Genomic DNA, 127,576 nt, shown 5'->3' on the forward strand with positions numbered 1-127,576 from the left:
TGCAGGAGGGACTGGTGCACCTCACAAAATAGATGGCTTCATGAGGTGGGGAAATTATGTGGATATATTGAAGCAACATTTTAAGACATCAGTCAGGAAGTTAAAGCTTGGTCGCAAATGGGTCTTCCAAATGGACAATGACCCCAAGCAACCTTCCAAAGTTGTGGCAAAATGGCTAAAGGACAACAAAGTCAAGGTATTGGAGTGGCCATCACAAAGCCCTGACTTAAATCCTATAGAAAAGTTGTGGGCAGAAGTGAAAAAGTGTGTGTGAGCAAGGAGTCCTACAAACCTGACTCAGTTACACCAGCTCTGTCAGGAGGAATGGGCCAAAATTCACCCAACTTATTATGGGAAGCTTGTGGAAGGCTACCCGAAACATTTGACCCAAGTTAAACCATTTGAAGGCAATGCTACCAAATACCAATTGAGTGTATGTAAACTTCTGTCCCACTGGGAATGTGGGAAGAAATAAAAGCTGAAATAAATCATTCTCTCTACTATTATTCTGACATTTCACATTCTTAAAATAAAGTGGTGATCCTAACTGACCTAAGACAGAGAATTTTTACTTGGATTAAATGTCAGGACTTGTGAAAAACTGAGTTTAAATGTATTTGGAATGAGGTGTATCTAAACTTCTGACTTCAACTGTATCTTTGAGTCATATTTAGTAACGTTTTGAATGCATCGGCTGAAATTCTTGAATTAAGGGAATATATACAACGCTGTTAAGGCCAGTGAATCATTCTTCAGAATCTGCAGTGGCTGGTTTTTCACACTACCTTGCTCTCAGCTGCACACACTGTGGAGGCCTCTCTTGCAAATGGCTTCCTAACCTCTCTCAGGTTATTTTTAACACTTTTCCTTTCCAACTCCCAGTCCCTCCCCAATCCTGTTCCTCTCCTCCCACCCCTCTCCATCTTCTCCTCCTTGTCCATTTCCCTATGTGTTAAGGGTGGCATAATGGGGCCTTCATGGAGGGACGGAATTCCACATTCTTTTTAAACTCTCATGCCTCAAATGTTTGATTACTCTAAATTAATATTATTGCTGAGTTTTGAGAACTAAGCAATTTGTTTGAAGTCATATGCCAGCATTTTGGTGGGCAATGTGTGGTTAAGGAACTCCCACACCTAGCTGCATGCAGTCAAAACTTTATTGAACCTGTGTACTGATCACTTAGACTCAGCAAATATTCACATATGGAAAGGCTTGAGGTTTCTGTACTATTTGAATGCTTTAATCACAGTGCAATTTAAGAAACACTATACTCACGTTTAAGATATTGAAGCATGTATTTGCATGTTATACACACTATCACTGAAGAACTTGGTTCGAAGGTCATGCTCTAATATCTGTTTTAATCAGCGTGGCTGTGTCTCTTAAATCTCATTTCTTTCTGTTAACCAACCGTGTTCCTTCCTGTCTAAATCATCTGATTTAGGACACTGGCTTCGTTCCTCTCTCAGTATTAACCCTGCCTTCATTCTATCCCGTTATCGCTCGCAAAGCCTACGTGTTTTTTCTTCTTTCGCTCCCATCCTGTTTCTTTCTATGACGATAAGGTCGAAAGTGAAAGATGCAGGTAGACTTGGGGAAGGTACAGTGCCTTCAGAAAGTATTCATACCCCTTGACCTATTCCACATTTTGTTGTTACAGCCTGAATTCAAAATGGATTCATAAAAAAAGTTTCACCCATCAACACACAATACTGCATACTGACAAAGTAAAAACAGGTTTTTAGACATTTTTGCAAATGTATTGAAAATGAAATACAAAAATATCAAATTTACATAAGTATTCACACCCCTGAGTCAATACATGTTAGAATTGCCTTTGGGAGCATTAACAGCTTTGAGTCTTTCTGGGTAAGTCTCTAAGAGCTTTGCACAACTGGATTGTACAACCTCCGTCAAATTGGTTGTTGATCATTGCTAGACAGCCATTTTCAAGTGTCGCCATAGATTTTCAAGTCGATTTAAGTCAAAACTGTAACTAGCCACTCAGCGACATTCAATGTTGTCTTGGTAAGCAACTACACTGCAGATTTGGCCTTGTTTTAAGTTAAGGTCCTGCTGAAAAGTGAACTAGTCTCCCAGTGTCTGTTGGAAAGCAGACAACCAGGTTTTGCTATAGGATTTTGCTTGTGCTTATAGCTAGCTGTATTCCATTATTTTTATCCCCAAAAAATCCCTAGTCCTTGGCGATGCCATCATACCCATAACATGATGCAGCCACCACCATGCTTTAAAATATGAAGAGTGATGTGTTGTTGGATTTGCCCCAAACATAACGCTCTCTATTCAGGACAAATAGTTCATTTCTTTGGCACATTTTTTATGCCTTGTTGCAAACAGGATCCATGTTTTGGAATATTTTTATTCTGTACAGGCTTCCTTCTTTTCATGCTGTGTCATGTATACTCCCTGTCCAGCCTTTAGGTCATCAGGCTGCTGATTATCCCGCACACCTGTCACCATCGTCTTGCGCACCGGCGCCTCATGACACTCACCTGGACTCCATCACCTCCTTGATTATCTTTCCTACATCTGTCACTCCCCTTGGTTCTTTCCTCAGGTGTTATTGACTCTGTTTTCATGTCAGTGCATTGTTTGTGGCTCGTGTTCATTGTTTCTTTTGTTTATTAAAACACTCACTCCCTGAGCTTGCTTCCCGACTCTCAGCGCACCCATTACATGCTGTCATTTAGGTTAGTATTGTGGAGTAACTACAATGTTGTTGATCCGTCCTCAGTTTTATAATATTACAACCATGAATCTCAGTAACTGTTGTAAAATCACTATTGGCCTCATGGTGAAATCCGTGAGCAGTTTCCTTCCTCTTCGGCAACTGAGTTAGGAAGGACGCCTGTATCTTTGTAGTGACTGGGTGTATTGATAAGCCATCCAAAGTGTAATGAATAACTTCACCATGCTCAAAGGGATATTCAGTGTCTGCTTTTGTTAATTTTTACACATCTACCAATTGGTGCCCTTCTTTGAGAGGCACTGAAAAACCTCCCTGGTCTTTGTGGTGGAATATGTGCTTGAAATTCAGATAATTGTATGTGTGGGGTACAAAGATGGGGTCGTTTTTCTAATCATGTAAACCACCATTATTGAACACGAAATGAGTCCATGCAACTTATTATAATTTTTGCTCAACATATTTTTACTGCTAAACTTATTTAGGCTTGCCATAACAAAAGGGTTGCATACTAATTGACTCAAGACATTTCAGCGTTGGATTTTTTTAATTTATTTTTTTAAATTCTACAAACTATTCCACTTTGACATTATTTTGTTTTGTCTGTAGATCAGTGGCACAACATCTTCATTTAATAAATTAATAAATTCAGGCTGTAACACAACAAAATGTGAAAAAAGTAAGGGCATGTGAAGGCCCTGTGGGCCAAATCTACTCAGATGTACATTTAGTGGACATCGAGGGCCTCTAAGAATAGCTTAAAGAGGGCAATAAGTGGAATGGACACAGCCCATACGGTATAATTCTAGATCTGAGTGAATACCGTTCTGCTCCAAAAAGAAAAGTACACACATCACAAAGCCAGCAGTATTTAGAGGCCCAATGTGATGAAGTTGCATAAAGGAGCAGAACAGAAATCTACAACCAGAAAACAACAGAGACCCACATATATTTTGTCCCATTGTGCAAAATAACAATGACATTCTAGTGTAGACTAAAATGTAGATAAAACATTTACCGGAAAAAAGCATTGATTTGGTATGTATGCCAATCATTCATTGCAAAGAAAACGAGAGTATTGGTAGTGGGGTCCTTGCCAGGAGTGAACGTGAGAAGGGTGAAATGGGTAAAGGAAGGGAAGAGTACAGACAGGAAGGAAGAAAGGGAGGGATTATTATTCTGTATCATCATAGTTATTTATTCTTCTAACTGGCTCTCTGTGTGTTAGCATAGGCCGGATGTGACCAATCAAAAATCAGAGATCAAGCAAGCAACCGCTTTGATGACTTTCCAAATGCAGACATTTCTGACCTCAAACATTCCTTTCATTTTGGGATTGTTTTTATTGTGCTCTCTGCCCTGATTAACTTTTTAAAATTATTATTTAACCTTTATTTAACTAGGCAAGTCAGTTAAGAACAAATTCTTATTCACAATGACGGCCTACCGGGGAACAGTGGTTTAACTGCCTTGTTCAGCTCAGGGATTCGATCCAGCAACCTTTCGGTTACTGGCCCAACGCTCTAACCACTAGGCTACCTGCCGCCCCAAACTATACCCAATCTCTATTTCTTGTTATTGTTGGTTTCACCACTGTGGATCACTGAGGAGATATTTTATAGGCCAATCATTTGCCTGCTATTTGGTAACTTTAATGAATAAGCACTCATAAGATACGTATAGTGTACATACTATTAGTAAATGAGTGATTATGAATGTCTATATTTTTTTATACTCTTTCCAGGTTGTAAGATCGGATCACTGTGTACAGGACTACAGACAGCTTTACTTTGATGCAAACTGCAACCGGGAGTCAGGACTTGTCAGGACCAGACGGTCAGCAGCTGGATTAGCGCCAAAAGTAAGATAGGTTTTGTTAGTTATCCAATCATAAGGAGCTGAGGTTCGCGCCCAGGTTGGGTCAGGGATGGGGCCTAATCTGTTACTGTGGTGCCGTGACTAAAATCACATAGTCGGGCTCTGCCTGGTTGCTGAGGTTGAACACGTGCTTATCATTGGTGATTCTTTTGTTCGCTATATTGATGAGGTGATCATAGGAATCCGAACAAAGAACAGCGAGGAACCGAGCACTGAGCCCTGGAGGACTCCAATCGTCAAAATGCATTGATTGTGAGGAAAAATTCCTGCCCTTGGCCACCTATTAGGAGGTAGATAAGACCCGGTCCAAAAACAACCCATAGCCTCAAGGCACTTCATGTAGATAGAAATAATTGTATAGGTAAGCTATGAGAAATATGGTCGTTGCTCCACCTTGCCCTCTCAATATTGCTTACACCTAACCAATTCTAACCAAGGACTGGGGGTTGTTTCTAGAGCATGATCACTGGGCCTGTCTCTGCTGCTTCTTATTATAATGAATTAATGAATTATATCATCAGATGATGGTTTAATTTGTCCAGTTCTGCCAAAGGGCTTTGCAGGATCAAAACTGACTGGGGAGGTGGAATCTCATGTATATTGGAATGGAGTGTTGAAACCAATGGACTCTGGCTGCTTGTGGTGCTGAGTACATTTGCTTTTTTCTGTGGGAATTGCACACGGTCTCCTCATGAAAATATGTTTATTTTGTCTGGGTTTTATTTACTATTTCAGCCGTTGCTCACAGTGGCTTATTTGTCATTGTTTTGCCAATGTTTAGAATCCTGGTTTGCCTGTATAGCCTCAAATCATGTGTGATGGGGGAATTGAAGACTATTTCACAGTTGTGACGCTTTTTCCCAACCCCCTCCTGCAGTTTGGGAAACTATGAAGTGGTAGACTTTTGGTACAATGGCCCTTAAAGTTAATTTACCAGGCTGTTTAATATGTGGCATATTGTGCCTACAGTATATGTTGTTTGCCTGAGTTATCATTATTAACACGTCCACTGTACAGCTGGTCTTGGATACGGCTGTGTGGGATGAAGCCTCCACAGTTTTCGTCTCTCTCCTCCTCCTCTATGATCACCCTCCTCCGAAGCTCTGCTGTACCTCTGGGCCCGTCTATGCTGCGTCCTGTCTCACAAAAGGCCCTTCTGTTTCCCCTGCGTTTCCCCTGCCACCCCACCCCCTCCCTCAACACCCCAGTGGTACATTCCCTCTCCTTCCCCTATTGCATTCCATATTGACCAGTCCCATTGTGGAGTACCTCATTCACCTCAGTGAGAACAGAACCATAGAGGTCCACTGTTGAGCATAGTGGACATTTAGAGTGCCTCAGGTAGACTGAACACAGGCCTAGTACCTGTTCCTGTAAACTGTGGCCCTCAGTTGTTTCCTTGATTATTGTCCCGACATACTCGCATCAAATCAAAATGTATTCGTCACGTGCTTTGTAAACAACAGGTGTGGACTAACGGTGAAATGTTTACTTACGGGTCCTTCCCAACAATGTAGAGAGAAAGAAAATAGAGAAATAATAGAAAAGTAAAACACGTAATGAAAGTAATAATAGATACACAATGAGTAATGATAACTTGGCTATAGACCAGGTGTACCAGTACCAAGTTGATATGCAGGGGTACAAGGTAATTGAGGTAGATACAGTGGGGAGAACAACTATTTGATACACTGCCGATTTTGCAGGTTTTCCTACTTACAAAGCATGTAGAGGTTTTTCATTTTATTGCATGACATAAGTATTTGATCACCTACCAACCAGTAAGAATTCCGGCTCTCACAGACCTGTTAGTTTTTCTTTAAGAAGCCCTCCTGTTCTCCACTCATTACCTGTATTAACTGCACCTGTTTGAACTTGTTACCTGTATAAAAGACACCTGTCCACACACTCAATCAAACAGACTCCAACCTCTCCACAATGGCCAAGACCAGAGAGCTGTGTAAGGACATCAGGGATACAATTGTAGACCTGCACAAGGCTGGGATGGGCTACAGGACAATAGGCAAGCAGCTTGGTGAGAAGGCAACAACTGTTGGCACAATTATTAGAAAATGAAAGAAGTTCAAGATGACGGTCAATCACCCTCGGTCTAGGGCTCCATGCAAGATCTCACCTCGTGGGGCATCAATGATCATGAGGAAGGTGAGGGATCAGCCCAGAACTACACGGCAGGACCTGGTCAATGACCTGAAGAAAGCTGGGACCACAGTCTCAAAGAAAACCATTAGTAACACACTACGCCGTCATGGATTAAAATCTTGCAGCGCACGCATGGCACGAATCCCGCCGAAGATGGTGCCTCTTCCCGTTCGGGCGGCGCTCGGCGGTCGTCGCCTCCGGCCTACTAGCTGCCACCGATCCCCTTTTCTGTTTCATTTAGTTTTGTCTGATTTGTTGCACCTGTTTTGTGTTTAGGTTTATTGTGGGCTATTTAAACCCAGTTGACCCGCCGACTTTTGTGCGGGCTTGTTTTTCTGTTGGTGGTGTTTGTTCATTCCTGTGGTGTCTGTTCCATTTCGGATTAGTCCTGTTTGTTTTGTACTGGGACTTTACGCGCCCTTGTTTTGTGTGGCATGACTGTCTCTCTGAGATTTTTGGAATATTAAATCCACGTCTTTTCTGACTACCCTGCTCTCTGCGCCTGACTCCTTCACTCACCACGTTTGGAACTGTGACAACGCAAGGTCCCCCTGCTCAAGCCAGCGCATGTCCAGGCCCGTCTGAAGTTTGCCAATGACCATCTGGATGATCCAGAGGAGGAATGGGAGAAGGTCATGTGGTCTGATGAGACAAAAATAGAGCTTTTTGGTCTAAACTCCACTCGCCGTGTTTGGAGGAAGAAGAAGGATGAGTACAACCCCAAGAACACCATCCCAACCGTGAAGCATGGAGGTGGAAACATCATTCTTTGGGGATGCTTTTCTGCAAATGGGAAAAGCACCGTATTGAGGGGAGGATGGATGGGGCCATGTATCGCAAGATCTTGGCCAACAACCTCCTTCCCTCAGTAAGAGCATTGAAGATGGGTCGTGGCTGGGTCTTCCAGCATGACAACGACCTGAAACACAGCCAGGGCAACTAAGGAGTGGCTCCGTAAGAAGCATCTCAAGGTCCTGGAGTGGCCTAGCCAGTCTCCAGACCTGAACCCAATAGAAAATCTTTGGAGAGAGCTGAAAGTCCGTATTGCCCAGCTACAACCCCGAAACCTGAAGGATCTGGAGAAGGTCTGTATGGAGGAGTGGGCCAAAATCCCTGCTGCAGTGTGTGCAAACCTGGTCAAGAACTACAGGAAACGTATGATCTCTGTAATTGCAAACAAAGGTTTCTGTACCAAATATTAAGTTCTGCTTTTCTGATTTATCAAATACGTATGTCATGCAATAAAATGCTAATTAATTACTTAAAAATCATACAATGTGATTTTCTGGATTTTTGTTTTAGATTCCGTCTCTCACAGTTGACGTGTACCTATGATAAAAATTACAGAAATCTACATGCTTTGTAAGTAGGAAAACCTGCAAAATCGGCAGTGTATCAAATACTTGTTCTCCCCACTGTATGTACTAGGCAATGGATAGATAATAAACAGTAACAGCAGCGTATGTGATGAGTCAAAAAAGTTAGTGCAAAAAGGGTAAATGCAGATGGTCCGGGTAGCTATTTGGTTACTGGAGTTAGGGCCTAATTCTGAGTCATTTATGTTTATGCCTGGGTGTAGCGTTTCATAGCTATGTTGTTACGTTGCTTTTGTCATTTGTGTTATCATTGGGGTAGACTTTTTGTAGCACAGGAGACTCTTTTATGTTTACGACTTTAATTGAGCATTTTAGAATGAAATGATGCCATACTGAAAAACAATCCTGTCGTGGGGGTTTCCATTGTGAAGGTTGACAGATGACATGCAGCAAGTATGGGAGGCATGAAAGCAATGCCATTTGTTGCTGGTTGTGAGGGTATGAAACAGCAGCCAGACCGGAACTTCAGCTAGCCTCTGTGGATAGAGGGAAAGTCATGGGGGTCATTTTGACTTTCGCATGACACTGTGCTCTACCTGCCCCTGCTGACCATGAGAATGTGGAGCAGGGGTCACCGACAGAGTTCCTTCAGGGACAAGTGAATTACTCAATGTCTGCATTATTATTTGTATATTGTATGACAATAGATACGTTTTATTTGGCCGTTGTTAACATTAGATAAATGGCTGAGCACATTCATACTTATGCTATGACTAAAACAAACAATTATTTGTTGCTTATGTAGCTATCTTACCAGCCCAGTAAAGCCCTAATGAAATCAGTTGCCTAAATAATGTGACAGGTTGACCTTAATTAGTGAGGGAAGAGCCCTTTTCAAGCTTTGATAAATCAAATGTACCATCACATGACTAAGAGGCAACCTTCACTTCTATGGCGAGACAAACAATTTGGATATATAGCTTTAGTGCTGGTTGGTTGCAGTCTTGTGATGGAAACTTCCAAAGAAAAAGACAAATCTGGTCATTAATTTAATAAACCAAGTTATGCAACACCCAATGCCCCTGTGTGAAAAAGTAATTGCCCCCTTACACTCAATAACTGGTTGTGCCACTTTTACAGTAGCTTCAACGGCAGCCAATCATTTTCTGAAGTTGTTGATCAGTCTTTGACATGGATGTGGAGGTCATTTAGGCCCACTCTTCCATGCAGAACTGCTTTAACTCAGCCACATTTGTGGGTTTTCAAGCATTCATTTCTAGTTTTTGGTCCTGCCCTATCTCAATCAGGTTTAGGTCTGGACTTTGACTAGGCCATTTCAAAACTTTTCAGCCATTCTGATGTAAACTTGATTGTGTGTTTTTTAGCTCATGGACAGATGGCCTGACATTCTCCTGTAGAATTCTCTGGTTTCTTCAATGATGGCAAGTCGTCCTGGTCCTGAGGTAGTAGTGCTGTGTGATTAGTGCTGTTTGTGGTCTGCTCGGTTTCGGTTCGATTATTTAAAAAAATATCACGGTTTTCCATTTCGGTTTCGATTTATTTTTTATATATATTTTTTACATTAAATGCACTATGCATTATGTGGGTTGAAGGCTATATTACATCACATAATATAACAATTAATAAAAGTCTGTAGCGACTGTGTCACGACTTCCGCCGAAGTTGGTCCCTCTCCTTGTTCGGGCGGCGGTTGACGTCACCGACCTTCTAGCCATCGCCGATCCATTTTTCATTTTCCATTGTTTTTTTCTTGTCTTCCATCACACCTGGTTCCAATTCCATCAATTACATGTTGTGTATTTAACCCTCTGTTTCCCCCCTATGTCCTTGTCCGTAATTGTTTGGTGTAGTGCGTGTGCACGGTATGCTGGTATTACCGGGTTTTGTTTGACCCATTTATTGTATTGTTCTGTTGACGGTGCTTTATGGTTATTCAACACAACCATTGTTAATCAGTTTCCGCTCTCCTGCGCCTGACTTCTCTGCCGCCAGGAGCATCGCATTACAGACTGCCTATTACTGCTTATCACTTATTAACCATTTATTTGCATTACTTTAATAAAATATTTAAATTGTTGTGTATATTACAATTGTTTTATTTGATGACTTTATGATTTCATTCCAAGTCACCATCTCATCACTAGAGCTGCTGCTCATTTTGGTTAATCGCTCAGCACTATGAGGCAGCAAAGCATCCCCAAAGCATCACACTACCACCACCATGCTTGACCGTTGGTATCAGGTTCTTACTGTGGACTGCAGTGTTTGGTTTTCAACAGACATAACGGGACCCATGTCTTCCAAAAAGTTATAGCTACCAGTCAATAGCTACCAGTATATAGCTCTTCATCAGAGAGACTGTAGAGTCAACCACACGTTGACTGTAAGGCTGGTTTCATCTGTCCATAGAACATTCTTCCAGGAATTTTGACGACCATCCAGGTCATTCAAGGTGCTTTTTGGCAAACTTGAGTCAACTTTTTGGATGATATGGGTCCCATTATGTATGGCGAAAACCAAACACTGCATTCCATGTCTTTACCAAACACTGCATTCCATGTCTTTACCAAACACTGCATTCCATGTCTTTACCAAACACTGCATTCCATGTCTTTACCAAACACTGCATTCCATGTCTTTACCAAACACTGCATTCCATGTCTTTACCAAACACTGCATTCCATGTCTTTACCAAACACTGCATTCCATGTCTTTACCAAACACTGCATTCCATTTCTTTACCAAACACTGCATTCCATGTCTTTACCAAACACTGCATTCCATGTCTTTACCAAACACTGCATTCCATGTCTTTACCAAACACTGCATTCCAAGTCTTTCTGAAACAGTGTCACTACCGCAACAAAATACAATTTTGTGTTGGTATTGACTTTTTTGGGTATGACAATTTAGACTTATTTTTCACTTTTACCAATCACTGTTGCTAATATAAGGATATTATGGACTTGATCATGTGCTCATCTGAGTGTATGTCTATTGTATGTCTACTTTGCTCTCACAAGGTCGGCTCAGCGGGACTGGAAATATTGGCTGAACGCCCAGGCTCTGTGGTTGCCAGGTGTTCTCCTCCTCTGCTGCCAGTTTCTGGGAGCAAACGCTTTGCTGAGAAAGGATGCACTTGGCTATCTTTGTGTAACCCGTAGTGATAGTATTTGCTGAGGGGGAAATACCTCGTCAGAGCTTCTGACTAACCTACACAAGAAGTGCTGTTTGTCTGTAATCGTGAATAAAAATAAATAAATTTAAGCTTGCCTTTGGGGTCCTTGGTGGTAATTTCCACGACAAAGCTATAATCCTTTCTGTATCTAATGACAGACAGCAACAAGACACAATTCCTTTTGTTTCTATTGATGGCTGCTTTAATGTCTGTTGATCAATGATCAGAAGTTTAACACTTCACTGTCTGTCTCCGCCTTGTGTGTTTTGTTGTTGTTTTGTTTTCGACTCCACCAATCAAAGCCAGTTTTACCATCAGTTCTGAGTGGGTCATTCGGCGTTCGCCGCCAGGCCCCTAAATTTGAAATGAAGTGCAAACTCCGCCCAACCAGGCGAACTAGGTGGCACCGGATTGCAAAACTCTTGCACCGATATTATCAAGAAATACTGCACGATAGACCAATCACGGTAAAGCCATAATGGAGGAGGATGCTACCTAATTACCTCATTCTTCCTCATTTCGTGAGGGTGTGGTTTATGGTATATTTCATCTGGAACCTTTTACTGCTTGTGTTTCGGGTCTGGACAAAAAAAGTAAAATGTCCCTTTAACAGTGAGGTGACTGAAGGAATTCATTGTAATCATTATTCCAACATGAAACCATTGTAGGTTTACTGATTCAGAAATATACTGTTTAGTCATGTTGTTTAGTCATTCTCTCTCTTACACACACTCACTCTCCACCTGTCTACCTTAATCCACCTCTCTCTCTCTCCCCCCCAACTCTCTCTACCTCTCTCTACCAGCTTCCCCAAAGTTCCACCCTATTCCCTAGTCAGTAGGTCAGTTGAAGTGAACCCCCCCAGTTGCCTGCCCCTCCCCTCCCCGCCTCAATTTTTTTCTGGAATCTCCCTGTGTAAATACCGTTTGATCCTTCTCTCTCTCGCTTCGTCAATGGCCCTCATTCATTCCCCCTCTCCGTCTGCATGCCTCTGTACCCCCTTCCCTCCTTCACTATTCATTCCTATGATTTTTCATGCCTGTACCTTTCCATGGCTCCCCCCCCCCCTTTAATTTGCCTCATATCGCTTACCTCCATCTTTTGCCTCTCTATACATTTAGATGGATGCTGATGTGGGTCTTCTACTAAAGCAATATACATATTTTTTTTAAATAGGGGTTTTGTTGATGCGAAACCCATTGAAGGTGTTATAAACACATATAATCCAGTATATTGGTAGGCTCCATATCATAATGAGTTCATGTAGTTGGCCCAATTTGCCACTCTTTCTATGTTACATCAGTGGCTCTGTGAGTATTGCTAATGGCCAAATGATCTTTAATAGTGATTGTGCTAAATGATCCGAATCAGTGTTTAACTTGCTAAATTTATCACTGGGGATTGGGGAACATGCTGCTCCTACACACACGCACCCACAAATGTTAAGGCCTGGAGTATTTCAATATACATATAACCATTTATAAAGACATGCCTATAGAGGCAATCACACTCAGTAAAAAAATATATGTTTTTTTTGTCACAGACACCATACACAGACACCATACACAGACACCATACACAGACATCATACACAGACACCATACACAGCCATCATACACAGACATCATACGCAGACATCATACACAGACATCATACACAGATATCATACACAGACATCATACAGACACCATACACAGACATCATACACAGACATCATACACAGACATCATACATCATACTCTCTACCCCCCCCTCTCTCTCTCTCTACCCCTCTTGCTCTCTCTCTACCCCTCTCTCTCTCTCTCTCTCTCTCTCTCTACCTGTCTCGCTCTCTTTCTCTCTCTCTCTCTCTCTCTCTCTCTCTCTCTCTCTCTCTCTCTCTCTCTCTCTCTCTCTCTCTCTCTCTCTCCCCCTCTCTCTCTCTCTCTCTCTCACTCCTCTCTCTCACTCTCTCTCTCTCTCACTCCTCTCTCTCTATCTCTCTACCCCCCCCCTCTCTCTCTCTACCCCTCTTGCTCTCTCTCTCTCTACCCCCCCTCTCTCTCTACCCCTCTTGCTCTCTCTCTACCCCTCTCTCTCTCTACCACTCTTGCTCTCTTTCTCTCTCTCTCTCTCTCTCTCTCTCTCTCTCTCTCTCTCTCTCTCTCTCTCTCTCTCTCTCTCTCTCTCTCTCCCTCTCTCTCTCTCTCTCTCTCTCTCTCTCTCCCTCTCTCTCTCCTTCTCTGAATGCCTACTTCTAGGCATGTGGTTAGTTGGGTGTGTTCACGGTCATCAGTGACCCATTCTATCGTTCAATTCCTTCTTTACCTGCATCACCTCTATCAGTGTGCCCAGGCCATGCATGTGTCAAACACACATACACTCCATGCTAACGTCCTACATTTACCCTCGCCCCCCCGATCTATTTCTGTGTCATGTGGCGAGTAGGGTGTGTGTGCTCGGTTTGCAGCCCTGCCCAGTAAAATACAGACTTTTCAAGGAAGTCAGCAATAGAATATGGTCGCTTTATTGTAATTACAAGGTTCCAGTTTTGGAAATAGCCAGGCTACCCACAAGCACTTGCTGTGTCTGTCTCTACGGCACTCATTGCTTTTTTTTTGCACCCCCCTCAACTCCCCTGGCCAGCTCTCGTTTGGTTTATTATTATTTGGCACACAAACTCAGAATCACATTGGTAGATAAAGCACAGCCTTTGACATCATCATAGTCAATCAAATGTAATTAGTTTTCATTAGCTGAGTGTTAAATCTGGCACGTGGGACGTCAACCCTGGCCACGATGAACCACAGAGCCTTGCGGTCTTTGTCCTAACCCTAAAATTACTGCAGACAAATTAGTAGGCTTTATTAATTTAGAGAGGCTGACATTCAAGGTAAATTCAGTAATTGGTGGTTCAGACTGAACCCTAAAACCTGCTGCCCAGATTTAGTCTAGTCCGATTGTGCTTATGACTACTGTTGCTATGGGTGTTTGAATGCCCAGTGTATTCTCTCCAATGTTAGGCAACTTCTTTTTGTTGTTCATAATTAAAGATATTCTAAGATATTCTTCTTTAGCCGACCACACAACACATAATTCCCCCTTCACTCTTTCATCCAATTCTTATTCTTATCTGTCCTTTTCTGCCCACCCCTCTCCTTTCCCTGCCACTGTGTATTTGGGAACCACAGGTTCAACAAAAGCTGTGATTATAGCAATTTTAAAGGCCCAATGCAGCCATTTTTGTATCAATATCAAATAATTTCTGGGTAACAATTAAGTACCTTACTGTAATAGATTTCCATTCAAATGGGCAAAAAAAGCTTTTTAGCAACAAAACAAATTCTCAAGCAAGAATTTTGCTAGGATTTTTTCTGGGAGTAGTCTGAGTGGGCAGGAGAAATGGAAAACTAGCTGTTATTGGCAAAGAAGTTTGGAACTCTCTTTGTTATTGGTCTAGTAACCAATTTAATGCATGGTGATGTCACCATGGAAAGCCGAAACTCCCGCCCATACAAACCTGCTGATTAGAAGGTCTTGTGTACATTGTATTTTCACCTATCCGGAAATAACACTGATCAAATTATTTCACACTTTTACAGTCTTAGTTTCATCAGCTATTGTGCAATGTGGTACAAAACACAGGAAAATCTGAATGTTGGGCCTTTAATATGGAAACAACCTATGGCTACAGTGCACCAGCAGAGCATGGCACAAACACATACCAAGGCTTTCTCTTGGGTGTCTCTTTTAACAGCCTGTGGCATCCACACTCCGACTTTAGGGGGCAAAAACACTTGGACCACAGAGCGTCCAATGTGCTCTACAGTCCAAAACAGTCTAAAACCATAAAATTGTCATGGAGAGATTTTTGATTGTGTTTACCCCATTGCATGAGGAATTGTGTTCCGTTCAGTTGTCCAAGAACAGAGATGCTCGAGGCTTTTTTTCAATCCACATATGAGTTCTGGTTGTCCCTTTTTTAGGTTTTCCAATAGTAGTCTTGCTGGTAGCTATGAATATTGTCTGAGTGCTGTTGCCATATAATCCCTGATTCATAATTGGTGGATGCAATAGTTGATGGTTGGTGACTCTTGAGCAGTGTATTAACATTGGCTGATGAATTATTCGTTTCCATTGTATTTTTTTAATACTTATCCCTATAGTTTCTTATAAAGGGGAGCAGGATTTTCATAAGAGGCCTTTCATGCAAAAGCCTGAACAGTGCCAGTGTGCAGAACCCTAAAAAAAAACCTTAGTCCTTTCTACTTCTAAATGATCCCTTACATAGTCCTCGGAATTGCAGACTAGCATCCAGTCGAGACACGAGTGATTGGGACTGAGAGGTGGGATGGTCAAAATACCACAAAATATAAACGTTTTTTTGCCTTCAAGCGACTCAAAGTAAAAAATAGGGGATAAATGAGAGGGAGGGAGTGAGAAAGAGGCAAAGAACATCAAAGGATGATTATATTTCATTATTGCCTTCTGGCTCTGCGTTCAAAGATATGTCCTAAACACAGGTTTTGCCGTACAGCAATTTACAAAGCATAGAGCCAGACCGGTACATCTGTTCTTATGATAACTTTGAAATAGAGAATAATATGGACATTTAAGTTTACGATAGACAGGGAGAACTATTAGCAGCCCTTTGAAACAACCTTGTATGAAAGGTTTATCCTCATTCAAAGAAAACTATTAGAGGCAACGCAATTAACTGAACATCTTATGAGAGAAACGTATTATGACAGTATATTTGATTGGCTTTTTCTTTACTGTTGGGCTGTAGACTTCGCCAGTTTTGATAAACTACGTTTGTTAAAGACGTGCAGATGTGACACTTTTGGGGGAAAAAGAATACCTCTTCAGCAATACTGTTTTTCTTGTTGTCAGATTGAAATCAAATATAAAACATCTCAATACACTTTACTGTAAAAATTACAATAAAAACAACAACATAAGAAACGAGAAATATACATTAGTACAAAATAAAGTATGCAAAACTGGAAATAATACACCTCAATCCAGGACCCCAGTCTATGAATAACTGTCTTCAGGTCACAGGGGAGGTGATTGAGGCAGCCAGTGATCTCTAACTCTGCTACACTATACATATACAAAAGTATGTGGACACCCCCTGTAACACTCACTACCGAGTTCCTATAGTATACCTGTAGTTCCAAACTGCCTCTGGAAGCAAAATCACCACAATAACTGTTCGTCGGGAGCTTCATGAAATGGGTTTCCATGGCCGAGCAGCTGCACACAAGCCTAAGTTCACCATGGGCAATGCTAAGCGTTGACTGGAGTGGTGTTAAGCTCGCCGCCATTGGACTCTGGAGCAGTGGAAACATGTTCTCTGGAGTGATGAATCACGCTTCACCATCTGGCAGTCTGACGGACAAATCTGGGTTCGGCGGATGCCAGGAGAACGCTACCTGCCCCAATGCATAGTGCCAACTGTAAAGTTTGGTGGAGGAGGAATAATGGTCTGGTGCTGTTTTTTATTGTTCGGGCTAGGCCCCTTAGTTCCAGTGAAGGGAAATCTTGACGCTACAGCATACAATGACATTCTAGACGATTCTGTGCTTAAAACTTTCTGACAACAGTTTGGGGAAGGCCCTTTCCTGTTTCAGCATGACAATACCCATGTGCACAAAGCGAGGTCCATATAGAAAATGTTTGTCGAGATTGGTGTGGAAGAACTTGACTGGCCTGCACAGAGCCCTGACCTCAACCCCATCGAACACATTTGGAATGAATTGGGACGCCGACTGCGAGCCAGGCCTAATTTCCCAACATCAGTGCCCGACCTCACTAATGCTCCTGTGGCTGAATGGAAGCAAGTCCCCGCAGCAATGTTCCAACAACTAGTGGAAAGCCTTCCCAGAAGAGTGGAGGGTGTTATAGCAGCAAAGGTGGGACCAACTCCATGTAAATGCCATGATTTTGGAATGAGATGTTCGACAAGAAGGTGTCCACATACTTTTGGGCATGTGTCTATATCATCAGATCTAGACAATGTAGATTTGCAGCTCTAACCATTTGTAATGGACTTACGATGGAATACTTGACCATTTCCATCAATGATTAGCACAAAATACTTCCCATTGTAGCCGTCAATCCATCTGACGATCAACTCTGAAAATGACTATGGATATTGATAGAAAATATTGTTGTTGGCAGCCCCTATATTGTGATTGTCTTCGGGGCCCACTGCCCTGCCTAAGAAAAAATATGGGAACACTAACATCAGTGGCAATCAGAAAATGACATTAAAAGGTATATAATAATAATATTGGTTAAACTTTACTTAAAGCATCCAGCTAGCTTTATAACTTGTTATAATCATGTATAAGCATTTATAATGTCTTATAGCAAGTCTTTTAATGTTTTGTGTATTTCTATGCATATCATTTTCAACTGTCTCAAACGTCTGTTATTTAGTCCAGATCATTATGAGATTATTATCAGACATTATAAAGGTGCCATACATGCATCATGACATTATACCTGTAGGCTTCAAGTGGTCAATTCAGAGGATGGATTGATATTCAATGTATGTTTTTCATAAAAAGGAACTGACCCCAACTCTAAACCCAAACCATGTTATATCTAGCATACTCATGTAAACCCCCAGTGTCATAAAACAGCTGTGGGAATGAAAATGGACAAGTTCAAGTTATGATCATGAGAAATGTGCCTGCTTTGCAATAAACGTTCTCACTGTCGCACCTGGTTAGCCGCTGACGCCACGTTGGACTGACCAATCAGACTTTACAGGAGCACGGGAAGCTCTAAGGCATCTTAATATGGGTGTGGATTAGATGCGTGTGCGAGTTCGGACAGCGAAATGATTGGCTGCGGCAATTCCTACACAGTTTTTGCGGACCCATCCGGCCTACAAGGTCCGGCTGTCTTATCGGGATATACCGGGACTGAAAAAAATCTGTTTGCGCGACCGACAGACAGACAGACGGACGCTCGTAATTTAAAAAATCGAGAATATGCCTGGAAAGAGAATAGAAAATAGAAGGCGCACGACAGCAATTTGTCCCTAATAAGAAGGCCCTGGTTTACATTCAGGATTGTGCGTGCATCCCTTGTGCAATAATATTACTCCACATGCATTATAAACTTTCCATTTATCGCATGCTCTATTCCTCTAGCCATCTCTCATTTTTTCTCACTTGCACACGTAACCCACACGTAACCTACGTGTGCCGCGCGCGCGCAATTACGCACAATCTCTCCCTCCCTCCTTCCCCACTGCCACTCAGTCATTCTCTCTCTCCGCACGCACACACACGCTCCCTCACTTTTCGTGGGAGAAAGTAGGAAGGGGGAGAAAGAAAGAGAAAGGAGAGAGAGTGATTTCAGGTCTCTCTGCTCTCTCCGTGGTGGGTACTCATATCCACTCCGCTGACTCAATGGAGCTTTAGCACTAGGGATATAAAATCAATATTTATTGCCCGTACCCCTTTTACTATTTAAAATTTGTACATAGCATAGGTAGATATAGGTCACTTATTAAAGAAGCGTTAAGGAGAGGTAAAATACGTCTCCAGAGGCGAACCTTTTTCTTCATTTTTTGCCTCACAGAAGGTCCAGTCGAAACTCTCTTCGACTGACTTTCTGTGAGAGAGGATATCTAATTTGAACATATCCTACCTTATAGTCCAGCGTCAAACAACTAAAAAACTATGGATATTCGAGATTGCCCCTTTCGGAAGAAGCGGAGACCATGGCCCTTGGACTTTTCCTCTTTTGCCTTGGTAACCCTGGTGCTCGCGCTGTGCCAACTACCAGTGGCTCGGGCAGGTAAGATGGCTTTTATTTTTTAGCGTTCCAGTAAGACTTTGTAGCTAAATATTTGTCTGAAATGCCATGCATATTGTACCAAATCTCAGAATTGTCAAGCACTGACTGTCTGTACCGTGCTATTTGCGTTCTAAAAGTGATGCTATTTGGCATGATTTCCAACGATTGTAGCCTAGGTTTACAGGTGACCTGTGGTAGTTTAGCCACCGCTAGCCTACATTACCCCAAAACAGTACATTCTGAACAGGGTTTATAACTCATTTAATGTTCTTCTCAAACAATATTTTGAGGCTTTTTTCTTTGTCTTCTTCCTCAATTGGCGGTAGTGAAACGCGCTGCGCTGACAGGTGTCAGTCAGTGCGCTATTGCAGTTAGTCCAACGGCTCAACCATTTCGGATATTTAGACGCTTTTTGTAGTTGTTGTGAATGTAATGTTTTATTCTAGATTTGACAATAGCTTTAAACGAAAAAGTTTTTTAAGGAGGAATTAAGTTAGGTTTTGTGAAAGTTTTTGACAACCTCGTGCGCCATTGCGCATGGATGAGCTTGTCATTCCAGACGGGACCATAGGATAGGACGGTTCGTTCAGCAGCCGACATTATACTGAGATAGGCTACTTTGGAGTTCACGTGTGATTTATCGTTCTCTTCACTACTGGATGTAGGTATGTGCGTATGTGGATATACAGTGGCAACGTCAAAGTAATGACTGTGGACATTATATGATGACTTGATTAGATATGTATCAGTTCACCCCGCCCCTCCCCATCACCATCGCCTCTCATCACCCTATTGTTGTGTGAGGATGGGTTTGCATTGTAATGGTTGTATGTATGCACTGTGACAATGGAAGGATTTTTTTTGTGTTCCATCCTGTCTTTAGGCCTGCCTGTGATAGCCCATCACTTACGTCGTTTAACATTGGTCACCTCTATTGTTTTTTCTCGGTTTCTAAAATGAGTTACCGTTGTTTTTATTAAGTTACTGTATCATGATTGAATCATATTATTGATTTATATGATCCTTTTGAACAATAAGCAGTTTAAAGCGAACAACAGCTTATGCTTAACAATACCCTAATTGACAATAGCTGATCAATACTTTTAATTAGGTCTACTTAATAATTAGGCTTTTATAATCAGTTATCGTTATGATTATAATACTTGTAATTGTACATGGATAACTATTTATTTTACGATTCAAACAGCGTCAATGTTTTTTGAAGAATTTGGTGTCAAAGAATGTCTTCAAGGCAGGACGGTAATTCCGTGATTGACCACTACATTATAACATGCGCATTTGGGTCTTTCCGTCCTGTTTAACACAGAGGTACCATTCATTCCCACAATTCTACTAGTCGTGCTCTTAGTAAAATGTTACTTGTGTAGAATTTAACTTTGATCAATTATTTATTTATTCAGTTGGACATGGGTAACTAATAACAATCTTGGACAATTGGAATAGGCCTACAATTGAACCATTAAAGGTGACACCTTATTATGCTAATATAATAGGCACTCGTATAATTATATTATAGCATAACAATAATATCCTACAGTTTTATATAGCAATTGCATATGAATGAGGCCCACGTAAGAAGAGCACTGCTTGTGGTGCCTGCATGGGAAACCTCTTGCAAGATATTGGCAATGTAATATAGCCAACATTTTCAAAATACATAGCTGTTCTCTTCAGGTGCGACATTGGATGAATGCGACTTTATTCTTCAGTTTTGGTTAATTACGCTTGAATGCCCTCGGCGTTTTAAGTGGGAATAGATGCTGGTGTGTACGGATGGGGGTTTGTAACATAATGTGCGCGCTCTTCTGTTTTCCTTGGCTCGAGTTCCAATTTCAGATTGCCGAGCCGATTGAATTTTTCCGTCGTCCGACTGCTGTGTGTATTTTGGAGGAGGAAGTCTGAACATTTTTGCTTTTTATGAATAGGTTATTATACGTGAGTGTGCGCTTTTGCGAGAACGAGTCGGAGAGAGAGAGGTACGGAGACTGAAAGCGTGTGTGTTTCCAAGTGTATGTTCGCTTTGTACAGTTGTGTTTTTTTTATGCGTCTGTGAACCCTATGTTTTTTTTTTCAATTTCGGGTGATGAAGTGCCCCTTTCAAACGAATGTGCGCCGCTGTGTCTCTGACACCTTGGACTATTTTTCTCACGTTATGAACTATATGGAAATGTGCTTGCAAAAACGCATGAGATAATTTACAAGTTCAGAAGTGCTTTCTCTTTATTATAATGACTCAACGAACAGAATATTCGATGGATTCGTATAATCTTCTTTCCATAGTTAGGCACACCTGTGCGGGAAATGTCCTTGCGCACGTTTGTAAGACAAGGCAATATCTAAACATTCATTCAAACTCCTGCTACTACCCATGCTACTGCGTGATAGCTTCTTGGTTTGTGCTGTTCACAAATGGCATGTGGATATAGGCTAAGCACTAAACATGTCCCCACCCAGGCAATGAAAGCCCGAATTAGAGATTGTCTGTGCTGTGGCTCCCTCAGAAGGTCTGCCCCTACTGTTTATTCTCATCCCTCTGGGGTAAAAAGTGCGCATATATAGCATGACAGACACTGAGGGTACAAGGAATGAAAGCAGGGTTTTGTAAATGAACAAAATATGTGGGCAATATTTTCTTAACATGGATGTTCCTTAACCTAATTTCAAAGCAATCATTCTCAAAGAACGGTCTGTCTCACATATTCTAACCAAAACACCGTCCCTTACTTACACCCTCTTCCCCCTGCCCTCTCTCACTCTTTCTCCCCCTAGCAGTCACAGAGGTAGTGAATAGAGCCACTGTGTGGCGGACTAGTAGGGCCCTGGCTATTTGTCCTCAGCCTATGCCACAGGCATGCTTGTGGGTGTACATACGTCTGAGTATTTATCTATGTGTACTCTGCAACTGGATGCCTGTCTCCTTTAATGTCCTTTGTCTTGTCTTTTTCCCCCACGTGGGACATATTATTCACATATTTCTTGTTTTTTCTCTCTCTCTCTCTCTCTCTCTCTCTTTCTCTCTCTCTCTCTCTCTCGCTCTCTCTCTCCCTTCCCCTCTCCCTCTTTCTCTCCTTGCCTTGGCATGCTTGTTCCTTTTGTCCAGTTGCATGTTGTCCCTGAAGTTGAGCAGTACCGTAGCCGCTTTAGCTGCCTCCAACAGGAAGCAGCGGTGGTGGAGATCTTGTCAGACCACCACACTACCTGTTCAGTCACAAGGGCCGAGTGTTAGTGTACCATGAGAGGTGTCCGTCTCCTCCATTCACTTATGGGAGTTGATGAGGGGTTCAGGGTTGGTCAAGAGCCCACAAAGAAAAACCAAAGGGGCATCAAGGCATCCATGATGTGTCATGAACCCACACCCCCCAGTTGCCCACATCCCACTCTGCACACCCAGACATAGACTTAGGGCTTGGCCCAGACTGCAGCCATACTGTAGATGTGAAACGTGCACAACCGAAGGCCCTAACTGCGTATCAAGCTGTAAATCCGAAATCTTGCAGTGTCAAAAAGGTCCTACCCAGTTCACGTCGCCGCCCACCATAAATGTCATAGTCACGTTTCAGACTAACCACAGTAGCCCATCAGACTAGACCCCATCAGACTAGACCCCGTCAGATAAGACCTCGTCAGATTAGACCTCGTCAGACTAGACCCCATCAGACTAGACCCCGTCAGACTAGACCCCGTCAGACTGGACCCCGTCAGACTAGACGTCAGACTAGACACCGTCAGACTAGACCCCAGACTGTATCCCATCAGACTCGACCCCGTCAGACTAGACCCCGTCAGACTAGACCCCATCAGACTAGACCCCATCAGACTAGACCCCGTCAGATAAGACCTCGTCAGACTAGACCCCGTCAGATTAGACCTCGTCAGACTAGACCCCATCAGACTAGACCCCGTCAGACTAGACCCCGTCAGACTGGACCCCGTCAGACTAGACGTCAGACTAGACACCGTCAGACTAGACCCCAGACTAGATCCCATCAGACTCGACCCCGTCAGACTAGACCCCGTCAGACTAGACCCCGTCAGACTAGACACCGTCAGACTAGACCCTATCAGACTAGACCCCGTCAGACTAGACCCCATTAGACTAGACCCCATTAGACTAGACACCGTCAGACTAGACCCCATCAGACTAGACCCCATCAGACTAGACCCCATTAGACTAGACACCGTCAGACTAGAGGCACTTTCAGCACTCTGCTTTTGAGGAGATGGTTTGGGTTTTGCGAGAGAGATAGTTAGACATCTTTCCTTCAAGGGTTTTCTGAAAATTTACTTGCCAAAGTGTGCCAAAGCGTAATCATACACTGTCAGTCTAGACCTACTGTTCCTGGTAGACTAATCACTGTCATTTTCCTGGTTGTAGGAAGTGTGTTGGAGTGTCCAGGAACTCAGATGGGTACTTTTGCATGTAGATTTGTATCAATTATTTCAGACTGGCAATATTTTATATACGTTTGAAGGCCTCAGCTGTCCATTAGTGGACATGCATGAGATGTAAGAATAGAAATGACAGATAATGCATTCTGCTATTGTACAGTCTAATCCGGGACTGAAGTTAGAATTTATGGACCTAGTTATCTAGAATTCTCTTGCTATTTTAGTGTCGTTTTTGATCACGATAAGTGTTTTAGAGACCTATGATTTGCACAATGTATGGTTGCTTTTGTGGACAATTCACGGGAATCCAGACAGTTTCTGTGTTTAAATGGCTGCTTGTCTATACCACGGTCTATACCACCACTGACCCCCTTCATATAACATAGTGGGCCATTTAGAGATGAAAAATCATAGCCTGCCATCGTCTCCCACCTCACATGGTGTTCGAATTCGAGACAATGTTCACCGATAAAGATTGCAAAATGTGTTGGTGATTTTCAGAAGGGATTTTCCCAATTCGGATGGGCTGTTTCCAAGGGTCTCCATAAACGATGAGGATACCTTATTGTTCTGTAATCTGCATAGTTCCACAGCACTATTTAACAAGGCTGACTTTATCACCATTTCTAGTCTCAGTGGTAAATGGGGTTTAAGCTCTTTGGTATACTTTGCTAAAGTCTGGTTTGAATTCACTGTTTTCTATTTTTTTTTAAATCAAGAGAGTTGCACACTCTGTGTATAAACTCTCAGTAATTTATTGGGTAAAACACTGTTTACCAGTCAGACTCATGGTTATGGCAGCTATGTAACATTACAAAGTGACAACAGTTTATGTTGTATATCTATAAAAGGCGTTGAATTTGGACTTACCTGTCCAACAGAGTTGTGGAGCTCCTGGTTAGGATGTGGGACTAGTTAAGCCAGGTGTTTAACATGGAAAGGCACTAACTTGTTACTCCCTGAGTTGGGATTCTTGCTTGTGCTTCTGTTGGATTCTAGGCCTAACTGCCAAGAAGACATGTGCAGTATCTTAGCCTTCCAACTTTGCTGCAGTTCTTTATTTGGCCGTGGCTGTCTGGGCTTGTATGTTTTAGTAGGCCACCAAGGCCTATCATATTGTGGTCCAGGTATCCTCCCTTAGGGCTAATCCTATCCTAGGCCCAACTGAGTCACTGGCTGAACTGAACCACATTCGTCACAGTCCACGTTGGCACTCTGCGGTAGACCTGCCGGTCTTGGACAGGCCTAGTTTTTGTAGCATAGGGCAATGGCTAGGTTTAAATCTTCCTAGCCTGGTTAAACCAGTAAAACATTAGTGAACGTACCACTCAGTCTGTTTTCACCAGGCTATAGCTAATCCACCTCCTCACTAGCTTTATATTAAACAGAACGAGCTGTGATTCACCACTGTCCACCATGCTGTCCTGCTTGTCTTATCCTACCGTTCACCCAGAGTTGCTTGAGGGTACGATCCCTTACGTAGAAGAATGAGGGCTTTCCTATGTTATGTTTTATAGCGTTGACTTGTGATCTTGTTTATAGCACCTATTGTGATCTTCTACTCGACTGAATGTTTTTTCCAGAGGCTGCAGGCCTCAGACAAAATAAAGTGCAACCGTTACTAGTTTACTCCTAAGCTGTAGTCAGGGGCGACAACAGATTGTCTGATAATGTGATCTCCTGTCTAGTAATGTCTCTGTCGAATGAAACGTGTTTGGAGATACCCATGACCATATTAGGACCAGACATGGAGGTGTGTTAGCTAGGCTGTTTGAAACGTTGATCATACCCAACACATGACAGACGACAAGTGGTTTCTTTAGTTGTATGATATGGCTAAGTTTCATCAGTGGTTTTGTGGAATGGTTTGATGGTTAGAAGTCGTTAGAAGTTTCTCAACTTGAGGTTGAGTTCGTCAATCTTCAGTAGTCTCTTACACTTTAACCCCAGGCAACTCTTCCAAACATTTTACCTCACTTTGAAATCTCTACCGCAGTGACAAGCTGTGCGGTCTTTCATATTAAATCGTAATTGTATATAAATATATGTCTATCATATGTCTCAATAACTCCTTTTTATAGTGCGGGTGGTTATAATGGATTTTCTGTCTGTGTACATGGATGATTATAAATACATTATAACTATAGAGAATGATACAAATTATAGGCCTAACCTCCAGTCTGAGCTGAACACACATGCCTAACTGTTGCGGTTGGCTGGAGAGAACGATAGAGTGAGAGTTCAAAGAGAGGAAATCGAGGACAAACTTGGATTTGGTCTAGGTCCTTTTTCGAAGGCAAGAATCATCTTCCATGTCATCTATGTTTGAATTCTTTTCGCTTCCTATTTTCGTCTCCTTCTCATTCCGTCCTGTCCGCAACTCTTTTCTGTTGTCTCTCTCTTTGTTTTTCTCACTCTCTCTCTCTCTAACAATGTCCGTTTGGTGTGGCAGTAAAGGTCAGAGGTCAAGGTGTCAGGTTGTGGGTCTGTCTGGTATTTGGCGCCGTACGAGGAGGCCCCAGAAGAAAGAGTGAAAGGAGCGGGGGTGGAGGCGGGAAACAAGAGGTTACCCGTTTCTTTGCTTTTCACCCCCAATATATTGTTTGTATTTTAACATTAATTATACCTTTGGAAAGAATTGAGGGCGAAGAACGCTCCTCAGTCCTGGTTCTCACCCTCCTTGTTTAACGTTGGACAGTGTTACAAAAGTCTAGAGGGTCATCTGGAGTGTGACTGATCTGGTCTGCAGTGGTTTCAAAGGGCTCTATTTAGCGTGGGTGTGTCATGTCACCTAGTCTCCTTCAACAGTGTCTGTTCACAGTCTCTGTGTTTGGACAGTCTGTGTTTGGGTCAGTTAACAGTTTTATGGTCAAAAATGTATTGGCTTGGATGTATGGACTCATTGTTTAAACTGTGATCAATTATGAACACGGTTGAATGGTTTTATTGGTGTGTGTGTGTTTGTGTGTGGGGTTTGTGCCTTTGTGTGTGTGCTGTACAGTGTGCATTCTGTCACAAATACAATGAAACAGTAGGCTATACCCATCAGTGTTTTATGCCATCATATCAAGGCATAGATTGCTTTTCACCCCCAATATATTGTTTGTATTTTAACGTTAATTATACCTTTGGAAATAATTGAGGGTGAAATAAGACATGCAACTGCAGACACAAATGTAATGAATAGAGCTAACAGTCCTTATTCTACCTGACAGACAATCACGTCTGCTCTACACAGTACTTTTCTATCTGAGCGTTCTGTCACATTTTACCCTCCTTTCTGACAGCTGTCAGGAGAGTTCTGTTTCTGACCTAGCCCCATCTAGTGGTCAATTAAGTTAATTACATTAATAAAGCAGCCGTCCCGCTCCTGTTTCAAATCAATCAAATCAAATCATATTTCTTTACCTGCACTTCATTACGTTGCACGACATTTTCCAATTGTCTTACATTTAGAATAGTTTTGATTGGGCTTAGTGCTATATGTGAACAATTTTTCTTCATAATTAGGCCTGCATATAAAAGACACCATGAACAATTTCTAACATCCTGGTTTATAATTGATGGAGCATTCTACTTACTGTACATGTATGTAGGCTATTTCCATGAAAGAAAATTGATAGGCTAGTTCAATGACTGTGTGATTGGGTAATGTGATTCCATAATCACTGTAGCTCACTATCCGGTGTATGTGACAATAACACATCGCTTTTTGTTTTACTATGTTGCTGTGAATAAAGCAACGTGAAGGACAATAGAATGATTCTCATTTACAGCACAGGGTGTTAACTCCCTTGACACACCCGGTACTCCCATTTAATGACGCTGTGTACAGGGTGGTCTCTACTCTGTGACCATACGTGAGTGGTTAAAGGGGAGGGCGAGAGAAGAAAGAAAGCAGGCAAAGTGAAGGCGGGGGCTTGCCTGCGTGCCTGCCTTGTCTAACCCCGTCTGGCTCCATATTTTCCGCTCCTTGTCCCGCGTTTATGTTTTTTGGGGGGTTGTGTATTTCTGACGTTATATTTTGGTTCGTTCTCCTCTCCCAAGGCCTACTGACAGGAAGGGCCCATTGAGCAGAGCATCGGTGAGCGGGCCGAGACAGAGGTGCTCATTGTGCGCGTGATCCTGCGTTGGAGTCTGACCCAGGCCGTGCTGTCCGCGGTTTCTCTCCTCCCACCCCTCTCGTCCCCTTTCGCTCTCGTCCCCTTTCGCTCTCGTCCCTCTCTCACTGTCGCTCTCATCCTCTCTCTTTCTCATTCACTCTCTCCCTCTTTCTACCCCCTTCTCTCCCCCCCCCCCCCTTCCCTCGTCTCGTTCTCCCAGTTCCTGTTTCGGAGAGTTAATGGGGCATTACAATATCACTCTCCCACTCTCTCTGTCTGTAGAGAATTCCCCCTCAGCAACACCGTTGATCCTTCCTCTTCCCTCTCTCTCAGTTAGTGTGCTGCTAATAGACTGTGGTCCCGATTCTCTGAGTCAATATTAACGCACCATTTGAGAGTTCACCATAAATATGGTCATCTGAGGCCTTCAACCATGTTGCTAGCAGGGTGTCACCTAAACACAATTAGCCTGGATTGGATCATTGTGATGAAAATGATATAATATCATATGGTCCAGTTCATTGGTGTTGAGACTCCAATACAGAGTACAGGCTGGTTTATGGGAATAATAGTATTCTATCGTTACATATGAATGTGCTTTGGTTGGGGGCATTTTTCAATGATCAAAAGATACATTCCTATTCCAGGCTAGGATTGCTTTTCTCTTTCATTTCAAAGTGCTGTTTGTTAAAGTGGCTGGAAATGGCTATAGTAAATGTGGCTTACTGTTTTGTTTTTAAATGTAATGGCAACATTAAAGATCTGTGGTAATTCAGTCATTCCAATACTTCCTGCCTGTAAAATGCTTGACTGGCATCATAAGGATATTAGGACGAGTGTCACTGCAGGGTGCGCTATAAATGAAACTTTGCCGCCCACTAACAGTATAGAAAAATGTACCTAGCGTCTCGAACACAGACAGGGCAGCCAAGACCAACTCTGACTGCAATAATACAACCTTGAGAAAAGCCTGAAACACTGAAACATAGTGAAGAAAGATGGGAGTACCTAACTTGTTCAGGCTGTACACACTGCTCTCTTGTTGGAGTGTCTAGGAACTTAGTCACATTCCTGAACCAACCAAGGTCCCCATTCCGGCTAAATTGGTAACTGGGTGGAGTCAAAACGATTTATCCTGCTAGGTAATAGAGCATGTTGGAAGTAATAAGTGCTTTGTTGAGTCCATGAAATCAAGCATGCCTTCTTGCATCGCATGAAGTTGTTGGACTTATCTCAGAATCTCTGTTTCCTCGTTTGATTGAATAAGGCTGTAGCATTCCACATCTTATCCAACCAAGTCTTACTTGGGCAGAATAGACAGGTTCAACGTGGCACATTGAGTGAGGGCCAGTTTCCCAGATTAAGCCTAGTCTTAGCTAAAGAGCACGCTAAATGGAGAATCTCTATTGAAAGTGCTTAATGTCGTGTAGGCTTAATGTAGACCTGGGAAACTGGCCCTGATGAGCCAGCCCATTGGTTTAGGCCTGGGAAACTGGCCCTGAGGAGCCAGCCCATTGGTTTAGGCCTGGGAAACTGGCCCTGAGGAGCCAGCCCATTGGTTTAGGCCTGGGAAACTGGCCCTGAGGAGCCAGCCCATTGGTTTAGGCCTGGGAAACTGGCCCTGATGAGCCAGCCCATTGGTTTAGGCCTGGGAAACTGGCCCTGAGGAGCCAGCCCATTGGTTTAGGCCTGGGAAACTGGCCCTGAGGAGTCAGTCCATTGGTTTAGGCCTGGGAAACTGGCCCTGAGGAGTCAGCCCATTGGTTCAGCCAAACAAAGTATGGGTGACAGACAGTCATACCTGGTATGGAGGCAGGATGTGAGATTGGCGGTGATGTCTGCGGTCGGTTTATACTGTTTGCACAGACTCTATGACTCTTCTATGACTCAGCACTATCACATTTATGGTGCTTGTTATATTTGCTTGACAGACACTGGTTGAATAGAGGAGCCTGTTCCTCAGGTTAGATAGATGGTGGACTAGACTTGGGGACCTTCTATAGCCGTAAAAACTTTTGGCATGTATTTTTCTTACAGAAATAATTATGTCTATGATACTTTGACCTCTGGATGAGTGTAGGTGTAGGATATAGGCCTAATATTGAATCTACAAATCTAACTGGAATGGTTGTTGTCTGTGGTGGGTCTCAGACGACGACCTATAAAGAAACATATTGTTTCAATGTTAAAGCTATATCATGATAGAGTCCATTCATGAAGATGTAACAAAGGATTTATTTTTTATTTTTTTTATTTCACCTTTATTTAACCAGGTAGGCTAGTTGAGAACAAGTTCTCATTTGCAACTGCGACCTGGCCAAGATAAAGCATAGCAGTGTGAACAGACAACAACACAGAGTTACACATGGAGTAAACAATAAACAAGTCAATAACATGGTAGAAAAAAGAGAATCTATATACAATGTGTGCAAAAGGCATGAGGTAGGCAATAAATCGAATAATTACAATTTAGCAGATTAACACTGGAGTGATAAATCATCAGATGATCATGTGCAAGAAGAGATACTAGTGTGCAAAAGAGCAGAAAAGTAAATAAATAAAAGCAGTATGGGGGTGAGGTAGGTAAATTGGGTGGGTAGTTTACACGACCATAACTCCATGGAGTTTTGTCTATTAACCCCCCCCCTCTCTCTCTCTCTCTCTCTCTCTCTCTCTGTCTGTCTGTCTGTCTGTCTGTCTGTCTGTCTGTCTGTCTGTCTGTCTGTCTCTCTCTCTCTCTCTCTCTCTCTCTCTCTCTGTCTGTCTGTCTGTCTGTCTGTCTGTCTGTCTGTCTGTCTGTCTGTCTGTCTGTCTCTCTCTCTCTCTCTCTCTCTCTCTCTCTCTCTCTCTCTCTCTCTCTCTGTCTGTCTGTCTGTCTGTCTGTCTGTCTGTCTGTCTGTCTGTCTGTCTGTCTGTCTGTCTGTCTCTCTCTCTCTCTCTCTCTCTCTCTCTCTCTCTCTCTCTCTCTGTCTCTCTCTCTCTCTCTGTCTCTCTCTCTGTCTCTCTCTGTCTCTCTCTCTCCGTCTCTCCTCAGATCCAGTGGATGTGTTGCGGATGCTGCAGCTGCCCTCTCTCCCCGAAGGGGTGCGGAAGGTTCCAGGCTTCTGCACCTCCCGCCGTGCCGGCTCCGCTGACCATGCCTACCGTATCACCAAGAAGGCCCAGATCTCTGCCCCCACCAGTCAACTCTTCTCAGGTACAGTACCTCAATATCCATGTCTAACTAGGGTCCTGTTTGTTAGGCACCAAACGGAAGAAAACGGATTCAAACATGGACTTTCCTAATAAGAAACGTTCATTTTTGTTTTCCGTTGCAAAGCGCTTTAAAATGTCTTCCGTTGGGTGCCTAATGAACACGACCCAGGCCTCAACTGGACTGAAGCCTCAACATACCTCATCTCTCAGGTTGACTTGGAAAGACGTGGTCGACATTACCTGTAAATGGGATGGATTGCTGAAATAATGGACACAGACTGGGGCATACAATTTATGCCACGTGCATTCTGTGAATTTATTTTTGTAATGTGTCATGATTGCTATTTTTGTCTGTTTTAGTGGGTCTTATCATTGTTGTTTGGTTTTAAGGTTTATTTTCATCCTACAATTACCATAAGGAGGTTAGTTGGGCCATAACTTTGCAGCTTTAGTGCTAGATTGCTTTTGCGTTAGGCATATCATTATTTCGTGCAAGAGCATGTGAAATGTAAATGCCTTTGGAAGAGCCTAAACAAATGAAGGGCCAACTAACTATCGTCTGAGACCCTGAAGCGCGCGAGGATTGTAAGTAGCACTTATGTGGTTGAAAGATATCCTGAAAAGTCAGAAGCTCATTTTCTTAGTCTGGGTTTTCGATTTTTCGACACCCACCTCTTATGTCTGTTCACACTTCAATCCTTCAAACCCTCACCTTTAAGATCCAATAAAATGTGCAGCTGTCTACACTTAGACACCCCTAACTCTAATTTGTCATCAGTCGTCTACCCTGCTCCTGTGTCTAATATCCTTCTTCTCTCAATGTCTCCCCTCTTCCTTCTTCCACCCATGCCTCCCTCTCTCCCCTCTTCTTTCTTTCCTCCATGCCTCTTTCTCCTCTTTTCCTCCCTCCCCCCCTTCAGGTCGTTTCCCAGAGAACTTCTCCATCATGGCTCTGGTCAAGGCCCATGCGGGCCTCCAGGCCTTCCTGTTGTCCATCTACAGTGAGCAGGGTGTCCAGCAGCTGGGTGTGGAGCTGGGACGCTCCCCCGTCTTCCTGTACGAGGACCAGACCGGCAAGCCCGCCCCCGAGGACTACCCCCTCTTCAGCGGCGTCAACCTGGCCGACGGCAAGTCAGTAACAACGCGACCCGCGGCTCTGTGTGTGTGTGTGTGTGTGTGTGTGTGTGTGTGTGTGTGTGTGTGTGTGTGTGTGTGTGTGTGTGTGTGTGTGTGTGTGTGTGTCAGTATTTGCATGTGTACTGGGTTTGTTTGATGGACTACAGTTTTCAGTGTTTGCATGCATTCTTGTTTTAGTTTTATGCAACTGCATTACATCATATGAATATCTTCTTGATTAGTCAGATTTTGCAGGGTTGTTATGAGATTTGACACATTTTGCCTCAGTGTCCCATAACAGTGGTTTTTAAACCTCTCCTCTAGAATCTCGAGACGTTTCACAATTTTGTTGTAGCCCTGAACTAAGTCACCGATTCAACTTATCAAGGGCTCGATAATTAGTTGACAAGTTGAATCTGGTGTGCTAACGCTGGAATAGTTAAAATACATGGAACGGCTGGGGGTCCCATAAGTTTTTCACACACACACACACACACACACACACACACACACACACACACACACACACACACACACACACACACACACACACACACACACACACACACACACGCACACACACACACACAACTTACACTGTATACATTGGGGTTTCCTTTAATTAAGCAACCCCCTCCAGCACATTACACAGTTGTGCTTTACCTCCTCCCTGCCTGTAGGTGGCACCGCATCGCTATCTCCGTGTCGAAGAAGAACGTCACCCTGCTCCTGGACTGTAAGAAGCGCATGACCAGGGCCCTGCCCCGCAGCAACAGCCCCGTGGTGGATACCAAGGGCATCACCGTGTTCGGAGCACGCTTGCTGGACGATGAGGTCTTCCAGGTCAGAGGTCACACAGTTAGTTACTAGTGCCATAGAGATATGAATGACACTAGTGCCATAGAGACATACATGACACTAGTACCATAGAAATATAAATGACACTAGTGCCATAGAGATATACATTACACTAGAACCATAGAGATATACATGACACTAGTACCATAGAGATATACATTACACTAGAACCATAGAGATATACATTACACTAGTGCCATATAGATATACATTACACTAGTGCCATAGAGATATGAATGACAGTAGTGCCATAGAGATATACATGACACTAGAACCATAGAGACATACATGACACTAGAGCCATAGAGATATACATACACTAGTGCCATAAAGATATACATGACACTAGAACCATAGACACATACATGACACTAGAACCATAGAGATATACCTGTCCAAGTATTATTAGGCTGCTATATTTTCTCGTCTCCTCTCCTTCCTGAACATTGATAGGTAGAAAGACTGAAAATGGGGCTAACTTCTTTCTTTGACCTATCAAGTTTTTACAGGTTTGTGGTCTGAAAGGAAAAGGGGCCAGGAATGTGGAGGCTCCTGGGACCCAGTTACCATTACTGTCTGTTGTAATGGCAGCACTTTCATTAAGATCTGCTTCAGGAAATAGGCTACCATGTCCCAAGCTGAACCACTCACAATGACTGTAATGTTCTTCATTAACCTTCATGTTCTTCTTCTTCTTGTTTGTCCAGCAAAAACCCGATCAACCCTTCTCCCTTCAAAGGCAGCGGGTCTGCTTTCAGCTCAGGAACTGATTCAAATGATATTACTTCTCATTTCAATGAGGCTTTCTGTTGGTCTTCTATTTCCCACAGGGCGATATCCAACAGCTGCTGATCGCATCCAACCCTCAGGCTGCTTATGACTTCTGTGAACACTACAGCCCCGACTGTGACTCCCCCTTACCCAAGACCCAGTCCCAGGACCCCAACACATACGTGAGTAACACAGCACCACATACACTGGACAGTAACCTGGAAGTGAATTAGGATTCACCAATGCGCCACCACAAGTCACAACAGTTTTCTATAGTACGTTTACCACTTGGAGCTCACGTCACTAGAGTCTCTCTATGCAGTCCAGCTACTTCAAACATCAGGACCACAGCATAAAACAACTCAGGACCACACAACACAGTGCAACACAACACAGGATAGCATAGTGCAGTACAATACTGCTATCCTAAGCCCCAATATACACTGATCTGAAGGGATGTCCACACAAACCCCTCTGCTTACTGAAGGCAGTGAGGTCTCATCGTTCCCAGCCATCTACAGCTCCAGGAAGTCATCAAAGTGCTGCTCTGTCCTCTCGCATAATGAGTTTGTACCTATCCACTTTCCCCCTCACCTACGTGTGTTCTGAGGGAATTCAATAACAGCAGGGCCCTTTCTTTACCACCACAAACAATACACAATAGGAACAATGCCGTAGTACTTCAGTAATACAGGCAAACTGATGAGAAACTGATCAGAAGTCAATTCATGTAATTTAGTTTTTAATTTGTTTGGGTTTGTTGAAATCCTGATGCAAGACTTATTTCAATATAGACACACAAGCATTGAATCACAGTTGATATGCACTCAACTTGAATAAAAGGCTGTTTTAGAACAAAATGGAAGACAGAAAGGTCGGGGAAAGAGGATGATACAAGTAGTCTGCTTCTCTACATTTCATTTCATGACTATAAGGAGAAGTATTGCGTTGGATGCACCGATCACAGAAAACACGTATTAGAGATGCTGCTGAAATGAGTGCTGTGGAATGAATATAAATCGTTGTGGTTTTATTCACTGCTTTTGTTTTCTCATTCATCAAGATCCTCCGTGTGTCTCCATTAATAGCTCCCCAGACATTAATCAACACATGGAGTCCTAATGAATCGGAAAACATTGCTTTTCTTTTCCAATGCACTCATCCCCACCATATTTCCCCCTTCACTTCTCCTTTCATGCCTCCCTTTCCACCCCCTCTGCCTTTCTCTGCCTTTGAAACTTCGCCCCTCCTGTCCTTCATTCCACTGCCTCCATTCCTCTGCCTGTACGACCCTCTTGCCCAAACCCCCATCTCGCTCAGTACTTTGATGAGGAGCAAGATGACCATGAGTACCTCTATTATTATGGGGAAACAACAAACCCCTTCCCCTCTCCTCTGTCCACCTCACCTCCCCCCGACCAAGGGGCCCCATTCAACAGGTAAAAAGGGAGCAAGAGAATCAAAATAGAGGGAGAGAAGGGAGAGAGAGAGGCACAGGGAAAGAGGTATGAAGGTAAATAAGGTTCAGGCTCAGTACATGAAAAAAGAATGACATCATTTTTTTTTTACATCATTTTTTCTTACTGTAAGACATCCCTTTTGTAAGTTACATTTGTATGTTACATTTTTTTCAATATCATATTAAAAAAGTTTAGGTCGCCATGCCTCTCTCCCTGTCAATCTGTTTCTCCATACTCTCCTCTGTAATACTACCCTTGACATTGACCACTCATCCTCTGACATCACCTCTTTACACCTCACCTATCACATTGTATTAACATTGTGTTATTAATGTTGTATAAATGTCATTTACATGTTGTCATTGTCGTATATATGAGTATGTGTAGGTATGTTTACAATGTGGGGGCACTGGGGCACTAGGTACAGCACACACACCTCTCTCCCTTATTCTCTGGCCACACTGCCCCTCTCTCCCTTATTCTCTGGCCACACTGCCCCTCTCTCCCTTATCACTGTCCCACTGCCCCTCTCTCCCTTATTTTCTGGCCACACTGCCCCTCTCTCCCTTATTCTCTGGCCACACTGCTCCTCTCTCCCTTATTCTCTGTCCCACTGCCCCTCTCTCCCTTATTCTCTGTCCACACTGCCCCTCTCTCCCTTATTCTCTGTCCCACTGCCCTTCTCTCCCTTATTCTCTGTCCCACTACCCCTCTCTCCCTTATTCTCTGTCCACACTGCCCCTCTCTTCCTTATTCTCTGGCCACACTGCCCCTCTCTCCCTTATTCTCTGGCCACACTGCCCCTCTCTCCCTTATTCTCTGTCCCACTGCCCTTCTCTCCCTTATTCTCTGGCCACACTGCCCCTCTCTCCCTTATTCTCTGGCCACACTGCCCCTCTCTCCCTTATTCTCTGGCCACACTGCCCCTCTCTCCCTTATTCCCTGGCCACACTGCCCCTCTCTCCCTTATTCTCTGGCCACACTGGGCCGGACCAACTGTCAAGAGAAGGAAGGAAAATGAAAGAATACAAAACAATGGACATGATATATTTTGCTATCATTTTTTGCAATTGCTCAAATGATTATTACCCTCAACTTGGAAATAACAACCTAATGCAGTACATGTTTTGTATGAAAGTACGCATTAAAGGTAGACTCATGCGTCATATCACTGGGTCTGAGTCTCAGTTTGAGTCTCAGTTATGACAAAACAATGGAGCATTTGTATAAAATGACTAGCTGAGGATGATGAAGGATTATTCAACTCAGACAGCAGTGGGTAAGAAAGGGCTGTCATGTATCAGATGTGTCTGTATTAACATAATTTGCATGTCTGATTCATTATGGGATTAACCACTGCATTTCTGCTTTTCATATGTGTAAATGTTACTGCATGCTTTCACATATTTGACCATGTAATCGGTCTACTTGTCTTTTGGTCAATATAAGGTATCAATGTGTCTGTCCCCCTGTACATCCATGGTTATGCATTTCCCCTGGATCTGGCATAATTAGGCCCCTGTCTGCCCATTTGTCTGTCAATCTCTCTGTGCCTCAGTTTAACTGTCTGTCTAAATACCTGTGTTTTTCAATGTCCCTTTTCTGTTGTCTATATCTCATTATGTGTAATATACATGTTTCCCATAGCATGTCCAATGAGCTATTCTCTACATATATGCACACACACTGTACATATTTTTGTATTTGCCTGAATTTGAATATAACGGTTCCCATCTGTGTATTTTCTTCACTAGTTAAAATATCAGATCACGCACCAGTAAAACAAACTTTTGTACGCCTGACACCCAATGCTGCTGCTTGTCTGTGGCTATGAGCTCACAGCTCTCTCGCAGTTGGACGGCTCAGTGCATCAGAGGCTACAGCTTTACCTGACCGTTACATCCCCAGTGCCTCCGCAAGCCACAGGCTCCATTTGTCATTAGCACAGAGATGCTGCTTTTTTAATATGGAGAATGGCATTACTGGAGAGATCAGCATCCATTGCACTGTACGAGCTGAGTATTAGGCTACACATTGTATTACATTGACTTCCAAAATATAATTCTACACTGAATTCTGTTGTAATTTAAGTCTTGTCATTGGCACATAGCACCATTCCTACCTTGCTCCGATTAGTCAAGGTTTCAATTGGCTTTAAAATGCTCAGTTCCCGTCTTTCCTGTGCTACATTGAAACAACTTTTCTTTATAGGAACTGTAAAGCACCTTTGCCCACTTTAGGCTGTATCCAGTAATGCCAGAACAGTCTCAGTAAATCACCCAAGCCTAAGCCATCTTTAAATCACTGTCTCAAAACATCCACCTTTGTCTTTCTCTCTCCATCTATCCATCCCTTGTGCTTTCATCCCTTCCCACCCCCCAATGTATCTCTCTACCTCTCCTCTCTCTCAACACCCACCCACCCTCACAAACTACAACACAACACAACCAACACGCATGCACAACAGAAGGGTGCCAAGGGCAATGCTGACAAACGCAAACCTGTGGTAGTTAAGACAGACAAACCTATAGTCGTGAAGGCAGACAAACCTATAGTTGTGAAGGCAGACAAACCTATAGTCGTGAAGGCGGCCAAACCTATAGTCGTTAAGGCGGCCAAACCTATCGTCGTTAAGTTAGAAAAACCTGTAGTCGTTAAGGCGGACAAACCTATAGTCGTTAAGGCTCCCAAACCTGTAGTAGTTAAGTCGGCAAAACCTGCCTCATCCAAACCTGCGAAAGCAGAGCATGCCAAAATTGAGGCCACAGCCAAACCAGCTAAACCTGCTGCCACCAAGCCCACCAAAGCCAAGCTTTACCCGGCGAAACCAGCCAAAGCCAAACCTACTGCAATTGAAGTTCTCCTGAACAAGATCAAACCCACTACAGTCACACCAGTGGCCAAGTCCACACCTGCTGCGAAAAAGGCAGAAAAAAAAGTAAATGGCAAACCTATAGTTGAGAAGAAAGTAAATGGTGAGGCCAAAATCAATGGCAATGCCAAACCTATAGTTGGGAAGAAAGTAAATGGTAATTCCAAGGTCAATGGCAAACCTGTAGTTGAGAAGAAAGTAAATGGTGAGGCCAAAGTTAATGGCAATGGTAAATCCGCTGAGGATAAGAAAGTGAGTGGTAATGGCAAAAGCGGCAGTGACAAAAAAGCTAATGGCAATACAGAAGCAGCAAAACCTGAAACCACTAAAGCCCAGACCAAAAAAGAAGTCGCTGAAGTTAAAGTAGAAAAAACTGTGGTCAGCAAAGTGAAACCAGCAAAAGCAGAAACCAAAGTAGTGGTAGCAAAAACCGAAGTCAAAGTTAAAGTAGTAAAAACCGAGGTCACAAAGGTTAAGGAAGCGAAAACCGAGATCACTAAAGTCAAACCAAGAGAGTCAGTTGTCATCAAAGTTCCTCCCTTCCTCAAACCTGCACCGAAGAAAGAGCTGCCAAGCCCACAACCTGCTTCCCCTAAGCCAGAGAGAACCAAGGTGGTGCTTGATGTAAATAACGTCAAATCGATGACCCAAAAAATGCCTCCCTTCGGCAAGACTGCATACAGTGGCACCGTCGTCCCTGTGCCGGAAAAACCAAAGAAGAAAACGGGCAACGGTTATCAACAGGTACAAACAAAGAGCCCATGGTGGCAGTCCAGAGCTGTATCTTCCACCTATCCCTTCTGGGAACCAGGTCGTTCTCCATCCAGATTTTACTGCAAATGTCTGTTCAACAAGCAGGCTTGTAGTTCTGCTTTAAGTGGAGGATAGTTTTAGTGCCTCGTTTTAGGCGTAAGAGTTTATTCTTTTTTAGGCACACTTTTCAAATGAATTTGGTCTGCAGAGAAGATAAACAATTCTTATACAACGATACGTACTTTCACTATGGGTATGTTACGTACATAGATTACAGTAATACTAAAAAGCTGTGAGTCTTATTTGTTTCATATTCATATCTATCTATATAAAAAGTAACTGTTTTATAATTGTCTAAATTATACATGCAATTTACAAATCTTGGATTTAACATCTATAAAGCTAAAACTGCACAGTCAAACGTTATTGATGAATTTGCATTCACTGTGACTGCAATGCCTGTTCGACTGAACCACTAACAGCTATAGAATTGAGTGTAAAAACCTAGCTAGGTGGTGGACTACCTGGTCCTCAGAAAGGAAGTTGGCTCATACCAACCTGGACCCTCTCCTCCGTTTATATATCATATGATCAATATGATGGTGAGAACCTATATGATATAGCGGTGTAACAGACTGTCATATTGAAGCATGGCTATCTGTACAGTCTCCTCTCCGTTTCCTTACAAACTCCCCTTCAAAGCTCCTGAAACTCAGAACCTGTTCTCAGCATTCACACAAGGCCTGTTGTGTCTTTTTCATCATTCAATTATAATGAGTGGTGCGCTAGTGAAGTGATTGACCTGTGTGCATGCGTTTCTTACACAGAAAAAAGGAGACATAAACCATATGTACCCACACAATCTGTAGACAATACATTACAACTTTTCCCATTTCTCTCTCTTCTCTCCAACGTGGGTTCTCTCGACGACGTGTCCCTGTCTTGATCATATTTGGATGACATATGAAGGAAGCAGTCTCACAGAAGCTAAGCACGCTAAACATGCTTAGGTATCAGTTCAACTCCACTCAGTGCACATCGTAGACCTCTGGCTCAATTACTATTAACATGCAAGTCGAATTGAGATAGGCGAGTATGTCAATGTAATGAAGCTCTCAGATGGTAAACATTTTTATGTCAAAGCCATATGTATTACAGTTATCAGATAAGTGTGTACTGATTTGAAAAACGAGTAAGTATTTAGTTAGGGTGAATATCTCTGCTCTGAGGTTATTTGGAACTAGTTGAACTTGTTCTGTGAGGCTGCTTTTTGTGGTTGAAGCTTTTTCCCATGTCTCTGGTTAAAGTCTTTCCCACTTCATAGAGGAGACCAAGCAAAATATGCATCCACTATTAATAACAGTGATAATCCATCTCACCAGGAGAGGTCAAGTTGAGGCCTTCTCCAACCTTCTCCAACCCTCTTCAGCAGAAGAGCAGACTTGACCTAATGAACCTATCGTGGCTTTGTGGCTCTTTTTTTTTTACAGACAACGTTTTTCAGGAATTCAACAAATACATTTTAGCATGGACAGTTCCTAAATCTTGCGGATGGCAACATTTCTAGTCATCAAGATTTTTTGAACTGCTAAAATGTATTTCTAGCTCAAAGTGACATTTCTAAACTTTGAAAACATGTTTTGCCAGAGAGCTCTTTGGCAAAACTATTTAATGTTTGCCCTTTTTACCTGACAAACATCCCCTGTAATGTGTCTCATCTTTTCTTTAAACACATCAGTCATAATACTGACCATCTTAAAACTAACCACCCTTTCTCATTCAAACCCGCCTACCTCCACTCTGGTCCCCCCCCCCCCCCCCACCTCTTTTTGACCTGACCAATCAGGATGTAGAAACTGCAAATTCTGAGGCTGGCCACACCCCTACAGAGACGGATTATTATTACGAGGAGGCAGTCCTACAGCCAGAGAGTGAGGTGATTGGACAAGAAGGGACCACTGGCCAGGTAAACCGCACATAGCAAAACAGTGGGAGAAGACGCCGTCGATATCACACTAGTTCAAAAGACTCCCCGGCTAAAGTCAATACAACATGAATTATTAGATACTATTATATACTTCCTAGTAGTCTCTATGTGGAGGTGAGCCCAGCCATCCTGTAGTACAACAAAGTAGTCTAACAGGTTGTCACGCACCATAACACTCCAACCCATTTTGTTGCCATCAGAGCCATGAGACATGCCACACTTTTTCAAAGAGGAATGCACCACATTCATTTTGGCGTATCAAACATTTTCGTGTGGCTCTCGTTTTCCCTAACCCAAGATCATTTTTTTGTTCTCATATCAAAGTTCTATTTGATAACACATTTAGTCTTGAAATAAGAACAACAATCTTGAGAAAATGGGAGTCGCGTAAGAATGTTCGATACACACAGCGGAGGAATGGATGTCATTGCATTCTTGTTTGACATTTTGTTGAGAGAATTATAGTGGCTATCCTCAGCCCTATCAGCCAGAATGTGACTCTTTCCTCACAGTTCTGTTGTATGTGTTCTCTTTATTTTACATGAATCGTTTTTTTAATTGTTATCTTCAACGAAGAAATGGTAAATCATTGGAAAAATGTTTCTGAGATTTGTTTTCTATTGAGAAACAAATCAGTTCCTTTATTTCAATAGCCAGCATTCTGTTCAGTCATTTGTATCTATGTAATCATTGTTGGACCTGTTACATAATGTTTTACATAACCAGCAGTGGTAAGTTGAATAGGGAAAAGTAACATAGTAATAGCTTTGCATAATAGCAGCTGCTTTTGTTTTCACAAAGTGGGGGGGCTTCACCTCATTCTTGTGTGTGTGTCAGTGAGTCTTGTACACTAAAATATTATACTGTATGGCATGTTAGTATATTGCTAGCCCACAATTATTCTACTTCCTTTTCAGTTAACTCAATCATTAGACACAAACACACAAGCTGGTGATAAACCCTAGAAGCTTTGGTGGAAACAGGTCATTATTATAAGCTTAAGAATAAACACAATTATGCCTACATTTGTAAGAGATGATGGCTTCAAAGACCAGAAGGCCCTTCATGAAAATTGTGGAGATATTAATGGAGCATGAATGACCCTTAAGCTTTCCATGCTTTGGTGAGGAAATTACCGGAAGAACTGGCTGTTCCTTTGATGTCCACCAGGTGTCACTATGCTCTATGTCCCTCTGTCAGTGTCTGTGTTTTGTAAAAGGTAAGACTTACCACACTCTCTGCCGTCTCCTTTTCTCCCGGTATCTCTCTACTTCTTCACCTATCATTTACTGTCACTTTACTTTTCGTCAATGTCTTGGATTTCTTTTCTATGAGCTTTTTCTTCTTCCTGTCTTCCTCTCCCTTCTCTCTTTCTCTATCTCTCTCTTTGCTCTTTTTCTCTCTGTTGGCACCTCCATTCCGTCATCGCTCTGCCCCAGGTGGAGGAGACATTGGTGGCAGAGGAGGTAGATTTGGCCAAGGCAGGTGGTGAGGTCGAGGCCTTCACTGAGGAGTATGTGACTGGAGACCTGGGCATGAAGGAATACGACTATTCCTACAAGGACTACAACGAGCCTCTGCCCGAAGGAGAGACTGACAGCTACATGGGCCCCGCCCTGTCCGCTGTGACAGACGAGGGAGGCGTAAGTCACTGCGCTTCCACCAAATCTTTCTTTCAATCCTAGCAGGAGCTGAAATAGGATTTGTGTATACTGGGTGTATACTCGAGTTAGTATGCATACACAAAGAGGTACTAAAGGCGCAGCAAATAATCTGGCTCGGATCTCATTTGTTTTTAATGCCTGTCTTTGTGTATGTCTCCATTTGGACTCGCTATTAAGCTAGAGGTTTTAGGTCGCCCCGAGGGAAGGATGCCCTGAAGACTTTTTAGTGAGGAGAGTTGATAAAAGTTGGCACCCAACGAGGGTCTGGACTTATTTACATTATTTGTTTATACACTTAGACACTGTGGTCTCTTTAGAGTACTCTTAAGATTACAGTACTTTGGACATAAAACAGGTGAACTTTATTGCTTCTACGACCTTGTAAATAGCAATATTTTTGGCGACCATTTTATGATTCAAACCCACTCTGCTCATTTGCCTTTGGGTAGTAAAGACCACAGTATTTACAGTATTCTGTCTGTACTGAATGTATCTCTCATTAATACTATGTTGTGTATGTGGTATTATCAACCCAGCACACATCATTTGCAGGTATGTTTTCTGTAACTTGACTAGGATCCATTGATTTGTCCAGTTTGATAAGGAGCTACAAGATGTCCTATGAAACGATGCCATTGAGAAATGGTTAACCTCTAAAATAGTTCCCTTGCTTTTACAAACAAACGCTACAACACCTCATTTCTCCAAGGCCGTGCCATAGAACAATTTTGAGCTCCCTTTGGGTGACGTGGGAATCAACTCTTATTCATGTATTTGCTTTTATGACTATTTCCTACCTCTATGATTATTTCTACCTCACTCTGTTGGCTACACGCCATGTCGACAGGTTTGACAAAAGCTCTTGGTTGAGTGTGTGTCGGGTCTGTAAGCATATGCATTGACTGTGCTGTATTGTGGGTTACATGTGTGTTTTCCTCAGGCCTCAGTGAGTGCCGTAAAAGGAGAGAAGGGAGAGCCTGCTGTCCTTGAGCCTGTGAGTTACCATTTATGTTGTCGTTTAGTTGTTATATCTACTCCTGTGCACTGTGACCTCCTCATCTACAGGGGGCACCACAACATTCAGTAGTTAACGTAGGTTTCACAAGAAACAGTTTAGCTGTCCCGGACACCGAGTTACCACAAGACCAGAGGATTCCCCGAATTTCCTGTGGATGGAATTGATATGGAAATAAGTAGCAACGTCTTATGTTGAAATACTGCCATCTATCTCTCAGTCGTCCATGTTTTACATTCTTCACAGGGTATGTTGATTGAGGGACCTCCAGGACCAGAGGGACCGGCAGTAAGTGCATTTCATCCACCTCTTTCTACTGAAATGTGTCTCATAGAATAGAATACCTTTATTTACTGTACTTATCCCGAACTTTTCTTCTTGTCCCTTAGGGTCTCCCCGGACCTAATGGCCCATCTGGCCCTCCTGGCTCTGTTGGTGATCCTGGCGAGAGGGTGAGTTTTTATATAACCTTTATTTAACTAGGCAAGTCAGTTAAGAACAAATTCTTATTTACAATGACGGCCTACACCGGCCAAACCCGGACGACGATGGGCCAATTGTGCGCCGCCCTATGGGACTCCGAATCACGGTATTCTATTGTGATACAGCCTGGATTCGAACCCTGAAATGCAGTGCCTTAGACCGCTGCTCCACTCGGGAGTCATACTTTACCCACTATCTACTGTATATCTGTGTTTCTGATCAAGTTAAACTTTATGTATTGTCTGTCTATGGTTGATGTAGTTGTCTTGTTGTGGTGGCTGACTGTGCTGGTATCTCCTCCTGTAGGGAATCGCTGGAAAGTCTGGTATCCCTGGTGCCGATGGCGTCCCTGGCCCCCCCGGAACGTCTGTCATGCTGCCCGTGAGTGAACGACTGATGCCCGTCTGACAATCATCCCTACGACCCTCTTACGTTCTCTACACTTTAGTTTTTTGACCCTGTTACATTCTTTCTTTCCCCTTTCGTTTCCATACCTTTTCTCTCTCTGTTTTCTTTGAACAGTCTTGATCGTTGCCCTGTTCTCCATGAGTTTGTTTCTTTCTCCGACTCAGACTCCAGGACTGAGTCGGAGAAATGCCGTAATTGGGAATAATTGTATTTTTCTCTCTCGGTAGTTCCGTTTTGGAAGCAGTGGAGGAGACAAGGGTCCCATGGTCTCACAACAGGAAGCCCAGGCTCAGGCCATTCTGTCTCAGGCCAGGGTGAGGGAGGAGAGTTCAACACTGTCCGTCACACTGGTTTATCACACAGCTTTAGCACGCACCACAAAAACATCCCGAATGATTTAACGAACACAACATAAGACAACATGCAGGTTGAATGCAATCTCTTTCGGTCAGTGTTCTTAAGCGCAGTTCTCATGTGTTCAAAATGGTCTGAGTAATGGCTAAGGGCTGACGTGGCCTCTTGTTGTTTCTCCTTCCTCTTAGCTGGCTCTCAAGGGACCACCTGGACCGATGGGCTACACTGGACGCACAGGACCTCTGGTGTGTACTGTCACTTTTCCTCCGTCACATTTCCTCCATTCACAGTCTGACGATGTATCATAAGAATATTGACCGTGTGTAGATGGTCCCCAGATCATCACGGGGATAAAGTAAACAGAGTGACTGGGCTATTTGATTGACGTCAGTGTGTTCCTCTGCAATAATGATTGTTTCTGTTCTATGTCAGGGTACCCCTGGAAGTTCTGGTCTGAAGGGTGAGAGTGGGGATCCTGGACCTCAGGTAAAGAGATATTCATCCCAGAACCACGTCTGTGGACCTTTTCCCCCTATATATGACTCAGACCACAGATTGGCTTTATACATGTTCCCTTACACCACTGTAGTGCTGGTCAGTTGCAAAGAGACAGTTGTTTTCCCTCAACTGTAATGTAGTAGTAGAGACTATTTCTCTTTATGTGTTTATTATTGATACTCAATTCAGACAGGCATTCATCACAGACATCTATTCTTTTTTTTCAGGGCCCCAGAGGACCACAGGGTTTGAGCGGCCCTCTCGGCAAATCAGGAAGAAGAGTAAGTGAGCGCAATCTGATCTCCATTACTGTATTTATGAATCCGCCCAAAATGGCACACTATTCCCTGTAGGCCCGTGTCAAAAGTAGTGCACTAAATAGGGAATAAGGTGCCATTTCGGACGCGCACTGCCCACATTCCAGTGTTGATACTAGCATGCTAGTTGTATGCATGCCCAATACATTGCTTCACACTAAATGGTATGCTATGTCTACAGCCATGCAGATTAGAATAAACACGAATGCTGTGACAATAGATGTGATTGTGGGGTTTCCTCTATGTCCCCTCAGGGTCGTGCTGGAGCTGATGGCGCCAGAGGCATGCCAGGAGAGGGCGGGCCTAAGGTAAGCTCTCAGCTGCTTGTTTTGTTGTAAACGTCATCTGTTCTTCCCGATTCTGTTCTATGACCTCTGAAACGGTCTGTATGGTCTAGACTTTGCATGCGTTTTGCTTTTGAATCGTTGTTCAGGTCACATGAATCATTTTCCATTCTCAGTGCGGATTTCATTTGATGCTCTGACTTACTGCTGCATCTTGAACATGCCGCGGTCCTGTGTTGTCGATTGATTAATCCAGCAACTGCACACATTCTTTTCGTTTTCTCCACCCCCTGACGCGACGTGTCTGTCTCTCGCAGGGTGACCGTGGTTTCGACGGCCTGCCTGGATTGCCCGGAGACAAAGGACACAGGGTGAGTTCAAGGTCGAAGGTCAACCCAGCACACCACCGTAGACACATAGTAGAGGCATCGTCAAAGAGAGTTTGAGTATTATATTACATGAAATCACGTTGCAGCAAGGGACCGGGAAAACCAAGCCACTCCATCTGGAACTATTGTGACTGAACATGACTCGTGGTTATTACCCAGGAAGGAAGACTCTGTCCTATCGACGGAAACAGAGGAAAACAGAGTGGAATCGAAGTGTGGTATGCTGTCGTTTTAATTGTTCTTCCTCCCTCTCTATTCCACCATTTTAGGGTGATACTGGAGGATTGGGACCCCTAGGAGGTCCTGGAGAGGACGGAGAGAGGGTAAGTAGTTTGGCAAAACATCAGACATTGACCTATCAGTCCCATGTCTCCATAGAGATCTATACAACTATGAGTCTATCAGCCAGAACTACAGTAGAGTGGTCACTAAACCTAGAACCACTCACACTGCATTTACATTTCTTACCGTAGTGTTTTAACGTGACCCCATTGATCCCTCAAACTCCTTCCTCCTTTCTCACATCCTGTCTCTATCATTCACCTTTGTCTGTCTGTGTGTGTTGTTTCCAGGGAGACGATGGAGACATCGGACCCAGAGGACTTCCAGGTGAACCCGTGAGTGTATTTCTGACGCTACTGTTGACATCGGTTCCTCCTTACTACCATCACCGTTCACATTTTTGGGATAATAGTGTGTGTATTATGTTGTTTATAGCGACTACCTGTTTGAGCTTGCTTGTTATTGACCAGTTCCTGGCTTTTTCTCTCTGTGTTCGTTTGTTGTTTCGCTCTTGTTTTTAGGGACCTCGTGGTTTGCTCGGGCCTAAAGGTCCGAACGGAATCCCCGGCCCTCCTGTAAGTACACACATTAGTGCACCACACTGGAATGTCAGTTTTACTCAAAATATACTTGGCTGTGAAGCTACACTGCAAAAAGTGAAATATAAGCCAGCCTAAATATCTTATATTGAGGGATAATTAACTTAAAATGTGTGTTTTTTTCCTTGCTTTTTTGTACCAAGCTAAATTATCTAACGTCATTGGCAGATAATTTCACTTATTTTAACCTAAAAAGGCTTAATGCAAGTCATTTATCTTATTTCAAGATAGTTTACCTTAATCGTCATATTAGGATAAAATATCTTGGAAAATATATTGAAATAAGTTAAATGACTTGAGGCCTTTTTTAGGTTAAAATATGCTAAATTATCTGCCAATGACGGTGCACCCTAAAACAATACCATGACCAAGCAAACACTGCACTGGGATAGTTTCACTACATCCCAGAATGACAACTTTACCCTCATACTACCCCTGAAAGTACTAAGCAACCCTAAAGTAGGCAACTATATGACCAGGAACCACAGTGGAACAGTGTCAGCAGACCACATCAACCTCATGCCACCAGCTAAAAAGGCCCTACAGTATAGGATCATGTCCTTATCACTAGTACACATCTAGACAGTCATTTTGTAGCAGGCCACTTAAGGTCATGTGTGTTGTTTACCCTCCATATAGCTTTGATAACTAGCAGTCTTTTCTATTTTATGTTATTTTCTTTTTCCTCTTTCAGGGTGTGCGTGGAAACGACGGTCCCCACGGTCCTAAAGGAAACCTGGTCAGTGAATGTTTTTCTGTCCTTTTTATCCTCTGTGGAGTTGATGTATGCCCATTGGGAGCAAACCATTCTTAAAGTCTCAAACCATCTCTTCTCCCTTCCTCCTCTTCTCTCTTCTCTTTTTTGTCTCTCTCAGGGTCCCCAAGGAGAGCCAGGGCCCCCAGGGCAGCAGGGTACCTCAGGAACACAGGTGAGAGACGTCACAGAGCAGGAGACACATTATTGGGGACAGAGTTTAGCCCATTTTAAACACTTGCAAATGACTGGATATCATAATTCTCATTTTCTCCTCCTTACAATGTGGGATGATCCAATGAAAAATAAGCAACCTCTAATAACACAACTGTAATCTATGGTATTGCCCCAAGCGATGTATCTCTGACCAGATCTGATCGTATGACACGTTTGTTTCAGGGAACGCCAGGGCCACAGGGAGCCCACGGCCCCCCAGGAGATAAGGTAAGAGAACAAAGTGATCCATGACTGTTGTGTGTGTAATTACTATGTTATGAACCTTCATAAAGATATTCACTGTCCCGACAGGCTCCAGTAAAGTCTCCATAACTTGTCACAACTAGTGAAGCGTCATATTCAGAATATTCAGCCAGGAATGATTGACAAGGAGACAAAGTATTGTGTACTTTGTAACTTAGGTCCTAGTGTATTTAGCCTGAGTGATGATAACATTGTTACCAGTACTGCCATCAGTAGTCCAGTAAGCTCATGACTTTCTTCTCATCTCCTCCCCAAGGGCCCCACAGGAAAACCTGGTCTGCCAGGAATGTCCGGAGCCGACGGCCCCCCTGTAAGTCACGTACTCACTGACCTATATTGGACTCATCTTTACTGTATGTTATAATAGAACAATGAAAACATTACTGGTAATCTGCAGAGTTTTTTTTAACATGAGATGACCTTAATGCATTGCGCAGAATTCCACTGGTCAAAAAGGTTAAGTACTTTATTGCATTTTTATGGAACAAAGCGGTAAGAACAAGTAATCAGCACATCTCGAATTGAAGTTGCCCTCATGCCTCTCTTGACCTCTGATACTCTCTTTGCCTCACAGGGTCACCCAGGAAAGGAGGGACCTGTTGGCACCAAAGGAAACCAGGTGAGATCCTCTAATCGTCTCTCTCCTGCACAGTATTCATGGAATATAGTCAACCTCTGCGCCAAAATCCCCACCAACATGGCTGCCTATATGTTGTGTCTTATACGTTGTGTCTTGTGTGAGGTAGTGCATCATTAACCCTCTCTCCTATCTTCATACAGGGTCCCAACGGTCCTCAGGGAACTATTGGCTATCCTGGCCCTCGTGGCATTAAGGTGAGATTAGTTTTTTGGGGGGCTAAAGTCATCATTAATTGTCACTAATCGGTGATGATAATGCCTGATTAATGACTGATTTCCTAATCCTGTTGTAATTGCAGGGAACTCAAGGTATCCGTGGGCTGAATGGTCACAAAGGAGAGAAGGTAGGTGACCTCATCCAGTGTATCCGGGATTGAAGAATAGTATATGTGACAATAAAACATCTTATCCTCTTAGATAAAAACTAAGTAGCCTCACTTTGAGAACTGATTCTGGCATCTTGAAAGTGATGTACAACGCTGGTCCTGTGTCATGATGACAGCAATGCTGTGGGCTAACACCTCTTAAACATATACGTTAGTGTTTGGGTTAGATTGATGGACATACGTTTAGAAATGTTGTAAAGTTATGTCTCTCAGCCCACTAACATGTATTTTGTGAATGACACAGCAATTGTTATCCAGTTTCAGAGATCAGCCACTGGTATCTGTACTTTTAGGTTAGGATCACTAGAGGGCGCACTGTGAAACATTTTCAGACACGAAAGCCACACAGGTGTCACGTTCATTGTCTCTCTCTCTGACCTAAACGTGAGAAGATGTACATACTGCTTTTTACACTTTAAATATTATTCTACCAACATTTTCATAATTCTTTATGTTGTAAGAGTTCTTAGGAAGACAATATTTGGATTTGTGCATTTTAGGGACAACATCCCAAACACTTGATTGACCATACGTATAAGGCCTTTAGATTTCAATATTAACCACAATTGACTTATTTTAGGGAGAAGATGGCTTCCCTGGAATTAAAGGAGACTTTGGTGTCAAGGGGGAGAGAGTAAGATTAATTTTGTTTATTAAATAATTCCTCTAAATAATTATATTCAAGTATTATGTATTGTTTTACAATGTCATGTAAAAAAAAAGTAAGTTATTTGCCTTGTTTCTTGCCTTGTTATTTGCATACAATTTATTTTATATTTAAGGTTTATGTATTGATTTACATTTGATTTCATGTATGGTTATGTGGTTTATGCATCAGTGTTGATTGTTTCCCTATGTGTTCCTGCTAACAGGGAGAGGGTGGAGTGCCCGGCCCCAGAGGAGAGGACGGTCCTGAGGGGCCAAAGGGTCGTGTTGGGCCCCCTGGCGAGCTCGGGCCCATCGGTCTGGTTGGAGAGAAGGTGAGAGTAGGGTTCATATTCTGTATATCAGAAGTTTGTTTATCTTGATTAAAATAACACTATATTTGAAAGTATCTCATAACACACCTACCTGGTTGGCTAGTATACACACTCATGACCGTTTGACCAACTTTTACATGATCGTGGTTCTGTCTGTTCTTGGTTTTGGTCATTTTGATAGGTTTGTCATAGGGTCATTAATGACAGTATCTGATTGCAGGGTAAACTTGGTGTTCCTGGACTTCCTGGCTATCCTGGAAGACTTGGACCTAAGGTAACGACAACCCCTATTTCCTTCGAATTGTTTGCAGGTAACAATTGAAATGTTATCTTATTAAAGGGACTGACAATACGGATGCTAGATTAACAAATGCTTGATGTTTTTTCAGGGCTCCCTCGGTTTCCCAGGATTCCCTGGAACCAACGGCGAGAAGGGAACAAGGGTAAGGGAATTAAAACTCAAATGAAAACTCAAATTGTCACAGTATGTACTATGCGTGATGAATCCCATGTATAAAGTCAACAGCACTGAAGTTGATTCTGATGGCGGATGTTGCCTGTGCGTCTGTCTGACTGAGTCTGTGTTTCTTCAGGGTCTGATTGGAAAGTCTGGACCTAGAGGACAAAGAGGACCAACGGTACAGTTCAACTCCACTAAACTCCACTAAACTCCACTTATTTATATTACTGTTGATTGTCAAAGTCTCTCTTTATAGTTTATGCACCACTGTTTTAAACCATGGCTCATATTGTATTGGGAACAAACAACAGTTTGGTTAGTTTACTGAGATGAACCAACATGAAGTGGCTCAGAAACACTCAACCAAATGCCCATACCATTCCTAAAATCGATTTTCCACATCTCTCCAACAGGGCCCCAGAGGTCAGAGAGGGCCAAGAGGGTCTACTGGGAAATCAGGAGCCAAGGTAAGACAATGTCTTGAATCTCAACAATACATTTATTGAGGTTAATGCTCAACAGCACTGTCAGTTCACCTACTGGCCACCACAGGGAAGACACGTCATAATACAGCTGGAATATTGGTTCGCTGCATGTGATGGTGTTAATTCTGGGCTTTTATTAATTTTTACTAGGGTACATCAGGAAGTGACGGCCCATCTGGTCCACCAGGAGAGAGGGTAGGTTGTTTGAGTTATCATTTATTTGTTTACTATATACACTTTGTCGTGCCACTATAACATACATGTTGTTGAGAGACTTATACCTGTCCTTCTCCTATTGTATCTTTCAGGGACTGCCCGGACCTCAAGGAGCAAACGGTTTCCCAGGGCCAAAGGGACCTCCCGTAAGGCTACAATATGTACTATATATAGCAATCATTTAAGAATGATTTGTGTAGTTTGAAACTGTAAGTGCCTTCTTTCCCTCAACTCTTTCTGTTTCCTACCCAGGGACCACCAGGAAAGGATGGACTGCCCGGACACCCGGGACAGAGAGGAGAAGTTGTAAGTCTGTTTTCTTGTCCGGAACATGTGGCCATGTGGCGTACAAGCTATCAGAAATAAATGAATCTTACAAACAGTGCCATGTCTTCCTTTGGCTCAATTCTGTCATTTTTTTGTAGTTGATCTCAAATTATACTGTTCATGCTCTACTGTTACTTCCTCACACGATACACACATGATTGCCTGAGCTGATTGCATTAGGGGTTACACAAGGCTCTATTCAAGGCCCAATTCATTTCATTTTCTATTCCACAGGGATTCCAAGGAAAGACTGGGCCACCCGGGCCTCCAGGTGTTGTTGGACCTCAGGTAAGATTAATGCAACTTTCTTTTATTTACATTGTCCAGTGTCCAATACATTTTGTATGGATCATATCCACCATTCACTTTCCATCTTCATTACTCATTTCCCTCTTCTTCCTCCTCTTCATTGTCCCAGGGTCCCTCAGGAGAGACTGGCCCCCTGGGCGAGCGCGGTCACCCCGGGCCTCCAGGACCACCAGGCGAGCAGGGACTCTCCGGACCATCTGGCAAGGAGGGAACGAAGGGAGACCCTGGTCCCCTAGGCGGCCCCGGGAAAGACGGCCCCTCAGGACTGAGAGGCTTCCCTGGAGAGAGAGGAATGCCTGGCACCCCGGTGAGCAGGCTAACCAACACTGTCTGCATCTAAAATGGCACACTATTCTCTATATCAGAGGGTGAGATGTCATACTGAATATAGATTGCACATGCAATGTTTTAACTTGTTCCTGTCTGGTCTTTAGGGAGGTGGCGGACTGAAAGGAAGTGAAGGCCCAGCAGGACCTCCCGGAACAGCTGTACGTCTGGCAATAATTACATCTGAAATGAATCATTGTGAAAAGATAATGTGATGTACAGTATTTGTGATGTCCACGTCACCTTGGCTGTAATCATGTCTGTAACCATACCTGTGCAGGGATCCCCAGGTGAGAGAGGACAGGCAGGCAGCGGAGGTCCCATCGGACCCCCAGGAAGACCCGGCCCCCAGGGGCCTCCGGGACCATCAGGAGAGAAGGGAGTGCCTGTGAGTACTTTTACAAAACATATCCAATATACAGAGCTGTCATTTCAGATTGAGTCATTGGTCTTCTCTATTCTCTATGTCTCATATATGTTCTCTCTCCCACCCCGTTCCCTCTCAGGGTGAGAAAGGTCCGATCGGCCCAGCTGGGCGTGACGGTGTCCAGGGCCCAGTGGGTCTGCCAGGTGCAGCCGGATCCATCGGAGTTCCAGGAGAGGACGGAGACAAGGCTAGTAACAATCCTCTGTCTCTATCACATATCCAAACTACTGTATTACCACTTGAAACTATATCATGATGCTAATTTCAAACCACTTGAAACTATATCAAAATGCTAATTTCAAATCACTTGAAACTATATCAAAATGCTAATTTCAAATTACTTGAAACTATATCAAAATGCTAATTTCAAACCACTTGAAACTATATCAAAATGCTAATTTCAAATCACTTCAAACTATATCAAAATGCTAATTTCAAACCACTTGAAACTACCGTATATCAAAATGCTAATTTCAAACCCCTTGAAACTATGTCGTAATGCTCATTTCAAACCTCTCGTAACAAAAGCCTTGGTGGTGAATTTTGTACTACAGGGTGAGGTTGGAGAGCACGGCCAGAAGGGAGCGAAGGGCGGCAAAGGAGAGCATGTGAGTGACATTACCGCCATTATTTTGCCGTCCATGTCAAATCCACAGATCACATTATGTTCCTTACATCTATTGTGTCTGAACAATATACTATAAATAGGATGTTCTCTGCTGAAGTACAGTGATACATTTGCCTACAATGAAACATTGTGTGTCAACAGGGTCCTCCCGGTCCACCAGGGCCAATGGGTCCACTCGGTCAACCCGGCACTGCTGTAAGTAGAAACACTAAACTCCATCAACGTACAGTGTATTATCAATATTGCATCAGACACATAGGAATTCATAGCATGGTGCCCCTCAGAAGTGTCCCCTTCACTAATGTCTCTATTGTTCAGGGAGCTGATGGAGAACTAGGAGCCAGAGGTCAGCAGGGGCCATTTGGAGCCAAGGGAGATGAAGGATCAAGAGGATTCCCAGGGGCCCCAGGTCCTATTGGACTGCAGGTATGATGACTGATTTCTGTTATGACTATATGATGTTAGCCTCAGTACCATAAACGTGTGATTGTGACGCAATAGGTCAATGGCATCTCTAACTGTTAATGTACCTTGTAGGGATTGCCAGGCCCATCAGGAGAGAAGGGAGAGACTGGAGATGTCGGACCAATGGTGAGAGTCGACAAATTGGAGCAACCCAACAGATGATTGGATCTCATGAAGCCAATCATAATAGTTCAGGAAAGAGGTATTGTTTGCATGAAACACGCTAGGATATTGCTAACCTCATCCTATCTGTCTCTTTAGGGTCCACCTGGCCCCCCAGGACCCCGTGGCCCTGCTGGTCCCAGCGGTGCTGACGTGAGTACTAATCTTCTCTCAAAACGTTCCTAATCATATCAAATGATTTCATTGTAATGGAGTTTTTATGCTACTGGTGATATTATAAAGCCGTCCCACATAAATATCTACTGTAGTGTTCCTGTTGATTAGAAATCATATATGTTATTATGGGTATGACTCTTGGTGTTTTTATATTGTTGACGCTATGATGTGTATTTGTTTGTTTATTCAGGGTTCTCAAGGTCCTCCTGGTGGTCTGGGTAACCCTGGAAACCTGGGAGATAAGGTATACATAACTTCCCAATAACTTGATTTCCATGTTCTGTTGTAACACTGATGATATGTGTTTGTGTGTACATGTATGTTGTGAGAACTGAACACGTTGTGTTGACAGGGAGAGCCTGGTGAAGCTGGACCGCCTGGAATCGGAGGAGAGCCAGGAAAGAAGGTGAGAGATTGATCCTTACTCTGTCTCTTTGGTTCTTCTTATGGGCCTTGTTTCTATACATAGATGTTTTGTACTGTGAGTGACAGTGTTGTTGTCCAATGGCAGGGCCCACGTGGAGAGCACGGTGACAAGGGAGAGGCGGGACAACCTGGTGCTTCTGGACCTGCGGGTGGAAGAGGAGGCCCTGGAGACGACGGACCCAAAGGAAACCCTGTATGTCAAACACTGCACTCTATAGGAAAACACTGTCACAAAAATCACACTTGGTCTATAATGTTTATAAGTCAAACTTTATGCCATTGTGTCTCTCTCCTTAGGGCCCTGTTGGTTTCCCTGGCGACCCCGGTCCCCCTGGTGAACTCGGTCCCAGAGTGAGTATCTAAACACTCTTCACACACGTTTCATTAGATCTGTTTTGTTGTGGTTAAACAGATATTCAAATTTCAGGTGTTCACACCATTTCAGACCTATTGAGTGCAAGATGTGTCTCTGCTGGTGTATCTGTGAATCTTTTTCCATTATTAAAACCCCCCAAAAAGTATCTACTTTTGACACCATCTTAGCAATTACCATAATTGATAATAACTCTGTTTCTCTTCTTTAGGGTCAAGATGGAGCAAAGGGAGAGAGAGGAGAGGACGGTGAACAAGGACAAGCTGTAAGTTGCCTAGTAACCCTAACTTACTATAGGTACTACATGGGCTCTTCAGGACTGTCCTTGTAGCCTTCATTACGCACTTTGAATTGGATGTTATTAGGTCATATATTGTCCAATTACCATCGCCCCGATTCAAAATGGCTCCCGGCAAGAGTAGTGTTTGTAATGTGAAGCACATCCTTACGATGTATCCAAAAACATTTAGAATTAAGCAATGTAATGGGGTCAGAGGACTAAGGGGCAACTGTGGACATTGATATGCAAGTCCCAGCCATAAACCATCTCAACTAAAGCCCTAGGAAAGTGTATTTTCCATGTTGAAGCAACCGTTGAAACATAAAATGGCACTGCAAGATTAAGGTTATATGTCCTTCCTAGCAGATCGCCCTTCAGGCCTGTCTAGAATGTAGATTATTATGGAACTCTAAAACAACAGCTACCGGTATGTTTATTTGGTTCAGTTCTATATAGTTATTATTGACCCATTATAGGCCACTGAGGTTTTATAATGGGGATCATGCTCTCTACTGTAGGGATCTCCAGGACCCACTGGTGAGAATGGACCTCCTGGTGGACCTGGAAAGAGGGTAAGATTGTTCAGCTCAACAGGCCAAACCACAACTATCATCCACAGACATATCTGTTTGTTTTCAATGTATTATGTTTGATAGGTGCATATATCTACTCAATGGAGACTACTAGGTGGCCATTAAGCAGTCGTGAAAGCATCATAATGTTTAGAATATTATACATCGCTTACTTCCTAGGGTCTTGCTGGAACGAGAGGACCAGAGGGACGACAAGGAGAGAAGGGAACTAAGGTAAGAGTTCAAAGGTCATCGTTCAATGCATTGGCACTGGCAGTTTAGCCTGTGGATCGTTTCTATCTATCTAGTGATGGTTTGCAAGCCATGCCAGACAGACCTGACACCAAATGTATATATCTCTGTCAATTGTTTTCCAAATATATGCATTTGCTCAACTCGCAACACACGTTGGGGATTTGGAATATTGAAGTTTATCAATGTCTGATTTTTTTTCTTCTCCTTTCTCTTTCCCCCCCCCAGGGAGACTCAGGTGCTAACGGACCACCAGGAAAGACAGGCCCCGTCGGACCTCAGGGTCAACCAGGGAAACCAGGAACGGAGGGTCTGAGAGGACTCCCTGGATCAGTGGTGAGCGAGATGATCCCACGCTTCCATGGACAGACTGGGCTGTTCAGTCTGGGGTTCAGTCTACTGTTCTAGTCTGTCTGTCTGTACAGGCGTCCATCTGTCTTACCCTCTGCTCTATAGGGTCCATTATCGTCTGTTCACTACTAGCTAGGAGCTTAACAACAGTGTAGCTGAGCTGTTTGGTGCATTAGGCTGAGTGTCACTAACTTCCTTCTGATGATCTCTTCCAGGGCGAACAAGGTTCTCCAGGCCTTGCCGGCCAGAAGGGACCTCCCGGACCACTGGTGAGATAAGACACTGATGTGTACATGAATAGATCTATAATAGATTGTATCTCCCACAGTGTTGATCTATAGGCATACAGGGCTATATTGATGCTTCAAGTGAATATACCCACTTCCTTAATCTGTATTGCTACAGTACCATCTTACTCTCGCTCTCTCTCTTCAAGGGACCACCAGGCTTGCCAGGACTGCGCGGCGAGGGCGGTGACAAGGGAGAGAAGGGCCACTCAGGTCTGATCGGTCTGATTGGGCCCCCCGGAGAGCAGGGAGAGAAGGGAGACAGGGGACTGTCAGGGCCACAGGGGACACACGGGTACAAGGGAGAGACTGTGAGTGGCACCTGTCTCTCCTTAGCGGACATTATAGAGCTTTGAAAGATAGCGTATATTTCCTCTGAGCACACGCACACTCGAAATAATATGTTGTTGTGCCTGTACGACACGTCCCTACTGAACATGTATTCTGTCACCCTTCAACAAACAGTTGAGTTCAGTGCTGATGCATTTCCTGTGTGTTTCAGGGTGTCTCTGGAGGTACTGGACCTATCGGTCCTGGTGGTCCTGCTGGCATGCCTGTGAGTAACCACTTCTACATCACCTCTCCTGGTTCTTTTATCAGTATATCACGCAACATCCTCTATCTGCATTGTGTATATTGTCAAAACAGAAGCCTGTAACATAGAAAGATTTAAGCATGAATGCCTCCATGCCTTTTGTGTCTTGCATAATTCTGTGGCTCTCTAATCATTTCAAATGTCCTCTTTTCTATGGCCGTATAACAGTGGTAATAGTTAGCGTCTATTGAATGATAATCCTGACCTCCCTGCGCCTCTTTCCCAGGGTCCCCAAGGTGTCAAGGGAGCTAAGGGTGCTACAGTGAGTAGAACGTCCTCCTCCGCACTCTCTCTAGTGGAATATCTGCTTCCATATTACAGTCACTTGAGTCCCATGTGCACTGTATTGTTTCATCTCTATCTCCTGTCTCTGTGTGGTCCAGGGAGGAGGTGGTCCCAAGGGAGAGAAGGGTGTCTCAGGACCCCCCGGGCCTCCAGTGAGTACCCATCCTTTGCATAATCAGTTTACTCCATGAAACTAATTAAATACTCGTATTTTACCGCCATTTTTCAGTTTAGTCCTGCCTAGATCTATGTTTGGTTGCTTACATCATTCTAGAGCATAGCATATGTGTACATCTACAGTTTTCAGTTCAAACATAACTAAGTTCAATAATATCAACCAGTAATAATCTTTCTCTGTGACCCGCCTCCAATCAGGGTCCTCCAGGCGACGTCATCCAGCCGCTGCCCATCCAAATCGCCAAGAAGTCCAAACGCTCCATCGATGCCAGCCGGATGCTGTCCGAGACAGACGCAGAAGCGGTCGCAGCTGACGCCACCGGCACAGAGTTCCTGACAGGCAGTGAAGGCATGGAGGAGATCTTCGGCTCACTGAACTCGCTGCGACAGGAGATCGAGACCATGCGCTTCCCTCTGGGCACCAAGGACAGCCCTGCACGCACCTGCCAGGACCTGAAACTCGGCCAGCCAGAGCTCAAAGACGGTATGGGGCTTTCAGGCATAAAACTATTCACAAAAATGTGGCAATTCTAACTTTACACAGGGAATTTTGTTTTAAGACATGAGGTCACTTTTAACTAACGTCTAAGTCATTTTTGTTGTTGTTTTGGCTCTGTACTCCAGCACTTTGGATTTGAAATTATACAATGACTGTCAGCTTTAATTTGAGGGTGTTTTCATCCATATCAGGTGACCCGTTTAGGAATTACAGCACTTTTTGTATGTAGTCCCCCCTCATTTAATACACAAGTGAATTTGTCCCAATACTTTTGCGCCCCTAAAATTGGGTGCAAAAGTATTGGGACAAATTCACTTGTGTATTAAATGAGTCAAACATGCTGTATTTGGTTCCTGATTTAGTATTTAGTAAATGTAGTATTTGTTCCAAACTTGTTGGATCCATTTGCTGTTTGTTTTGGTTATGTCAGATGATTTTGTGCCCAATAGAAATGAATGGTGAATGTATTGTGTCATTTTGGAGTCACTTTTATTGTAAATAAGAATATAATATGTTTCTAAACACTTGTACATTAATGTGGATGATACCATGATTACAGATAGACTTGAATGAATTGTGAATAATGATGAGTGACAAAATTACAGATGCACAAATATCGTACCGCCCCAAAAATGCTAACTTCCCCTGTTATGGGAATGGTGAGAGGTTAGCATGTCTTGGGGGTATGATATTTGTGCATCTGTAACTTTCTCACTCATCATTATTCACAATTCATTCAAGTCTATCTGTAATCATGGTATCATCCACATTAATGTACAAGTGTTTAGAAACATATTATATTCTTATTTACAATAAAAGTGACTCCAAAATGACACAATACATTCACCATTCATTTCTATTGGGCACAAAATAATATGAAACACAACCAAAACAAACAGCAAATACAGCTAGGAATATGGGACCAAATGCTAAACTTTTGACTACTTTAATACACATATAACAATGGTCCATAGTTAGTCATTGTGTAATTTCGCATCCAAAATGCTGACAGAGCAAAAACAACAAAACATTTGACACTGTCCCAATACTTTTGGAGCTCACTGTATTAGTTTGTTGCCCAAACCGTTCGGACACTACAGACATTCATTCATGAGAAGACCGGTTTTCAGGATGTCTCCTGGTCTGACAAACATCACTGTAGCTCAGCCACCTTCCACCCCAGACACGGAAGGCCGGCGTCGGCGGATGCGGTGGATTGAGACGCAGCCCATGCAAAACAAACATATCTCTAGCTTAAACAGAGGGATTTTGATGGTGTATTATGCTAATTATTTGGTTAATACACCATGAATACAAAGAAAGATAAATGGCGACTTCACATTGTCATTTTAGTCACATTATGTCATTTGAGTTCCTTAGTACTTAGTCGTGCCTCATCTCTCTGCTCCCCCCTGTAGGAGAGTACTGGATCGACCCCAACCAGGGTTGCTCTCGCGACTCTCTGAAGGTGTTCTGTAACTTCACCGCTGGTGGGGAGACCTGCCTGTACCCCAGCAAGAGCGTGGACATGGTGAGAAGAGAGACTGGGCGTGTCAGTCAATAATGCACACACACAAACTCTACCCTGAAGTAGCTGTATGTTGAAACATACATCTAATTGTCTCTCTTAGGTAAAGCTCAGCTCTTGGACCACGGAGAAACCAGGCTCCTGGTACAGTGAGTTTGCAACTGGCAGCAAGGTTAGTTTGGGTTTATTGCACCACCGTGGAGAATCCCAGGGGGACATTCATTATAGTCCAGTGTGCTATGTTTGACCTGGATATCAACCAATGGGTAAAGATGAAGGTCGATCAGGAAAATGATCAAAGCGTTATCATAACACTCTGTCACTAAGCAACATGTTTATTTAATGTCAGGTTTGAGATATCACTCTGCTTTCATGCTTATTATAGAGTTCACATCTATTAGCTTAATCTGAGTTTTTATTTCATGGGGCATCCCCCCCTCCCCCTAGCTGTCGTACGTGGACTCTAATGGCGAGCCGATCGGCGTGGTCCAGTTGGGCTTCCTGCGGCTGCTGAGTGTCCAGGCCCGCCAAAACCTCACCTACCACTGCCATCGCTCCGTGGCCTGGGCCGACCGCACGGCCAATAACGGCCACAAGAGGGCGCTACACTTCCAAGGCGCCAACGATGAGGACCTCAGCTACGAGACCAGCCCATACATCAAGGCCCTGGTTGACGGCTGTTCTGTGAGTCTCATTTAATTGGTTTATTTACACAGTGTGGTCATATTCAGTAACAATTGCCAGTGTTTTCCAGGGAGTCATGGTAACCAAAGGTCATCTCTAGCTCACTCACCTCTGTGTGCAGACATTCAAGTTATGGATGCGTATCTCAAAAAGAAAACTAAGAAACATCCCCCCCATTAGCTTTTTAAAAGGGAAAATGGATCAGAATTCCCTAAATGTTGCTCTATTTTTAATCTGATGTAGGCTAATTGAATAATTTCCCTCTCAGCAGTCAATAAGAACACATGCCCATACAAAAAGTGTTACTACGGAACTGTATTTTTCCATTACACACAATCAAAGTATAATAATGAATCCTAGGCAGATACCCTTGCTGCACGTGTAGTGATCTCACCTGTCTCTCTGTTTCTGTCTGTCTGCAGTATCGTAAGGGCTTCGACAGGACAGTGGTGGAGGTGAACACACCCCAGGTGGAACAGCTTCCTCTGCGGGACCTCAAGATCACAGACTTTGGGGAGAGCAACCAGAAATTTGGCTTTGAAGTGGGACCTGTCTGTTTCCTGGGCTAAAACACCGTGCAGAGAAATGACAAACACCTACACATATAGAATATACACTTACACTGATGAACACACACACACACATACACAACACAAACATTAACATACCAATATACAGTACATGTCCAGTAATTTGCAAATGTATTTCATGATATCAAGCTCATTCCCGACCATATATATATATATATATGTGTGTGTGTGTGTATGTATATATATAATATATATATACATATATACACACACACACACACACACACACACCCACACACACACACACACACACACACACACACACACACACACACACACACACACACACAGTTGTAAAACAGACATGCACTCAGTCAAGTACATGCCCAGGGGAAAACATCTCCCAAATAGAAATGGACGACAAGAGAAAAGTAGAACACAAACATTCTCACGAAGAGGAGAACAAAGATCGATTGCGAGAACGAGAGATGGAGTTCTGACCGTTAGCAGAATAAAACCGTGTTCTTTTCCAACGAACAGCTGGCCCAAAGAGCCGTCTCCTCCTTCCGTACACGCCAGAGCCCACCGTCGCGGACCCCCCTCTCACTCCTCTCTCCTTCCCGCTGTCTCTCTTTCCAGTTGTCTCACCCACTCTACCTCTCTGCATTGCCTTCCCCACACACTTGTACATCTTCTGCGTCTAAGCCCCGCCCCATCCTACGCCTCACCACATTAAGGGGAAACCAATGAATGAATAGGAGTTCCACGAAGAGCATGGAGGACCGGAAAACAGACGAGCCTGTAGCCAACCAAGCCTGACGAAACAGAGACGTCCATGTTGTCTAGCTAAGTTCATGTTCTATTCATCTCCACAGTGAAATTCTGTCCCAAACAACTATATCAGCCTAGTTATCCTAAAGCTGGTCAAATATACTAGAGGCGGGTGAATAGAAACGGTGCTTTGTAGAGATGGAGTGGAGGCAAAGCTGTGAGGTCTCTAGTTTTATCGCGGCTTTAACCTAAGATGTGACTATGAACATCTCTTTGCTCAGTACTGTAATAATAAAGTCCTAACAGAAACGTACTGTCTCTGAACTGTATGGCTGTTTATTATTGGGCCAATAATGTTGCATGCAATGGGACGGAAGGGTGTCTTTGCCTTCTCCAAGGACCAATGAATCAAAAGCCATTCACCTTGTAAATTGTACTGAACTTGATGTGTGGTACATGTATTATTAATCATTGTTACAACTGTCATACACAGGCCAGAACTGTAGTTCCTAGACCAGCGAATAGGCCAGAATGCCATCAAACCAGTCCAGTATTTACAGGTGCGATGCCTGGAATTTGATTCTTGTTTTATGTAGAACACAGGGTTACATCCCAGGATTGTGTGACATTCCGTCTCTTTTCAAGCAGGGAAGGTGTCCGGGTTAAATATGTGTATGAGCTTAATAGATGACGGCCAAAAGTTCTCTCTTACAACGGTGAATAAATGCATGCTTTCAAAAACTGTGGCAAGGTGCTAATTATACCAAAGCGTTCATATATTCAGCGTGAATAATTCAAGTTTGTCTCCATCACAGCCACATGATGCTGTCACCAGTTCTCCTACTGGATATGTGCATTAGAATCCATTTGTACAGACATAGTGAAATTCTATTGTATTTATTGAAATCAAACAAGGTGCTTCAAACAACGACAAGCCAAATATGCCAGTCGAATGTGGTATTTCATTTTGTATTTATTTCCTGTAGTGCTCACTTGATGGTTAAAACAATTAAATACATATTAAACAAAGACTAACCCGAGTTATCTGTGCACACCCCATTGGTCTATGCATGTCAACTGGTGAAAAAGAAAACATATCATTTGTGGCCATATCTCATTGTAACCCTTTAGCAATCATCAACTGTGCTGTTACGATTAAATGGGGACTCTCCAATGTTGTCACATTTCATTGCGGTTTGCCAATGCTGCGCTGCGCTGTGCTGCAGGAGTATGGCGTGGGCGACAAACAGACACCGGGATTCTACGGTTGTGAGAACACAGTGGGCAGGGGACAGCTAGCGGGAGGGAGAGAAAATTCTAGCAACCACCTGGGGAAGAATTATTACGATTTTGTTTATAAGTAAGTAATGTAATGTGGCTATGGGGTTGAATATCATTATGGGTATTTTGGGTTGTTTTTCTTTTGATATTGCAGAGAAGGGGGGGGGGGTGACCTAAACTCAACCAGAGGTGAAAAAATAATTACCTTGTGATTCTCGAGAGAAAATCGCATCTATTGGTTAGTTTTATTGTTAAAGACAAATGTTTCAACAAAATATGGTGCTGAAAAGAGAAAAAGTATTATTTTATGTAAGTATTTTTTTTTTTAAATGTTTGTTTCTGTAATATATAATCTTTTTAAAAAGAGCTGCTCGACTCCCTTGTTATTTTTTCTTAGTCCCTCTCCTGTTTCATTCTCTCTCAACTGGCTGGTGTTGCATGTTGCCCGGGGCAACACAATAGCTAGAATTTTTTCAATTTGATTCCTCTCGTCTTGCTGCGTACAGCGGCCCAGACGGCTGAATACAACCACATCATTCACAAATCTCCAGTTAACTTACCACCTGTGTGTTAACACAGAATCAGTCACATCCCAACCTTATTTCCACTATTTATCACCTCAACACCCCAATAGATCACTTCTAGTGTTTTCCCTCCAGTTTGATTCTGATCTGTGCCTGACTCCCTCTACAGTCCACTGCTCTCTTTCATTTGTGTTTCATTTTTATGCCAAGTTTTCTGTTGGTTTTTATTTTGCTTTAGTTTCACTGTCTTGGTTTTGTTCTTGGCTTGTTGTGTTTTCTGTTCGAAGTCTCCAATTAAACCACATGCCAACGCATTTTCTCTGTGTGCATACTGTATTCGAGTACCTTTGCATGTGTGAAGCCAGCCAATTCTGTTCATAAACATCTAAATCCAACCCTGTTATTAACCTTATGATAGTAACTGTACATAAATGTAGAGCGTTTAGAGGTGTAACTTGGTTACATTGGGAAACCACTAAACACTGACCCGCTCTCTGTATTGTGAACTCTCTCCACAACACGAGATCTCAAAAGTTACAAACATTGGTTTTAATTTATTGCACATTTACCTTGTACATATTGACTAGATCTACAAAACAAGATTGATCCCCAATCAGTTGTATTATTACAAGTGAAGGCACAATGTGAACGTTGAAGCAATACTCAATTCCTGGACCTAGATGGGAACTTGCCTCATTGGTCTTAATGAGGATGATGGAAAGTTGTCTCAGCCAATGAAAAGGCCTCCTGGAGGTGAGTAAGAAATGCTTTTTGTCAACAGGACAGCAGTAAAAAAGGCATTTCCTGTTAAACATTACTCAATCATTTGAATGTATTTCAGGTGGGTCCATTACCTGTTACTTCAATACTGGTTCCGGTGATGTAACGAGAGTCATCTGAAGCCAGAAAGGCACATACATCAGCTACCTCTATACACACACAGAGAGAGAGAGAGAGAGAGAGAGAGAGAGAGAGAGGTTAAGTCTTGTAACTTGATTATAAAGGGAACGGAGTTCTGCATTTGTGATGTGCTCTACTGCACAGAGGTGTACAGTTTGTATACAGTAATCTTACCTGCAGGCTCTCCCATCCTCCCCAGTGGCACCATGGACGTAAGCTGCACACACAAACACAGCAAGTTAGAAACTCACTTTTATCTAAAAACAACATTGAGGGGGTGACTTTCTATCTAATATAAAAGGAGAACGCAGTCGTACCTGACTGATTACTTTCTCTGGTACTTTATCAGTCATGGGTGTGGTTATAAACCCCGGAAGCACACAGTTACACCGGATCCCATATCTGGAGAAAGAGAGCAGTTGTATGTTAGGTTTTAGACAATATTCATACTTCACACCACACCTGGGCCCTGTTTCCCAAACGCATCTCAAGGCTAATAAGTTCATTAGAACCTTCATAGGAGCATCGCTAAAACCCAGAGCTGTTTCCCAAAACCAGCGTCACTGAAGTTGCACTTGAAAACACTCTTTATTCAGTGGTCTGACTGCCTCTGACCACTCGTAGAACAGCAAAGTGGTCATTTAATGTTTTTTTCTGCTCCCTTCTGAGTCACTTTTAAAACACAGAAGATCGCCGCTAAACATAGAATCAAGCTGTTTATCTGTCGCTCTGTGACCGCCCAATGCAAAGTTGCCAATGTCTTTGCAATTGGTACAAACAAGTGAAAGATAAAAAGCTGCTTCAAATGAAAACCGAGCGGACTGCATAAAAACATTCAGCAGGCTTAAAGGCTATATGGGCCTATATTTTTCAGTCAATTGAGTTCTAAGGCACTGCATCTCAGTGCAAGAGGCGACACTACAGTCCCTGGTTCGAATCCAGGCGGAATCACATCCGGAGTTGATTGGAGTCCCATAGGGCGGCGCACAATTGGCCCCGCGTCGTCCGGGTTTGGCCGGAGTAGGCCGTCATTGTAAATAAGAATTTGTTCTTAACCGACTTGCCTAGATAAATAAAGGTTAAATTTTAAAAAGAATTGTAGGCTACACAGCCTGTAATTTCATGATGTATTACAACATGATGTGTTAGATCTGTGTATTATAGGGTAAGCATTACAATAAACCTCAATATTTGCAGCCAAGTGATAATATATCTCTAGGAGCTGATCCATCGTCAGTATTGTGGACTAATTCTAATGTTAAGGTAAGATTTGAATGGAAAAAGCTGATCCGAGAGATCCTATCAGATGGACACGGGCTCCAACGACGCACTTAAGAGAATGTTTTCTCTGCCTGGAGTTTCGGGAAACGCATGTTACATCTTTCGCCGTAGGAACGATGGATTGTTAAAACACTCGTAAGCTTAAATTCCATTGCTATCAGGAAGCCGGCCCTCCTCACTAAATAATGTTTATAGCCTATTAATCTTCTCTCTATTGGTGAATGGGTCAAATTTGGGGTGTTGAAATCAAATGCAGGGTCGTGTTCAGTAGACACTGCACAGAAGATAACAGCCCAAAAAGGGTCGGTACCATCTCAACTTGTACAAAATTAAAATATATTTTTTTGTTTCTGTTGCAAAACATTTTGCTACGGTTTGCCCTAATGAACATAACCCAGGTGTGCCTCACCTGCTCAGCTCCTTGGCTGCAGTTCTGGTCAGGCCCTCCACACCTGCTTTGGAAGCAGAGTAGTTTGCCTGTCCAATATTGCCCACCTGGTAACAGCCAGAAGCACAAAGAGAAGGTTAAAGAATGGTAGGAATGAATGAAAGTCTGTTGAAAGATAATGCCTGGGGTGCCACTAAGATGTCGGACTCGCCTTGCCCACAATGCTGCCCACAGTAATAATGGAGCCTTTAGGAGCTCCACAGGCAACCAGAGCCTTGCCAACAGCCTGAGTCAGGAGGAATGTACCCTGATAGAGAGAGGGGAAAGAGAGGGGTTTGTGGGATACGAGGGTAGGAAGCACTATTTATTGTAACAACGTTTTAACTCTGATTTCGGTGTATCAACATAAAAGAGTCATTGAACCTAAAGAGAGAGACACCTTTGCTGCTTTTCTTCCACTAATATAAATATATTGTGGTCAGGACAATAAGAACAAAGGGTAATACCTTTAGGTTGACTTGGATAACCTGGTCAAAGTCCTCGTCCTCCATTTTCAGGAGGAACTCATCCCGAGTGATCCCTGCAGCATTCACACATACTGAGGGAGGCTGGAAGTACCGACACTGCAGGAGGGTATCACAGCACATTGTTTATGAGTTAATCACGAACGGAATTCAGTGACTCACTCACACAAATAGTCTCTTCAGATTCAGGCAATTTCTAACTTCTCGACTTTGTTGCTAAAGTACTGAGTGAAGTGCTTTAGGTCAAGGCCCAAAAACGTTACATGATTGACTCATTTTCCTAGTAGGAGACGCCAGCATGTGGTTTAGGATAATAACTAAATTACACCAAACACATACACTGAATTACTGAGTGTGTGTGTGTATGTCTGCACATAAGTCAATCACCTGTATGCTTGTGAGTAGTTTCTCTACACTCTCCCTTGATGAAACATCCACAGCAGACGCCATGTGGTCCTGCCCTTTGTGGTCATGGTTCAGGATGCCCAGGGTCTGATTGGCTGACTCCTCGCTGATGTCAGCGACCACCACTATGGCACCCTCGGAGGCAAATCGCTGGCATACGGCTCGGCCAATCCCGCTGCCCCCTCCTGGATACAATGGGTAGTGCAAAAATGTAGGAGGCAATCGGCTGCAGCTCACAGCAGGTAAAGAGAGGGCTCTATACCACTAACTTGGATGTTCTGTACATAAGGGCTATAATAAAGGACTGATAGTTGGTCGCCTATAGGCAAGGGGGGGCATTCATTCTATCTTGCCTTTAATTCATCTGAGTGAAGATTCTTGTAAGGCAACATTATTGTTGCCGTCACCTTTGACCCAATGAGAGTGATAGAGCTGTCTCATCGGGCAAAGGTGAAGACAAACACATTTTTGTCCAATAAAAATGGCCAAGGCTACTCTTAAGAACATGTATGTGTATGTTAAGTTTACTTAATTGGGATATTGTCATTAAGGTTTCATTAACAAACTGATTTGGATGGCTGTTGCTGTTGAGATACCACAGGACAGATTATTATTATACCTTTTAAAGCAAATATGCTCAAGAATGTCTGAAGATGATATACTGTAACAGTTATGTAGCTTAGTCGAAACAATGTTACAATGTTACAAAGGCTGTTAGCTAAAATCTTGTCCCGCAGTGAAATAAAATGATTGAAGTCCAACAACTAGCCCAAGGGTCAGCTACAACAACACAATCTATTGCGCCTAGCTAAGCACACATATCTGCCACACTCATTTTCTACAGAGAAGTGCAGAATTATTTACCTACCTTACATATGTATTAAGTTGCATATAAAGGCCGACGAAACGTGAAAGAAGACACTAACCCGTGACAACTGTCAACCTTGATATGAGCCGTGTGGTGGCCGCCATGATGGTTGTCGTTGAAGATCGAGTCGTTCTCTCTTGATCCAGGAGATGGCGCCACAGGACAGGTTTTGTTTGAGCTCATATCTGTAACTAGCCAGTTTGTAGTCCTAAAAAAATGAATGAGTTTCATCTGATTCATTCTAATAACATGGGTTCGTTCAGCCATTCCTAAGGGGGAAATGAATGTTGAATGAATGGGGTTCGTTAGGAGAAACACAGGCTTAGGATATTTTATACGTTTTGTTCTATGAGATAATATCAGGCAGTGTTAACATGACCTTTTATGTACTTGTTTTGGTTGCATCAACGCTTCAAAAACACAGAAAAAAAATATATAACAGCACGAATTGTACAAGATCTCCTAAGCCTATGTTTACCACAGACCGTATTCGGTTCATTTCACCATTTGCTTTGGCCAACGTGCCTACAAAAAGACAGCATTAATATTGCTCTGTATATTTTAATTGCAGCAGGTAATACAGAAATAATAATATTTTGACCTAATATGGAAAGCTATAGGCACAAACATTCAGACAAAACAATTGCACTTCAATAGGCCTATACAGTATCAGTGTTTCTCAACCTCGGGCTCGTGGTCCGCTGGGCTACTGTAGATGGTCCAGGAATATTTTTTGATTTTTAAAGGGTTCTCAGCGATGCGAAGCCATAAACACCTATTGTTATTGTATGACTCCTTCTTATTTATTTTTTATTGACATGGTTAAATAACTCAAGCTCTTTCTAATTTGGCACATAGAAACTAAAGGCCATGAGTACATTGGTCAAAAAGAATGGCACCGATTGGCCTATAAGGGAGCACTGTTATAAGCAGTCTCACTTAAACCCTCATATTCATCGGCCCATTTGACTTAGCGATGTAGGTGTCTTTCTTTATGCTGAACAAATTTGCCCCAAGAACCCATTAGGTCTGTCAGAACAGATTTCCCTCCATCTTGGACATGTTGGAAAACCTTTCAAAGCGTAATCTCATGAATCATAAATCCAAATAACACTATGTATTTAACACCATGATAAAATACTATTTTGTTGATGTTGTGGAATTTTTTCCATTATTAAAGTGGCTAGAGTCAGTATGTTGGCAGCAGCCACTCAAAGTTAGTGATGGCTGTTTAACAGTCTGATGGCCTTGAGATAGAAGCTGTTTTTCAGTCTCTCGGTCCCTGCTTTGATGCACCTGTACTGACCTCGCCTTCTGGATGATAGCGGGGTGAACAGGCAGTGGCTCGGGTTGTTGCTGTCCTTGATGATCTTTATGGCCTTCCTGTGAACTCGGGTGGTGTAGGTGTCCTGGAGGGCAGGTAGTTTGCACCCGGTAATGCGTTGTGCAGACCTCCCTACCCTCTGGAGAGCCTTACGGTTATGGGCGGAGCAGCTGCCGTACCAGGCGGTGATACAGCCCGACAGGATGCTCTCGATTGTGCATCTGTAAAGGTTTGTGAGTGTTTTTGATGACAAGCCGAATTTCTTCAGCCTCCTGAGGTTGAAGAGGCGCTGCTGCGCCTTCTTCACCACGCTGTCTGTGTGGGTGGACCATTTCAGTTTGTCCGTGATGTATACGCCAAGGAACTTAAAACTTTCCACCCTCTCCACTACTGTCCCGTCAATGTAGATAGTGGGCTGCTCCCTCTGCTGTTTCCTGAAGTCCACAATCATCTCCTTTGTTTTGTTGACATTGAGTGTGAGGTTATTTTCCTGACACCACACTCCGAGGGCCCACTCCTCCTCCCTGTAGGCCGTCTCGTCGTTGTTGGTAATCAAGCCTACCACTGTAGTGTCGTCTGCAAACTTGATGATTGAGTTGGAGGCGTGCATGGCCTCGCAGTCGTGGGTGAACAGGGAGTACAGGAGAGGGCTGAGAACGCACCCTTGTGGGGACCCAGTGTTGAGGATCAGCGGGGTGGAGATGTTGTTACCTACCCTCACCACCTGGGGGCGGCCCGTCAGGAAGTCCAGGACCCAGTTGCACAGGGCGGGGTCGAGACCCAGGGTCTCGAGCTTAATGACGAGTTTGGAGGGTACTATGGTGTTAAATGCTGAGCTGTAATCGATGAACAGCATTCTTACATAGGTATTCCTCTTGTCCAGATGGGTTAGGACAGTGTGATGGCGATTGCGTCGTCTGTGGACCTATTGGGGCGGTAAGCAAATTGAAGGGTGTCAGGTAGGGTGGAGGTGATATGGTCCTTGACTAGTCTGTCAAAGCACTTCATGATGACGGAAGTGAGTGCTACGGGGCGGTAGTCATTTAGCTCAGTTACCTTAGCTTTCTTGGGAACAGGAACAATGGTGGCCCTCGTGAAGCATGTGGGAACAGCAGACTGGGATAAGGATTGATTGAATTTGTCCGTAAACACACCAGCCAGCTGGTCTGCACATGTTCTGAGGACGCGGCTGGGGATGCCGTCTGGACCTGCAGCCTTGCGAGGGTTGACACGTTTAAATGTTTTACTCACCTCAGCTGCAGTGAAGGAGAGTCCGCAGGTTTTGGTAGCGGCCGTGTCAGTGGCACTGTATTGTCCTCAAAGCGAGCAAAGAAGTTGTTTAGTCTGTCTGGGAGCAAGGCATCATGGTCCGCGACAGGGCTGTTTTTTCTTTTGTAGTCCGTGATTGACTGTAGACCCTGCCACATACCTCTCGTGTCTGAGCCGTTGAATTTCAACTCTACTTGTCTCTATACTGATGCTTAGCTTGTTTGATTGCCTTGCGGAGGGAATAGCTACACTGTTTGTATTCGGTCATGTTTCCGGTCACCTTGCCCTGATTAAAAGCAGTGGTTCACGCTTTCAGTTTTACGTGAATGCTGCCATCAATCCACGGTTTCTGGTTGGGGAATGTTTTAATAGATGTGTGCATCATGGTAAAGGAGTTGGGGGATTGGTTAGAGAGAATTTAACATAAAACGCTCTGTCATGCCTAAGTATTTTTTTTTTTACCTTTATTTAACTAGGCAAGTCAGTTAAGAACAAATTCTTATTTTCAATGACGGCCTAGGAACAGTGGGTTAACTGCCTGTTCAGGGGCAGAACGACAGATTTGTACCTTGTCAGTTCGGGGATTTGAACTTGCAACCTTCCGGTTACTAGTCCAACGCTCTAACCACTAGGCTACGCTGCCGCCCCATGCATGACATTAGACATTAGAGAGTTTTGCTGAGGTTGAGGTGTTGTTTGCTCTGTCTTTTAGATGGATACATTATGCTACAGAAGCTGGAGGATTGTGACTACAGTGAGGACCTCTCGGTGTGCACTGTTCAACCGTGGCAAATACACTATATATTCAAAAGTATGTGGACACCCCTTCAAATTATTGGATTCGGCCATTTCAGCTACACCCGTTGCTGACAGGTGTATAAAATCGAGCATGCAGCAATGCAATCTCGATAGACAAACATTGGCAGTGGAATGGGCCTTACTGAAGAGCTTAGTGACTTTCAACATGGCACTGTTATAGGATGCCACCTTTCCAACAAGACAGTTAGTCAAATTTCTGCCCTGCTAGAGCTTCCCCGGTCAGCTATAAGTGAAGTGGAAATGTCTAGGAGCAACAACGGCTCAGCCACAAAGTGGTAAGCAACACAAGCTCACAGAATGGGACCGCCGAGTGCTGAATCGCGTAGCAAGTAAAAAATGTCTGTCCTCAGTTGCAACACTCACTACCAAGTTCCAAACTGCCTCTGGAGAAATGTCAGCACAATAACTGTTCGTCGGGAGTGTCATCAAATGGGTTTCCATGGCCGAGCAGCCACACACCAGTGGAAGCTGGTGGGAGGAGCTCTTCCATTCATTCCATTCCAGCCCATTACAATGACCCCATCCTCCTATAGCTCCTCCCACTGCCGTACACAAGCCTAAGACCACCATGCGCAATGCCAAGCGTCAGCCGGAGTGGTGTAAAGCCTTCCCAGAAGAGTGGAGGCTGTTATCGCCGCAAGGGGGGACCAACTCCATATTAATGGCTATGTTTTTGGAATGAGACGGTCGACGATACTTTTGGTCATATAGTGTATGGGTGTCTGTTGCTCTCTGACAGATATGAGAACAGGCCGGCACACATGTTCTTCACCGACTGCTGTCCTCTAGTGATCCATGTCATGGTAAGAAGTTCAACTGTTGAAAACAATTGTCACTAATAAGTGAAAGCTTCTCATCCCTGTATCGAATCATTCCATGGACCCATTTTCTTGATCAAAACAGACAAAGTCAGTGTTAAAGAGCTCTCTCTCTCTTTATTTGTAGGTGGACAGTTCAAAGTATTTTTTCTTAGAAAAGAAACAGAACACAAGAAACAACCACTCAATTGTAGGGGGGGGAAGAACATGACTAAGAGAACAAAAACAAAACTAGAACCTCAGTGTTAGAAACATGCTCCACACTTTCTAAATTAAGTCTTTTTTAAAGTCTTTAAATCTTGCCTGTTTTCCTTAGAGCTGTACACATTTTTGCTTGAGTAGTTGTCGTCATTATTACCAATATAACTTTCTCCATTGCCTTCAAGTAAATGCAATAAGGATTCCAGGATTCCATTCAAATCCCCGGGAAATAAATAACTGATCACACACGTACAAAATCTAAATTCTCAAACGATTATATATATATATAAAAAAAATGCTGGATTCTTAACTAAATCACAAAAATCTGCTTAGTACCTCCGTATCTCATGAAGCACATACACCGCTTCTGTTAAACGCACTATGAGCAAGGAAATGGTCACTAGTCTTCTTCCCAAACCAGATTTAGCTAAATTGAATAAAACATTGAGCTGCCAAAAAGTTAAAAAGCCAAGTAGTTAAAAGAAAGTGAGGTTCTGTGCTGTAAAGCACTGGTATGGCAACGGTATGGGAATCACATCTGGGGTAAAAGGAAGGCATGTCAGCAGCCCACTGAACCTTACTAAGACAAAATCTATCAAACCCCCCCCCCCCAGACAAAGTGAAATGAAAAGGTGAAGTCTCTTAATCTAGTCATTGTGCACTACCCATGCAAGTTAAAATGTCTTGCAAGAGAGATGTGACCATTTCAGTAGTCTGTAGACTTCACTAGACAAATCCTACACGTATCCAATTGACGGAACAAAACAAGGGAAGAATCTGTTTGCGTGTGGGTAAATGGTGAGTGGAGACATGTCCTCACAATTTATTTGCAGGTTGGTCACAAGAAGATAGAAACACGTCATTTACAGAGTGAAATTTTTTTTGGGGGAAAAAGTAAGTTAAACCAAAACGTCTCATTAAACGTGTACAACGGACACCCCTCTCAAGCAGTAGAAGTACATGCGTATGTTGCGGTCTTGATGCTCTTCAGTTTCTTCATGTGTGCAGTTTATACATTTATACTGAGCCAAGGTGCTTTACAATGCACAATGATTTAAACAACCTGCATCAACAAGATGAACTAAGCAGGACTGCGTTTACTGTGCGAGGCCGTGCCCAACACATTCTCTCTCTCTCACACACACACACAATTTGCCCTCTATACAGAAAGACTAAAGCCAGCCTGTCCACAACTTTACTTTCTCCCCACATTTGAGGATTCCTTAAAATTCTTCTTTATAAAAGAAAAATAGATATTTATATATTTGTACACAGTATATACACAGTGTGGCGAGAAAGACATAGCACAAGATGATCCCAGAGTTCTGGACCCATCCAGCCTTCTCGCTTTCTAGAGCCTGTAGAGATCCTGCCGTCTTTCTAGAGCCTGTAGAGATCCTGCCGTCTTTCTAGAGCCTGTAGAGATCCTGCCGTCTTTCTAGAGCCTGTAGAGATCCTGCCGTCTTTCTAGAGCCTGTAGAGATCCTGCCGTCTTTCTAGAGCCTGTAGAGATCCTGCCGTCTTTCTAGAGCCTGTAGAGATCCTGCCGTCTTTCTAGAGCCTGTAGAGATCCTGCCATTTTGCTAGAGCCTGTAGAGATCCTGCCATCTTTCTAGAGCCTGTAGAGATCCTGCCGTGGGCTCTTTTTCCAATGAGACGATGGATCATCTCTCTGTCAACCCTCTAGGTTTCTAAAGCAATGAAACAACTCAATATTTCTCCATCCACTAGTTCTGTTGGGTTTGGCTTCTCTGAACACAGGGAAAGCTTTCTCTTAATTCCAGGTCAGTTCTGACTATAGTCTGATCCGCCTGCGGCTCTGTTAGCAGTTCTGCACTGTCCTATCCGGGGTTCGCGGGCTACAGGCCCGCCCCTCCGGAGCTTTCAGTCTGAGTCACTGGTGTCAGAGGAGGACGATGAGGAAGAGGAAGAAGAGTCTGAGCTGGAGCTGCTGGCGCTAAGGCGAGACGCCATGGCATGGGGCTCCACAGCACTGGGTTTCTCTGCTGAGCGATACACACAAGACAAAATACTTGTAATATAATGTTAAAGACAAACCACACATTTTCCAAAGACCTGAGCTGATCTCGTTCAGAACTTTTTCATGACATGCTATGTAGGTCGACAAGGCCATATGTCAGTGAAAATGTATTGAGCCAGTAATATTATACACTGCTCAAAAAAATAAAGGGAACACTTAAACAACACAATGTAACTCCAAGTCAATCACACTTCTGTGAAATCAAACTGTCCACTTAGGAAGCAACACTGATTGACAATAAATTTCACATGCTGTTGTGCAAATGGAATAGACAAAAGGTGGAAATTATAGGCAATTAGCAAGACACCCCCCAAAACAGGAGTGATTCTGCAGGTGGTGACCACAGACCACTTCTCAGTTCCTATGCTTCCTGGCTGATGTTTTGGTCACTTTTGAATGCTGGCGGTGCTCTCACTCTAGTGGTAGCATGAGACGGAGTCTACAACCCACACAAGTGGCTCAGGTAGTGCAGTTCATCCAGGATGGCACATCAATGCGAACTGTGGCAAAAAGGTTTGCTGTGTCTGTCAGCGTAGTGTCCAGAGCATGCAGGCGCTACCAGGAGACAGGCCAGTACATCAGGAGACGTGGAGGAGGCCGTAGGAGGGCAACAACCCAGCAGCAGGAACGCTACCTCCGCCTTTGTGCAAGGAGGTGCACTGCCAGAGCCCTGCAAAATGACCTCCAGCAGGCCACAAATGTGCATGTGTCTGCTCAAACGGTCAGAAACAGACTCCATGAGGGTGGTATGAGGGCCCGACGTCCACAGGTGGGGGTTGTGCCTACAGCCCAACACCGTGCAGGACGTTTGGCATTTGCCAGAGAACACCAAGACTGGCAAATTCGCCACTGGTGCCCTGTGCTCTTCACAGATGAAAGCAGGTTCACACTGAGCACATGAGCACATGTGACAGACGTGACAGAGTCTGGAGACGCCGTGGAGAACGTTCTGCTGCCTGCAACATCCTCCAGCATGACCGGTTTGGCGATGGGTCAGTCATGGTGTGGGGTGGCATTTCTTTGTGGGGCCGCACAGCCCTCCATGTGCTCGCCAGAGGTAGCCTGACTGCCATTAGGTACCGAGATGAGATCCTCAGACCCCTTGTGAGACCATATGCTGACATATGCACATTTGTGGCCTGCTGAAGGTCATTTTGCAGGGCTCTGGCAGTGCACCTCCTTGCACAAAGGCGGAGGTAGCGGTCCTGCTGCTGGGTTGTTGCCCTCGTACAACCTCCTCCACGTCTCCTGGTAGCGCCTGCATGCTCTGGACACTACGCTGACAGACACAGCAAACCTTTTTGCCACAGTTCGCATTGATGTGCCATCCTGGATGATCTGCACTACCTGAGCCACTTGTGTGGGTTGTAGACTCCGTCTCATGCTACCACTAGAGTGAGAGCACTGCCAGCATTCAAAAGTGACCAAAACATCAGCCAGGAAGCATAGGAACTGAGAAGTGGTCTGTGTTCACCACCTGCAGAATCACTCCTGTTTTGGGGGGTGTCTTGCTAATTGCCTATAATTTCCACCTTTTGTCTATTCCATTTGCACAACAGCATGTGAAATTTATTGTCAATCAGTGTTGCTTCCTAAGTGGACAGTTTGATTTCACAGAAGTGTGATTGACTTGGAGTTACATTGTGTTGTTTAAGTGTTCCCTTTATTTTTTTGAGCAGTGTATTATATTTAAATACATTTTGGCTTGTAGTTTCACATCTCTATGCATGCTCTGAAATTAGTTGTCATGTCTGCCGTGTCTACTCTGTGGGCAGTGATCCAGATTTATTCTGACTCACCTTTGGTTTTCTGAGGCTTCTTGCCAGAGTTGAGCTGCCCGCTGACGTCCAGCAACCTCTGCTCCAATTCCAACTGCTTCTCCAGAGCCAGCTCCTCCCGGGACTTCCCTGCTCCACCTTTCTTCCCTGCTAACAGAGAGGATACCAGGAGGTTAGATGATGCAATGTCTGCATTCACCAACCAATCCAAATAAACCGGAGACTAAGTCACTATAATGCTACCCAGTGGAATCTTGGGAACAGGGGAAATCTTTCTGACATTTGACCAAAATTGGGACAGAAAACGCTATGGTTGCGCCCATCCAGGAACACATAACAGCAACCAGAGAAGATTTGAAACCAGATCTGGCGCTGCATAGGAAAGCTCTCTCACCATAGGGTTTGCGAGGCTTCTTGCGGAGGCAGGTCATAACGTAGCGTTCCAGCTCGCGCAGCGTGGACGGCTTGAGCGTCTCAAAGTCTATCTCGATCTCCTCTGGGTCAGTGTCGCGCAGCGATGGCTCGCGCGCCTGGATGATGTGAACCACGCGGCCCAGCTTCTCCCCGGGCAGCTTGTTGATATCCAGGCTGAGCTGGCGCTTCTCGTCGTAGCTCATGGGCGACACCTCGTCCTCCTCCTCTGAGTCGTAGTGGGGGAGCATGGCGGCGGCGCTCATCTGGTGCATGCTGAGCATCACTGCCTGCGACTTCTTGGAGGACCTGCGGGTGAGAGTGTGATTTAATGATTCAATCCTGAAGGTGCACATTTTGTTTTTGTCAGAAATACATTGGGGGAACTTTTATAGCATGGAGACAATAAATCATATCATGACAGAGAGATGTTGAAACGCTGCTAGCAGAGAGCACTCACTTGCTCTTGTTGCTCTTCTTCCCAGTGCCCCTCTTGCCCTGTGTGGAGCCCCCTTTGCTGCTCTTGGTCTTGGGTGTCTTTGGTGTCTTCGACGTCTTGGTGACCTTGGGCGTTTTGGGCGGCCGGATGGGTATATCCTCTTCGACTGGCACCCGACTTCCCCGATGCTTCTCGGGCTTCTTCTTCTTCTTCTTGTCCTTCTTCTCTTTCTTCCTCTTAGGCTTAACGATGGGGCCCTGGGAGAGTGCTGCCAATTGCTCATGAACTGCTTTCAGCTGATGGGACCGTGGAGAGGACATGGTCAGTGACTGTTGTGGCAACCACTTCCAGCTCAGGTATACAGAAATACTTTTGCAAAATTTGTATTTATTTTTATATATATACTGTATATAAAAATACAAATCCTACACTTGCCTTTTCCTACTAGCACTGACTTTGCTGATAGCTACTGTATTGAAGAAAAATGTACTCACTATGACTGAGATATGGTTGTCTCTACCTTAAGATGAATACGCTAACTTTAAGTCGCTCTGGATAAGAGCGTCCGCTAAATGACTAAAATGCTATGTATTGTAGTGAGGATGCAGTGTGAATGTCGATGTGTGTCTGGTGTTGCGGTGGACGCAAGGCCGGGTCAGTCTACCTGTGTACACACCTGTTCCTGCAGCTCGGCCAGGCGGTGTGCTCGCTCCTCCTCGCTGTCCGAGCTGGGGCTGCTGTCGCTGTCGCTCTCACTGCTGGGGTCGCTCTCAGACGAGGACGAGGAGGAAGATGAAGAAGATGAGGAGCGTCCACCCATGGAAGCGGGAGGTGCCGCAGGCTCGTCGGGCATCTTGGCAAAGCAGAACTCAAAGACGTCCTGGAGAGAGGGAGGACTATATCAGACCAGCGCACTCATGTCCATTCAGCTGTAAGAAACTACTGTTCAAAGGCATAAAAACTCAGCCAGGAAAAGACATCTCTCCATGCGTAAAATGTGTTGACCCGTACCTGTAGTTTGCGTGCCATGGTTACCACGTCATGGTCTGGAGGGTTGTACTTATAGCAGTTAGAATACATTATCCTGACGTCACCGGCAAACTGCTGGGCGTCCCGGTATTCTCGACTGTCCATTTTCCTCTGCAGGGGGAGAGTGGAGGAAGTTAACGTCACATAATTACTGACAGTCTACCTTTATGGTGCTTGATGAAGCTGTGATCTACAGCCCTACCTAGAGTCCATAAGGATTACAAAACAGGCTGTGTGGTAGGGCATGTACCTTGATGGTGCTGAGGTCCATGGGCTGCTTGATGATGTCGTGGTAGTCGTGTAGGCCCAGCATGGAGGCGTCCACTGGTTTGTAGAAGGGCCAGGCGTACGCCGCGTGTTTCTTGGACAGCAGCTCTTTGAGAATCCCGTTGCAGTACCGGAGCTGCTGGCCCAGTTTGCCGCGTCGCACCGGCTGGAGCTGCACCGAGTCCGGCAGGTCTTTCTTCGGGGGCTTGATAGGGCGCCCGCTGACTCCCCGCCTCCCTGCAGCTGCTTTGGCGCCCGCCATGCCTCTGCCGCGGCCCATACCAATACCCATCCCCATGCCGAGGCCCAGGCCTTGGCCTACCCCCAGCGAGGTGAGTGTCAATGGGGAGTCGGGTCCACCGACCATGCCCATGCCAATCCCGCCAACACCCATGGTGATGGGCATGGGCATGGCCATGGTGGTGGGGGTGGTGGTGTCTGCTTTCCGCTTCACTCCCTTTTTCTGTTGGAGACAGAGACACAGGGGCTCTTGTCATTGACCGAACAGCCTGCCATTTCAGATAATGGGCCAAGAAACAAAATTGTAAATGACAATGTCAGATGATGTCACCAACTGCTGCCCTAACATTGTTGCAAACACTTTGATCAGTAGGTACTTTCATTTACAGTAGCACTATCAGCGGCAAGGCCATAAGGTAAAGTTGTACAACATTAGTGTAGTTTAAGGGTAAGTGAACACTGCACAGACAGTAGTTGACAGTATTTGTGTATCGACTGCTGCCCTTACCTTGGCTGTGGGCTGTGTGGGGGGTAAGCCTAGCATAGCAGGAGTACTGTGGAGGGTGGGAGGTAAGCTCTTGGCCTGGAGCGTCTGTGGGGGGGTGGAGAGCAGCGACTCCGGGGTGTCCGGCGTGGGGGGAGAGTACGCGGACTGGGACACTGCCGGGACCTGGTGAGCAGTGGTCACTCCTCCTGGTACTGAGGCAAATGAAGAAAAAGTATTACGCGTGGGAGATTATACGTATTCATGTGGTCCTGTGTGGCTCCATTGGTAGAGCATGGCGTTTGCAACGCCAAGGGTTGTGGGTTCGATTCCCACTGGGGTCCACCCATAAGAAATATGTATGCATCACTAAGTCAATTTGGAAAAAAGGGTCTGCTAAATGGCATATATATATATTCACATCATCTGAGTCAATATGAAAACAGAACGCATTTCCCCAAAATAATCATGCAAAAAGTACCCCCCCCTCCCCAAATGATCACACTCAAAAACATTCATTAACCGTACACAAACAGAATCACACAACCCCCCTCATGCTCACCTGCGGCTCTGCGTCCTTTGCCTGGCTTGCCCGGTTTACCCCGTGGGGGAGGAGGGGGCAGTTCTACCTCCTCCTGGGGCATCTGGGCAACCTTCTGAAGGAAAGCTTTCTCCAGGGACTGGGCCATCAGAACAATATCATCTGTTGGCTGGGAGTCACCATTGAAAAGCTTTACTCGGCTGGAGAACACATGTAACTTCTCTAAATAAGATCAGCCTCATTTCTATCAGACAGTTTAGAAGATTGGGTTTATTAGTGATATATCTCTGACAGCTTCCAGGGCTGTAAAATATAAATAGATCATAGGACAGTGAGCTTTGGAACTCAAATGGAGTTTCAACTCCCTCTAGTGTCCAGCCAGTAACCTCAGTTGGTCAAAGCCCTATTTCTGACTGAAAATGTTGCGGTTACAGCATGTCTCTCACACACACACACACACCTTGTTGTAGATGTAGCAGTTGGTGAACATGGTGTTGAAGTCCTGCATGCACTCGCTGGCGCTGCGGTAGTAGTTGTTCTCCAGGCGCCTCTTGATGGTCCCCATGTCCATGGGCTGTTTGATAATCTTGTGATAGTCCTGAGGCAGAGAGGAGCAGGTTGACTTAATGCTGCTCTACTAATAACAAGTACACTGAGCTCTACAATTCAGTACTGTATTGCCTGCAAGCTTGAAACAAAAAAAAGCTTTTATAAAACTTTCCAACCTAAAAGAAGAATATTCTAGTTAGTTCTGAAAACGGACATCCTAATATGCAAACAAGATAACACTATTTGAATATCTATAAATAGCCACTGTTGTAGGTCTTCTTTTACAATGTGACTGGGCTCTCTGGTAGTGGCTTGCAGGGACACTCACAGGCAGGCTGAGCTTGGAGGCGTCCACAGGCTCATGGAAGGGCCATGCGAAGTGGTGCCTCCACAGGGACTTCATCATGGCTCTCTGGAGGAACTGCAGCTGGTTGGTGGCACGGCCCTGCCGGTTCATGTCGTGCACTAGGGGCCGTGGTGACCCAGAGGGGGGAGCTTGCCCGTGGGGGAGCAACGGCGGGCCCTCGAATCCCTCAAACAGCAGTGACGGTTTCCGGATGCGCTTGCCGGGGCCCGGAGGGCCCTGCTCCATCGCCATGACGCCCTGCAGGCCTACGTCAACCCCGCCCAGGGAGCTGTTGACGGACAGGGAGGAGGGAATAAGCATAGAGCAGTGGGGCATAGAGAAGAATGGGGAGGCTGAGAAAGGAGAGGGTATTGGATGTGACACAGCAGTCTTCGTAGCGCTAGCCTTCTACTTAGCTAGCCCTCTCTAAACGTCTTAAAATGAGGACAGGTTAACAAAATTGAGTCATGCGCCCTCACCATTATTCGGTTTCAATTGAGCTTTGAGTTACGAGTCACAACTGCCTCATCAGCATTGTCAGAAACTAGAGGATTAGCCTCACAACCCGTATCGTAACAGGCTGTAGAAAATGTGATCTATACAGCAAGCTGACACTGGAATCTGGGTGTGGTTTCAGGAGTTCTTGGGCAGTTGGCCTCAGGCAGGCATTTGTGAGGTTCACTTTATGAGTTGCCAAAAAGCTTATGCAATAAACCAAGACAAGGAACCCAATGACTGATGAATCATTTGTGCTGGCCGTGGTTTAGTGCCCCTGGCTGATAATATCTGTGGGCTGAAGTGGTCTCAACGGAAACACAGATCTGTTAAAGCTGTGATACACAGCAACAGTGATACTCATACCGAACATAAAGTAACATACAAGCAGCTTGTTAATTGAAACGGTGGACTCAAATTAATGCATTGACCATTGTGTACTGGTGATATGATCCCATAGTCCTGCCATTATACACCCAGAGGCTTTGAGGGGAGCAATGCTATAGAAAAAAGGAAAAGACATTTGCATGAGTTTAACTGCCCATTGCGCCATGGCAACGAAGCTAACAAGTCTGTTCCATTGGATGGTAGGCTGGTATAACCATGGTAACTAGGCACTACCTCCCCACCAACACCTACAATAGAGTCAAAGTAGAAGTCTAAGTCGGCAGTCAATTGTGGTGTGTGCATTTAGCATTGTGAGCAAAATACAATATGCATGTGTTGAAAGAAATCTTAAATCAAGGGGCTCAAGAGTGCAGTGATTTCTTCAATCAGCTCACAAGTGGCCTTAACACTGTTCAAGTGCCCTATGAGCAGAATGATTTACATACGCTATACCTCTGAATGAAGGGCAAAGTTTATATACACTAGTAAAACAGTGCCAAAATGTTTTGATTTGTATTCCATGCCTTGTGAGCATTAACTGTGTGTACATAGTTGACCAACTATTTAAAAGTGCAGTTTGTTGGCAATTAGAAGCCACTTATTGACAAATACTCTTTGGCGCTTTCTTCATAATGTTACCAATAATGAACAACTTCCCCTATGCGGACACAAGCTAAGAAACATGGAAAAGTTCAGTGCCTCAACTGGGTGCCATGTCTTGTGCTTACACCAGATGATAGGGAACAGGGTCTTCAGTAGGACAGAAGAACAGGGGTTCAATATTTATTGCCAATACCCAATACTCAAATAAGATTAACCAACCAATTTTGGTTTGTTTGGCTAATCCAATTCTCTAATCTCTATATGGATGCTTAGTCACTTTACCCTGCCTTCATGTGCATCATTACCTCAAGTACATCTGCACATTGAGCTAGTACTGATACTCCCTGTATAGTGACCTTCTTGTGTAGTTTATAATAAGTTTATAACTTATTTTTTTCATAAACTCAATCGTTGGGAAAGGTCTGCAAGTGAGCTGTACACCAGTAGCATTCGGCACATGTGACAAATCTATTTTATGCTTAAGTGAATATCAAAAGAGCAAACCATTCCATACTGTAGGCTGTCTGTGTCCCTTCATTCAGGACTAGATCAGTTGGGCTGCGTCTTCCTCATAAGTGAACACCAGAGACTATTTGAGCAGAATTTAAGATTCACCTGTGCTTACCTCAACAGGAACCGAAACAAATCAGTAACACTACTGCTGCACAGTGTCCATTACTTAACCAATGTGGAAGTGTTTGCAAGTAATCCTGTCGTGATCGTTCCGTTACCAATTCTACAAAATGAAGACTTTCAGAGTTTCTTGATGACAGGTAGACAGGTAAACTCCAAGTCATAGATAACCCCTCCCTTATATACAGTTTAATATCAGCTGTTATTCAATGATACAAGTTGGAAAACACATTTGACATTTGATGTACTTTATTATAAAAGTTTTTTATATATACTCAAAACACTTACGTCACTGACACTTGTCAGCAACAAAAAACTTATCAAGTTATAATTGTACATGTGAAGCACTATCTTTAAAAAATAAATGTGGGGAAAGACCACCATTGAGCACGTTGCACTGGGCTAGTTCACTATTATGTGAGCAGTAATATATCACTGGCAGATTACAAACGATGTCCAGTACTGTAGAAACATGTTTGTCAACATATAACTCACATATTTGAATGGTGACATAAAAAGTACAACAAATTATTTAAATTGCAGGTTAGGTGAGTGGAAAGGTAAGTGGACTGTGAGGCCATTGCAAGCAACTGATGGGTAACTATTTCCGTCCATTTAGACACGTGACTTGCACACGCTGTTAAAAATACCATTGCATGGGCCTGGCATTAGGCCGAAATTATAGAATTACTAAATGATCAGCACTATCCGTAACCGAAATGCAGCCATGAAATGTAACGTTTACTAAACATTTCACATGTCCACAAAACAAAATTGGACTAGCCGGCTTGCTAGTTAACTAGCTATAGTTCCCCATCCAAATACAAGAGAGCGAGGCTCTCCAAATAGCTCCAACAGTTAAGGTTAGTTAGCTACCTAACGAGCTTACATTGTCTAACCAGCTTAACTAGTTAAATAAAGGTTAAATAAAATTTAAAAAATAGTCTACCAAGCCACCACAATCACTAGCTAACGTTCGATCTACTCAAAACATCGGATGATTCAATAGCTAGCTAACGTTAGCCAGTACTGTTATGCGATTAGCAAAACGTCGGCTTTACTCGACGGCTAGTAACGTAGCTAAGGAAAACATTCGCGATTATGCTACAGTAAATCCATGCCAATTTGTAAACTTGAGTTAGCGGAAACTAGCTACTTGTTCGGTAGCTACCAAGCAGACTTCTTCGCAAGTAACGGCCGTCTGTCGTATCCGTAGCTAACTAACTGACACAGCAAGCTTATCCCCATGGTAGCTAACTTCAGCTAGCGAGGTACCCAAAGCAGACTCCCTGGCAAGCAATAGCCGTCTGCAACTAGCGTAGCTAGTAGTAGTATCTAGCTGACACGGCAAGCTTAACCCCATAGTCGCCAGCAATAATTACCAGTCACAACGTGAAACTAGTTCACTTCTTACTGGGCTAGGCAAAACTACAGCAAGGACTAGTTAGCCGAGACGCTGGGAAGATGGCGTCGGTGCAGTAAAATGTAAACGACAGTCGTCCCAATTAAGTCGTATTTTGCAGGTTGACGACGAGTGGTCATATCCTGACAAATGTCCAATATATTATTTTTCATTGCAAAAAATATATAAACGCTCTACGCCGGCTTAACAGTCTTGGGATGTACAGCCAGTGTACATGTCGGTAATAAAAAAACATCGGTTTATGAGTTAATACTTTTCTTAATGCAACAATATCCTGTCAGGTCGCAAACTTAAAGTCAATTGTTCCGATCGGTACCTGTCATGGGGCGGGTTTATGGCCGTCTCCATCAGGATGGATCCGGATTCTGTTTAAATACCAATATTCAAGTTCCTGCTTCGCCCGTCCTTTCCTCCAGCCCCCACAGCATTAGACTGACCACTGCTTCAGCGAAATGGCAACTCATGTCTACGCCCGATACTTTATAGACCAACCATTCATCCTATTGGATACGGTAACTTAAGACTACGCCCCGTATTTTCTATTCGCAGTTGAATACGTCCGCCAGAGTTAGCACAGCCCCCCAAATAACTTTGTTTTTCTATTATGCTTTTCATCCAACCTATTCGCATATTGTTATTGTCAATCAAACAAAATTCGCGTTATTACTGACTAGACCTCCCATCACACAAAAAGTATATATTTTTATACTGTTTGTTTTACGTAGCTACTCTTTTACGAAATGCGACATCCCAAAACCCGCCCTTTCACTCATCAAATTACATTACGTCAACGTGGGCAAAGCAACGATAATGATTGGTCGCTGAATCTCTAGCGCGAACTTCCAGAGTAAACAGAAAGCAAGCCATTGGTTAGCGAGTCCGGTCACGCGTATCTATCAGATGCCAAACGTAGGCCGAGCGCTCAACGACACAAGTATTTCTCTCCGAGTAGCCGCATTTTAGTCCTTCCGCGCCATCTTGAAGTGCGAAGAGTGTACACGAGCTTTACTGTCTGCATACAAATTATTAGCCTATGAGATGGTGTCACAAAATGTACAAGAAATACCACTCCCTGCATTGAAACAAAGGCGATCATAACGCCTAGTTTCAAACTACTCGTATACCAAGTAAGATCCACGTGCTGTCTGACCTAGCTACATTTAACCAAGATTACTTAATTTACAGACAACTGAAAAAGGCTATCATTATCCCAGGCCTAATATTTCAGAACTTAACCAATACATACCATACTATTAGTGGCTCAACACCTGATGGATAAAATACCATAACGCGCACTAAAGCTGTTTTTTTTAAATGGCTTACGGAGGATAAGGCAAACTTCCACCCTAAACCAAAGTGGTAAAGGAAAATGCCCTCCATTGAATGACACAGCATTTCACAACTCTTGATGAAATGGTTATGAAAGTAGATAAGTTTCGGATAAATCACTTTCATAAGAATTACTATGAAGCACTTCAAGCACAAAGGTTGCATCGGTTTTAAGAATTTTAGAGCCATGTTGCTCTGCTTCAATAACACCCATGTAGGCCGCAACTACGATTTGAACACTTCAACTAAATCGTAATTTATAAGCCTTTACAATCTTCCAACATGAGCTGCCCAGAGAAAACCCAAATTAGCTGGCTAGCTATCTACATTCAGACAAACTAAATCCCAAAACAGTTCCTATCATATGCCGACAAAATACTCATTCTACCAAGCCCACGTGCAACAAACTACAATGAATCAGCAAAATGCCAACCTTCGACAACAAAATAAAATAAACTCGTAAAAGTAGTTAAGAGCTGTACAAAATGGTTCCCTAATGTTAATACCCATCCCCCACACCAAGGTTACACGTTCTCTCCAATGTCACTGAACTAAATTCTCACGATTTTCAATATATACAGACAAACATTATACATTTAAAAGCCTCTAAATACAATAACCTTGAATTAAAACATGAATTCATGTTCTTAATCTTGAGCAAATATGAATAAAAAAAACATTTTGCAAATCGATTCCCAGGGTTACATAAAAATGAACTACTAAAAATCTCGATTTGTAAATCCATTACGCAGAGTAAAACTTTCCTTCAAAATTCTCCTTGTCCTCCAACACGATCGTTTTTTTTTCAACACATTTTCCTCCAACATGTCCGACTTCTTCCTCATTCAATGAAGTGGGGGGAAGGGAAGTCATGTGATAAATAAGCTAATGGCGCACTGTTTGCCAAAAAGTTGGAGGCTACACACTGCTCCAGGAAAAAATATATTGATGTATCCGGAAATTGTCATCTTGCCGTAACAAATGATATAACTTCTCCACATGTTGCTGTATTAAAGTTAATTAGACCGTATTGCCCATAACTTTGCGAAATCCAGAACAAAGAGCATACTTTCGGGTATCACAGCTTTGCACAGATTGGACAAACCTAAACCACGTGGTGCGGCTTGGATTTACAGAAATATGGATTGAAATGTTTCCTTGACACAACTGCAGTAATCCATGCAAGCAAACAATATCAATTTCCAGTCTCAACGCGACCCTTATATTTGTTAGAACCGCAGATATTCTCTTGACAAAGTTCATATTTCGGTTGCAAGCATTGTGGCTTCCACTGCGACAGCAAACTGCGCATGCGTTAGATATGGGTGAGCCTATTTGGGATATTGCCTCTATACAGAGTAGACTCTATTCTAAATTAATTTTCCCATTTGGAGAAGGCAGAGATGTTTCATTAGGAGCCGGGGATGGTATCTGATCCTAGGTTTGTGTTCACTCAGGCAACTTCTACCTTGAGCTGTTACTGAATAAAGATTATTATCAGAAGATGAGTATTTGTGACGTATTGAAATTGTCAAATAAAATGTTTCAAAGAAAGAAGATTCAAGTAACTGTAGGCTAAACGTTATATGATTGTGGGGAAATGATTGTGATTGTGGGTAGTTGTTTAAGACACAAGTGCAACGACCATATATGCAGAATTCATTTAGTCTCCAAACTACAAAGACATATAATGTTACATTGTTATCTTGCCGCAACCTCAAATGTCTATAGCATGACAGGTCAATAGGCCTATGAACCACAAACTGAGATATCTAGGGGATAACTTGAGTTGGCCATTGTGGTGTGATCTAATCAGGCTTCCAACAGAGAACAGAGTGTCCTTTGTGCTTTCTCAGGACTTGACAAATAGGCCTCGCTGCTGAAGTTGCATGCTCACACCCCACCCTCAGTTCACAGAGCTCACTCAGAGGAAGACGTCTCTGAGTCACCAAAGCATTCGGCGCATGAGCCGTGTCACATGATGATTTGGCCAGCAGAGAAGTGGTTGCTAGGGAAGCTCTCTCCACCGCGACGCGTCATTTCTTTCACTGGCGAGCCATCCTTGGCAACAGCCCCACTTGACAACTGGCGACGCAAGCAGAGTAGTGTGGAAATACAATATGAGCGTTCATGACTATGGAAACTTATTTTCCTCCTTTGCGTTTGTTGAGCGAGACCCTCTCTCCCTCCTTTCACATTCTATGAATACCATGAACAATTACTGTTATGGCTTAAATGTTGTGACTTCATTTGGAATACCTAATAAAACTTTGGATAGGCTTTCTACGTGTATTCATTTGGTCCCTCAGGCACCTTGCATTAACTGACTGTTTGTGGCTGTGTATAAAACAAAAGCTGCATTGCTCTAAGGGGTGCTTAAACTTTTGGGCTTGGTGGGACAAAATATAATCTGAGTGGTGGGCCCTGGGCTGAACAAATAGTTATGATGTATTTAGCTTATTAGGGGCTTTAAACAATAGCTTTTTAGTAAGCAATCATAAAATCACACTTCAAACATGAATCAAATTGCAGCCATATAACTTCATACCTATAGCACATTCTGATTACCGGTATTAAAGATGCATTAAAAAAAACATTCATACAGATCATAAGGATAATAACTTGAATATTTTTTTAATTACTTGAATATTGGAAAGGTGTAACAATTTCTATTTACAGTAGTAAGTATCTGAAATGCATTAGAAAGGTATTGGAAAGTTCAGTAAAACATCAGGGAAGCTCATCAGGCAAATGGTGCATGGGTGCACCTCAGCCACGCTCAAGGTCCTAAATCATATCAAATCAAATTTTATTTGTCACATACACATGGTTAGCAGATGTTAATGCGAGAGTAGCGAAATGCTTGTGCTTCTAGTTCCAACAATGCAGTAATAACCAACGAGTAATCTAACCAAACAATTCCACAACTACTACCTTATACACACAAGTGTAAAGGGATAAAGAATATGTACATAAAGATATATGAATGAGTGATGGTACAGAACGGCATATGCAAGATGCAGTAGATGGTATAGTGTACAGTCTATACATATGAGATGGGTAATGTACGGTATGTAAACATAAAGTAGCATAGTTTAAAGTGGCTAGTGATACATGTATTACATAAAGATGGCAAGATGCAGTGGATGACATACAGTACAGTATATACATAGGAGATGAGTAATGTAGGGTATGTAAACATTATATTAAGTGGCATTGTTTAAAGTGGCTAGTGATACATTTTTACATAATTTCCATCAATTCCCATTATTAAAGTGGCTGGAGTTGAGCCAGTATGTTGGCAGCGGCCACCAAATGTTAGTGGTGGCTGTTTAACAGTCTGATGGCCTTGAGATAGAAGCTGTTTTTCAGTCTCTCGGTCCCTGCTTTGATGCACCTGTACTGACCTCGCCTTCTGGATGATAGCGGGGTGAACAGGCAGTGGCATGGGTGGTTGTTGTCCTTGATGATCTTTATGGCCTTCCTGTGACATCGGGTGGTGTAGGTGTCCTGGAGGGCAGGTAGTTTGCCCCCGGTGATGCGTTGTGCAGACCTCACTACCCTCTGGAGAGCCTTACGGTTGTGGGCGGAGCAGTTGCCGTACCAGGCGGTGATACAGCCCGACAGGATGCTCTCGATTGTGCATCTGTAGAAGTTTGTGAGTGCTTTTGGTGACAAGCCGAATTTCTTCAGCCTCCTGAGGTTGAATAGGCGCTGCTGCGCCTTCTTCACAACGCTGTCTGTGTGGGTGGACCAATTCAGTTTGTCCGTGATGTGTACACCGAGGAACTTAAAACTTTCCACCTTCTCCACTACTGCTACTCCACTACTTTCCACTACTGCCCCGTCGATGTGGATAGGGGGGTGCTCCCTCTGCAGTTTCCTGAAGTCCACAATCATCTCCTTTGTTTTGTTGACATTGAGTGTGAGGTTATTTTCCTGACACCACACTCCGAGGGCCCTCACCTCCTCCCTGTAGGCCGTCTCGTCGTTGTTGGTAATCAAGCCTACCACTGTAGTGTCGTCCGCAAACTTGATGATTGAGTTGGAGGCGTGCATGGCCACGCAGTCGTGGGTGAACAGGGAGTACAGGAGAGGGCTCAGAACGCACCCTTGTGGTTCCCCAGTGTTGTGGATCAGCGGGGTGGAGATGTTGTTACCTACCCTCACCACCTGGGGGCGGCCCGTCAGGAAGTCCAGGACCCAGTTGCACAGGGCGGGGTCGAGACCCAGGGTCTCGAGCTTGATGACGAGTTTGGAGGGTACTATAGTGTTAAATGCTGAGCTGTAGTCGATGAACAGCATTCTCACATAGGTATTCCTCTTGTCCAGATGGGTTAGGGCAGTGTGCAGTGTGGTTGCGATTGCGTCGTCTGTGGACCTATTGGGTCGGTAAGCAAATTGGAGTGGGTCTAGGGTGTCAGGTAGGGTGGAGGTGATATGGTCCTTGACTAGTCTCTCAAAGCACTTCATGATGACGGAAGTGAGTGCTACGGGGCGGTAGTCGTTTAGCTCAGTTACCTTAGCTTTCTTGGGAACAGGAACAATGGTGGCCCTCTTGAAGCATGTGGGAACAGCAGACTGGGATAAGGATTGATTGAATATGTCCTTAAACACACCAGCCAGCTGGTCTGCGCATGCTCTGAGGACGCGGCTGGGAATGCCGTCTGGGCCTGCAGCCTTGCGAGGGTTAACACGTTTAAATGTTTTACTCACCTCGGCTGCAGTGAAGGAGAGCCCGCAGGTTTTGGTAGCGGGCCTTGTCAGTGGGACTGTATTGTCCTCAAAGCGAGGAAAAAAGTTATTTAGTCTGTCTGGGAGCAAGACATCCTGGTCCGCGACGGGGCTGGTTTTCTTTTTGTAATCTGTGATTGACTGTAGACCCTGCCACATACCACTTGTGTCTGAGCTGTTGAATTGCGACTCTACTTTGTCTCTATACTGGGACTTAGCTTGTTTGATTGCCTTGCGGAGGGAATAGCTACTCTGTTTGTATTCGGTGATGTTTCCGGTCACCTTGCCCTGGTTAAAAGCAGTTGTTTGCGCTTTCAGTTTCACACGAATGCTGCCATCAATCCACGGTTTCTGGTTTGGGAATGTTTTAATCGTTGCTGTGGGTACGACATCGCCAATGCACTTTCTAATGAACTCGCTCACCGAATCAGCATATGCGTCAATGTTGTTGTTGGACGCAATGCGGAACATATCCCAATCCACGTAATCGAAGCAGTCTTGAAGTGTGGAATCAGATTGGTCGGACCAGCGTTGAACAGACCTGTGCGCGGGAGCTTGCTGTTTTAGTTTCTGTTTGTAGGCTGGAAGCAACAAAATGGAGTCGTGGTCAGCTTTTCCAAAAGGAGCCCGGGGGAGGGCCTTATATGTGCCGCGGAAGTTAGTATAACAATGATCCAAGGTTTTACCAGCCCTGGTAGCACAATCGATATGCTGATAGAATTTAGGGAGTTTTGTTTTCAGATTAGCCTTGTTAAAATCCCCAGCTACGATGAATGCAGCCTCAGGGTGTGTGATTTCCAGTTTACAAAGAGTCAGATAAAGTTTGTTCAGGGCCATGGATGTGTCTGCTTGGGGGGGAATATATACGGCTGTGATTATAATCGAAGAGAATTCCCTTGGTAGATTATGCGGTCGACATTTGATTGTGAGGAATTCTAAATCTGGTGAGCAGAAAGACTTGAGTTCCTGTACGTTGTTATGATCACAACACGTCTCGTTGATCATAAGGCATACACCCCCACCCCTCTTCTTACCAGAAAGATGTTTGTTTCTGTCGGCGCGATGCGTGAAGAAACCAGCTGGCTGCACCGACTCCGTTAGCGTCTCTCGAGTGAGCCATGTTTCCGTGAAGCAGAGAACGTTACAATCCCTGATGTCTCTCTGGAATGTTACCCATGCTCGGATTTCATCAACCTTATTGTCAAGAGACTGGACATTGGCGAGTAGTATGCTAGGGAGTGGAGCGCGATGTGCCTGTCTCCGAAGCCTGACCAGGAGACCGCCTCGTTTGCCCCTTTTTCGGCGTCGTTGTTTAGGGTCACCGGCTGGGATCAGATCCATTGTATTGGGTGGAAGGCAAAACACCAGATCCGCTTCGGGAGAGTCATATTCCTGGTTGTAACGATGGTGATTTGACGTTGCTCTTATATTCAGTAGTTCCTCCCGACTGTATGTAATGAAACCTAAGATTACCTGGGGTACCAATGTAAGGAATAACACATAAAATAACAAAATACTGCATAGTTTCCTAGGAACGCGAAGCGAGGCGGCCATCTCGGTCGGCGCAGGAAGTACTCTTAAACGATATCTTAACCGCCATCGATAAGAAACAATACTGTGCAGCCGTATTCATTGACCTGGCCACCTCTAGAAACAGAGTCTGTTTCTGACCGTTTGAGCAGACACATGCACATTTGTGGCCTGCTGGAGGTCATTTTGCAGGGCTCTGGCAGTGCTCCTCCTTGCACAAAGGTGGAGGTAGCGGTCCTGCTGCTGGGTTGTTGCCTCCTCCACGTCTCCTGATGTACTGGCCTGTCTCCTGGTAGCGCCTCCATGCTCTGGACACTACGCTGACAGACACAGCAAACCTTCTTGCCACAGCTCGCATTGATGTGCCATCCTGGATGAGCTGCACTACCTGAGTCACTTGTGTGGGTTGTAGACTCCGTCTTATGCTACCACTAGAGTGAGAGCACCGCCAGCATTCAAAAGTGACCTTAACATCAGCCAGGAAGCATAGGAACTGAGAAGTAGTCTGTGGTCACCACCTGCAGAATCACTCCTTTATTGGGGGTGTCTTGCTAATTGCCTATAATTTCCACCTTTTGTCTATTCCATTTGCACAACAGCATGTGAAATTTATTGTCAATCAGTGTTGCTTCCTAAGTGGACAGTTTGATTTCACAGAAGTGTGATTGACTTGGAGTTACATTGTGTTGTTTAAGTGTTCCCTTTATTTTTTTGAGCAGTGTATGTAAAATGTATACTCCCAAAGAGAACCATCTGTTTTGCAGCATACTGCATGTCTCAGACACACAGGTATACAAAACAAATGTAAGATACCAGGTAATGTAGAAAAGCACCAATGTTTTATTTGACTGGTTTCACGTGTACATCTTATTTTCGAGTGTAGCTTAAATTTTCATTCAGGGATAGTTCAAGTTTGCTCAGATCACTTGTGTGTTTGAATCAGTGAGGTCTGGTCAATAACTGATTTCTTGGGAGGGGGCTCGACTGGTGGTTCTCAGGGTTGTTCTCATTCTTTTATCCCCCATTTGCAAGCTGAAGGCAGAAAGATAGTGCTTCAGCCTGATGGCCTACAAACAGGGCGGGAGGTGTGAATGGATGGTGTGCCATCCCATTGTGTCACCTTCCCTGTTTTTCCGCTCCATAGAATGGAATGAAAACAACAAGGGAGGTGCCTAGAAATGCACTGGTAAACAACTCTTCACAAGTCTCATATCATTCAATCATTGGGATTAAATCCTTCCTGTTTGGCCCTGTCCGGGGGTTTCTTCGGATGGGGCCACAGTGTCTCCTGACCGCTCCTGTCTCAGCCTCCAGTATTTATGCTGCAGTAGTTTATGTGTCGGGGGGCTGGGGTCAGTTGGTTATACCTGGAGTACTTCTCCTGTCTTATCCAGTGTCCTGTGTGAATTTAAGTATGCTCTCTCTAATTCTCTCGTTCTCTCTTTCTCTCTGAGAACCTGAGCCCTAGGACCATACGTCAGGACTACCGGGCATGCTGACACCTTGCTGTCCCCAGTCCGCCCGGCCTTGCTGCTATTCCAGTTTCAACTGTTTCTGCCTGCGGTTACGAAACCCCTACCTGTCCCAGACCTGCTGTTTTCAACTCTTAATAATCGGCTATGAAAAGCCAACTGAGATTTATTCCTGATTATTATTTGACCATGCTTGTCATTTATGAACATTTTGAAAATCTTGGCTCTCTCTAATTTTCTCCTTCTCTCTTTCTCTCGGAGGACCTGAGCCCTAGGACCATACGTCGGGACTACCGGCCGTGGTGACTCCTTGCTGCCCCCAGTCCGCCTGGCCTTGCTGCTTTTCCAGTTTCAACTCTTCTGCCTGCGGTTATGGAACCCCTACCTGTCCCAGACCTGCTGTTTTCAACTCTTAATGATCGGCTATGAAAAGCCAACTGAGATTTATTCCTGATTATTATTTGACCATGCTTGTCATTTATGAACATTCTGAAAATCTTGGCTCTCTCTAATTTTCTCCTTCTCTCTTTCTTTCTCTCGGAGGACCTGGGCCCTAGGACCATGCGTCAGGACTGCCGCCCGTGGTGACTCCTTGCTGTCCCCAGTCCGCCTGGCCTTGCTGCTATTCCAGTTTCAGCTGTTCTGCCTGCGGTTATGGAACCGCCACCTGGCCACCCCTCATAGCCTGGTTCCTCTCTAGGTTTCTTCCTAGGTTTTGGCCTTTCTAGGGAGTTTTTCCTAGCCACCGTGCTTCTACACCTGCATTCTAGCTGTTTGGGGTTTTAGGCTGGGTTTCTGTACAGCACTTCGAGATATTATCTGATGTACGAAGGGCTATATAAAATAAAATTGATTGATTGATTAAAGCTTTTCTACAGGAATAGTAGAGTGGCGTTTTCATTGTGGATGTGCAGAATGAGTCAAAGTAAGGCTGAAGACTTTTCAGATGTTTAAAAAAAAAACTATACCTATCAAACTGCTGTGTTTATATACTTCACAAAAGATAAGGTCTTTGTCCTGTTTTGTTGACTGTTGTGAATCAACCAAAAATCCAGTTCCACTCTTGAGGTACCACTTCAGAGGGGAAGACACACTGAGATAGTGTTGATTCTGAACATCTTTCATTGTTGATTTGACCAGTACTTGCCAGACAGAGCAACCTGGACTCAGAGCTAGACGTAACATAGTACATGTAAATCCGTGACAGTGTAAAATGTTAAATTTCGTATTGGTATGTATTAATTTTTGGATGTCCGTTATCCATTCGTAACGTTAGCTAGGCTACAGGTTAGGGTTAAGATTAAGGTTCAGGGAAGAGTTAGCTAACATGCTAAGCAGTTACAAAGTAGCAAGTAGTTGCAAAATTGCTAATTAGTTAAAATGGTAAAGTTTTCCGTGATGAGATTCAAACATGCAACCTTTGGGTTGTTAGATGTTTGCGTTATGTGACCGACAGCCTTGATTCGGTCTAATGTAGCAACATTTGAATTTTTTTTTTTTTTTTTTTACATTGGATAAAAGCACAGACAGAGCTACAAAATGGTATATCATACACTGCAGTTGAGGAAAAATGGGAAATTAATTCTGCTTTGAAAGTTGATAAACTTGTAACCCCACTTTTGAGAAAATGGCCCTTGAATGTTTGGTACACCTACCGGAAAGCTCTTCTTTGTCTACACCCATTCAGCATAGTTCACACCCTTTTAAGCCTTAGCCCCACCCATCTCTTTAAGGATTCACATGTGAGGTCATGTGCTAAACAGTGAGTAGTGTAGTGAAGATTAAGAGTAAGTGGTAGTAGCCTACAATAAGGAAAAATTCCAGGTAGACAGAAAGTGTCCAGATAAAAATATTAGATGACGCTTACCCAAACACACTTGTCTAAATTGACTGGTATTTCTCAGAAGGTGTAAACAGTACAGCGAAATGGTTACTTGCATAGTAGCAATATCAAAAATAGATAGTGTCAATATAAAGAAAAAACAAGTGTCAATGCCAGTAGAGAAAGAACAAAATAATATACAGTATGTACAAGAACAATTGTGATATCAGTGATAGATGAGGTAGTTATATGAATACAATCAGGGGTAAAGTGGCTGAGCAGCAGGATACATGTAAAAAAAAAAAAAAATTTTAAATAGTAGCAGCAACATATGACATGTGTGTTAGGAGAGAGTTGTGTGAATAGAGGCACTGCAGATAGTGCTGATGACTGGGAACTGGTCCGTCTGAACCACAGATGAACAAGGGAATCTATATTCGGAGAGCCTGTTTCAGTCCTGCCCTTGACTGTGGCGCAGGGCATGTGATGTCCATAGCCTCTTCATTGCAAAACTACCTGATCTTCTCAAAAATATAAGTTTGTCTAGCTGTGTCCAGTCAAGGTGGTGCTGGTACAGGCAGACCATCTATGAGAGGAAGAATGTCAGTGTTGCTCCTTGGCGACAACAACACCAGGCTCCAGAGCATTGAAGCTGTAAAACAGTAAATAAAAAAAATTGAGAAGACATTACAACATTGCATAACAAATTCACCTCCCAAGTTTAGATAAGAATAACCTCATACAATGCAATGAAAATGATTTTCACCTGAAGTGCTGGTACTGCTTGATCTGTGGCAGCGGGCTGAAGTACAGAGTCAGGTGTTGTTGCCAGCCATAGCTTTCCACCAGCACCGTACCATCCTCCAAATCAAATCGCATTTTATTGGTCACATACGTGTTTTGCAGATGTTATTGCGGGTGTAGCGAAATGCTTGTGTTTCTAGCTCTGACAGTGCAGTAATATCTAACAAGTAATACCTAACAATTTCACAACATATATCCAATACACACATATCTAAATAACAAACATTTCTGGGCTAATAATGTAAGAAATACATTAAAAAACAAAATACTGCAAAGTTTCCTAAGAACTAGAAGCACAGCAGCCCTGTCTGTCGACGCCATTTTCAATAGGCTGACAGTCCAACCAGCTGTGGGATGTTGACCCCTGTCACCGTGCTGTCCTTCACAACACCAGCAATCTCAGACAAAGTGTTCACTCTGGTCTTTCTGAAGCGCTGCTTGATGAGGCTGAAGCACCAGTCGGGTGCAAACTTTGTGGCAAACAACAAAAGAACATTAAGATAAATTAAAATGAATTGTCTCACCCCTGTCAGTCTGTCTTTACACAGCTCAGTGAGATATGAGATATATATATATATATAACGTTACTGATTACAATTTTGGATAGGTAACTGTAACGTATTACATTTAGAAAGTAACCTCCCAACTCTGTGTGTATATACATATATATACACATAGGGTTGGGAGGTTACTTTCTAAATGTAATCCGTTAGTTACCTATCCAAAATTGTAATCAGTAACGTAACTTTTGGATTACCCAAACTCAGTAACGTAATCTGATTATATTCCGTTACTTTTAGATTACTTTCCCCTTAAGAGGCATTAGAAGACAAAAATGTAATGTTACCAACTGAAAGACATCTATTGCAGGATAAATCAATGTTAAAGTTTACATAGCTGGCCATATATGGATGTTAAATTTAACTTTATGGGTTGGTTATGTAGACTTCTTTTAACCCATCGCTTTCTACTACATATAATAATGACAAAATTATATCTTTACATTAAAACCCAAAGTCTATCAGAATTCCAGTCATTCCAATAAATGTTATACCCCTTGATCTTCAAAAATAGGACTTGGAAATATGGAAGTATAGATTATCCAAATTGTTTTACCTGAGCATGACCCCAAAACGAAGGACTTATTAGCCAGCCCTACTCTGTTGTTTATGATTTTGTTGTCATAGAGGACTGATTGGGCTCATTGATTCGAGTTGAAAAATAAATGCTGCCCTCATGGAATGGCATGCTTTGCCAAGAGTGTGCTAAGCTTTCAAGGCAATGGGTGGCTACTTTGAAGAATCTAAAACATATTTAGATTTGTTTCGCAATAATTTGGTTACTACATGATTCCTTATGTGTTATTTCATAGTTTTGATGTCTTCACTATTATTCTACAATGTAGAAAATTGTGAAAATAAAGAAAAATCCTTGAGTAGGCGTGTCCAAACTTTTGACTGGTACTGTATATATAATTTATAAATCCCAAAATAGATGTAGCAACTACAGATTGCCTCTAAGTCTATCAAAAGTGAGCAAGTTTGAGCATGTGTCCGTTAGGCCTATGGATTTCTCATCAGCATGAATTAGATTGAGCAATAAAAGTCCCACTTTTATTCCACAGGCTGGGATCCGCACTTTGCAGCTGTTGCTAGAGCGCATTTTTCGCTGGCTGTCCCCTGGTTTCAAAAACAATGATTGGTAGGCAGCTTAAACTTCTTGAATTCAACCATAATTGGGTTCAAATACACATTTAGATTTGTGAACTGCCATCCACAACAACCACAATCCGTAAGGCGTAAATAACTAAATGAGTAGCAATATGATTCACATCAATGCGCTAACGTTATGTAGATATAACTATATTAATAAATGATAGCCGTATCGCCGTAGACTACACCACTACTGTCATCCTTACCTCCAAGCGTTTATTCAAGTTGGATCATCTTTGGATGCCGACAGCAGTCGCACAAGTGGAAAACATAGCTTGGACTGTAACCTACAAAAGCCTACTCCTGCTCTTTTCCCGCGATCCATCAAACACATTTGGTGTGTCATCATAGTGGTCTCTGATTTGTGGTCAGACTCGCTCAGTTGCTGATTTGAATGTCTTTGAGAAAACAGAAAGGTCAAAGATTTTTTTTCGCAAATCTTCTTTCTGAATTTAAAAGTAATCTTAGAAGTAATCATCTAGTTTTTCAAAAACATCGGTAATCTGATTACAATATTTTTGCTGGTAAAGTAACGGATTACAGTTATTGTTTTTTGTAATCCCTTACTCCCGAACCATGTACGTACGTATGTATATATATAAAAAAAATTGTGTGTATATATCTATCCATCTATGTCCTTAATCAGTATAAAAGGAGGAAATGTTGCTTACTTGTTGAGCAAAATCAAAGCTGTAATGCATCCTGATGTCTTTGCTTGTTGGTTCAGTAGGGGCCCCAGAGACAACCGCAGGTCTTGACAGGTGGTCTTGCAGTCAGCAGCCATCTCCTGGTAGACAGACCGCTCACTCTGAACAAGCAGGAGATGCTGCCCTTGCTTCTTCAGCTTGGTTTACTTAACAGCTTCTGTTAATGTGGTACCTTCAGGCATTTGGAAATTGCTCCCAAGGATGAACCAGACTTGTGGAGATATACATTTTTTTTCTGAGGTCTTGGCTGATTTCTTTTGATTTCCCCATGATGTCAAGCAAAGAGACACTAAGTTTGAAGGTAGGCCTTTAAATACATCCACAGGTACACCTCCAATTGACTCAAATTATGCCAATTAGCCTATCAGAGGCTTCTAAAGCCATGACATAATTTTCTTTAATTTTCCAAGCTGTTTAAAGGCACAGTCAACTTAGTGTATGTAAACTTCTGACCCACTGGAATTGTGAAACAGTGAATTATAAGTGAAATAATCTGTCTGTAAGCAATTGTTGAAAAAATTACTTGTGTCATGCACAAAGTAGATGTCCTAACTGACTTGCCAAAGCTATAGTTTGTTAACAAGAAATTTGTGGAGTGGTTGAAAAACGAGTTTTTATGACTCCAACCTAAGTGTATGTAATCTTCCAACTTCAACCGTACATGGATGAACGCTTCATGGCAGCCTGCAACCTCTTTCGTCCTGTGACGTTTCCGTTTGTTTGTACAGCTTGGCCTGTTGTGTCAAGTCACTCTGGTTCACACTGACCGTGTGCAATGCCATAAGAAGTACCAGATCTTTCTCCCTCTCTGTCACAGATGCCATGATTGCCCTTAGTTTGAAGATGTAATCCAGGGACAGGTGTTTTATACAACAGCCTTTTGTGTTCTCTTTTCGACTCCCTATGCATTTGCAATCAAATGTCAGAATTGTATTAATCTCCTTATCATACTCTGTTTCTACAAGACATTCCACTGATTTCAAAACTCGGTCAACTTCTTCCGTGACAACAACACTGTTGATCGCCGTTTCTTCCCCGTCACTGTCATCAGAAGACTCTACAATGCCTTATTCAATGAAAATGTTACCTAAATCAGGGATTTCCTCGTCGTCTGATTCATTTTCAGGGTCCGAGAGAGTCAGCTTGGTACGATCATTCTCCTGAAAGTAGTCCATCACATTTTTTTCCCACTGACCTTTGTCGATAGTGCCTGATGAACTCAGGGCAGCAATGTTACTGAGAGCAGTAGCAACACATTTGCAGTTCTCCATTGCTAACGTTATATCTTTTGGAAAAAAACTGCAGTAGAAAGTATTATCTACACATAACGAGCAGCTCATTTTATAGACAGAAGATGTTACACGGCAGACCAATCCGAAACTCATCTCTCGGCATATCCAGTCCATTCATTATCTCAGCCAATCATGGCTAGTGGGAAGGTTCCTTTCTTTTTCTGTGGCTAAACCAACTAGGCTCATAATTTAACAACTTTATTCATATTTATAGATGGCATACAAGTTTGTTATTAAGGAAAATTAATGTTCAAATGTTCTAGAAGGCATTTCTGCCAAAAACACATTTTGATAAAAAATTAAAATAAACGTTCAAATGCCTCTCATGTGAAGTCATGACTTGTGACATGTGCCTAGTTTCCTGAAACCAGTCACATGTTTTTGCCTTTTAACCTTGTCTTATGTAACATACCAAACGTAACATATCATACTAATTGAAGTATCTCGATTTTACGTTGACTATGTTACGTCTAGTTAATGAGACCAGGCTGGACAGTGCATGTGGATTAGTCAAAACACAGAGAAGAGATGTCCCAAATGGACACAGCTTCAAGTAGGCCTGTTATAAGCCCCATGCTAGTGCAGCACAAATAATGTTCTCCAGTATTACTATTGACCCTGCAAATATCACTAACTAGCTATGGTAATACCAGATGAAAGAGGAAGCAAGACATTTCACTGGCTAATTTCTTCTGGTTCATATACATGAGGCAGACCAGATCCAGCTGCTTCCACATTGGTGCCTATAAGAGAGCCATCCCTTAAGCCATGAGTCAAAATCATCCCACGGAGGGCAGTGTCTGCGGGTTTTCGCTCCTCCCTTGTGCTTGATTGATGAATTAAGGTCACTAATTAGTAAAGAACTCTCCTCACCTGGTTGTCTAGGTCTTAATTGAAAGAAAAAACAAAAACACGCAGACACTTAGCCCTCCATGGAATGAGTTTGACACCCCTGCCTTAAGCAAACTGGAACTGTGATATTTTTTTTCAATGGTACACGGCCTGAGTAAGACATCTTCATTTATCCACCATCTTTGATATGACTTCTACCAGATGAATGATATACACAATGGTGTATTTACCATGTTACCTTTAGTACCCTGCCCTGCAGTCACCATTTTTTCAATGCTTTCGTTTTAAATGAACGGATCAATTACAAGTCACTGTGTACTGCAAGGCCATCTAGAGCCAATTACAATGATATGTTCCATTAACACAGTGCTACAGTGCTCTCTAGTGGTCAAAAGATACATGTCCCACTGGGCACAGACATCAGTTCGATGTCTAGTTTTGATTTACTTTTGGTTGAGTTGTCAACTCTTGTCAACTAAAATGAATTCCACGTGAAATAAAAAACACATTTCATAATGGCATTGGATTTAGGTTAAAGGTTGGGTGAAAAAAAGACGAAATGCTCTTATGGGAATGACTTTTTGCAAATCCAATTAGTTTCCCTCGTTGATTTAACGTCATCGCACACATTTTTGGGGTTGAAATGAGGTGGAAACAACGTTGATTCAACCAGTTTTGCCCAGTGGGGTGGGTGGGCAATGAATCAATAGCCTACTACGGATTATACTACAGAAAAGTATTATGATCATCTAAGTCCGATGCTATGGAGGCATGGGTTGAGTTATTTTTCACTGTCTTAACTTTGATATAGGGTAACGTGGGGAAACAAGCTTTACTACAAGCTTTACTACTTTACTATTTATATCATTGACAACTTTTACTTTTACTTAACTACATTCCTAAAGAAAACAATGTACTTTTTACACCATACATTTTCCCTGACACTCAAAAGTACGCATCACATTTTGAATGCTTAGCAGGACAGGAAAATTGTCCAATTTACACATGTATCAAGAGAACATCCCTGGTTATCTACTGCCTCTGATATGGCGGACTCACTAAACACAAATGCTTTGTTTGTAAATGATGTCTGAGTGTTGGAGTGTGCCCCTGGCTATCCGTACATTTAAAAAAAAAAAAAGAAAAGGGTACGTCTGGTTTGCTTAATATAAGGAATTTAAAATGATTCATACTTTTACTTTTACTTTTGATACTTAGGTACATTTGATCAATTACATTTACTTTTGATACATAAGTATATTTAAAACCAAGTACGTTTAGACTTTTACTCAAGTAGTATTTTACTGGGTGACTTTTACTTTGACTTTAGTCATTTTCTATGAATGTATCTTTACTTTGCTGCCAATTACTGACACAAGAAAGCAAAGTTTGGTAAAAAATTAGGTATGTGGATTATGGTCATGCTTAGGCAAATATACTATGAAGGGAAATAAGTGTCTACAATTTCTTCCCCAGGGTAACTGCCCCCCCCACCCCCGATTTGTTATTACTATGCTTTCAACAATCTAAAAGCATAACCAAGTTCAAATGGGAATACAATGACAACTTAATGTGTTATTACTGTGCTTCATCTAATAGCACAACCAAATTACCTGAGGCTTCATTTATCAATCATGCGTAGGCACAAATCTGTGCTAAACCATGCCTGGGTTCATTTCCTGGCAAAGTGAGATTTACCAATGGCCGTGTTTGAGAGCATCAACGCGACTGCCGACTGATTGATCTACAAATCACCTTGCATTCTAAATAACTACTCATTATTATTTGTAGATCAGTCAGTCACAATTTACCAATGATACATCACGGTTTTCATGCTTTCGACCACGGCCGGTATGAACGTTTGTTTGAGAGTGTGTGTACATTTGCGCACAGCCATGACCACACAGTGCCAAGCGGTGGAATAAGGGAATTTAAGGGAACTGTTTGTCCCGCGTAGAATGGGGAAAATATACACTGAGTATACAAAATATTAAGAACACCTGCTATTTCCATGACAGACTGACCAGGTGAATCCAAGTGAAAGCTATGATCCCTTGTTAAATCCACTTCAATCAGTGTAGATGAAGGGGAGGAGACAGGTTAAAGAAGGATTTTAAAGCCTTGAGACATGGATTGTGTATGTGTGCCATTCAGAGGGTGAATGGGCAAGAGAAAACATTTAAGTGCCTTTCAACTTGGCATGGTAGTAGGTACCAGGCATACCGGTTTGTGTCAAGAACTGCAACGCTGCTGGGTTATTCACGCTCAATCTTTTCCCGTGTATATCAAGAATGGTCCAACACCCAAAGGACATCCAGCCAACTTGACACAACTGTGGGAGGCATTGGAGTGAACATGGGCCAGCATCCCTGTGGAACTCTTTTAATATATTGTACAGTCCCTGACACATTGAGGCTGTTCTAAGGGCAAAAGGGGGGAGTGCAACTCAATATTAGGAAGGTGTTCCTAATGTATCCTCACTGTATGTTGAAATTGTGAATTCGTGCAACATGCTATATAATTTGACCACATCAGTGCATTTGTCACGATAATAATCCATATAAAGTACAGTCATTTGGTATGTGTGAAAGTGAAAACATTGTTGGAATACTATAAAAGACTGAGATAATGGGAAATCAAATGTAAGATCTTGTCCTGTTTGGAGATTTGCCAAGCACTGCATTTTGTAGAGAGTGCGTTTTTAGAGACAGGACTTTTTTCTACAGAAAGTACAGATTGGCTCATCAGTTCTATTTTCCCAAAAGCAATCTTATATGATTTTTGCGAGAATTTAAGACCTGCTTTAAAAAGGCAAACACATGCCATTCCGGTGAACATCCAAGTGCTATCCCCCTTGGGTTTTAGGCAAAGGGCACTTTTCAGTGGGAGCTTGCTAATCGGCATCTCACAGGCCTCGATAAGCCAATGTTTTGGATGCAATCATCAGCAAAGCAGTAACACATACAATTTCCCTACACCATTTCACATCAGGTGGAAGTCAAGAGGTGTTTCTTTGCCATGATGCCATCAGTAGGTTCCCAAATACGAACTGAGCAGTAGACGGCACCTACATCGCCATATAAATCACCATCCAAAAACGATTTAAACTATGTGAACACAAAAGGCTTCTACTCTTCATGTGAAGGTGATAGGTTATGTGATGCGCAAAAGAGACTGCTGAACGCGGTGGCAAGATGACCAGGTGGAACGCACGACTCGCTCATTCTGCAGAACTGAAATGTTGAGCTATACACATTGCCGGGGGAAGATGCAACGCTTTATAATTGTCACGTCTGCTCCCGCTCTTCCCTTCCTCTGGCGCTTGAGGGCGCCAGATTACCCTGCATCACACGCTCCTGCCATCTATCATTCACACCTGCCTTCCTTCGTTCGTCACTTGCATCAGCATTATCACATTTACATTTTTGTCATTTAGCAGACGCTCTTATCCAGAGCGACTTACAAGTACATACATACTTTTTTAATTTTTTTTGTACTGGCCCCCCGTGGGAATCGAACCCACAACCCTGGCGTTGCAAGCACCATGCTCTACCAACTGAGCCACACGGGGCCATTATTGGACTCACCTGGACTCACTTATCTCCTATTTATTTCCTCCCCTATAATTGTCAGTTCCCCAGCTCTGTTCCCTGCTGCTTCATTGATTGTCTTTTGTCTTTGTATCTGACGCTGTTCCTGTCTCGTCTATGTTAGTTGTTTATTAAATGTTTACTCCCCGTACCTGCTTCGTCATTCCGCGTGGCAATGATAGGTCCCCAAGAACACAGTGGCCTCCACCATTCTTAAATAGAAGAAGTTTGGAAGCACCAAGACTCTTCCTAGAGCTGGCTGCCCTGACAAACTGAGCAATCCGGAAAGAAGGGCCTTGGTCTGGGATGTGACCAAGAACCCGATGGTCACTCTGACAGAGCTCTGAAGTTCCTCTGTGGAGATGGGAGAACTGGCAGGAGAATTTTCAATCCCAATGATGATGATAACTAACAATTATTTAAGCTTTGACCAATCCCTGAGGTTTGTAAGACCCTGGGTTTAATAATAATTAGGCAAAGACTCAGCTTATGCAAAAGATCCGTACAGTTTATTCAGAGAACGTTCTAAAGTCAAGAATGCAAAGACATGACATTTTATAACTCCCATTTCCCCCACCTCCTTACACGCACATACAGACACACAAACAGTAGGGGAGATGTATCTTTCCCCACAGTCTGCATTCCTCGTCTATCACTACCAAGCTGGCCGTTCTTTCCTCCCGAGATTAGAGGGACCTTGACAGGACTCCCTTTCCTGTCGTAAGTTTCTTAGAGTTCTAACCAGATTAGGTCATGAATAGTTTAATTGTCCTCTGTATTTTCTTAGTCACACACACACATTTCTCTCCCTTACTAGTCTCGGCCAAACCTTATTGGACTTAAGTTTATCACTCTAATTATTCATTATACATGTTACATCATCTAATAATTACTAATAGTTACGTTTGTCTAATTATTCATAGTACATGTTACATAATCTAATAATTACGTTTCAGGGTGAAATTCTTTAGTCATTACCTTAAACATATAAATTCCCTTATCAAGAACCTTCCAGAAGGACAACCATCTCTGCAGCACTCCACCAATCAGGCCTTTATGGTCGAGTGGGAGACTGGTCAGGATCAAGGGAAAGGTTAAACGGAGCAAAGTACAGAGAGATCCTTGATGAAAACCTGCTCCAGAGGGCTCAGGACCTCAGACTGGGGTGAAGGTTCAGCTTCCAACAGGACAATGACCCTAAGCACACAGCCAAGACAACGCAGGAGTGGCTTCGGGACAAGTCTCTGAATGTCCATGAGTGGCCTAGTCAGAGCCCGGACTTAAACCCGATCGAACATCTCTGGAGAGACCTGAAAATTTCTGTGCAGTGATGCTCCCCATCCAACCTGGCAGAGCTTGAGAGGATCTGCAGAGAAGAATGGGAAAAACTCCGCAAATACAGGTGTGCCAAGCTTGTATCATAATACCGAAGAAGACTTGAGGCTGTAAATCGCTGCTAAAGGTGCTTCAACAAAGTACTGAGTAAAGGGTAAATGTAAATGTGATATTTCCATTTCTAAAAAACAGTTTATGCTTTGTCATCATAGGGTATGGTGTGTAGATTGATTAGGGAAAAAAAGGAATTAATCCAGTTTAGAATACGGCTGTAACGTAACAAAATGTGTAAAAAGTCAAGGGGTCTGAATACTTTCCGAATGCACTGTACTTAGCATGTTAGCTAACCCTTCACCTAACCCTAACCTTAACCCTTTTAGCTAACCCTTCCCCTAACCATAACCATAACCCTTTAACCTAACTCCTAAACTTAACCTTAACCCTAACCCCTAGCCTAGGTAACATTAGCGAGCTAGCCACCCGTTAGCGAGCTAGCCACCTAGCTAGAATTCACAACATATCATACATTTCGCAAATTTGTAACATATTGTACGTTTTTCAAATTCGTAAAATATAATAGGAATTGTCATTTGTAAATTATCATATGAAGTGGGGGATGGACATCCATTAATACATACGAAACTTAACATATTGTACTAAATGGGGTGTCTTGGAATTACCTGCCTATGCTCTGAGACCACTTTGCCCTAGCCTGTTAGTACCAGGCCAACAACCAGGTGTGTGCGACGCTGTACAACCTGGTGAGACTTGTTTGATCTATCTAGCGGTTACAGTGAAGTCGTAAAGTCATCATCATCATTGACTCCCCTCCTCTTGTCCAGTCAGGGCCAGATCTTTGAGTCTTTCAACATGACGGATCTGTGGAAGCTGCCGTGTATCTTCATCTGTGAGAACAACAAATTGGGAATGGGGACGTCTGTGGAGAGGTCCTCCACTACCACTGACTATTTCAACAGAGGAGACTATATACCTGGCCTCAAGGTAGGACACACACAGTCAGTGTGTACAGTATCTCTGCTATATTGACCTTCCTGTCTCTGGGTGTAGGTGGACGGCATGGACGTTCTGTGCGTGAGGGAGGCCTTCAAGTTTACTGCAAGACCACTGCAGAGCCGGTAAGGTGAGCGATGATTGGTTGTAGAGCTGGAGAAGTGGAGTTTTGATTGGTGCAGAGATGAGAACGTTATAGCTGGATTAAGAGCTTGAAGAGTGTTAAGAATCACTTTGTCTCAGACAATCTAATCTCTGAGCGATGATCAGCTTCTACTATCACACCAGTGTCTCTTCCCTGACAGAGGGAGGATATGTGACCAGTATAGATAGAGACACTCTGAGGAAGAGACTCCTATTGTCATGGAGCTGGAGACCTACCGTTACTATGGACACAGCTTGAGCAACCCAGGGTTAGGCAGCTGTGTGAAGTACTTAAGTTAAAAGTACTACTTAAGTCGTTTTTTGGGGTATCTGTACAACTTTAACTTTTACTTCACTACATTCCTGGAGAAAATAATGTACTTTTTACTCCATGCATTTTCCCTGACACCCAAAAGTACTTGTTACATTTTGAATGCTTAGCAGGACAGGAAAATGGTCAAATTCATGCACTTATCAAGAGAAAATCCCTAGTCATCCCTACTGTCTCTGATCTGGCAGACTCACTAAACACACATGCTTCTTTTGTAAATGATGTCTGAGTGTTGGAGTGTGACCCTGGCTTTTCGTAAATAACCCAAAAATACAAGAGGGGCTCCCGAGTGGCGCAGCGGTCTAATGCACTGCAGCGCAGTGCTAGAGGCATCACTGCAAACCCTGGTTCATTCCCGGGCTGTATCACAACTGGACGGCATCGGGAGTCCCATAGAGCGACGCACAATTGGCCTAGCGTTGTCCGAGTTAGGGGAGGGTTTGGCCGGAGGGGTTTTACTTGGCTCATCGCGCTCTAGCGAGTCCTTGTGGCAGGCCGGGCGCTTGCAGGCTGGTTTTGGTCGTCAGGTGAACAGTGTTTCCTCCAACACATTGGTGCGGCTGGCTTCCGGGCTAAGCAGGCGGGTGTAAAGAAGCTTGATTTGGCGGGTCAGGTTTCGGAGGATGCATCACCTCCAGAGAATGGTGCCGTCTGGTTTGCTTAAAATAAGGAATTTTAAATTTAGGCTTTTACTTTTTTTTATTTTAATTTAAATATTCTTTAAAATTTTTATCCCCTTTTCTCCCCAATTTTCGTGGTATCCAATCGCTAGTAATTACTATCTTGTCTCATCGCTACAACTCCCGTACGGGCTCGGGAGAGATGAAGGTCGAAGGCCACGCGTCCTCCGAAGCACAACCCAACCAAGCCGCACTGCTTCTTAACACAGCGCGCCTCCAACCCGGAAGCCAGCCGCACCAATGTGTCGGAGGAAACACCGTGCACCCACCCCCCTTGGTTAGCGCGCACTGCGCCCGGCCCGCCACAGGAGTCGCTGGAGCGCGATGAGACAAGGATATCCCTACCGGCCAAACCCTCCCTAACCCGGACGACGCTAAGCCAATTGTGCGTCGCCCCACAGACCTCCCGGCTGCGACAGAGCCTGGGCGCGAACCCAGAGACTCTGGTGGCGCAGCTAGCACTGCGATGCAGTGCTCTAGACCACTGCGCCACCCGGGAGGCCCCATGCTTTTACGTTTGATACTTAAGTATCAAAAGTAAATGTAATTGCTAAAATATACTTAAGTATATTTAAAACCAAATACTTTTAGACTTTTATTCAAGTAGTATTTTACTGGGTGACTTTCACTTTTACTTGAGTCATTTTCTATTAAGGTATCTTTACTTTTACTCAAGTATGACAATTGGATACTTTTTCTACCGCTGGGGTTAGGTGAGATGTGATCTTTGACCTTTGACCCCTGACCATGTAACTGTCACCTGACCACCGGTCTCTCTCTGCCCCCTCACCAGACCTCCTCTCCTCACTCTCTCCTCCCTTACTCTGTTCTGTTTTAGTCTTACCTACCTCCTTGTGTTGCCACTCTCCCTCACTCCTATGTTAGCCTGCATAGACCCCCCTAAGTGTAGGTCAGTGTTTGTTTGGGATGCATCCCAATCTCTCATCGGCCAAGGGCTGGAGCTGAACCCTGCTAAACAGGTCAAACCCCTCTTCCTATGTGTGATGTAACTTCCTGTAGCTATCTAGAACCTAAAAGGGTTCTTTGGCTGTCCCCATAGGATAACTCTTTGAAGAACCCTATTTGGTTCCAGGTAGAACCCATTACACAGCGGGTTCTACATTGTAATGGTTTTGACTTGAGGTTATTTATAGGGGTGCCAGGTAGGTTGTGCCTACCAGAGAAAGTATTGGTTTCTCCTTTTAGTTTGGGAGGGAATGAGTCCCATCTGGTCCGTCAAGTCACACCAATACAAAGGACTTATGTAAAAGTAAGGATGGAAATATACTTTTCATAAACCCCTTAAAACATTGGAAAGAACTTCATACAAGTGTATTCTTTTGCGTGGTTGTATTAACAACATAAGTGATCACACACAACAATATAACAATTAATACACTTATGTTCATTTAGAAATATCCTGTACCTCGGGCATAAAAAGAGTCCAGCCCAGTGACTCAAGTGACCTTAGTCACACAACGTTTGTCCTTAGCGTAAACCCAGTATATTCATACACTCAAAATAACACTTATTTTGCAACACAACTATAAAGCGTATCAAAGACTAACCAAAGAATAATACGTCCTCACAACTACATAAATCACAGTATACATCACCCCAAACAAATGAAATACCGTGTACAAAAAGTTGTAGTCAGTCGGTCAGTCAGACAATCCGCCAACAGATCTCCAGCGGAGAAAAGGCCACGAAAACCAACGGACAGTTGTAGTCCACAGATGCACAGAGTGGATCCAATCCTAGGTAAACTCGCTTTAAGGCTACAAAACACACTGTAAGGCAACAAAACAAATGTAATGGCGAAGCTTCATGAACTGAAGGTAGTACACATCCTCATTCATGTCTCAATCACAACTTCACCTTTGCGCAGCTGATGCTGGCTATTTAATGGGGAATTAAAGGGGAAGCGCCCTATTAGAAGGAGAAGAACTGAGACGGTTCAGAAATATTCAGGGCCGTCACAACATGGAACCCAAAAGAGTTCTAGCTGGAACCAAAAAGGGTTCTCCTATGCGGACAGAGTGTAGCGTACCCCTGAGAAGTTCCAGGATGTGCACAGTAAGTGTGACCCATCACTATGCTGAAGGAATGCGCGCTGTCCAACAACATGACTTCTGTGGAGGAGATCAAGGTACACACACCTTCACCGAAACATGCACACACACACACACACACACACACACACACACACACACACACACACACACACACACACACACACACACGCACGCACACACACACACACACACACACACACACACACACACACACACACACACCTAGACCAAACTACAGTCAATCAATAACACATCAGCTCTAAGATACCAACACCTGGGTGAAACTCCTCCTCTCCTCTTCTCTTCCTTCTCTCATTCCCTTCTCTCATTAGTTCTCTAAACACACAATAGGAGATTAAATCGAGTTCAATCTGTAGCAGCATTCCAAACCAGTCCTTCACCTCTGACCCTGTGATGTCACTGGTATTTATTCACAATATTTATTTATTTATTTTTATTTCCCCTTTATTTAACCAGGTAGGCAAGTTGAGAACAAGTTCTCATTTACAATTGCGACCTGGCCAAGATAAAGAAAAGCAGTTCGACACATACAACAACACAGAGTTACACATGGAGTAAAACAAACATACAGTCAATAATACAGTAGAAAAATAAGTCTATATACAATGTGAGCAAATGAGGTGAGATATGGGAGGTAAAGGCAAAAAAAGACCATGGTGGTGAAGTAAATACAATATAGCAAGTAAAACACTGGAATGGTAGATTTGCAGTGGAAGAATGTGCAAAGTAGAAATATAAATAATGGGGTGCAAAGGAGCAAAATAAATAAATAAATACAGTAGGGGAAGAGTTGTTTGGGCTAAATTATAGATGGGCTATGTACAGGTGCAGTAACCTGTGAGCTGCTCTGACAGCTGGTGCTTAAAGCTAGTGAGGGAGATAAGTGTTTCCAGTTTCAGAGATTTTTGTAGTTCGTTCCAGTCATTGGCAGTAGAGAACTGGAAGGAGAGGCAGCGGTGACCAGAGAGATATACCTGCTGGAGCGCGTGCCACTATGGCGGGTGCTGCTATGGTGATCAGCGAGCTGAGATAATGGGGGACTTTACCTAGCAGGTTCTTGTAGATGACCTGGAGCCAGTGGGTTTGGCGATGAGTATGAAGCGAGGGCCAGCCAATGAGAGCGTACAGGTCGCAGTGGTGGGTACTATATGGGGCTTTGGTGACAAAACGGATGGCACTGTGGTAGACTGCATCCAATTTGTTGAGTTGAGTGTTGGAGGCTATTTTGTAAATGACATCGCCGAAGTCGAGGATCGGTAGGATGGTCAGTTTTACGAGGGTATGTTTGGCAGCATGAGTGAAGGATGCTTTGTTGCGAAATAGGAAGTGAATTCTAGATTTAACTTTGTATTGGAGATGTTTGATGTGAGTCTAGAAGGAGAGTTTACAGTCTAACCAGACACCTAGGTATTTGTAGGTGTCCACATATTCTAAGTCAGAACCGTCCAGAGTAGTGATGCTGGACGGGTGGGCAGGTGCAGGCAGCGATCAGTTGAAGAGCATGCATTTAGTTTTACTTGTATTTAAGAGCAGTTGGAGGCCACGGAAGGAGAGTTGTATGGCATTGAAGCTCGTCTGGAGGGTTGTTAACACAGTGTCCAAAGAAGGGCCAGAAGTATGAATGGTGTCGTCTGCGTAGAGGTGGATCAGAGACTCACCAACAGCAAGAGTGACATCAATGATGTATACAGAGAAGAGAGTCTGCCCAAGAATTGAACCCTGTGGCACCCCCATAGAGACTGCCAGAGGCCCGGACAACAGGTCCTCCGATTTGACACACTGAACTCTATCAACTAACCAGGCGAGGCAATCATTTGAGAAACCAAGGCTATCGAGTCTGCCGATGAGGATGTGGTGATTGACAGAGTCGAAAGCCTTGGCCAGGTCAATGAATACGGCTGCACAGTATTGTTTCTAATTGATGGCAGTTAAGATATCGTTTAGGACCTTGAGTGTGGCTGAGGTGCACCCATGACCAGCTCTGAAACCAGATTGCATAGCGGAGAAGGTGCGGTGGGATTCGAAATGGTCGGTAATCTGTTTGTTGACTTGGCTTTCGAAGACCTTAGAAAGGCAGGGTAGGATAGATATAGGTCTGTAGCAGTTTGGGTCAAAAGTGTCCCCCCCTTTGAAGAGGGGGATGACCGCAGCTGCTTTCCAATCTTTGGGAATCTCAGACAACGCGAAGGAGAGGTTGAACAGGCTAGTAATAGGGGTTGCAACAATTTCGGCAGATAGTTTTAGAAAGAAATGGTCCAGATTGTCTAGCCCGGCTGATTTGTAGGGGTCCAAATTCTGCATCTCTTTCAGAACATCAACTGACTGGATTTGGGAGAAGGAGAAATTGGGAAGGCTTGGGCGAGTTGCTGTGGGGGGTGCAGTGCTGTTGACCGGGGTAGGGGTAGCCAGGTGGAAAGCAAGGCCAGCCGTAGAAAAATGCTTATTGAAATTCTCAATTATAGTGGATTTATCGGCGGTGACAGAGTTTCCTATCCTCAGTGCAGTGGGCAGCTGGGATGAGGTGTTCTTATTCTCCATGTATGTATGTAATGTATTATATATAATATGTTGTATAATTATGTCAGAGTTGGTATGCATTATCCTGATACTGAGGGATCTGTCTTAGAATGGCATTGGGCAGGCTTTTGTTCCAGCCCAGCACTAACAGATCTGATTCAACATATCATCCTCTCATCAAGTCTTTGATAAGCCGTAGCAGGTGTGTTAGTGCTGATATGTAACTTACAAAGCTTGCACACCCTATAGCTCTCCATGACCAGGGTTTGCCACCCCTGGCTTGGGGAGTGTGTGTGTGTGGGGGGGGGGGGGGCGGGGGGGGGGGGGGTCTGAGTTAAACGTCTCTCTGTTTTTAAGGTCTATGACTGTTTGCATGTATTACGTTCCTCCAACCCAGATGCTATTGTAGCACTCGTTGCACTTTGACTAGATAAAGTTAAGAGACACCAGACTGCAAGTCATAACGTCATCATAGGAAAAGGGAACAGCAGTGGTCTATTTGTCTCAACTCCTGCTCTCTTCCTCCTCTTTCTCTGACTCCCTCCCTCCCTCTCTCAGTGAGGAGAGGATATGGATCCAAGCACTAGGAAACTGAAGCGTCTGTGTGAACTGAAAGACTGATATTGTTGTAATACAGTTTGACGTGATTTGACTGGAGCAATAAAGTTGGCTGAGACTTTGGGTGTTAAGTGACTTTGGGTGTCTTGAAAAGCACTTTAAAAAAATGTATTATTATTAACACACACACACTGTGACATTTTTGTTTAGTTGTGTTAGAGTTAGACTGTTGTAATGTTTTCAACTTTGTATGGTCATTCAATAAATGTTACTAATGGTGACTGTAATTTGCTATTTGTATGCGGTCTGCAATTACACCATATTCCTCTTACCACCTGTGGCTTCCTGTAAGTTCCTGTAAGGCTACAAAGCGCTTGACATTTCCATACGTTTAAAGTGTAGCCACATTATAACAATTTCAAAAAGTAAAATGTGTTTCCTATGACATATCCTATATCCTATCCTATGACATTTCGATGATTGTTTCAGAATTAGTGTCACAAAAAAGTAGCTGAATATTGCCAATAATGTGGTTGTATGACTACATCTAATTTTATCCACCTGATGTCAGCAAAGACCATCTATTTGTGCCTCATAACTCTTGGCAGTTGTTTTGTTTTTTAAATTTATTTATTATTTAACCTTTATTTAACTAGGCAAGCCAGTTAAGAACAAATTCTTATTTAGAATGACGGCCTACCAAAAGGCAAAAGGCCTCTTGCGGGGACGGGGGCTGGGATTAAAAATAAAAAAATAAAAAAATGTAAATATAGGACAAAACACACATCACGACAAGAGAGACAACACAACACTACATAAAGAGAGACTTAAGACAACAACATAGCAAGGCAGCAACACATGACAACACAGCATAGTAGCAACACAACATGGTAGCAGCACAAAACATGGTACAATCATTATTGGGCACAGACAACAGCAAAAAGGGCAAGAAGGTAGAGACAACAATACATCACTCAAAGCAGCCACAACTCTCAGTAAGAGTGTCCATGACTGAGTCTTTGAATGAAGAGATAAAACTGTCCAGTTTGAGTGTTTGTTGCAGCTTGTTCCAGTCGCTAGCTGCAGCAAACTGAAAAGAGGAGCGACCCGGGGATGTGTGTGCTTTTGTGACCTTTAACAGAATGTGACTGGCAGAATGGGTGCTGTATGTGGAGGATGAAATATCTCAGATAGGGGGGAGTGAGGCCTAAGAGGGTTTTATGAATAAGCATCAACCAGTGGGTCTTGGGCTGGGTATATAGAGATGACCACTTTACAGAGGAGTATAGAGTGCAGTGATGTGTCCTATAAGGAGCATTGGTGGCAAATCTGATGGCCGAATGGTAAAGAACATCTAGCCGCTCGAGAGCACCCTTACCTGCCGATCTATAAATTATGTCTCTGTAATCTAGCATGGGTAGGATGGTCATCTGAATCAGGGTTTGTGTGGCAGCTGGGGTGAAATAGGAGTGATTACGATTATGATTGGGCTGCTATTACATAATCAGTTACTATGGGAGAAAGGAAGGATCAGGTTCTGATGAGCCAGGAAGTAAGGAAACCGTCAACTAAGAAATCTTCTGAAGCAGAACAATTCTTGCACGTAGCAGACACCATCTTTTATTAGCCAAAACAGCAGTTGACTATCCCTTAAGATTGTCCTCACTTTTGTTATTGTGCCAGTTCCCTCCCCTTCTTGTTCACATTAGTGACCTAATTCCAGATCGGGAGTTTCAATTCATTGAAATCACGTGGTGGGGGCAGTGTGCTGAGAAACCTCTGTGGGGCGCAACTCCCTAACTACTGTGATCCTTAATTCAACACACTCATAGGGACTTCCCAGCAGACCACATTCACATTTCTTTTTATGTAATGAGACAGGAAACTGCATGTCATCTTGTAAGATGATGAACCAATAAGGGCCAATAAACATGTGCTGTCCTCAGGGAAATCTAGGGGGTTCACAACAACACATCGGGAGTTTACCTGACACACCCCCCAAGCATGTCATGCTAAATCCTGTCCTCTCAGGAGGTGGAAAAGGCTGCTATCAAATCCCCAATCATGCATGATACCACTGTGTCTTAGTTAGAAATCAGGAAAATCTAAATACTGTAGCTGGATACCGCTGGGTCCACTATATCATATGATATCGTGGTGATGTAATAAGTTGGAAACCATTTTCAGTTATCTTGGTTACTGAAATGGATTTGGCAAATGCGGCTGCTGTATGTACAACAAATTCAGTAATGGTCCAGTCTAGACGATCTAGTTTACGGCAGCTTTAACACAGGGCAACCGTTAAGTGTCATTCTTACATGAACTCTGGCCAGACAGGAAGAGATCATCTGCCTAGTTTGGTTTGGTGTCCACAAACTGGTTTCTCTAGTTTCACCTAACAGTTCACCTCTGCTGTTTGTTTACCACCATCAGAACGTTTGATATCATCTTCTGTGTCAGGTCGCAATTGTGACTCACCATCAACATGGGTTTACCTAAGGTTACGCTTTCTGATGAAGAGGCTATGTTGTGCTTCATTTGTTAAGACTATTATCAAATATCTACACCTGAGCAAGTCTGTGTAATGTAATCTAACGCAGCCTATTGTTTATTACAACCAGATAAGGTGTCCTTGTTGAACAGCGATATGGTGTCTCAAAGCCTCAATAGCGGTCACAAGACCCAGGGCTTGGTTTGGTTTGGCTTGGTGAAGTGCACTAAAGTCAAAGTGAAAGCAAAGGCAGAAGGAACTTCCAAACTTGGTGTGATTGCAAGCCAACAGATTCGGCATGAAATTGACACAACTGCCACTTCACCCATGTCAGATACAGATTAAGTTTTTGTCAGCCATTTTGTGGTGCCAGAAGGTCTTGTGATGAGATGGCCGCTTGTGCTCCCTCCCTCCCTCCTTGTTGGTATCCGTATGCAGTGGGTAGGTGGATTGTTGTCGATAAGTCACCAACCTAAAGGGGCAGGAGAGGAGAGGATAGTGTCTATGACTAACTGAAAATGCAAACTTCTACTAGTGAGAAAATACTTGAGTTGATAAATGTTGACACTTTACAGTTAACCCGTGAATGTCCTGTGCTCAAACCGCAGCAGCTCAAAAATAAACAAACTCAGGCACTTCTTCTCAATACTTTGATTAAGTTGATGAAATGGACGACTTGATGATGAATGTCTGCCTGCACCAGTGCTGCAGATGCACAAAAAGTAAAGGTGAGCAGAGACTCTCACAAGACACTGACCAAGTCAATACTTCAAAACACCTGTGTTTTCCAGATCAGTGTTAAGGATTCTTAAAAGGAAATACTCAGTATTGGTGTGAGACTCGACTGCAGCCATTTCACGGTGATGTGTACTAGTCTCAGATCTGGTCACAAAATGGTTGCCAGTATCGCATAAGGTCTATATCGATTTGGTATTGTTGTCCGGGAGGGGGTGGTGTAGTACTGACATCTTGTTGTGGCTTTTGGTGCAGACAGGCAAACTGCCAAAAACATTGGCAAAGAACAAAGGACGGGCCTCCAGGGACTTTACAAGACTTTGTGCTCTGTGTGGTAAAATAAGAAACATGTACGCACATGTAGACCAGACACGCCTCTAACTCTTGCTTTATGTGAGGATTGATTTAGAAAGTTGGAGTTATACAGCTGTGCAAGTTCAATTATTTTTTATAAGATAACATTAAATGCTTCCGATTTAACCAGTTAAAGGTTCTTTCATATTTTAATGTGTGCATTCTTTTTCCATTGGACTCATTGAGCACCATTTTATGGATGCAATTGGTGGCTGACAATCACATGATGATTGATATGAGGATGGAAATGTCCATCTCAGCTAAAGAGCTCAGCTTACTCTACAAACACTGTAGTCCCCAAAACTGTATTGAATAAATATAAAGTAAAAAATATATAAATAACAATCAAATAAAACTAGATAGGGAACACTGTGGAGTATTTTGAGGAATGTAAAGGAGAATTTATTTGACTATGTTTATGATGTATTGTATTTATTTGACTATGTTTATGATGTATTGTATGGTATTGATGTGACTCTGAATATACTTAGAATGGGCCAGATTCACTTTTTCCTCATTGTACAAGTGGTGGTACAGGTCACCAACATCCTCTTGAGAAACTTTGATCCAACCAGTCTCTCTCATGTGATACACTGCAAAGAACAAAGACACACACACACACACACACACACACACACACACACCGCCACCACCACCATTATAAACCAGGTATTAAGCTCGACTTACTGTTTGAGTGTTCCCCCAGAGTAAGCATCTGTGAGCCTAGCATGAAAGATGGCCATCTGTGCCAGATCATAGTCTTCTTGAACAGATAGGTCGTATTGGTAGCCAGTGGTGGAAAAAGTACCCAATTGTCATACTTGAGTAAATGTAAAGATACCTTAATAGAAAATGACTAAAGTGAAAGTGAAAGTCACCCAGTAAAATACTACTTGAGTAAAAGTTTAAAAGTATTTGGTTTTAAATATACTTAAGTATCAAAAGTCAATGTAATTGCTAAAATATATACATTACTGTCCCCACTACAACCCAAAACATACTTAAATACATGTTATTTTGTCCTTGAAACATTTAATTGAAATACTGTATAATTCCATTCATTCCTATGGAAGACTGCTCCTACTGTGGAGTGCCAATATGGCCAACCGGTGACTTCAAAGCCTCTCAATGGCCAATAGAGAGCATCAGCAATCCAGGGTTTATTATATACCTCATTGGGCTCAACTCCCTAACTAATCCTTAATTCAACTCACACTCAAAGGGACTTTCCAGCAGACAACATTCACGCTTTTTATGTAATGAGACAGAAAACTGCATGTCATCTTGTAAGATGATGAACCAATAAGGGCCAATAAATATGTGCTGTCCTCAGGGAAATCTAGGGGGTTCACAACAACACCTGACACACCTCCCAAGCATGTAATACTAAGTTCTGCCTTCTCAGGAGGTGGAAAAGGCTGGTATCAAATCCATAATAATGCATAATACCACTGTGTCTTAGTCAGAATACTGCTAGGTCCACTATATCAAATCAAATCGTATTTGTCACATGCGCCGAATACAACAGGTTACAATCCCTTAACCAACAATGCAGTTTTTAAGAAAAATGATGATATGATATGATATCATGGTGATATCCTACACTGGAAAGCCTTTTCAATTACTGTATCTTGGTTACTGAAATGGACTTCATTAATTGCAACTGCTGCAGGTACAACAAATTCAGTGAAATGGTTCAGTCTAGGCTATCTAGGTTACGGAAGCTTTAACCAGTGGTGTAAAGTACTTAAGTAAAAATACTTTAAGGTATTACTAAAGTAGTTTTTTGAGGTATTTGTACTCTGTACTTTACTTTACTATTTATATTTATGACAACTTTTGCTTTTACTTCACTACATTCCTAAAGAAAATAATGTACTTTTTACTCAATACATTTTCCCTGACACCCAAAAGTACTTGTCACATTTCGAATTCTTAGCAGGTCAAATTCACACACGAATCAAAAGAACATCCCTTGTCATCCCTAGTGCCTCTGATCTTGCTGATTCTAACCATAAATGTTTCGTTTGTAAATGACGTCTGAGTGTTGTGCCCCTGGCTACCCATACATATTAAAAACAAGAAAACCGTGCCGTCTGGTTTGCTTAATATAAGGAGTGTGAAAATATTTATACTTTACTTGTACTTTTAATACTTAAGTATATTTAAAACCGAATACTTTAAAACTTTTACTCAAGTAGTATTTTATTGGGTCATTTTCAATGAAGTCATCTATATTTTTACTTTTTCCACCATTGTCTTTAACACAGGGCAATCATAAGTGTCATCCTTACATGAACCCTGGCCAAACAGGAAGATCTCTTAGATCATCTACCTAGTTTGGTTTGGTGTATGCCATATCCTCTGTGTCCGCAAACTGGTTACTCATAACAGTTCGTTATGAGTCCTTGAAACATTGAATTTAAATACTGTATTAATTCCATTCATTCCTATGGAGGACTGCTGCGACTGGGGGAGTGCCAATATGGCCGACCGGTGGCTTCAAAGCCTCTCAATCGTCAATACATAGCATCAGCAATCCAGGGTTTATACACATAACTGAGTGTGATTGCAAGCCAACTGATTCGGCATTGATGATTAATGATTTGGATGACTTGATGATGAATGTCTGCCTGCACCAGTGCTGCAGATGCACAAAAAGTAAAGGTGAGCAGAGACTCTCACAAGACACTGACCAAGTCAATACTTCAAAACACCTGTTAAGGATTCTTAAAAGGAAATGCTCAATATTGGTGTGAGACTCGACTGCTGCCATTTCACGGTGATGTGTACTAGTCGCAGATCTGGTCACAAAATGGTTGCCAGTATCGCCTAAAGGTCTATGTGTTATTACCCTCCGGTAGGGGGAGGTGGAGTACTGACATGTTGGTGTGGCTTTGGCCGTGGTGTAGACAGGCAAGCTGCCAAAAACATTGGCAAAGAGCTAGGGGATGGGCCATCAGGGACTTTCCAAGACGTTGTGCTCTGTGTGGTAAAAATAAGAAACATTCATTGCGTCCTACAGTCAAATGTGCTCATCTACACACTCATGTTGATCAAACACCCAAAGGCCACACTATACACAGACAAAATCTCACACACAACAAAAATACAGGCAATAAAGTTGATCTCTAGTGTAGGTCAATGCTAAGGCTACACATACATCTTACTGATACTCAACTAACTTCTTCTCTTCGATAGGAAACTTAATAGACCTTTGCTCCATAAATGGTTTTACAGTCAACTGGGGTCACCGAAGAACAAGAGATAGCGTGGCCCACTCACTGCCCTTCTCTTTTAATCAAACATTCCCTTTTTTGATACAAAAGAAAGGGTAGAAAAGAATATAGTGCAATGCAATACAATCAAAACAACTCATAGAACAAAACAAAATGGCACCAAAAGAAGTTTCCATTTCTAATGAGAAAATGATCTCTATATATATTCAAGATTTACATCAATGTGGCTTTATATATGTCAATGTCATGATGTACATGTAATTTACAGTATATTGGGAGGTTGTGAGTATTGGTCAGAGTGAGAGAATTACATCAATATTTACAGTTCAAACAGTCGTAATGCTTTGGTCCATATGATATGTCGTCTTCCGTGAAGAGTCTCTCTCTTAGCTTGTAGTAGATCCACTTCCTGTCCATCAACTCCTGGTGAGTGCCCTGCTCCAGGAAGGTTCCCTGGTCAATCAGAATGATCTGATCTTCCCTCTCGATGGTCTTCAGACTGTGAGCAATCCCCAGCAGGGTCTGGGAGGGGCAGCTAGCCTGGACCTTTTTTTTGTCAATGAAATGGTTAATTGACAACCAAATCATCTTTTTGCAATGGCCATTTTAGTCTCTGGACTTGAACCCCATTGAAAACCTGTGTCTTGACTTGAAGAGGGCAGTCCATAAGCACAAAGGAAGGTGATCAAGAATCTGGAAAGCTTCTGTGTGGAGGTATGGTCTAAGATCCCTCACAGTGTGTTCTATAATCTCATAAAACATTTTAGAAAAAGCCTCAGGGCTGTTATCCTTGCAAGGTGAGGTATTGAGGTATTGAAAACAGGGTTGCCAATAATTACAACAAATATGTATACACAAAAAAGTATTACTCTTAACAAAATCTATTTATCCGAGCAATTGTATTAGTATAAAATAATATAATCATTTTAAAAAATTGAGCAAGCAATATACAGTTGAAGTCGGAAGTTTACATACACCTTAAATAAACACATTTAAACTCAGTTTTGCACAATTCCTGACATTTAATCCTAGTAAAAATTCCCTGTTTTAGGTCAGTCAGGATCACCACTTTATTTCAAGAATGTGAAATGTCAGAATAATAGTAGAGAGAATGATTTATTTCAGCTTATATTTCTTTCATCACATTCCCAGTGGGTCAGAAGTTTACATACACTCAATTAGTATTTGGTAGCATTGCCTTTAAATTGTTTAACTTTGGTCAAACGTTTCGGGTAGCCTTGCACAAGCTTCCCACAATAAATTGGGTGAATTTTGGCCCATAACTGAGTCAGGTTTGTAGGCCTCCTTGCCCGCACAAGTTTTTTCAGTTCTGCCCACAAATTTTCTATGGGATTGAGGTCAGGGCTTTGTGATGGCCACTCCAATAACCTTGACTTTATTGTCCTTAAGCCATTTTGCCACAACTTTGGAAGTATGCTTGGGGTCATTGTCCATTTGGAAGAACCATTTGCAACCAAGATTTAACTTCCTGACTGATGTCTTGAGATGTTGCTTCAATATATCCACATAATTTTCCATCCTCATGTTGCCATCTATTTTGTGAAGTGCACCAGTCCCTCCTGCAGCAAAGCACCCCCACAACATGATGCTGCCACCCCGTGCTTCACGGTTGGGATGGTGTTCTTCGGCTTGCAAGCCTCCCCCATTTTTCCTCCAAACATAACGATGGCCATTATGGCCAAACAGTTCTATTTTGTTTCATCAGACCAGAGGACATTTCTCCAAAAGTACGATCTTTGTCCCCATGTGCAGTTGCAAACCGTAGTCTGTCTTTTTTATGGCGGTTTTTGGAGCAGTGGATTCTTCTTCTTTGATGAGCGGCCTTTCAGGTTATGTCGATATAGGACTTGTTTTACTGTGCAACTGTTTCCAACAGCATCTTCACTGTTGTTCTGGGATTGATTTGCACTTTTCACACCAAGGTACGTTCATCTCTAGGAGACAGAACGCGTCTCCTTCCTGAGCGGTATGACGGCTGCGTGGTCCCATGGCGTTTATACTTGCGTACTATTGTTTGTACAGATAAATGTGGTACCTTCAGGCGTTTGGAAATTGCTCCCAAGGATGAACCAGACTTTTTTCTGAGGTCTTGGCTGATTTCTTTTGATTTTCCGATGATGTCAAGCAAAGAGGCGCTGAGTTTGAAGGTAGGCCTTGAAATACATCCACAGGTACACCTCCAATTGACTCAAATTATGTCAATTAGCCTATCAGAAGCTTCTAAAGCCATGACATCGTTTTCTGAAATTTTCCAAGCTGTTTGAAGGGACTGTCAATTTAGTGTATGTAAACTTCTGACCCACTGGTCTTGTGATACAGTGAATTATAAATTAAATAATCTGTCTGTTAACAATTTTTGAAAAAATTACTTGTGTCATGCACAAAGTAGATGTCCTTACCGACTTTCCAAAACTATAGTTTGTTAACAAGAAATTTGTGGTGGTTGAAAAACGAGTTTTGATGACTCCAACCTAAGTGTATGTAACCTTCCGACTTCAACTGTAGCTCAGTATTTATATCATTTATTTTATGCAGTCTGTTTTGCTCATCTTTATTGAATGTGGCAAAAATTTTGGACCTATAATTTTGGACATGTAATCTAATGCAGCCTATTGTGTCCAAACCTGGTCTCAGACCAAAACGTATTATATTTTACAAAAATCTGTGCCACTCCATTTAGTATTAAATGTTACTTTACGTTAGGTAACATTACATTGACTAGACATAACATAGTAAATGTAAATCCGGAACATTCAAATTATACAAAAATATAAACGCAACATGCAAAAATGTCCAAGATTTTACAGAGTTAAAATAAAATCAAATTCTATTTGTCACATGCGCCGAATTCAAGAGGTGTAGACCTTACAGTGAAATGCTTACTTACAAGCCCTTAACCAATAATGCAGTTTTAAGAAAATACTTTAAAAAGTAAGAGATAACAATAACAAATAATGAATTAAAGAGCAGCAGTAAATAACAATAGCGGGGCTATATACAGAGGGTACCGGTACAGAGTCAATGTGCGGGGGCACCGGTGTTGAGGTAATATGTACATGTAGGTCGCGTTATTAAAGTGACTATGCATAGATAATATCAGAGAGTAGCAGCAGCGCAGGTGGGGGTGGGGGGGGGGGGGCAATGCAAATTGTCTAGGTAGCCATTTGATTAGGTGTTCAGGAGTCTTATGGCTTGGGGGTAGAAGCTGTTTAGAAGCTTCTTGGACCTAGACTTGGCGCTCCGGTACCGCTTGCCGTGCGGTAGCAGAGAGAACAGTCTATGACTAGGGTGGCTGGAGTCTTTGACAATTTTTAGGGCCTTCTTCTGACACCACCTGGTATAGAGGTCCTGGATAGCAGGAAGCTTGGCCCCGGTGATGTACTGGGCCGTACGCACTACCCTCTTTAACGTTAGCTAGCGGTACGGAAGGCAAAGGCAGATTAGCCACTCGTCGCCTGATCCTCACAATTCACCCCGATCTCTTTCTGCAAAATCTCAGTTTCTTTCTCCAGCGAATGACGGGGAAGAGGGCCTGTACGAGTGTTTGGACTATATCCTTCCCGTCCAACTCGTTAAAGAAAAATTATTAGTCCAATTCGAGGTGAGTAATCGCTGTTCTGATGTCCAGAAGCTGTTTTCGGTCATAAGAGATGGAAGCAGCAACATTACAAAATAAGTTACAAACAATGCAAAAAAACTAACAAAATAGCACAGTTGGTTAAGAGTCAATCCCCTCCAGCGCCATCATCTGTTACAGTTCATATAAGAAAATCTGTCAATTTAAATAAATTCATTAGGCCCTGATCTATGGATTTACAGATATGCATCTGTTGGTCACAGATACCTTAAAAGAAAAGTTAGGGGCTGGATCAGAAAACCAGTCCAGTCAGTATCTGGTGTGACCACCATTTTCCTCATGCAGCGTGACACATCTCCTTCACGTAGAGTTCATCAGGCTTTTGATTGTGGCCTGTAGAATGTTGTTCCACTCCTCTTCAATGATTATGTGAAGTTGCTAGATATTGGCATGAAATGGAATACATTGTCGATCCAGAGCATTACAAACATGCTCAACGGGTGATATGTCTGGTGAGTATGTAGACCATGTCAAATTTTCAGCTTCCAGGAATTGTGTACAGATCCTTGCAGCATGAGGTGATGACGGCAGATGACTGGCAGAACAATGGGCCACAGGATCTCGTCACGGTATCTCTGTGCATTCAAGTTGCCGTAGATCAAATTCAATTGTGTTCATTGTCTGTAGCGTATTATGCCTGCCCATACCATAACCCCACCGTCACCATGGGGTACTCTGTTCACAACGTTGACATCGGCATTCATACACGTGGTCTGCGGTTGTGATGCCGGTTGGATGTACAGCCAAATTCTCTTAAATGATGTTGGAGGCAGCTTATGGTAGCGAAATTAACATTCAGTTCTCTGGAAACAGCTCTGGTGGACATTCCTGCAACTTGAGACATCTGGCATTGTGTTGTGTGGCATTAGAGTGCCCTTTTATTGTCCACAGCACAAAGTGCACCTGTGTAATGATCATACTGTTTAATCAGCTTCTTGATATGCCACACCTGTCAGGTGGATGGATTATCTTGGAAAAAGATAAATGCTCACTAACAGGGATGCAAACAAGTTTGTGCACAACATTATTGAGAAATAATATTTTTGTGCATATGGACAATTTCTGGGATATTTTAATTCAGCTCATGAAACATGGGACCATGAAAACATGTTGAATTTATATTTTTGTTCAATGTAGTATGATATATTAAGCTTGGCATGGACAGTAGGTTACTTAAGGGAAAAAAGAAAGGAGATTGGTATAATGCAAACATCTAGCAATGCAAAGGTTGCATGTTTGAATCTCATCATGGTTAACTTTAGCATTTTATTTAATTAGCAACTTTGCAACAACACTATATATACAAAGTATGTGGACGCCCCTTCATATTAGTGGACTAGGAGCAACAACGGCTCAGCCACGAAGTGGTAGGCCACACAAGCTCACAGAACGGGACCGCCGAGTGTTCAAGTGCATAGCGCGTAAAAATGTGTCTGTCCTCGGTTGCAACACTCCAAACTGAGTTCCAAACTGCCTCTGGAAGCAATGTCAGCACAAGAACTGTTCGTAGGGAGCTTCATGAAATGGGTTTCCTTGGCCGAGCAGCAGCACACAAGCCTAAGATCCCCATGAGCAATGTCAAGCATCGGCTGGAGTGTTGTAAAGCTAGTCGCCATTGGACTCTGGATCAGTAAAAAACGCGTTCTCTGGAGTGATGTATCACGCTTCACCATCTGTCAGTCCAATGGATGCATCTGGGATTGGCAGATGCCAGGAGAACGCTTCCTGCCCCAATGCATAGTGCCAACTGTAAAGTTTGGAGGAGGAATCATGGTCTGGGGCTGTTTTTCATGGTTTGGGCTAGGCCCCTTAGTTCCAGTGAAGGGGAATCTTAACACTACAGCATACAATGACATTCTAGACAATTCTGTGCTTCCAACTTTGTGGCAACAATTTGGGGAAGGCCCTTTCCTGTTCAGCATGACAATGCCCCCGTGCTCAAAGCAAGGTCCATACAGAAATGGTTTGTCGAGATCGGTATGGAAGAACTTAACTGGCCTGCATAGACCCCTGACCTCAACGCCCTCGAACACCTTTGGGATGAATTGGAACGCCGAATGCGAACTAAGCCTAATCGCCCAACATCGGTGCCCGACCTCACTAATTGTCTTGTGGCTGAAAAGAAGCAAGTCTTTGCAGCAATGTTCCAACATCTAGTGGAAAGCCTTCCCAGAAGAGTGGAGTCTGTTATAGCAGCTAAAGGGGGACCAACTCCATATTAATGTCCATGATTTTGGAATGAGATGTTCGACGATCGGGTGTCCACATACTTTTGGTCATGTAGAGTACTTATTACACTACATTAAAATCTGTCGTCCTACCCCTGAACAAGGCATTTAATCCACTGTTCCTAAGCTGTCATTGTAAATAAGAATTTGTTCTTAACTGACTTGCCTAGTTAAGTAAAGGTTAAATAAAACAGCAGCTTAGTGTATCAAAGCCTCAATTACAGTAACAAGATCCACGGCTTGGCTTGGTTTTGCTTGGTGAATTGTACTAAATTGAAAGTGAAAGCAAAGGCAGAAGGGACTTTCCAATGTGGTGTGATTGCAATTGCAACCATTTTATCACCAGATCTGCGACTAGTACACATCACCCTGAAATGGCAAAAGTCGATTGTCATACCAATCCTTTTGTGCACCTGCAGCACTACATTTTTAAATTTAAGTTATTTAGCAGACTCTTATCCACTTAAGTCAACTGATTCGGCACGGAGTGGTTACACAATTTTCGATTCACCCGTGTCAGATAGAGCTCCAGTTATTGTCGGCCATTTTGTGATGCCAGGTCTTGAGATGAGATGGCCGCTGGTATTTCCCCTTTGTGCTTTCCCTCCCTCCTTGTTGGTATCTGTAGGGTGGGTAGGTGAATTGTTGTTGATAAGTCACAAGCCTAAAGGGACCGGGAGAGGAGAGGATACTGTATATGTCTCACTGACAATGTTAACTTCTTCTAGTGAGAAAATAATTGATGAATGTTGCCACATGACTGTTGTCTCACAAATGTCCTGTGCTCAAATTGCAGCAGCCCCGAAACACACAAACACAAAAAAACGTATTCTTATCAATACTTTGATTAATTTGACGATTCGGATGATGAACGGCTGCACCAGTCTATGATGAACGTCTGCACCAGTCGATGATGAACGTCTGTGTAACGGATGTGAAATGGCTAGCTAGTTAGCGGGTACGCGCTAGTAGCGTTTCAATCAGTTACGTCACTTGCTCTGAAACCTAGAAGTAGTGTTGCCCCTTGCTCTGCAAGGGCCGCGGCCTTTGTGGAGCGATGGGTAACGATGCTTCGTGGGCGACCGTTGTTGATGTGTGCAGAGGGTCCCTGGTTCGCGCCCGTGTTGGGGCGAGGGGACGGTTTAAAGTTATACTGTTACATCTGCACCAGTCGATGATGAACGGCTGCACCACTCGATGATGAACGTCTGCACCACTCGATGATGAATGTTTGCACCACTCGATAGTTGAACGTCTGCATCACTCGATAGTTGAACGTCTGCACCACTCGATGATGAACGTCTGCACCACTCGATGATGAACGTCTGCACCACTCGATGATGAACGGCTGCACCACTCGATGATGAACGGCTGCACCAGTCGATGATGAATGTCTGCGCCACTCGATGATGAACGTCTGCGCCACTCGATGATGAATGTTTGCACCACTCGATAATTGAACGTCTGCACCACTCGATGATGAACGGCTGCACCACTCGATGATGAACGTCTGCACCACTCGATGATGAACGGCTGCACCAGTCGATGATGAATGTCTGCGCCACTCGATGATGAACGTCTGCGCCACTCGATGATGAATGTTTGCACCACTCGATAGTTGAACGTCTGCACCACTCGATGATGAACGTCTGCACCACTCGATGATGAACGTCTGCGCCACTCGATGATGAACGTCTGCACCACTCGATAGTTGAACGTCTGCACCACTCGATGATGAACGGCTGCACCACTCGATGATGAACGGCTGTGCCACTCGATGATGAACGTCTGCACCACTCGATGATGAACGTCTGCACCACTCGATGATGAACGTCTGCACCACTCGATGATGAACGTCTGCACCACTCGATGATGAACGTCTGCACCACTCGATGATGAACGTCTGCACCACTCGATGATGAACGGCTGCACCACTCGATGATGAACGGCTGCGCCACTCGATGATGAACGTCTGCACCACTCGATGATGAACGTCTGCACCACTCGATGATGAACGTCTGCACCACTCGATAGTTGAACGTCTGCGCCACTCGATGATGAACGTCTGCACCACTCGATGATGAACGGCTGCACCACTCGATAGTTGAACGTCTGCACCACTCGATGATGAACGGCTGCGCCACTCGATGATGAACGTCTGCGCCCCTCGATGATGAACGGCTGCGCCACTCGATGATGAACGGCTGCACCACTCGATGATGAACGGCTGCACCACTCGATAGTTGAACGTCTGCACCACTCGATAGTTGAACGTCTGCACCACTCGATGATGAACGTCTGCGCCCCTCGATGATGAACGGCTGCACCAGTCGATGATGAACGTCTGCGCCACTCGATGATGAACGTCTGCATC

General features: G+C 43.3%; 3 protein-coding genes, 1 non-coding gene and 1 pseudogene across 11 annotated transcripts; 2 read left to right on the top strand and 3 right to left on the bottom strand.

Moving 5' to 3' along the window:
* Nucleotides 1-18,544: 18,544 nt before the first annotated feature.
* On the top strand, nucleotides 18,545-63,832 carry col11a2 (collagen, type XI, alpha 2). 3 transcript variants are annotated; one of them, XM_055894403.1, is made up of 65 exons: nucleotides 18,545-19,063; nucleotides 30,611-30,772; nucleotides 31,692-31,902; nucleotides 32,568-32,730; nucleotides 33,576-33,698; nucleotides 37,444-38,592; nucleotides 40,448-40,567; nucleotides 42,028-42,231; nucleotides 43,193-43,246; nucleotides 43,514-43,555; nucleotides 43,657-43,719; nucleotides 44,057-44,131; nucleotides 44,386-44,472; nucleotides 44,701-44,757; nucleotides 44,945-44,998; nucleotides 45,238-45,291; nucleotides 45,582-45,635; nucleotides 45,929-45,982; nucleotides 46,270-46,323; nucleotides 46,573-46,617; nucleotides 46,804-46,857; nucleotides 47,576-47,620; nucleotides 47,757-47,810; nucleotides 48,035-48,079; nucleotides 48,372-48,425; nucleotides 48,690-48,734; nucleotides 48,896-48,949; nucleotides 49,054-49,098; nucleotides 49,721-49,774; nucleotides 50,013-50,120; nucleotides 50,341-50,394; nucleotides 50,510-50,563; nucleotides 50,714-50,758; nucleotides 50,994-51,047; nucleotides 51,216-51,260; nucleotides 51,374-51,427; nucleotides 51,534-51,587; nucleotides 51,843-51,896; nucleotides 52,027-52,224; nucleotides 52,352-52,405; nucleotides 52,525-52,632; nucleotides 52,751-52,858; nucleotides 53,226-53,279; nucleotides 53,441-53,494; nucleotides 53,618-53,725; nucleotides 53,837-53,890; nucleotides 54,026-54,079; nucleotides 54,294-54,347; nucleotides 54,456-54,509; nucleotides 54,615-54,722; nucleotides 54,827-54,880; nucleotides 55,114-55,167; nucleotides 55,701-55,754; nucleotides 55,935-55,988; nucleotides 56,235-56,342; nucleotides 56,573-56,626; nucleotides 56,794-56,955; nucleotides 57,147-57,200; nucleotides 57,466-57,501; nucleotides 57,623-57,676; nucleotides 57,900-58,185; nucleotides 59,619-59,731; nucleotides 59,832-59,900; nucleotides 60,176-60,412; nucleotides 60,835-63,832. In XM_055894403.1, exons 1-65 carry the CDS (start codon nucleotides 18,946-18,948, stop codon nucleotides 60,979-60,981), a joined length of 6,459 nt encoding a protein of 2,152 aa, XP_055750378.1. In that variant the 5' UTR covers nucleotides 18,545-18,945; the 3' UTR covers nucleotides 60,982-63,832. The 3 variants fall into 3 exon arrangements, with proteins under 3 accessions (XP_055750378.1, XP_055750379.1, XP_055750380.1); XM_055894404.1 differs by lacking the exon at nucleotides 37,444-38,592; XM_055894405.1 differs by lacking the exons at nucleotides 37,444-38,592; nucleotides 40,448-40,567.
* Nucleotides 63,833-64,052: 220 nt separating this feature from the next.
* hsd17b8 (hydroxysteroid (17-beta) dehydrogenase 8) lies at nucleotides 64,053-68,024 on the bottom strand. Its single transcript, XM_055894407.1, has 9 exons — nucleotides 67,943-68,024; nucleotides 66,999-67,201; nucleotides 66,594-66,710; nucleotides 66,299-66,394; nucleotides 66,109-66,194; nucleotides 64,736-64,820; nucleotides 64,593-64,635; nucleotides 64,373-64,447; nucleotides 64,053-64,265 (listed from the first exon to the last, which is right to left on the bottom strand). The coding sequence occupies exons 1-9, from the start codon at nucleotides 67,986-67,988 to the stop codon at nucleotides 64,246-64,248; spliced, it is 771 nt and encodes a 256-aa protein (XP_055750382.1). The 5' UTR covers nucleotides 67,989-68,024; the 3' UTR covers nucleotides 64,053-64,245.
* Nucleotides 68,025-72,211: 4,187 nt separating this feature from the next.
* brd2a (bromodomain containing 2a) lies at nucleotides 72,212-86,618 on the bottom strand. 6 transcript variants are annotated; one of them, XM_055894412.1, is made up of 12 exons: nucleotides 84,298-86,618; nucleotides 80,423-80,729; nucleotides 80,006-80,143; nucleotides 79,567-79,714; nucleotides 79,029-79,219; nucleotides 78,264-78,743; nucleotides 77,996-78,124; nucleotides 77,661-77,864; nucleotides 77,006-77,280; nucleotides 76,529-76,854; nucleotides 76,156-76,281; nucleotides 72,212-74,318 (listed from the first exon to the last, which is right to left on the bottom strand). In XM_055894412.1, exons 1-12 carry the CDS (start codon nucleotides 84,327-84,329, stop codon nucleotides 74,200-74,202), a joined length of 2,475 nt encoding a protein of 824 aa, XP_055750387.1. In that variant the 5' UTR covers nucleotides 84,330-86,618; the 3' UTR covers nucleotides 72,212-74,199. The 6 variants fall into 6 exon arrangements, with proteins under 6 accessions (XP_055750387.1, XP_055750388.1, XP_055750386.1 ...); XM_055894413.1 differs by having other exon boundaries at nucleotides 72,212-74,321; XM_055894411.1 differs by having other exon boundaries at nucleotides 72,212-74,321; nucleotides 76,156-76,284.
* A 15,251-nt stretch (nucleotides 86,619-101,869) lies between these two features.
* LOC129830594 (pyruvate dehydrogenase E1 component subunit alpha, mitochondrial-like) lies at nucleotides 101,870-109,760 on the top strand (annotated as a pseudogene).
* On the bottom strand, nucleotides 103,733-103,808 carry trnaa-ugc (transfer RNA alanine (anticodon UGC)). The gene has a single exon. It is a non-coding gene; the product is annotated as a tRNA-Ala (tRNA).
* Nucleotides 109,761-127,576: the final 17,816 nt, after the last annotated feature.

This window comes from Salvelinus fontinalis, chromosome 32, assembly GCF_029448725.1.
Source record: "Salvelinus fontinalis isolate EN_2023a chromosome 32, ASM2944872v1, whole genome shotgun sequence".
Lineage (NCBI taxonomy): Eukaryota > Metazoa > Chordata > Actinopteri > Salmoniformes > Salmonidae > Salvelinus > Salvelinus fontinalis.

What these genes read in the sequence shown, in the direction of transcription:
- brd2a (XM_055894408.1), bottom strand. Translation starts at nt 84,329, where the DNA reads ATGGAGACGGCCATAAACCCGCCCCATGACAG. An exon ending in ACTGCTACATCTACAACAAG is followed by an intron (nt 79,715 to 80,005) that starts GTGTGTGTGTGT and finishes GGTGACTCCCAG; the next exon opens with CCAACAGATGATATTGTTCT. An exon ending in TGGACCTCAGCACCATCAAG is followed by an intron (nt 78,125 to 78,263) that starts GTACATGCCCTA and finishes CTCCCCCTGCAG; the next exon opens with AGGAAAATGGACAGTCGAGA.
- hsd17b8 (XM_055894407.1), bottom strand. Translation starts at nt 67,988, where the DNA reads ATGGCGGCCACCACACGGCTCATATCAAGGTTGACAGTTGTCACGG. An exon ending in AAGGTTGACAGTTGTCACGG is followed by an intron (nt 67,202 to 67,942) that starts GTTAGTGTCTTC and finishes CATTGTATCCAG; the next exon opens with GAGGGGGCAGCGGGATTGGC. An exon ending in CAGAGAAAGTAATCAGTCAG is followed by an intron (nt 64,636 to 64,735) that starts GTACGACTGCGT and finishes TTGTGTGTGCAG; the next exon opens with CTTACGTCCATGGTGCCACT.
- col11a2 (XM_055894403.1), top strand. Translation starts at nt 18,946, where the DNA reads ATGGATATTCGAGATTGCCCCTTTCGGAAGAAGCGGAGACCATGGCCC. An exon ending in CGGGCAACGGTTATCAACAG is followed by an intron (nt 38,593 to 40,447) that starts GTACAAACAAAG and finishes CTGACCAATCAG; the next exon opens with GATGTAGAAACTGCAAATTC. An exon ending in TTGGTGTCAAGGGGGAGAGA is followed by an intron (nt 49,775 to 50,012) that starts GTAAGATTAATT and finishes TCCTGCTAACAG; the next exon opens with GGAGAGGGTGGAGTGCCCGG.